Here is a 144,179-nt window from a genome sequence, read left to right on the forward strand (position 1 = left end):
TTGTTTCGCGCGGTTAGTACCCCGCGCTACAAACCCGGAGACCCGAGTTCGATTCCCGTTCACGGCCAACACCACTGGCTCTTATCTGAACCGGTCCTGAGCCTCCCGCAGTTCGACTCAGCCTCAAATGAGTACCTGGTGCGGTGTGTAAACTTCGCCACTGGGGAGACAAAGGCGGCCGGGCATGGTGTTGGCCACCCACCTCCGTGAACTTGGCTGGATCTCCCCAAGGTTTACTCAACCTAAAATAAGAAAAAAATCTATCTGCTATGTTGCACTTCATACTATCAGCACACAGGAGAGATAACGGACACAAACGCGGTCAGACATAATCCTGGCCACCCCATCCCATGATCTTCAAGAGCCGCGGCAGCCCTAATAGACACTCACGAACGACGCTGGCACAAATGGTTTACGCTGGGAAGAATGAGAATAGATGTTGGCCTTTTGTGTTTGTGTGTTTTTTTTATATTTCTGTGTTGTTGTCTGGGCTACTTTGCTCCTTAAGAACACTGGGGGGCGAGATGAGTGGAAGGGAAGGGAGGGCGGCAGCGCACGTGGGGTAAGAAAATCGAGAACACGTGTGTGCGCGCCGCGTTCCACATTTACTGGAACCCGTGCAGAAATGACACGGGGGGGGGTTAACGCCGGGGCTTGGCCGTTTCCACGACGACCCGGAGGGGAGATGGAGCCAGGGTGAAGGGGGTGGCAGAACGACGGATCGTGGAATGCCACGTGCAAGGAAAGGAGACGGTAAAGGATAGGCCTACGGAAACGATGGGAGTGCCACCGCAAAGACGTTTTTGGTTTTGTTCCGTTTGCAAGCTCGGTTGTTATTGTTTAAATATATCAGAGATCTACGGAAAAAAGGTGCCGATGGTTGTTTAGTGTGGAACTAGCACCCGTGTCTACCAGAGAAGGTCACCGCCCTTAAAGAAAAAAAATATCCGGGAGTTCACCAGCATTGGTTCAAGCAGAGCCTGACTGCTGATGAGGAAACCGTTTGTTGGAAGCCGCACCAAGAGTTTGTGCTTTTGTTGATGCAACGCAGCTGAAAATTTCACACCGAGAAGGTCCTGTGTGGCCGATTCAATGTGTAAAAAAAATATATACTTTCATTTTTTTTACGTTGAGGGATATATGTAAGAGGCGCGTTATCTGCTTATGTTCTGCACAACGACACCCATTGATGGCCATTGTTACGTCGTGTATTCATTTAGTGCAGTCCCTTTGGTTGTTTTGCTACTGACGCACTGTAGCAAAAAAAATGTCAAAGCAAGGGGGTGGGTCGAGGCGATCGTGGCTTATGAATCTTGCAGGCACTGAGTGTTTTTCTAGCGGGGATCAGGGGTTGAGGAAGGTTAACTGTGAGCATCGTGCGGAGAAACGTTGAGCAGACGGCGTGGCCAATCTGAACGCTGTCTGTTCAGTGTCAGTGCCCTCGCATAATATCCGTTATGAAGAGAAAATGTAGGATCATGCATGCGGCTTTGAACAAATATATGTGTCAGGGAGCTTCAAAATATTTGGGAGTAAAATGCTAAAAGGATGAAATTAGGCCTACAAGCGACTGAAATGTTCAACGAATGCATCGCAAACTATGTTAAAGAGTTAATTCTCTCAGAAGAGTTTCACTTACTGAGTTTATTTAAAGAAAAGTTGGTTTGAAAATACTGTAGATGGGACCGATACCATTGCATACAATCCTCTTTAAAAAAAAAAAATCCCATTTCTGAACAATTTTGCACTTCATGCGGCCTTTATATTTCGTCATATTAATGCTTTTTATTCAATCTAGTTTAAGTTGAGGTACGATACATTTGATAGATGCCATCCAGTTAATTATGATCAGGACGCTACAGCACAGCACCGTAAAAAAAAAACATTAATCACGGCTCCAGTTGTGGATGCTGGAAAGAAACTTTTTTTGTTTTGGAAACTGGTACGTCACGCAACTTACGCGATTCGCGCGTGTTATTTATCGTACTTTGTCATGGAAAGCAAAAAAAAATCGCTTCGTCTCCAAAACACTTTCTCGGGGAGGGCTGTGTTTCGAGACGTTTGGCCAATTTCTCTTTGAGCATTCTCTTCACGTGGGAGGAAATCAAGAGTTGTGTTGAGAAAAATACGTTGCGTGGAATGAGCGTTCGCCTCATCACGCTGTGCACAGAAGAGGCCGGGAAAACGGCTTGCTGGACTGCCGGGCCAGGTGTTCTCACACAGAGCTCCATCCCCCGCACCATCCGCCAACTCAGCCACAACGTGGCTGCATTACGGGAGTGTACCACCACGTCCGACATGAAACAGATGAGCAGGTTTCATTAAGGTGATTTCTCCAAAATCCTCCGCAGTCTTGATTGCATCACCAGACCTCCAATTTACTCAACCCCTCGATGTATTTGGTGTTGATGTACAAACGAGACGTTGCACTCCCCTTCGTGTTCAACACTTCTCCAAATGTAAAGGACGGTTCGCGGAGAGCGGTGGTGCAGTGGTTAGTGCCCCGCATTAACCACTGCCAAGCCAGTGATAATAAAAATAAAAGTTTAATTCCCGGTCACACTTGACGCCAGTGGCAAGTGATATCTGAACTGGACCTGGGCCACCCACCTTCTCCTAACAATACTGGCCAACATGGTGAAATACGGCCAAACAAATCCCCATGAGCAATACAGGATGGGGTGGTCGGGGGAAGGGCGGGGCTTCATCCAGCAGTGGATTGACAAAGGCCTGAAAATTACCAATGTGAAATAAAAATTGGAAATACCTGGCATTGCATGAGTAGGATGCCCATCAGGATAAAATGATGTTACACGGGACATCTATTGAGGTATTAGAGATCACGACACGTTTCCTTTCCAAAACGCACACTCTCCCACGTTGGTGCCATTTTCGCGACACATTAAAGCAGTTAACGTTACAGCGTTTAAAAGATGTATAATTTTAACAGTTGACTTAGTGAAACCCTACGCCACTAAGTATATCTGTCTGTTATTGTAGAGAAGCTAATGCTTGAATGAATAAATGTTTACACATGTGCATATACATTACATTCATGAAGAGGCTGGGCTGCTCAGTGCATATTAATGACTTTGGCTGTGTGCCCCAAGCTTGGCACGATGACTGTGGGTAGATATATAACAGGTTGACCACCCACTTAGCTAAGTAACAATTTATTTGTTTTAAAGGATTTTTCACTCCATTGGCAAAATAATATGTTGTTCGATGATACAGCAATAATTGAGGTTAACATTTATTGGGTTATTAATTTAGCCAAACGGATACAATTGGCTATTGGGTGGCTTAGACAATTGAAATGATCCTCCAAGCGATCGTATGAGCACAAACGGATGGTACTTGGTGTGTGTGCTGGATACTGAGCCAGTTTGTACACGTTCGTGAGTATCATTCATTTTATCAGGCCATTAAATAAACCCATAGAGATATATGAAACGTTGCCTCTTTGGCAAGAGCGACCAGGACTTTTATTTCGTTACGTGTACTTCACAACGCGACATTTGTATGCTTTGTGTATAATGCAGCTTTGCATAGAACTAGGACCCATATCGGCCTGAGAGGGTCCTTGCCTATAAACATCTGGCAGCTCACAGCATGGAATGAAGGCAGCCTGACTCTCCTGATGAGACTCAACATTTTGAAACCTGTCCAGGTTGCTTGTGTTGAACCAATGCTGTTGAAATTATGCATTCCAGAAGGCTGTGTGGCGAATGGGATGTGTACAACAAATACCTTAATGTTTTATGTCGAGTGAGAGATGTTGGAAGGAGGCATATTGTCTGCTTATTTTCTGGGTTCAATGGCTCACTTCGCAAAAGGGTTTGTCAGAATTTAGCTGATGTCACGAGCCAATACTCTGAACGCGTGTTTTTAAATGTGGGGGATAACACCGAAAGACCCGGGAAAAATAATCTACGCGACCACGGGGAGAATACGCAAACTCCAAATATGCAGGCTTCAGGGTCGGGATCGAACACACGACCTCGTGCAAGCCAGGAGAAGGAGTTAACATCTCGCCACCGCAGCAACTCTGCAGTACAACAGGCCCTGCATCACTGCCATCACACAGATCTCTCTTGAAAAGTGAATGGCAAAGTCCAATAGGCGCTCAGCTGATATGAATTTAGCTGCTGCAACCCGGTTTAATTTTTAAACAAGATAATTCCCGGCTAAACAGCTTAGAACCTGTGGTGTGAATTCGACATTCCTACGTCATGAGTCAGCTTCTCTTAGAGAAACCACTACACGCCTCCCACTGTTTAATAACACTTCAAATATTACTACATGTTCTGCACAGTTTAATCCGAGTCACATACCATCTCCATGAAGCAGAGGAGGAAGGCTAACCTCAAGAAACATACCTTGATTTTCATGAGCGTGAAGAGTGTGTGTTTTTTTTTAAGGAACATTCATTTAAAAAGAGAAGGAGAAAGCGACAGACGCCTTAGCACAGCACAGATGAGCCACAGACGTTCAAAAGCACTGGTGTGTACTGAACCCGAGCGGAGCATTCTCTGCAGAGCCACTTGTTAGAATACTACAAAACAGTAGTTACTAAAGCAGGCAGTGCTTAATATATTATAAATTATTTTGGCACGCCACGTTCTTATCGACTTATATTGTCTTCACGATACTTATTTAGCCTCATATGATTATAGGAATTATGGGTCAGCTATCATTTGATAATTATGGAAAGGCATACAATATACTCAAGTTGTAGTGCCTTACACCAATAATCCTTACTCCAAGCCAACTTTGTAGCATTCTGGAAAATATTGAACGAGATAAATGTATCCCTAGATACATGATCTACACATCATGTATCTAGGGATACACTCATCGATGCCTTTGCCCTTGTGACTGTGGCTTTGTATTCTGTGCGTGCATGGCTTGGCAGGTCATCAGGGTCACTGTCACACACTGTGGTACAAATCTGATAAACGTCTCTCCATAGCAGCATGTGCGACTGCATTATGGAGTTCACATATGCATGTTCAAGAGCAATTGGCCAAGTGCCAATCCTTCAAAGTGTCCCATAGTTTATTTCTTCGAGACGTAGGCTGTGATGTACCTAAGCTGGACTCAAAGAAAATTGGGTTATGATAATGGGCCCCGATATGAACTCTGACCTGATTATCTTGACTGTGACCCAAAGCCCATTTTAATTCGTGCTATCATCGCGGAACTTTAATCACCAGACCGGCAGTGTGGGGATAATGACAATATCTGCATAAACCCAGGACATTCTCTTTTTTAAGCGAGGAATTTCAACATCAATTTCGGCAGCAGGGCTCAGCGAGCAGTGAGCGAAGCAGGCCATGCCGATTTGGCGAAATGGGAGACCCCCCGCCCTCAGCCTTATAAGAGGAGCATTTCAGAGGAGCTGTGAACTCCACATGGATTCACACGGCTGCCACTGAAGGGAAGCAAACGGGGGTGGGTGGTGGTGGGGGGGGAAAGTTGGATATTGTTTTTTGGAGAGAACTCGCACTGAGGAGCTTATTTGATTAATTGTCGGGGGCTAAGCAGCTTATGGGCACGGCTCTTTTGCTCAGAAATAATCCACTCCCTTCCTGCTTTGTGCACCCGTTTGTATGACAAGACCCTCTCTGATCCAGAACGAGCACTCCGCATTGTCCCCGTGTGCCTTGCTGGAGGTAGAGGGACGGGAGGCTTTCCATTGGGTGAGAGGAGGGCAAGTTAAAGGGCTTTATTATCCCTGCTAATCAAACATGCCTGTGTCCCAACCTCTATAACCCGCATGGCTGTGCCCTCCCAAGTACTTGGTAAATAAACTGAGGCACAAAAGCAATTGCGTTTTCAAATACTGGCTCACGAAAAAAGTCACGTGCAGGAGGGTTGCTTGTGTGACGGCAAGGCGACCTGCAGTTGTCTGGCAAGAAGGAGTTTTAGGCATCACAAGGGGAGTGTTCAGATGCAGGGAGGAGTCAAACTGTATTGATTGTATGTGTATATTTACAATAATGGTAATTATCCAAGTGCAACCATCTCATCCCGATTACACTGTGTCTTCCGTTATATTACATGCATCTCTCTGTTCTTTTAGAAGAGTAAACTTACATATTGATCAATCGTGCTGTTGATATAGAGGTAAATAGTCACAAAACCACATCACTGTCCCATTCCTTTAACAAAACAAGCTGGGATTCTAAACTAAACCAGGCTCTTTATTTGTTTTACCATGCAAGGCTCACTGAAATGGACCAAACTGCATGAACATAAATCACAACAAAAGAAACCAAGTACATGGTACTAAACTAAAACTAAACTAAAATGTAATGTTACCAGGTGATAACTCAATGAAGTGGCTTATCACATCAAAATGTATAGCAGCCAAATACTCTGAACGCATGTTTCTAAATGTGAAGGGGAAAACCAGAGGACCTGGAGAAAAATCCACGCGACCACAGGAAGAACATACAAACTCCAAATAAACAAACATCAGGGTCGGGATTGAACCCACGACCTCCTGTATACTAGGCGAGGTAGTTAAGATCTCATCACTTCTCTCTGACTTTGGCTGAGTAAAATAAATGAAAGGTTCACTGTCAAATAAACCATACATGCTCTGTTTGCCCCAAATAAATTCCAAAACCGAATTTCAACAGTACTTTAAAGAAAAAAAGATGCAATTTTTTTTTTTTACAAAGAGGTTCTGTTAACTGCGTTTCATTGCTTCGGAAGATGATCAACTTTCGGCACCAATTTGGCCATCCTGGCAAAAACCGCACGCGTGCTCGGCTTACGCTCCGAACGCGACAATCGGACATCATCACTCCTGGAGGAGTGATGCCCGAGTCCAGAACTTCGCACAAGATCCCGTCCCAGCAGCGGCACGCCGACTCCACACATGCCTCTCTGCCTCAACAGCCGCATCAAAGCCAGGTTCGGTTCTTTGGCGATATTGGGCCAAACGTAACGTGGCTTTGCCGTCTAAATCCCGCGATCAGGCCCCCTCGGTGAGAGCCGAGCGCATGCCAAGAAACGTTTTCTTTACTCCGCCCCCGCCCTCCCCCCGTCGACCATTCTCTGCCGCACAGCCGGCTTCGAGACGCAATCCCATTTTGCGAATCTTTCCCGATCGCTGCACATTTTAATTGGGGAGATTTTTGCAGCCCAGCCGAGGCATCCAACCAGTCACATGCGGTTGCTAAGCCGAGCCTGTGGCAAAGGGCTTGAAGCCAAGTTTTTTACACACATAGAGAATATTTTCTGCCCCCCCCCTCCTTTGTTTTCATCCACGACATTTGAGGGGGGCAGTGGAATTGGCAGGCAGAGTGTGTGTCGACTGGGAATGCAAGTTTACCCCAAGGCAAAGATAGTGAGGTGTATCTATAAGTATTAATGCTACTAGATGGGCACTGCTCATAACAACACACGTAGCTGTGTAGTGAAGTTATAAGCGTACTCACCATTGAGTTAGTCTGCATAGATATCAGTTTGATTTTTGTAACTACAAACTGTCGGGAATATTAAATGCAAGGATAACCGTGCAAATGCGGAGGTGGATTTAACGGGGTTCTCAGAAATTTACTTTGCCCATCATCTCTCTCGGGCGAATCACTCTTTGAGAAGTCAACAAAAGTAAAACAAAAAAATTCCAAAGAGATCGCTGCTTGAATAAGCATAGAGCTGCGCTCACCCCCTGTATACAGATCTGTGAAAGGATGAACATTCCACATTGATATGACAGGGGCAGGTCTGGCCATAGGGCAGTCACTGTTATTTACCACAATGTGGTACCCATTTCATTATTCCATGATAAATTAAGGGCCGTGCCTACCCTCAACAGCAATAAAAAATCAACAGCGGTCACAACTAGTGATAAACTGCCCCCTGTAATGGGAATGTGGAATTTTCATCATTGGCACAGGGCCACCGACAAACTGTCACTCATTGCTCATTTGGGCATGAGGTGCAGATTATTTATTATTATTATTATTATTTGTTATCTTGTGACATTGACGTGGGTGTGTGCGCATGTGTGCATAGGGCGATGGCACAGTGGTTAGCATGCTGTGCTACGAACCCGACGACCCGAGTTCGATTCCTGTTCACGGCCAACATCGGTGAGGTATATCTGGAACGGTCCTGGGCCTCCCCTAGATCTACTCAGCCTCAAATTAGTGCCTGGTGCAATATGTACACATCGCCACTTGGGAGACAAAGGCGGCCGTGCGTGGTGCTGCCCACCCACCCCCTCGTGTGCCGTGGCGGCCTTCATAGGTGCTCGCCAACAGCACTTGCTCAAAAGGCCTGTGAAGGCTATACTGGGGATCTTTGTCTTTGTGCACGCAGGCAATCTAGGCGACATCTGATCCTCATGGCGCTACCCCGGGATTCCAAATAATCCAAACTGGCCGAGGCAATTAAATATTTTATTTCTGGCACAATATTTTTTTTCCAGGGGTGTTACTTCACTCCGCGACTGCGGTACCAATCGATCCGAAATCAGTGCCACTACGTGATGTCGAAACGCCAAACATCTAAAAATTCAACTTTGAATAGTGCATCGTGTACAGCTCGTCGAGATGAAGTCGATTTGCCGCATCGCCGACCATCAAGAGACTCAAAATGACTGCATCACGGACATTATGCGAGAGCCGGGGTACTATGGTACTTACGGATACCCCGGGGAGTACCGCCATAAGGTTCATATCCACACGCTCACGTGTCTCGGGGCGGGTGGCTCGCACGTCTGCGTGCGTGCGTGCGTGCGCGCGACCTGGCTACGCGCTATCAATCAGCGCGCCGATGCTGCACGGGGATTGAATTCAGCAGAATGGCTCTTCTTTTCCCATGACCGCTCGGCCACCCGTCGTTGCCGCCTCTGGCAAGGCGGCCCACTGGGTGCCGGTCACACAGAGACAGCCGGACCTGCGCCGCACGTCGAGCGCACCGTCATGTCGAGCGCTGAAGGGATATTGGTGGAGAAATATCGACGCTGTTGCCTGCGAATGTTGTGGCTTGGCTCTCCAACACGCCGGCGTGCTGTACTAGTGACGAGTTGGCCACGTTCTGTTTACGTGACAAATCTTACTAATGGGCTGCGTCGGGTGGTGGCGGGTTTAACGAGACAGTTATATATGTACACGATCTAACCCAAGACACCTGTATTATTGATGATATTGGTCGCGAAAGCCAACGTGTTGCCTGCTCTGCTAGGCACCTTTACCTTTCGAACAATGAACGGTAAAGGTGTGGTCCTGCAATTGCGTGGTCACTGCTGGTGGAAAGGCCTCCCACCAGAGCGACCCTCTAGATGGTATTTGGTCTACTCTTCTAGGTTTACAAAGAGGTTGGTATCGCCACACTTTACCCTACCTACAGGGGGACCCGCCAATCGACGAACTGCGGTGCACCGGTATGTAAGAGTCACGTGGGGACAACCTTGGAGCGATGCAATGGTCACGTAAGGACACCTTTGGTGAAATAAAAGACAGCCTGCTAACGGGTGGTCACGGGAAAGCATGGGATTGGCCGAGGACTTAGCAGAGGGATTTGGGCGCGAAACAGACAGAAGGAAGAGGGGAGAGTTGGTGGCAGAAGAAGAGACCAAGGGACATGATTGGCGGACAGGAGGAGAGGGAGGAGATTCGAGGATCGTCCTGGAAGGTTTCAGAAGGGGTGAGGAGGAGAGGGTTAGATAATGGGGGTGTGATGAATGCTCGGGGATTTTTGGGGCAGGGAAACTGGAGAGCAACCTTCCACGAGGGAGTTGGAACAACACAGTTCCCTCACCAACGACGACTCGTTGGTAAGGGAACTGTGTGAAGTGTGGACTTTCACATTTACAACAGCTGGGTGAACAGAGGCAGAGAGATGGGGGATGGGGGATTTGAGAAACTTGCCTCATTGTTTCAAATGCCACCACTGCGTCGGAAGATGGATTCGAATCAGCGATTCTGGATTGCCCGGTGTGCTAACCATTCCACCACCGTGGTATCTCGGCAGCTAAAACAGACGTGCCGAATTACGACGAGGTGAGATTTGACCCTTAAACTCAGCGTCACTGCATCTGACCGCTTGTGAAGTGGTTAGAACAATCATTTCTAGAAATCACCATCAAGCCGGGTGGCGCTGTGGCATGCACCCTTGACTCGTGACTAAGAAGTTTGTGAGCTAAAAATCCCATCGTAACGCTAGTTGATTAAGATGGGTACCATTTTATTGGACGTCATAACAGTGATCAACGCTGCAGATAAACTGGTCCCTTTACACCGCTGGCTCAGGGCTATTAATGAAGATGAGCAGCAATGAATACTGGGACTCACGGACACTTTGACTTTTTTTTCATCTTGCCATAAATATCTTTGACGGAGTTATATATGTATGTCAGCACGTTCCTGCTTGTGATGTTTGAGCAAAATAGTGTTTTGTATGTATGCATGTGATAGGATACCAGTGCTCATAGATAACCCAGGAATACACTTATGGCTGACACACCAATATCCATGCACACAAATGTCCAACTTTCTGTACTGTCTTCTTGGCAGGCCACCTCACAGGCCTGCAGGTGGGTATCAGACACGCGTAATGATCTCATTGTGATCCACCAACCCCCTCCCACCGTGAATGGCGCTGGAACAAAGCCATCTGCCACCACTTTATGGTTTCGCTCACAAATCTCCGCAGTCCACAAGCTGTCTAAGTCAAGCAGTAAGAGTGTGTGAAGACTGCGGACGCGAGCCATTTAATCTGGCCGATGCCGAGCAACACAATGGAGTGTGGAACGACGAGAAAGGGGCGAATATGTTTCGTGAATTAGTGCACAGACTAAAAACGCTCAAGTGCTTAAAGTTAAACCCGGCGGAGAGAGAGAGAACAAGCTCCGAGGTGTAAGTGCCTCTTGCTTAAGCAAATTAGGGTTACATTGTTGACTGCTGAAAGTGTAACTAGCCACCCTCGTTCTCTGGAATTAGGAGTTGAAAAAAGGGGATAAGCGCACGGATTCGGCTGAAGATTGTGGCAGAAAAGGCAGTAAGGCGACTAGGATTATCTTGTAACCCTATCTGTAAACAGAGACAGTCATGGGCTTCCTGAATTAAACGGCAGAGGGACTTGTTCCTCTGTGATGCTGGGCTGCCTTTTGCCGTGAAAATCTTCAATGGAACACGACTTAGCAGCCTGCGATGCCTTCGGCTGTGGCGATATGTGGGCTCGACACACACACACAAACACACACGTGCGTGCTCACTCACTAGAAATGTTTCAGAAATTGTGTCGAATAAGATTTAGACAGAGACATAAACGTGAGTGATGGTTGTTGTTGAGTGTACGCGAATCCATTATAGAATACGAACACGCAACTATAATTATATTACTATGAGTAAACAGTTAAAAACAAACACTTCTAAATCTTTATTTGAATTTTGATTTAAAGCTTCGAGTCTAGTGTATACAGGGCCAGAGGAAGATTCTGTAGGCCCCTGGGCTACAGGTATTGTGAGGCCCCCAGTAATATTTTCAAAGGGAAAACAAAGTTAAAGAAAAATAAAATTGTATTTTTACAAGGCTAACAACAAATAAAATTTCAGCATTCACAAATGAAATAACTTTTCACTTAATCTCTGGAGGCCCTGCATCTGGCAGAGGCCCCTGAGCCGCAGCCCCTAAAGCCCCATGCCCTAATCCCGCCCTGAGTGTATGGCAATATGTTCACGAGCTAAATGCCAATGTCGAGGTCTGCCAGCCAGAAGAAGGCTTCAGGAGAGAGTTTGTGTACTTTTGCTATTCCTCCTCCGTCGAGGGAGCACAGAATAGTGGTTGACTTACTATGTGGCCAAAAGTTTGGGTTACATGACCACAGTCGCAAGCCTGTGGCTTATCTTTCATTTTCCATTCATGGAGGATATGTGCGCATTGGCCTGTTGATGCTCTGATGTGGTTGATGGTTCTTCTGTTTGTACATTTTGCTCAAATTATTATGGGCATAATGAAACAAAATATGTAAAAATGCTTCTAACATATAATATGTATGCAATGTGTAAAAAGAGATGTTAATATGGTCGAATTTTGTGTGCGTAATTTTCTTAAATATTTGGGGAATTATATGTCTATTACATGCGTTGCTAATACATGTTATTGTTTAATGTTCACATTTTGCACTTTTAAGATGTGTAAAAAGAAAAGTACTGTTTATTACAATATTAATATGTGATGTTTATCAAATAGTAACTCACATATTTTGTGTAAATATGCTTTCACCTAAAATGAACCAAAAATGTGTTATTTTATTCCTAATCTGGCTGAAAAAAATGTATATTTTTGCATTCACTTACAACAGACTATGCTTAAAACAATATATATTTTTTTAAATATGGAATATTTTCAATCATGTATTTTCACCAACAATAGCATGGACATCTGCCATTTTTGGCAAAGAAAATATCACATTGCTTAATAAAATGCACATGAAAGAACCACCACAATATTAATCGCATTTTTTATGTTTTAACAATTTTTATGAGAAAAAATACAAACCCATGTGGTTTTGGGCCACAGACATTGCACTTAATTTAGATTAAAATGAAATATAATGAAGGTAACGGAGCCAAACGTCAAAAATATTAATGGTTTTGAATAATTGTCGCGGCCAATCTGTGGGGTCGAAAATGAAAAACCACAACGCACAATACTTTCGTCCAAATTTGGACCAAAATAAAAATTCGAAATAAATGTTCGCGTTTGTGTCCACTCATTCATGTTCAGGCATTACATTTATTAAGATAAATAATGAGCGTAAAACTAATCATCTGCTGAATGCTGCAGGGTTCATCCACTTCCTATCAGATTCAGGAGCATTCGTCTCCTTTACAAATGGAGAAGGGGTTTGGTTTTTTTTTTGTCTTTAAAGGAAGCCATTCCAGCTGAACGTATCTCCTCTGGCTCTCGTGGGCTGTATTAGCGAAGCAGCTGTGTGCTCTCGTCAGTGCATCTCGCTCTCGGGAGATGGCCGCAGAGCTGTGACTAATCCTGCACAAAGGGCCTTCGCCCTGCCAATGGCTTAGGAGCCCCAAATGGCTGAGAAATGAGTAAGTTAGAAAGGAAACAGACTGGGAGAGAGTGGCCCAAAAGGAGGTGCAGGGTGGGGTGCACCGGGGCTAGCCTTTCACATCCTGCAGGCACTTGCAAATTCATTCATTCTTTCAATAATTCATGAATATATCTGTACGTTCTTCCATCTCATCAATGCCAAACATCCGTCGAGGCACACATCCATCACACACGTGCACACCGGGGTGTGAATTATTACTGCACTGCGCGTAAGTCCATCCTGACCACTACCGCGGTCCACTTTGCCGCCGCGTTATTTTCCCACCGAAGCCGAAACTAAGATCGTCCCTTTATTACGCTGTGATTTCACCGTTCTGTCTCTGCTTTTTGTCATTTCCTCCACATTATTCTCTCTCTCTCTCTTGACTGCCAGTGAGCACAATAGAGGGCTCACACGTCAGAGGGACTGCAAGAATTTGAAATGATAGCAGCAAAATAAAAAAAAAAACACTTCAAGTATTACGCAATATTTTACTTAAAATCTGCGTCGTGTAGGCTGGAGTACATACATGAATGGCCGTTGGAGCTTCACAAAATTATCAAAAAACCATGATAAACTATTCATGTAAAAAAAAAACAATCCATGTCATGGTAGAACCGCAGTAGGGGTGACTAAAAAGGCTCGAGAAAATAACAAAGATGGTTTGGGAGATTGGATACCCATATTCTTTTGTTCTTTCGGTAAAGTCACGCAGATAGAAAAAAACTAAATTAAAACATTTAATAACAACCAACAAAAATGTTTAATTTTTTTGGTATTTTATTATTTTCTATCGTCGTGACTTTACCGAAAGAACCAAGGAATAGGAATTCCTGCAGTCACGAAAGATTTAAATCAAGATTTAGATACCCATAGACTCACACAGAGACCCATAGACTCACACAGAGACCTATAGACTCACACAGCGACCCATAGACTCGCACAGAGACCCACAGACTCACATAGAGACCCACAGACTCACACAGAGACCCACAGACTCACACAGAGACTCATAGACTCACGCAGAGACCCATAGACTCACACAGCGACCCATAGACTCGCACGGAGACTCATAGACTCACACAGCGACCCATAGACTCACACAGAGACCCATAGACTCACACAGAGCCTCAGGCTAACACAGAGACTCATAGACTCACACAGCGACCCATAGACTCACACGGAGACTCATAGACTCACACAGCGACCCATAGACTCACACGGAGACTCAGGCCAACACAGAGACCCATAGACTCACACAGCGACCCATAGACTCACACAGAGACCCACAGACTCGCACAGAGACCCACAGACTCGCACAGAGACCCATAGACTTACACAGAGACCCATAGACTCACACAGAGACCCATAGACTCACACAGCGACCCATAGACTCACACAGAGACCCATAGACTCACACAGAGACCCATAGACTCACACAACGACCCATAGACTCACACAGAGACCCATAGACTCACACAGAGACCAATAGACTCACACAGAGACCCATAGACTCGCACAGAGACCCATAGACTCACACAGCGACCCATAGACTCACACAGCGACCCATAGACTCACACAGCGACCCATAGACTAACATAGAGACCCATAGACTCACACAGAAACCCATAGACTCACACAGAGACCCATAGACTCACATAGAGACCCATAGACTCACACAGAGACCCATAGACTCAGAGACCCATAGAGACACACAGAGACCCATAGACTCACACAGCGACCTATAGACTCAGAGACCCATAGACTCACACAGAGACCCATAGACTCAGAGACCCATAGACTCACACAGAGACCCATTGACTCACACAACGACCCATAGACTCACATAGAGACCCATAGACTCAGAGACCCATAGACTCACACAGCCACCCATAGACTCACACAGAGACCCATAGACTCACACAGCCACCCATAGACTCACACAGAGACCCATAGACTCACACAGCGACCCATAGACTCACACAACAACCCATAGACTCACATAGAGAGCCATAGACTCAGAGACCCATAGACTCACACAGCGACCCATAGACTCACACAGAGACCCATAGACTCACACAGAGACCCATAGACTCAGAGACCCATAGACTCACACAGCGACCCATAGACTCACACAGCGACCCATAGACTCACACAGCAACCCATAGACTCACACAGAGACCCATAGACTCAGAGACCCATAGATTCAGAGACCCAAAGACTCACACAGCGACCCATAGGCTCAAACAGAGACCCATAGACTCACACAGCGACCCATAGACTCACACAACAACCCATAGACTCGCACGGAGACCCATACACTCACACCGGGAGCAATCGACTCACACAGGAACCAACGCACTCACACAGAGGCGCGTGGATTAGGAGGGCCATGGAGATGCTACCGGTGCTGAGCAGAAGCCACAGACGACGACTGAGAAGGGGGGGAATGGGAGGAGATACGAAGGTAGATGTGAGTAGCGAAGAGGCACGGAATAGAAGCTCACGGAGAGAAAGAAGATCCAAGCAGCTCACCCCATGCACTAATGGAACTTTGGACTTAGAAAAAAACATGATAGGACATAAATAAAATATAATGTGTTCTTCTGCGGTACTTCATAAACCTATAGCGTATAAGGATTGCAATTTTAGGGTGGATTATCACATTATTCAGAAACAATGATCAATGTACTTGCTCGACACTTTTAAGCAATGTATACATCTTTATAACCATTTGAGAGCACACTGAGAAGAAACGTCTCTACTATTCATTGTACACGAAGATATGGATCACAAGAGCAAAGAGTACATTTGACTCATTTCAGCTGAACATTTGACCTGAGCGATCAGCACACAAAGGCTTGTATTGGTAAATTATTAAAGCGCCTTCATATCGCTTGCAAGCAACAAGGCTTTGATTTGCACGTACATTGAGGTAACGTATCGGTATATCTACGTAATGTGGAAAATGCAGTTCTAAAAGCGTTAAGCAAAAAAAAAAAGATAAATCAAGCAAGTGTGCTCTGTTGCTAATTTTGGCCGGTGGTCCAGGGCAAATTGTGGAAATTCCACATTATTATGGTGGGAGCCAGTCTCTTCAGATGAAAGAGAAACTTTTGAAATTGACCAAAAGTAACACTCACAAATTTAAACAAACATACTTGATATAAAAAAAAAAAATACCTAAGCTTTGTTTCTCATGAATTTAATTATCATCGCTATAAGCCGTGTTCGATCCACTGCTAGATGAACAAATATTCCGTAATCCACATGCACTAGTTTCATCGCTCCATCTCCTCGGTGGACGTAATTCCCAGACGCATTCCATTTTTCATTCGAACAAAAGCGTTCATTAACACAAAATACAATTGATATTTTTACAAACGATTGCAACATAGCAAATCTGCCTTCCATTCGCGATACAGAATTACAAACGTGTACCAGTACGCCAACACGGCGATAGAAAAAGGTACCAGACACCATCACATTGGGTGAACGAATGAATGAGTGAAGGGGGGGGGGGGGGGTGTAATAATAATCAAGTCGAGAGGCGAGAAAAAAAAAGACACGCCGATGGTTTTACCCAGAGAGCAATGGGGAGAAGCTGGAGCCTCATTGTCTCCGGCTCCTGCCGTTTGCCACAAAGGCATGTGCCTGAGGCTGTCAGTAGCAGGGCCGCAGAGAGAGACTTAGAACTGACAGACAAACCAGCACGATTTGGGCAGCAGCCCTCTGGGGCAGCTTAGGTTTTGTTTAGGTTTTCATATCTTGCTTTGGGGACCCCCCCGCCCCCTAACCCCTTTTCCTCCGAGATGTAAACAAAGGAGCCACTGTTTTTTTTTTTATTTTTGCGGGGGTGATGCCTCCGTCCATCGTTGCAGCGGACTCGTATTCGCTTTTGCAAGCGCAGCTGACCGAGCCAAGTGCAATGAGCGAGGATTTCTGAGGCTGAAAATGGGATCGTGGGAATTCGATGGAATGTGGGAAGTGGGAATTGCTTGGTTGCCATGCTACGTGGTCCCTTCCCTACAAACGTTCTAAATGGAGCCCCCTCGGCAGCACTTCTCTGGAGCTGTTTGCCTCCCGGCGCCGCGTTTGCCACGTTCACTAAACCGAGTTGCCGAGACGCGTCCGCAGTTCTGTTTACACGGCAGCGGGCAGCGCCCACCATCGTCGGCGCACATAATCTGAAACGTCGCTCTAATTGTCGGTCTATCATTGGTTACATCAGGGTCATCATAACTCTCATCGTCACGAGTGTTTCGATTTCACCCGGAGGCACGATGGCTCGCATGCACAGCGCACGCGCGAGATTTTGCGAGGTTAAAACTCATCCTGGTGGTCGCCTACGCCTATCAAACCCACTAGATTTGATCAAACAAGCAACGCTTTACACAGACGTTAAACAATGGTTGTATTATGAACTCACTCACCCCTGCCATAGGAATGTTGAAATGTCTCTACCGGCTCAGGGCTGTGAACAGGGAATGAGCTCCGCCCTGTGTCGTTTTAAGAGGGGGGGGCTATTATTTTAAAATGTCTTTCACTCATCAACTCCAAATATATATCTATCTATTTGCATGTTTATTGCTTCGATTTTCGTTACTTTTGCAACCGGTTGGATAAAACACATGTTAAAATCTGCTCCTTTTTAAGAAACAAATTTGAAGCCATTGACAAAAAACTATTGTTGTTTTATGCAGTTAACTCGTGACCTAATAATAATGATAATAGGGTTTTCCCCCTTTTTTCTGGCAACAAAACTGAAACCTTTTTACAAGGATTCATGTCTGCATTAACCACAATACCTGCAGTCAAAATGCAAACAAAAAACATACTTTGATAATATATGCATTGTCCTTGAAACTGATTGGTCCACACCAAGGGACGGCTTTCTTTTGAGCCTCGACCCAATTGGTGCTCGACCAGATGACGCCAACAGGCCTTTTGGCGTCACCTTTTGGCGTGGGCTACACCCATCTCAAACCTTTATAACACCCTGCCTCAGTAGCTCTCTCGCTATTTTTTCACCTGATGACAATTGCTTGTGTTGCGATCGAGACGTCGTAATATTTTTATAAATCATTTTTTCTATCTACGTGGCTTCATTGAAAGACCCAAAGAATATCCATCACAAAATCACAATTTAACAACACACAAAAGTGTACTCACAAACAGCAGGAAGGCACGACTCCCATCATGCCTTGCGTGAATGTTATGCGACCACCACATTGCAGAGTCTTGTTTAAGCCACCAGATCAGAACATGCAAAGTGGTGGTGACATGACGTGCATGCAGGCCATGATGGGAGTCGTGCCTTTCTCTTGTTTGTGAGCAGCAGCAGCAGCACACCTTGGCAAGTTGTTGTTTGTATTTGTCTCCAGCCTGAGTACATGCTGCTGCTATGATGGGGTTTCATCGTCATTACAGAAATAAAGTTTGATTTTAAGGACATTCACAGCCTCACACATAGCGCCGTCTGGATGTTAACCTTTCTATTTAACCTTTGGCCAAGAAACGCACTGTTGCAGGTGTCCAGCAGCATCTTTTTACGGCATACCAAGCCACAGCTCTGAGCCTCTTTAAAATGCCAAGATTTCGCATGAGACGATCTCCATGTATTCTCTCCCACCCGCCACTTCATTCCTGGCCGAGGGCTTGCAATGATTTTAGCCGCCTGGTCTCATAGTCTAAGCCGATGTCTAGCACATTCAAATCTCAGTGCAAGAGCTCAAGGTGGTTTCATAATGGAAACTGGATTGTGTCTTACTGCTTGTTCCATTAAATGAGGCGGAGGTGGAGAAAAAAAGCTAATCCCAATGAACTCTATAGAAAATGAACCCATATTGTGTGATGGTGGATACGAATTAAAAATGTAAACCATTTTAAATTGGTATACGTGAGATATGCGTATTTTGTCATTACGTACAATACATGCATTTATTTAATAATCAACAACCATGATCATTCCACTGCTGGATAAAAGCCCTCCCCATGTTGACATTATCCCTACCGGTCTTGCAATGTTGTCATGTATCAGAATAATTTTTCTCCTTTTCCCGACTTCTGTGTTTTGAGCAAAATCCACTCGATTACTGCCCGCATGCATCCTTACCCCTGCAGTTCGCGAATAGACAACGCGTACTTCCCACCCATTATCTTTCTGGCTCTCTCTCGATTAACCTTTCGCCACGATGGCGAGATGTCAACTACCTCGCCTGGTATGGGGGTTCGATCCCGAAACCTGACGCCAGTATATTTGGAGTTTGCGTGTTCTCTGTGGATTTTTCTCCAATTTCTCCAGTTTTTTTCCCTCCGCATTTAGAAGCGTGCGTTTATAGCAATTGGCTGATAAAAATTTGCACGTGAAAAGCCACTTCATTGGGCTATCATTTGTGAACAGGTCGCTTCTGAAAACGAGCTATATAGCTCAGTGGGTCTTACCTGGTAAATTAAATATTGGTTATAGTGAATAGTGGCATCGTCTTGCTCACATGCATGAGATTATCTGATCCATCCCTGCTCAGAGTGGATATCCTCTTGGGCACATTCCCACTCTCAAGCTGGCATTCCATCACGAGCCACGACCAGCGGCCACCATCCCTTCTAAGCGACGTGTCCTGCCACCAAATCCCACTTTACATTTCCTTACAGTCAACGTGATGCCTTTATGTAGTATATGTTTTTTTTTCAATTGGCCCACGTCGTGTTCCTCTTTCTGTCTCTCAGTGTCATGCCAAGCATGCTTCTTTGTGTGCTTTTCCCATGTTTTTTTGTTGCATGTATTTACCTATAATACAGCTGTGGATGACTATTCACACACACACACAAACTTGCATTTCACATCATAATTTACGATTTGCATTGGAGGGGGTGGGGGGGTATGAACAACTTATTTTATTAGCACAATTAAAGGGAGGCAATAGCTTACAACAACAAACAGAATAGCCTATCAAATGGACAATTACCCCGGCACAATCCGGCGAGTGCAAAGATCAAGGGCGAGACTTTCGCCGTTAACTTCGACTTTGGCTGGAGGATGAGGGAGGGAGGGAGGGAGGCGGCGGTGGTGGTACGGGTGGGGTGTGCTGGGGGCGACACTCGAGGAAACGAGAAACTCTGCGGCTCACGCAACAGGCACGACGAGGTGACGACGACGATGCCAGAACAGAGGCACCGCGGGCAGGTCACCCTCAGGCGCGCAGCCTCATAGCAGTGAGCGGCACTCGTCTCGTCCCACCCTCCCCAGCACGGCCATTCACCATTGTGATGCTAATCGGAAGCCTTTTTCTTACTCCTCTTCCCCACTTCAGTGTTTTGAGCGAAATCCACTCTATTACTGCCCGCAGGCATCCTTACCCCGCGGTTCGCTAAATAGACAATGCGTATTTCCCACCCATTCCACCCCCACCCCCCCTCTCTGGCTCTCTCTCTCTCTCTGGCTCTCTCTCTCTGGCTCTCTCTCTCTCTGGCTCTCTCTCTGGCTCTCTCTTTTTTTACGATCAGAAGAAACAAGAAGATGCTCGGTGTAGTCGGCACTTTGCTCCGTTCATCATTTCGTTTTTTTAATGCTTTGCTTTATGTAACCCCCCCCCCCCCCCCTTTTAAATGAAAGACCCAAAATATATATTTTTCCCTTCCCTCTCTCTACCCCCTCTCCGCCCCCCCCCTCTCTCTGCCCCCTCTCTTCCTACTCCATTTGGCTCTCTCTCGCTCTCTCTTTTTTCTTTATAACTACGACAAGTGCTGCATCTGCACGCAGTCCTTCCCACAGTCAAACGGCCTCCGACGGGTAGCTTAGATCTGCATGCAGAGCTCTCCGTCATCTGCCACCGAGCACACGGCCTCCTCCAGCACCCACTGCTCCTTGAAGGCCGGCACGGCGTGGGTCAGCCGCGCACGGCGGAACTCCAGCCCACACTCCCTGGCTCCGACCAGAGCGCGGAAGATGCCCAGGCTGCTGGCCGGACGTTGCCCCTCCAGGGCCACCTTCCTCGCCCTGTATATGCTGGCTCTCTCTCTCTCTGGCTCTCTCTGGCTCTCTCTCTCTCTGGCTCTCTCTCTGTCTCTCTCTGGCTCTCTTTCTCTCTCTGGCTCTCTCTCTCTCTGGCTCTCTCTCTGTCTCTCTCTCTCTGGCTCTCTATCTCTCTCTGGCTCTCTCTCTCTGGCTCTCTCTCTGTCTCTCTCTCTCTCTCTGGCTCTCTATCTCTCTCTGGCTCTCTCTCTCTCTGGCTCTCTCTCTCTCTCTCTGGCTCTCTCTCGAGACGACCACTCGAGCTTCACCCCCTTCCCTCGCTCCCCCACCCCCCCCAACGAAAAAAACAATCCACCTCCCCCACATCATCCTATCCAACACCACCACCCCCACCGCTCATCCCACAGGTCTCCGTGGAAAGGGAGCTTTTGGGGTAAATGTGCTGTTGGGTTTTGGAGTGGCGGGGAGAGGGGAGGCATCTGCTTCCATTGTTTGCGCTTCCCCTGCTCGGTCAAACGGAAAAGCCTGAAATCAAAGCACTCCGCGAATGATTCACTCTTTGATGAACTCTCAACAGGACATGAATTAGAATGGACAGAACCACGTCGCGAGCACAAAAGGTGGGGGTGGTGGATGGGTGGGTGGTGTTTGGGGGGGGGTTATGAAAGTTCCCCTTTGTTTACGTGAACCTTATAGATTATTCAAAAGCATCACTGTAAACGCGCGCGCGCGCGCGCGGTGTGTAACGCGCGGCGCGCGTGCGCGATCCGGAGCCGATGGCGAAGAGAAAAGTGGAACGGAGCGTACGCGCCCGGGGGCAGTTTGCTGGCCCACGTTTGAATTATTCAGGGCCACTTTACATTATAAATTACACACAGAGACAAAAGATTCCTTACCCCCCCCCCCGTGTAGCCTTGTAACAGACTGTTGGGGGCAAGCGCTGTTAGCGAGTAGCACCTACGAAGGCCGGCACGGCGCACGAGGAGGTTTGGGTGGCCAGCACCCACGCCTGGCCGCCTTTGTCTCCCCCATCGGTGATTATTTTTACACACCGCACCAGGCACTCGTTTGAAGCTGAGTCGATCTAGGTGAGGCCCGCGACCGGTTTAGATAACCTTCACTGGTGTTAGCCGTGAACGGGAATTGAACTCGGGTCTCCACGACAAATCACGCACGCGCACACAGACACACACGCGCTCTGTGACAGGTAATAGGTGCAGCCGAGCTGCCAAGGGCATGCTCATGCTACTGTTGAGTATTTGGCCTACTCTTCCACGATAGCCAGACGTGTTGTGAAGAGATGGGAGAACCCGCGCGCGGCTTTGCAAGGACTGCTTCGTGGCTCGTATTCACATTGCATTGCGGGTTCGAGAAATATTTCACCGAATTGAAAAAAAAAATTCTGTTTTGGTTTGCCGGCCCCTGTGCTAGGTGGGCAGATACGCCACGTATCGCACAATGGCAGCATCCCTTAAGTATATATTTAAAACATTCACTCATTTTGTATAAAGTGTTGCTCGATGTTTTTTACGTAACGTTTCTCAGTATACTGGACTGCTAAAGAATTGGCAACACTCGGCAATGAGGCTCTTGACGATAACTGAAGGAAAAATAAGAATCCACCAGCTTGAAACTTTTGATTAATTTGCCACAGGTAGGTCGATTTTAAGAGAGGTAAAAAAGTCACATCGGGCCAGATTCAAACTTTGATGAACTGGCCAGAGCACATGGTCCTGGCGAACTCTCACTTTTATTTTTTTAAATGTAGAGAGCAAGTCTTCTCCAATAAATAGTATGCAAAGGAATATTCGCCAACACGTTAATCAGGCCCATGCCGCTTACGGATTAAAACAAGAAAGCTACTTGCGACGGCTTGGAAGAGTTTCTCCCTCTACTCTTCGGCACTTTGACACGTTGCTTTAATTTGTTTTTTTGGTGGAGCCTTTGGGATTTACACTTTTAGCTAAATAAACCTAAACATGGTTTGGTGTGACATTGGCAACTTGCAATGACCTCGAGTTTTGTCGATACACTGGCTGTAGAGGTATTTATTTTCGAAAATAAATATTACAGTGAAACCTTGGATTGCGAGCATAATTCGTTCCGGAAACGTGCTCGTAATCCAAAGCACTCGTATATCAAAGCGAATTTCCCCATAAGAAATAATGGAAATTCAGATGATTCGTTCCACAACACAAAAATACTGTTTTCATATCACATGATTAATACAATATACCTTTTTATATTTATTAATTTAAATTTAATATAAAGTAATCAAATGTATTAATTATATTTAATCGTGGCTGGTGTGAGGGAGACGAGAGAGAGGAGAGGAGGAGGGTTATTGTGTAGGACGACTTTCACTTGCAGTAAAGTTACTAAAGAACAGTCACTACACTTGGACACAAAATAAAAACATGCTTTACGCACACACACGTGGTCACAACACTATACTGTAGTAAACAGTATACACGTGGTCACAACACTATAGTACTGTAGTAAACAGTATACACGTGATCACAACACTATAGTACTATAGTAAACAGTATACACATGGTCACAACACTATAGTACTGTAGTAAACAGTATACACGTGGTCACAACACTATAGTACTATAGTAAACAGTATACACGTGGTCACAACACTATAGTACTGTAGTAAACAGTATACACGTGGTCACAACACTATAGTACTGTAGTTAACAGTATACACGTGGTCACAACACTATAGTACTGTAGTAAACAGTATACACGTGGTCACAACACTATAGTGCTGTAGTAAACAGTACACACGTGGTCACAACACTATAGTACTATAGTAAACAGTATACACGTGGTCACAACACTATAGTACTGTAGTAAACAGTATACACGTGGTCACAACACTATAGTACTATAGTAAACAGTATACACGTGGTCACAACACTATAGTACTATAGTAAACAGTATACACGTGGTCACAACACTATAGTACTGTAGTAAACAGTATACACGTGGTAACAACAATATAGTACTGTAGTAAACAGTATACACGTTGTCACAACACTATAGTACTGTAGTAAACAGTATACATGTGGTAACAACACTATAGTACTGTAGTAAACAGTATACACGTGGTCACAACACTATAGTACTGTAGTAAACAGTATACACGTGGTCACAACACTATAGTACTGTAGTTAACAGTATACACGTGGTCACAACACTATAGTACTATAGTAAACAGTATACACGTGGTCACAACACTATAGTACTATAGTAAACAGTATACACGTGGTCACAACACTATAGTACTATAGTAAACAGTATACACGTGGTCACAACACTAGTACTATAGTAAACAGTATACACGTGGTAACAACACTATAGTACTATAGTAAACAGTATACACGTGGTCACAACACTATAGTACTGTAGTAAACAGTATACACGTGGTCACAACACTATAGTACTGCAGTAAACAGTATACACGTGGTCACAACACTATAGTACTGTAGTTAACAGTATACACGTGGTCACAACACTATAGTACTGTAGTAAACAGTATACACGTGGTCACAACACTATAGTACTGTAGTAAACAGTATACACGTGGTCACAACACTATAGTACTATAGTAAACAGTGGTCACAACACTATAGTACTATAGTAAACAGTATACGCTCGCACGGATGTTGACTATACGAGCGAGGCACGCCGACTGAGACCGAGCATGGGAGATGATTACCCACAATCCCGCAGCGAGAGAGAGAGAAGAGCCATTGGCTCAGTTGTGATCACGTGACGCTCGGCAGACAAAGAGATTACCCACAATCCCGCAGAGAGAGAAAGAGAAGAACCATTGGCGCAGTTGTGATCACGTGACGCTCGGCAGACAAAGCGTATACTGCACACGTGCTACTCGTATTGCAAGACATCGCTCGTTTATCAATGTATTATTTATTTTAAATTGTTGCTCGTCTTGCAAAACACTCGCAGACCAAGTTCTCGCAAGGTTTCACTGTATTGTCTTCCTGCCTGTCTCGCAACCACTTGGTGGCGTTATCACGAGCGAGAATCCCTCTTGCTGGAGCTTAAAATATAAACGTTTAACATCATTAGACCTCCTTTGCCAGTATCAAAATGTAATAATATGGTTTTTCCCCTTTTTTCTGGCAACAAAACTGAAACCTTTTTTTACGAGGATTCATGTCTGCATTAACCACAATACCTGCAGTCAAAATGCAAACAAAAAACATACTCATATATGAATTACTGCAGTCACGAAAGCTTTAAATAAAAAAATAAAAAACTATGATAATATATGCATTGTCCTTGAAACTGATTGGTCCACGCCAAGGGACGGCTTTCTTATAGGCATTCAAAAGAAAGCCGTCCCTTGGTGTGGACCAATCAGTTTAAAAGGACAATGCCACATATATTATCATAGTATGTTTTTTGTTTGCATTTTGACTGCAGGTATTGTGGTTAATGCAGACATGAATCCTTGTAAAAAAAGGTTTTGTTGCCAGAAAAAAGGGGAAAAACCCTATTAATACATTTTGGTACTAGCAAAGGAGGTCTAATGATGTAGATGCTCACCCCGAGCCCTCATTACTTTGATAGTGCATTGTCTTTGAGCTGTACGCCTTTTGGCGTCATCTGGTCGAGCAACAATTGGGTCGAGGCTCAAAAGAAAGCCGTCCCTTGGTGTGGACCAATCAGTTTCAAGGACAATGCATATATTATCATAGTATTTTTTGGTTTGCATTTTGACTGCAGGTATTGTGGTTAATGCAGACATGAATCCTCGTAAAAAGGTTTCAGTTTTGTTGCCAGAAAAAAGGGGGAAACCCCTATTATTATAAACGTTTTAATTGCGATTTTGTTAAAACGACACGCGCCAGAGATTGCATTTTCACGTCATACCGAGAGGCCAGGAGTCTCTGTTGAGGATAGCCGCATAATTGTAATGTGTGGACGAAGAAGATTTGTAATACAGAGACATATGTTCTCCGCATACGCATCTTAATCTTGATTTGAAGCTTTCGTGACTGCAGGAATCCATACTCTTTGGTTCTTTCGGTAAAGTCACGTAGGTAGAAAAATAAAACAATATATCACGTCGTTTCGATCGCAACACAAGCGGTCGTCCTCAGACTGCTTGCGTTGCGATCGAAACGTCGCGATAGATTATTTTTTGTTTTATTTTATTTTTCTACCTATGTGACTTTACCGAAAGAACAAAAAGGGTGTACACATCTTAATCCAACAATATACCTTACAGGGTGTCCTAAAAGCCAGGACACAGGCCCGCAATTGATTTTACACTGGCATTAAAACGTGCGATTGTTTAGTCTTCAAATGAGCATTTATATATTACAGTATGAACATTTATTTTTCTTCTGCTGGCCACCTCTAATCCGTCATTTACAAAACACGACCAAGAACCCAGAAGGGATTGAGACAAAACAGAATTGATTAATGTTTAATAGATTAGACCTGCAATCTGAAAGGAAGTCCTAAAGTCATGAATAATATATATATTATTTGTGCACGCATTAATGTTAATGGTAGTCAGTTGGAATATTTGTTCAAATAAATTAAACAACCCTGTGTGGTTTGTTAAAATACGTAGAATAACCCTGTTCTGACTTTTGGGCCACCCTGTATATCTCCCTGCAGAATAATAATAAAAAAGTCGCGCGTGAGTTTTGCGGAATTCTACAAAATCAGCTACCCAACACGATCGGGATGCGATCAAATTTGTGTTAACTCTTAATTACTGCCGCATCAACAATAATTCACAAAGTAAAAACTAAACATTGAATGATCCGTCAGCAGAGCAACACACACGCAAACGTGAACTCCTTTCAAGTAATCATCATTTTCAGCCACGGCCAATCCATTGCTGGATGACAACCTGCCCCAAAAACCTTTCCAAACACACATGAGCCTACCTTTGGAAGTAAACCACTTATAAATGCCAACATATGCTTCATAGAATAAAACTTTTATTTTTGTTACTTTTTTTTACATTTGAACTCCCGGTCACATTTCAAATCCCAAGTTTAACTTTACAAAACAATGTTGGGGTTTCCTTTGTTTCTCAAACAGTTCACTTTACCAAAGCTTATGTAAACCTTAAAAACACACACATTTATAGCACGTAACATTACTCAACATTAATGTTTTTTTTAACAATGATCTCAATTATGATACACTTTAGTTGCTTAATTTAAGTCCGTCCTGCAAGACAGGAAAATAAAAAAATATATAAAACATACAAAACATAACCTTTATATATTAAAAAAACACATGCCCACTCTGCCTACCGCCGCTTTGGCCATACATGGCTCATTTAAACGAGGGTTGTGTTAGCAAGTATGTACAACAAGAAGCCACTAAAACAAAAACGAGTTTGTTATTTTAGCTACTAAATCGAGAAATGTTCTTCATTTTACTAGTTTTTAAGGCTCTGGATATCAAATACACGTGAGTGTCATGCATTCTTGCTGTTATACGTCAATAGCCTCGGTAAATATCGCTGTCAGGCTTAGCTAGGTGTCAAAGTTAATGTTTTGTATAAATTGCGGCGACGTCATCTCTGAAACGGTGGCAGTTAAGAACCCGATCATGATTATCACCTTCTAGAACAATATTGTTGCACAAGGTGGAAAGTAATGATCACAGTTTGGAGTGAACAAGGCAATTGTACAACGACAACTCATTTTTGCATTTTGTTAAAGAAGAATGTGTTTCATTTGTTTTAAAACATGAAAACACAAGCTTACGTTATTTTGGCCAAAGCTGTAACAATAAGCAATGTTCTAAGGTATGGACAAAAACAATCTTATTTTAGTATATTTGAACTTGCAAATTTTTTGCATACCCCCCCCCCCCCCAACAGTTAAAATAAATTAAAATGAAACAAAAGCAATTCGTGCCAGCAACGTGTCATTATTTTGCATTGCTAACACAACATTAGGAGCACTTCTATGCGTTACGTAAGGCAGCACTGCGGTTAATTATCTTACGACGCCCAACACAATGCTTTTACACTGATTTTAAGGCCATTGTTTAAAGTAACTCATCTTTATTTCCCCCCCACCCCAAAAAAAAAGACTTATCAACCGACCATCGTAGAATAGCGCATCTGTTTCACGCGTCTCGGCAGAAAATGTGCAAGCACTGAACAGCGTGTTAAAAGAAGAACTTGAGAATTAATGAAAATTGCAGTGAGGATGAACACTTGCGGAAGAATACATTTCGATTTGAAGCTTTCGTGACTGCAAGGATTCATCTTCTTTGGTTCTTTCGGTAAAGTCACCACGTAGAATGAGAATAAAATAATAAAATACAGTTCTTGTACCTTTCACCTGAAGACGGCCGCTTGCGTTGTGGCCGAAGCGTCGTGAGAATTTTATCGTGTTATTTTATTATTTTATTCTCATTCTACGTGACTTTACCGAAAGAACCAAAGGAGAAGAATACATTGTCTCCGTATCAGAATAGCGAACTAAAACGAAAACACAAGAAAAAGCTTACAAGTGCTACTACAGAGAACAATTTTTTTTTAGTTTAAATGATTAAAAAATATATAACTGCATGCAGCTGGCATTAACGCAAATCAAAGCTTTGGCTGGGGTAAAACAGCAGAGAATCAATGGCGAATGTGTGTTTTTTTTTTGCCCGAGGTGCATAACTACGCCTTTACATCATTGTCTCGGCAGTGAGCAGACTCAATAACAGTTGTCAAGCGGCGTTCATCCGTGAGGGTTATACACGCACAGGGTTGTCACAACACAGGAGTATCACACTACACCACGATAACTAGAGCAAATGACAATATTGTAGCTATTCTAATGTGCCTTGATATTGCAGTTTCAAACAGTAGTGCCAATGGGAAATTCCTAAAGTGTATATACTGTATTTGTATCAGCAAACTCAGTGATTTTTGTTGTACATGCGCGCGCGCACACACACACAGACCACACTCTGAGAAAACGCTTAAATATAACGGTTTAAATTGGTTGCTGATGTGATTTAAATAATTGGCCTAATTAATTTTTTTTTAAATGGCACACGTTAACATGTTGATGTGAAAATAACAGAGAAATGGACTATACGTAAATTATGCGAGTGCACGTGTGTGTGTGTGTGTTTTGTCTGGCAACTAAAAATACAGTCAGTTCGTCACAGTGGCAAGTGCAGTTTGTGATTCTGCCAGGCACCCAAGTCTGTTGACGCCGCACCGCCTCTGTCCGTCTGTCTTTTGACCTCCTGGCAGTGAGACTTCAGCACCCACGTGGCCTCACGTGCACCTGGCCTGGCACGAACGCCACAGTGTAGTCTGGCTGTTGTTGTTGTTGTTGCACGTGCATTTGGGTCTGTGCGTGGTTTTTTTTTTGTTATCGGGTCTGAAAGGATTCTCCAACATCACGATTTGAGGAATCGTCAGGATTCTGAAGGTTGAGTGAAATTATTTTTGCGCGTGAAAAAAGATATACTGCGGTGGAAGGCAGCATCTCCAGTGGTCACATGAACTAATCACACACACAGCATACGCAAATAGATGTTAATAATTTATTACACGCGATGCCATGCATGTGTCGTGAAGAGGGAATCGACGCACTGTCCATAGCCTCGTGTTTAAATATATATCTGCTGAATGTGTGCGTGTGTGAAGAACAACGCTTTCTGGAGAACATTTTGAAAGGAACATGGTTCCACCACTGCGAACATTTACGCGATATGGATAATTTAAAACCATTAAAACAATGACTTGCACGATGACAATTTGTATAACTTGACATGACCAAAAAAATCACCATGAGAGCTTTACCCATTTCAACGAACATTGCTTTTTTTGTGAACTCATATTGTTACGATGCAGCAGAATGGAAGACGTAACTCCTGTCGACATATTAAACAGCTACACAATAGCAACACTGTACTAGTAATGGGATTTCAACCGAACCTCGTCATCAAGTAGTCAGGTTCAGTTTTCACCAGAAGCCCACATTTCAGGATTTCGAGTTAACAAGTTCTCCATTGCCACAGCCAAGGATTAGTAGTGTCCGACAAGTGATTAATTTCACACCAATTATAGCTCCACGGCTACACAACTGCACATCTGTTGAAATGAGAGTTGGGGCAACGCTCATTTACATTGGCCACAAGCAGACAGTGGTGGAAAATCGACCAGACCGTTCCTCTGTTTCATAAGAGGGAGACCGCAGAAGGCCAAGAACCGAATGCGTTTTGTTTTTTTGAGTATCCACAATGCAATGCGCACAAACTGATGCCTATACACTTCCCCATCCTCTCGTGCTTGTGTTGAACATTGCCCACTGCAGGGCACAGCGCACGCGCTGTGCGTTCATCAACATTGTGTTGAATACTATGAACCTGTTTGTCTGGAAGGCACATCCTTAAAATGTAGAATTACCTTGTTTACATTTTTACCAGGCTAGGTTGCAACTCAAACACACACGTGCGTGTGCACAAAGGCAAGGATCCCCCATATAGCCTTAACAGACTGTTGGGGCAAGTGCTGTTAGCGAGCACCTATGAAGGCCAGAACGGCACACGAGGGGGTGGGTGGCCAGCACCACGTCCAGCCGCCTTTGTCTCCCTAGTGGAAATGTTATTACGCACCGCACCAGGTACTGATTTGAGTTTGAGTCGACCTAGGGGAGGCCCAGGACCGGTTCAGATAATCGACACTGATGTTGGCCGTGAGCAGGAATCGAACTCGGGTCGCCGGGTTCGTAGCGCAGTGCGCTAACCGCGACACTACCGCTGTCTGTCTTTGCGTGTGCAGACACACACGCAAACACAGCGGCATCCCTTGGTGAGGCTCTGCTGAAAAGCTCCTCCTCATCGTCCGGCAATTGTAGAGTTAAAAGGATACTGGGCAGCTGCGTAACATTCCTTTAGGGACATTTCCATTGAGGAATGTTATACAACCGGGCATTGCCATTTTAAAGTGAAATTCTCCTTTAGTTCACACCGATTGACATTACAAAGTAAGAAAAACGATACCGTTCGTGATATATTTTGCAAGTGAGCACAGACACCCGACCTATTCTTTTGGGCCGGCGGTCAGGCACGCAGACAGAAGAAGGCAGCGCTAATCTACAACACCTCCACCGGAACACGGATAGACACTTCCCATCCTTTGGTTTATTGCATGAAACGTCTGAAGTGAAACCTTCCCTTACTTTGCACGGATGTGCGTGAGAAATAAACGGTGCCTATTCGCTCAGGTTGTATCATGCAGCTGTCCCCCCTTTGTCGTTGACAATTTCCCACTTGGCTTGGACGCGGAGGAGAGAGAGAGAGAAAGACGCGATTTGAGATACGGTATTCCCTCGCTGTTCGCGAGGGATACATTTCGGAGATGCTCGTGAACAGAGCATTTTGTGGAGAGTGATGTCGGCCTACGAATATCGTAGGCACAACGTCTGTCTGCAGATGCTTCTAAAGCTTCGAGAAGTTCTCTCTCATCACTTTCTTTCTCTCTCTCTCGATGCAGTCGTGAAGAGTTCCAGATGCGATTCGCGGACAGCCAAAATTGCGGATAGCAAATTCGTGAATAACGAGAGATTACTGCACAATGAAATAACTGCACTGGGCTACGCTACGGCTTCCTGCCGCTGTAGGTTGTAATACAGGTTACGTATAGGCATACGGCAAGTATAGCCAGTGTACACACAGTACATTGGTAAACAGTTTTTAAAACTAGATTTATACACGTGAACATCTTAGAGGATTCCGTTATAGTTACAGAACACTCGCAAGTGCTGAAATACCACTGTACATTTATACACAGAGTTATAATAAACACAGCAACAATAATAATACATTCCCGTATTTATAGCCGTATATGCACGTATTGGTACCTAACCCCATAGATATACAAAAAAATATAGGACACTGGCAGTGTTAGTGTTGACGTCTAGTAACAATTCACCTATTCAACACAATGTACAAGTTTACATGCTTATGTTCATTTAATGACGGAGAGGGGGAGGAAGAACGGCACACATTAATCTGTGCAATACATTTCAATTTAAGGCCACTTTGACATAAATTAAACATTTGACTCCAACTACATTCAAACACGACCAGTTGCATAAACTATAAAAAAATAAATATGCTTGCTTTTATTTTTCATTATTTTACACTGCATAAACTTTGTCCGCCACCTCCCGTACTTTCCCTCCAAGCAGTTTGCCTCCGCTCCACGAAACGCGTTCACCGCAAGTCACGACACTTTCAGCAACTGCATTTCCAGGTAGAGTCCATTGCTCCCCGCAGCGGGGGGTGTGTGTTTGCAACCCCCGTTCTGCATTTTGGTTCTGTCCATTTGATAGTCCATTGCTGACGGTCGGATGTAGTCCGAGACTGGCCGCACCCTCACGTGCCTAACGCCACCCTGTTCTGTGGAAGAAACAGAGATACGGATCGCGTAAGTAAATGATTGTGAAACGGTGCTCTACGTGCTATTCTCAAGCATGTGCGTCACTCAGAGGTGGTATGTTCTTGAACCCCTTTCCCGTTCCGAGACGTCTGCAATTTTGCAGGGTGGTGGGTTCCCGTTCGCCGCTGAATCAAGGAACGCGCAAGCGGTTCGAGTTCGTTTTACTAAGAGAGGCATAGCGCCGTTGTCTTTTTTTAAAGAAATTGTACTCACCGCAGAGAAGTGTAGCGACACGACCGCACTCTATAATAGCTGACGCCAAACTGTGCCACATGTATGTATGTATGTTAAACTCCTTTCGCACCGTACGTATCCAAACCGTGCTAATCGGAGGTGTGGAAGCCTCGCTATGTCTTCCGACCTGAAGACGTACCAATAAAGTTATTTATTTTAGTTGTTCCCATTCCGTTCCGATGACGTACAGGTACGTCAGTGGTGATTTTCGGAACGGTACGTCATCGGAATGGGAAAGGGTTAAGGCCGGGAGGGCATACAGAGAGGTAGGGTGTGGCCAGTAACATGGCTGGCCGCCTTGGTTTCCTTGGTACTGATGTAAAAAAAACTGCACCAGGCACTCACTTAAGGCCAAGTCAACATTAGGAAGGCACAGGACCAGTTCCGAACATCACCACTGATGTTCGCCGTGGCCACGAATTGAACTTGGGCCGGCGCGTTGGTAGCGTGGCGGTCGCCACATTGACCCACTACGCTCCGGCTCCTCACCCCGCAATACACGCACACACTTACACGCAAACACAATTATTCCCCACATGACCTTAACAGACTCCTGGGGCAAGTGACACGAGCGAGCACCTAAATGGAGGCCGGCACGTCTGAACGATTGGGGTGCCGATTATCCGATTCGCGATTGGTCCGGATAATCACTGCCGACATTAGCCGTGGCCGGGAATCGAACTGGAGGCCGCCGTGGCTCCGGGCCCCCGCACGCTCACCGGCAGCGTTCTCCGCGCCTCTCTTGCAGCGGGCGCCCGGTACCAGGGCGCCGCCGTTCGCGAGCAGCGCGCCCGGACACCGCCGCTGTGCCGCCACCGCCGGCTGCTCCCCATCGCTCTCGCTGGTGGTGTCGACCTCCGACCTGTCGGCGGAGCCCGGCTCTCCGGCGGCCGGAGGCAGCGCAGGCGGAGGAGGCGAGGGGTCGCCGCCGCTGCCGGCCACGTTACCGCAGCCGCTGCCGTCGGTGCCGGCGTCTCCCCCGCCGCGGTCTCGCTCGTCGTCGAAGCCACCGCTGCGGGGCGAAGTGTCGCTCACGTGCGGCTCGTGGGGGGTCGGAGACGAGCGGCCAGGCTTGGGGGAGCACCTGCACGTGCGCCAGCGACGAGGGCAGCGATAACAGCGATCAATGCCGCGAAGGTGCCATGTGACGAATAATATCAGCAAGGGCAGTAACCACGTGTGTATGTGGTGTGGCAGCCACGCGATGCGTTGAATCTCCTCTCCATGTACGAATGTGGGATATTCAGCACTGGCTTCGGACCACCATATGGGTGCTCCCATTCCTATACCACTTGTGTGTGTGTGTGTGTGCTCGCAAACAGCACTTGCCCCAAGAGTCTGTTCAGGCTACACGGGGGATCTTTGTCTTTGTTTTATATGTAAGTAGAGTTACAGCAGAGCACTAGACATACAAATGGAAGTTCTAATTCTAATTATTTGGTCAAATAAAATCCATCATCGCAATTCTTTGGGGGCTCATAAAATGCATACCACTTTGCAGGGAGATGAAATTTGGGATCTGTATTAAACACAAATAAAATCATCGTGAAGCAGTGGGATTTTGAACCGTGGCATTGTGCAAGTTTGACATCAGCTCAGTGGCCACGATGGTAATAGGTGGCCAACAAAGCTAACTTGGCTTCACGCATGGCTCGTTGCAACCTTGCCGAGGAAACGGGGGCTGCGAATGAAACCCCAGAAGCTGCTTGAACTTTAAATTTGAAATGGAACAACAACACTGAGGGAGGAGGCACTTGATGCAGCACTCCCAACAAGGCTCAGCGGCTAATAACACGGCCATTATACGGTAATTGTCACGCAACATTCCAGCAATAAGGCTAGACTACAAGTAGCCAATTATTGAGCAATGCCTTACAAGTGCGCTCAATCTGGCTGCACAATTACCTAGTACTGTAATTGTACATTGCATTATACTCGTGTCTGGATAAATAGCAGGTGATTACACGCGATTAACTCTTACGCTTACCAAATTGTTACCGGAATGCAAGTGATTCGCATTGCAAAAAAACACTCCCTCCCAGGTATTTATTTTTAACTGCTTCTCTCAATTTCACTTGCGAGGGTTTCGCTTGCAAACATTTACAGACTTGGCCACAGTACTGCAATGCTGACACGGAAATGATCGACGAGTTTTGGTTGTTTGTGTTTTGATTCATTGTGTTTTGATTGTTTGCGTTTCTGGGAAGGTGCAATACTTTGAAGGGTGCATCTGTAGAGCATGGGGAAAAGCAACTCCGAGTTTCACCGATGGAACCCTCGGTAACAATCCCGACCCTTAAGGAACTGCCGTGCTGAAGGCGAACGCGGCATTCACGTTATCTGAGAGTGAAAAGACCTTGAGCCAACATGCGACACTCCCCAAATTAGCGGCCAAAAAAAGAAAGTTATTATCGTCAACATGAGCCATCGTCAAAACCACCGCTGGACAAACGCCTCCGCACGTCGCCGCCCCCTTTCACCATCCTGCGTTGTGGCAATCCCACCTAGCCCCTGGTTTCATCACTCCATTTACAAGCAAGCCGAAAATGCATCGTGTGCCTTGCTCGTAGCTATGAGTACGTGCAATGTCCGGGAGCACGCACGCACGCACGCACCTGTTGTTGTTGCTGCAGTTCCGGCAGTCGTTGCACTCGGCAGACTCTGTCTGTGGCACCGCGTGGTACAAGCCTCTCCCCTGCAAAGGTCCAATGACAAAATAATTGAATTTACTCAAATCGCAGGGGATCACGCGGCGAGTCTAAGTGAAACGTGCAAGGCAGGAGGAAATGGAGCAGCCCCGCAAATTCTTGGCTCGCACAACTACCGTCGTCGGGAGGGACTCTAGCGAAGGAAGCTCTAGAGAGCCCCTTCTGGACGGTAGGCATGTGGCCTACTCTTCCACGCTGAACATATGTCTCGGAAGAGGTGGCGAGCACCCATTACTTTACCCCAGCACACGCGACCTGCCGGTCGACTTTGGTGAACCCATTTATACTGCTCGGCGGAGAGAGGCGGGGGGGGGGAGGAATTCATATCAACTGCCGTGCTGGGAGATTTATTTGAACTGGCGACCTAGGGGTCGCCAAGTCCGGTCGCGCCAACCGTTGCAACAACGGCAGCTTGACAATAAGAGATGCATTGCGCAATTGCCATACACTGAGTATGTCATGAGTACGAGCATCTGCATCCTCTGTCAAGAGAAATTGTGTCAAACTTCTCAAGGTGTGACTCTCCTGATTAAATTACGTTATGAATAATAATAAAACCATAGTCTTCTCTGTCTTCTGAATGTATACATATCTGGGTGGTGTGGGTCAACTAATCCTTCCAATATCGATTAAATGAGGGAACAGCTGTTGGTCCTATGGAGAGGTTGTCTTCACAGTGAGAGTGTGGAGTCTGTATCGTTCGGTGCCACCAACGGAGACTCGAACGAGATAGCTCCAACAATCTAAACTCGATTTGGTTTCCGAACAAAATGCTGCTGCAGTGAACACCATTTCCGAAACAAGTAAAAATGCGCTCAACATCGGGACGCGCTTTAATCAAGGCGACATCCGATTGAAATAGGCTACCCGGCACGCAATGACGCTACTCTCCGTTGACCCGACATCACCGGCGGTTAAGCGGGGCTGGCACCCAAAGCCACTCACGTTGAGCGCGTGGTGGCCACGCTGCTGGTACTCCAGTCCCAGGCAGCCAACGCAGCCCATGTGGTGTCCTGTGGAGGGCGGCCCGACGGCACCGCCGCCGCCGCCGCCGCCACCGCCGGCGCCCTCCCACAACCCGGCCACCGCACCGTTGCCACAGCAACAAGAGGACGCGACTGCAGCCGCCGCCGCCGCCGCCGCCGCCGCGGCCGCCCCGGGTCCCGGGCCGCTTGCCCCGCGCTGACCGCTGGCGTCCGACCGCTCGTCGGGAGGCCCCACGGACGGCGGGGACGGGGAGCCGCCGTTCATCATGGCCGGCCCGACGATGCCTCCGTTGACGAGGCCGGTGCCGGGCAGGGAGACGGAGGTGTAGTCCAGGCTCGGGTAGAGATATTCGGCCTTGCAGTTGGGCAGCACGGGGCCTGCGTTGGGCAGCAGCGACGCGAGCGCGGGGAAAGGGACAAAATACCGACAGACGTGCTCGGGTGAGCTTGGTATTCACGGGATGATCTCTCTTAAAACATTGGGCCCCAACGTACTGTTTGTTTAAATGAGCCACACCTTGCCGATAACACTCGGTGAAAATCACAACCGTTCAAAGGCGTCCCCCTTGGTTAAGACAAATGCGATTGTTTGGAGTGCCCACAATCTGGCTATCACATATACATAGACACGTACAGTCAAGAGACTCGCAAAGCATTGCATTTCCCCCCCCCCCACCCCACCCCCCAAACGCTAGGCACCTTATTCAACCTCGTACCCTTTCCACTTTATCACCATTAAACACTCAGAAGTGCCCAACACGAACCAGAGCCGGAGCCAGACATCGAGGTGGCACGCCCTACCAAACACACGAGGCACCGGCTGCCACTGTGCTTCCTTTCGTTGCCAGCAATTTGGCCAAAACATTCAGGCGGCGGCTGCCCCTACCCTCGACACGGCACCAACACAAAAGCGTTTATCGTGGATTCGTGCCGTGCTATGCTTAAAACCTTCGTGACTGCAGGAATTCATATTCTTTGGTTCTTTCGGTAAAGTCACGAAGACAGAAAGATTAGAATAAAAAGTACATTTTGATTTTAATGAAAATTTATTTTTATTTTTCTATCTACGTGACGTTACCGAAACAACCAGAGAGTATCCTCCTGCGACTAATTTTACTTCACCAGGTAAGGCCCACGGAGCCATGTGGCTCTTTTTCAGAAGCGACCTGGCCACACATGATAGCTCAAAACGAAGTGCCTCGTCATCATCACCACCACGTGGACACGCACAGCAGCAGCCAATTACTCTCCCAACGTCCCGGCGCCGACTTTCACCAAAATGAACTCCGAGCGCGTCGTCACCTGGCGAGCCGTAGCCGCGGCAGTGTTGGCGCGCACGCCACACCCACAGCCCGACGAAGAGGATCACGACGAGCAGCAGCAGGCCGAGGCCCATGCCGAGCAGCAGGTAGAGGAGGTCGCGACTGGGGGCCGCGTGCGGCGACATGCTCTCGCCGTCCACGGCCGGGGGTGGCGCCGGCCGGTCGGCGCCGTCGCGGCCGGTGGGGTCGCTGAAGTCGAGGAGGCTGCCAGCAGCTGCACGTTGGGGGGGGGGGGGGGGGCGAGGTTAAGATCGGGGTCAAGCTCGAGATCGGGGTCAAGAGGGTTATTGCGGACGACGCCGTCATGCCGGTGTCCCAAATCTGAATGCGTAACGGGCCGCTGGTGCCATCGAAACTCGTGGTGCCCGGCGATTTGATTTCGAGGCCGTTGTCAGCGCAAGATACGTTACAACGGACGCCCCACTCGCGCTCGCCCACCTCTCGTCTCGCAGATCATGACGTTGCTGAACTCGCTCTCTCCCGCCGTGCTGAACCACTGGATCTTGATGTCGTACGACGTCTCGGGCTGAAGTCCGCTCAGCACGTGCCAGTCTCTGCTCCCTGGGGTGAAACGGCGAACGGCAGCTGTTACGGCCGGGCCGCATCGTGGATTAATTCGACCAACGCGTGACCGCGCGATTCATGCGGCACGCCACGTGTTTATCGCTGCAGGATGCAATCAGCTACGGTGTGACATATCTTCATGCTCCTGTAACGTGATTGTGCTATGAACATCTCGATGGCGAGATGTTAGCTACCTCGCCTGGTATAGAGGAGGTCGTGGGTTCGATCCCGACCCTGACGCCTACATATTTGGAATTTGCATGTTCTCCCCATGGTTGCGTGGATCGTTCTCCGGGTCCTCGGGTTTTTCCCCTCGACATTTAGAAACATGTATTTAGAGTATTTGGCTGCCATAAATGTCCACGTGAGAAGCCACTTCGTTGAGCCATCATTTGTGGCCAAGTTCCTTCTCAAAAAGAGCTATGTAGCTCAATGGGCCTTACCTGCTAAAATTAAAAGTTTAGTTTAGTCTTAGTTTCTTCCCCTGGAATGAAAGTTACAGGGAACTTGTTCTCTTTAACAGTGATTTGTGTTCGTGCAGTATTCTCTGTGTCTCCTGTAGACGTGTTTTGTTTGCTCTGATTTTCATGTGCTTCTTTGCTGTACTTTATATTGCAAATGAGTCTATGCTTGGTCTCTTGAGCTCTAACCTGGTTAAACAAATGAATCTGAATTCTAGTGCAAGCTAGACAAAGGCAAAAAGACAGATTCCCCGTATAGCCTTAACAGACTGTAGGGGCAAGTGCTGGTAGCGAGCACCTACGAAGGACGTAACGGTACACGAGGGGGTGGGTGGCCAGCACCACGCCCGACAGCCTTTTTCTCCCGAGTGGCGATGTTTACACACCGCACCAGGTACTAATTTGAGGCCGAGTCAACCTAGGGGAGGCCCAGGACCGGTTCAGATAATCGTCACTGGTGTTGGCCGTGAGCGGAGATTACCGGGTTCATCGCGCAGCGCGCTAACCGCTACACCACCGCTCCCCACAGTGCAAGCTAGGACAGCATACACACACACACAGAAATCTGAAAGACATTACATTCAGTTCTCAAATCACTGTGGTAAATACCCACAATGCACACGTCACACAACTCAGACCGTTATACTAACGCACGTGCTCTCTTCACACTTAATTAAAGTGCGATGCTTTCTGTAAATTATGAGAAAACCCATGCCAACAAAATGGGACGGCCACATTTCGCATTCGAGTTGGCGATCTAAACAACGATACGGCCCCACCACGTTAAGCTCTCTTGAGCTGGCAGCCTCGACAAGGCTGACAGCACCGTCCGTGTAACGCGGTGGTCACATCACACGCGTACAAGGCAAGACGGGGAAGCCGCACCTTCTGACTGCTTACGAGCGCGGCGCGAATTTGTGCGCCGTTTTCAAACTGTGAATTTGCGTCGGACGTGAGGCCACGGAACCGAGGAAGGCTGCGCGTCTGCGGCTGGAACGGTGCTCACCTGCGCGCAACTTGCACAGCGCGAGTGCCGCTCGCACGTCACATCCCTCGAACTCTAAACATCCCCCAGAGCCCTAAGCCGATGCGACGGCGGTGGCTCGTGCCGGGTGCCGCCGAGGCGCTCACCGTGCAGGATCTCCTTGTGGTAGTCCTCGTCGTTGTCGCTGTCGGTGGGGCGGTAGTAGACGGTCACCTTCTGCACGGGCTGCGCCGGAGCTGCGGCCGACGCAAACTGCGTACGACGAGCACGCGGGGTGGGGGCGGGCGGTGGGGGGGGGGGTCACGACCATCAGCGTGATCATCCTCCTCGTCGTCCGCGGCGGCGGCGGCATCGTGACCATCGTCGTCATCACCGTCGCCATAATCGCCACCATCACTACCACATTGACAATCGTCCTTGCAGCACTCTCATCATCACGAATCGCACCTCCGGTTATCACGGTTGGCTACGTACGGTGCGAAAGAAGTTCAACATACGTACACACACACGCACACAACATTCTACTTGAGAAATATTGCTCCGTCTCCCGGCACGGCAGTTAGAACAAATCGAGCAAGTTTCTTAAAATCCCCCCTAACCTGCTTCTGTCCTCCCAGCAGTTTAAACCATATCCAGTCGTGGGGTAAAGTGTGTGTACTCCAACACTCTTCCAGGTCATCTGGTCGGCGTGAAAGAGCAGACCAAATACAGCGGAAGCGAGAGCAAGTGACTGCGGGGCCGCACCTTTAACTTTACTCCACCCTGCTCAAATGAGCATGGGGGATTTCTGGTGAACCAGCACATATTGGTGGGATTTACACATTCCTATGGTGGGTGCCAGTCATTGCACACGACAACTAGCATCATTTCACCGTCTTTCCCAGACAGGGATGTGAACCTGCCGCAAACCACTTACGCGAGACGGTTGTTGCGGCTACGTGCTACCGCACTCTCGGGCATCATCGTTATCATCATCGTCGATCGATCGTTAATAAAATAAGTAATATTTAAAAAAAAACTTTTTTAAAAACACGCTTTAATGAAATGTACCGTACTAGTAATGGCAGAACTCCACTACTCCAGGAAGTGGCCCCGAAGCTTGTCATAACGTAAGGGACCGTGGTGATTAACAGCCAACGTCAGTTGAGCGTGGACAATTAGACCCAAGCCGAAACATAACAAACAGAAAATAAATGTAAAAAATATATAATTATTTTTTTAAAATTATATAATATAGTATTGTCATCAGTATGACATAAGTATACCGAGTTTGCAGTCGATACCTCATTGGGAAGTGGGTAAAAATAGAGTTGCAAGATTTGAGGATACAACAGACAGTGAGTTAATAAAAAGCGTGTAAAAATTGCAACGTACGGTCCAGGTGATGCGAATGGCCGTGTCGCTCACGGCCTCCGTGGCGGAGATGTGGGGGGCGGCGAGCATTCGCTGGGAGGCGGCCCCCCCCCCGGGGGAGCCCGAGAGGTAGAACGGCGTGGAGGGGACGCTCCAGGGGCTCTCGCCGTGCGCGTTTAGCGCCGCCACGCGGAAGCGGTACGCCCAGCCTGGGAGCGTCAAGAAAGCGCGCACGGATCGACGACGGTCAGAAGCTGCGCGATGATTCATGTCGAGGTTTTTTTTTGTTTTGCTCGTTGTCTATAGGAGGTAAAGTGGGATAAAACATTTTTTTGCAAAGATTGCGGACCCTGAAATGTGCCAAATCACGCCAAAGCTGGCGGAAGGGCCTTCGTCGGAGCGAACTACAACGGAGAGTATTTGGGGCCTACTCCGCCACGTCGACAAGACTCGTGTTGAAAGAAGATGGGTGTAAGCCACACTACCCCTGCTACACGCGACTCGCCCATCGACTGACTGTGGTGTAGCCATTTGTACTGCGGGGTGGGCAGAGGTGAGGGTGGGGGGCATTAAGAAATGTGAGTATGAACCGGTCACCTCTGGATTGCAGGCCCAGTGTGCCAACCATTACAACGTGGCAGCGCCATCATCCCCACATGCATGACTAGCTCGTACACAATCAACTGTCTGACAATTGGTGGCAGATCAGGATGGAAGGATGGTGAGAGGAGGTGGGGGATGGAGGCAATCGCCACCCCCTTGAGAGCCAAACAATTGATATTTTATCAATATTCATAAGTCATCCTTGCAATGGCTTTTGGATAGTCATTGAACAAGGACAGTCACCACATCGTGCGCTTTTAGGTGCACTTCTGCGGCCATCTGGAACGCTCTTCATTCCGATATCAGGAAGCCACTGGAGCTATGCACTTCTAAATCTAGATTGAAAACGAATGCCGTCTTTTCCCCCGCACCTCCGATGAGCACGGTTGTCTGCACACGGTGCGAAAGTGGCTCAACATGAACACATACAACATTGGGATAAAATACATACATTCATGTTTTAACATAGCAGCGCCCACCGCGCCCCACGCTCCGCGTCCGATGACGACGGTCGACGGCCTTACCGGCGGCGAGGCCGTCGATCTGCACGGCGAGTTTGGCGGGCGGGATGCCGGACGCGGCCTCCTTCCACTCGCCGGCGCCGCGGCCCACTCGCCGGCACTCGACGCGGAACGCGCTGACGGGGGAGCCGCCGGTGCCGCGCGGCATCCACGACACGAAGACCGCGCCGCTGGCACCGGAGCGCACGCTCACCGCCCACGGGGCCTCGGGGACTGCGGGGGACAGGGGGGAGGATGAGGAGGATGAGGAGTAGGAGGATGAGGAGTAGGAGGATGAGGAGTAGGAGGATGAGGAGTAGGAGGATGAGGAGTAGGAGGATGAGGATTAGGAGGATGAGGAGTAGGAGGATGAGGATTAGGAGGATGAGGAGTAGGAGGATGAGGAGTAGGAGGATGAGAAGTAGGAGGATGAGGAGTAGGAGGATGAGGATCAAGAGGTTGAGGAAGATGAGGATGATGATGAAAATGAGAAGCAGAGGGATGAGGATGAGCAGGAGAGTGAAGATGTTGATGATTAAGCGGAGGAATGTATGAGGGGCAGTAGATGGAGGAAGGAGATGGGCAGACAGGGAAGAATACGAAGTGGAAGAGTTGGAGTAGGAAAATCAAGAAATGGAAGAGATAGCGTCACGAGTAAAAGTGGAGCAGAGGAGAGGAGGACAAGGAGAAAGAGTACTTTGGTTGTTTTCAAGCAATGCTCTAACGTAGATAAGCAATCACTGCTCGTGTTTTCTCTGTCTGGCCCGTTTAAAGCTGTGACACGGATCTCAGATTTTTTGCGGGGCTCAGAGGAGGCTGCGGGGGTGGGGAGGGCGGACTCGTGAAGCCCCGCGTAGCGAGCGAGCGGCGGGCCCACGGAACAGCTGCTTGCTTTGTTTTCCATGCGAAACGAATGCAATAAACCAGCGGAGACTCCCACTAACCCTCACCTACTCCCTTCACCCGAGTTCCCTTTAACGATCAACTCCGTAAATGACAATGAAAACGCCAGTTGAAGTGCATTAAAGAGGCTCGGCATTTTGCGAGTGAGAAAAGTTTTCGTTTTTTTTAGATTTTAGCAAAAAAGAAAAATCTCGCGGCTATGAAGCAACGCTCGTGAAGCCAGCCGCATTCCCTCCACCGCTCGGGCGTTGATTGCCATTGATTTGAAGCAAGCTGCAGTCAACTACTCGGCATCGATTTAGCTCAAGGCAGGTTTGGGGCGTGCCGCGGGTCGTCCACGCTGGCACGCATCCCGCGGAGAGGGCTCGCACGTGGAAGCGAGGCCTCAGCCTTCCCGTGTCCTTGGTCGCTGTGAGCAGGGGCTTAAGCGAGACTCAGGATACAGCTGCATGTTGTTTGTCAAATGGATATGGTTGCTGGATTAATGCCTCTCTCTCGTACATACACACTGCCACCGCCTGCCCGCCCCACCCCCCCCCCATGTCTGCTTTTGCACAACGTTGTTCGGTATGGCTACTCGAGCCAAATCCATTGATCCCTCTGGAGTGGATATAAACTGTGTACCATCGTGTGGCCAAGTCAACACTGAGAGCGACTTCCGGAGAGAGGCTGCGTCACGCAGCACCAATGTGGAATTTCTGCGACCGTTTGGGGGCCTCAAACAGTGGCGAGCACCGCGACATGTCAGTACGCGCAATGGGACAAAGATTTCAAGTTAAAATATATCATGTGTCAGAAAGTCACTGGATTTTCATTGTGTGTGAGAAACAAACATATCACTGTTACGTTCGAATAAAGCTTAGTCAGTCATTTAGCAGTTTTACAGCAGCCGCTGCTGGTTTTGTGTTCTGTAATTACCGTGTTCTTTCGTAGCAGATTGATTAAAACTGTCTGTACATGGATAATTTTCCTTTTGTCTTCTTTTGAAGGAGGACATTGTTTTTTACGTGGAAGGATGTATACATTTTTACCAATCCTATCACCTTTTCCCAATAACTTTGGCCCTCATGAACAGCACTTATTCAGTAACAATTCAACCAGAAACCCAGAGGCTGAAAACAAATCAAAACAGCGATTCTCAACCAGTATCTCAATGGCGGCCCACGTCAGACCAGCGATCCCAACCCAGCTCCAGCCTCCAAATCACAACCGAGCTTACTCAGGGCCACAACAGAGCGAGATCGCACGTCCACGCCTCTGGTCGACGTAGTGTTTAACGTTTATATTTTGGTCCCTTTTGCTCCAACATGGCACTGGCTTTCCCCGGGCACTTTCAACATTTCCCCCCGCGCGGTGCACACGCCGCAACCTGAGTTCCCCACGGTGAAAGCGCGGCGGCTTGAGAAGCGACGACCTGAAAAAGGTGAGTAGATGGCCCGTGTGTGTAGAGATTACTTTGTTTGGAAGATTTTGTTACGTGCATTGCCCCCCCCCTCCCCCCCACCAACGTTTTGTTTTTCCCTTTAATTTTGTTCTTCGTCCCTCGCCTTAACTTCCCCATATAAAAAGCGACACGTTCCCGCTCACAGTCCCTACATGAGTGGGGCAGTGAGCCCAATCTTCTCCCCTTTCCCAGTGCCCAGGAGCACCGAGTTGGGACTCTGGAATTCCTGTAACCCCCGCCACCCGCACCCCCTCCCTCATTACGCTTCGTGCCTATTACCGGGCTCTTGTCAAATAAAAAAAATGTGAGTGGAAAACGAGATGCGCTTCTTTGACACGAGCATGACAAGCGAGGGCGTAGGCCGAGGGGGGAGGGGGGTGGGGGAGCGAGTGCCGCGGCGTGCGTACCGGTGTGCACGTCCGGCTCCGCAGGGCTGTAGTTGAGACTGTAGCTGTTGACGCCACTGTCGTCGTTCGAAGGGCGGCGCCACGGATTCACGGGACGCAGGCCGCTGCCGGGCTTGCGGGAGCTGTTGTTCTTCTCTGCAAGGTGTGATGTTGCGGTGATGGTGGGTGGTGGGTGGGTGGGGGGGGGAGAAGGACAACGGCACAAATCAGCGATCGGGGCGAGACAAATCCGATTTTGAGCGACTCGGCACACGCCCAGAAGTGACTGCGGACCGGCAACGCCGGCTAAGTCTTGCCTGCCCGCGTGGTACGGGGCCCCGCCCCGGCCGCACCGGTGCTCCGGTGCCGGCTGAATACCTTTGGCGGTGCGGAAGGTGAGCATGGCCGGCTGCCCATTGCCGGCGCGACTCCGGGCGACCATCTCGAGCTCGTAGAGGCTGTCGGCCTCGAGCTCGGTGAGCGATAGGGAGCGCTGGTCGGCCGGTACGCGCATGCTCTGCCACACCACAGGATCCTCCACCGTCACCTGCGGGGGGAGGCGGCAGACATGGCAAGGTCAAAATGTGGCAAACATCAAAAGGCTCCTCCTGGTCACGGTTAGACTTGGAACTTTGTGTGATGACAAAGTAAGTACCGCTTTGTGTGAAAAGTTGAGAGTGATTGCCTGCTGGCGAAACTTGCTCCCACTTCCAAATGTGGTATTATTTTCTTTATCCATGATAGCCTCAGAAAGCATTCAGCCTGGTTTTTTTTTCAGAGGATCCTGTTTTGGGTTGTTTGCCCAACTAACACCATCATCCCTTGGGGATGATCCCCTTGGGGATCAATTTTTGTGGGAAGACCAGTTGCCCTTTGGAGAGACTGGTTCCACCATCACAAAATGTGGAATTCCTACCACCGGCTCAGGGCTGCCAGTGGGGATAAGCACTGACCAACTCTCGTTTGAACAGTGAGACACTTTAACTTACCCTGGATAATGACTGGATAAACAACCATGAAAATAATAACAACAACAATACATTTACTCACTTCTTTCCCCTGTTTTTCAAAGCAAAGTTGAGGGTGCAAATTCAGCAGGTCTGTGTATGGGAGACCAGATTTGTGTAAATTTTATTGACACCGGACACAAGTCTGGGGTGGGTTTGTGTCACTCTCTGGAGAATACGGCAACCGCTTGCAATTGCGCGACAGGACCGCACCTTGCGGTACTTGACGAGGTAGGCCATGATGGGGGCTCCTCCATCTCTGCCGGGCCTCCACCTCAGCTCGTACGAATCCGGGCTGGAGCTGCGGGGCGCGCTAAGCATTATGGGAGCCTCGGGAGGGAGGAGGGCCGAGTTGGTCGCCACGGCAGCAGCGGCGGCGGGGGCGGGCACAGCGACGGTGGTCGGCACCCCGCTGGACCCGGGCGTTCCCGACGGCGGCTCCTCCTCCACCTCCGCCGGCTCGTCTTGCAGGGGGAGCTCCGGGAGGCGCTCCGTCGCCGTCTCCTCGGCCGCCTCCTCCTCCTCCTCCTCCTTGGGCTGCGCGTGCTCAGCGCCGCCGCCTCTCTCTGCGGCAGGAGGAGGGCGGCACCGCGAGACGTTGAGCCTCTCTGGGACGTGAGACTGGTGGCTTTTGCTTTTAAAAAGAATTAATATATGTACCTGCTAGCAGCGCAACAAATACAAGAAGGCAGAGTACTGAAAGACCGCCATAAGACAAAACAAAAATAAAGTATTTTTTATTCTACCAGGAAAGGCCCACTGAGCTATATAGTTATTTTTCAGAAGCGACCTGTCCACAAATCATAGCTCAACGAATTGCCTTATCTCGTACAAATGTATAGCAGCAGCCAAATACTCTTGACGCACGTCTTTAAATTTGGAGGGAAACACATGAGGACCTGGAGAAAAATCCACGCGACCACAGGGAGAGAGACATGCAAACAGCAAATATACAGGCGTCAAGGTGGTGATTGAATCCACGACCTCCTGTATACCAGGCGAGGTAGTTAACATATCACCACCGTGGCACCCATTTTCGCCACCATTTGAGACGTTTAAAATAAATAAATAAATAGAGGATTTAAGAAAGCAGATAAATGTGAGAAAGGTAAGACAGAGGGAAGAATAGGAAGCAGAGATTGACTCCAATTTACTTTTATTGAAGAGTATTAACACACAATGCACCACTGGGTGGGTAACCAGTCTGGCAGGTGTTGTTCACGAGTTGAGAGGTTAAACCCTGCTGGGAGATTCAACCACATAGATCACAATCGCAGTGCATTGTTGCGGGAACTCGGTAGTGGTTATTCTGGAGATTTAAAAAGTAACACAATTTATGGCAATGAAACACATCCTGACATGCGTTTGTCCTCAGAAGTGATTAATTAATTAGCGATAACAACGTCGCTTTCTGAGAAGACCACGATGATGTCAGGCACAACCGCGTCACGGCGAGGCGCCCGCGCGCGTGACATGTGACCTTCTCCAATCCGCGGTGGGCTTTTTTTATTGCCAAACTTTGGCCGACCCTTTATAAACACAAATTACAGGGCAGGTTCCCCAACAGAAACACAACCTTATACCGAAACTTAAGTGCTGCTCGACAAGGGGGGGCACGGACGGTGCCGCGCGACGCAGCGCCGGAGATCTCACCAACGAGCCGGAGCCTCGTGCCTCCGCGCTGCACCCTCTGCTCCTGCGTCACGGGGTTGTACGCAGCGCAGCGGTACACGCCGACGTCCTCGCGGGACACGTTCCAAATGCGCAGCGTTCCGGACGGCAGCAGCTCCACGCGCCCTGCGCCGTTGCCAGGAGTGGGTTGTTAGCGTCGCACCATCGCGACGCCTTTGCCGACAACGCGCGCGTGCTGCACAGGCGACCGATAATGTCCGTGCGGTGCGAATGGCACGTCCAACAGAGAGCTCAGGTCACGAGTCGCTCGAGCGTCGTTTCGCTTTATGAAGTCAAACTTTTCGTGTAGCGCAACGACGCCGTCTAGGCGAGGGGGGCGACTCCCCGTACTCGTCACGTGTCTTCATTCTCTCACGCTCGCACACACGTGACTTCGGCACCGCGAGAACAGCGCGGGGGGAGGGGGGGGGGGACACAAAAAAATAGGCACGGGCGAACGCGGCGGCGAGCGAGCGAGCGAGCGAGCGAGCGAGCGAGCGAGGCGGAGCGCCATACCCGCGGCGGTGCCCAGCCACTTCTGCTTGAACTTGTATCGCGCTTGCGCCGGCGGTCGGCTCTCCGGGAGGGAGCAGTGCACCTGCGCCGATTCTCCGAGCGCCACCTCGAGCACGCGGCGAGCGTACCAGCGGAACTCGCCCAGGCCTGGACGACACCGCAGCGCCGTCAGACACCGCCGCCGACGCAGGCGCTTCATTTCCGCTACGCCACTGGCGAATGTCACTGTGTCCGATGTTTTTTTAGTCTGAACTACAATAAAGGATACATTGCACATTCCGATTGCAGGGGCCCAATGCATTCATGGGACGCCTACTCTTGGCTGTCCATAAAGTAGTCCTCGTTTTGTGCACCGTGGAGGAACGATGATAGATCGATAAGTCAACAGGTGAGTAAAAAATGTGCTTGCACCGCTCTAATTACAGCGCAAGCCAACCCAGCCATGCTTCCTCCATCAATACACCCTCATCACCCAGCTGTTCATAACCTCATGTACCTCCGCTGCAAAATCTCCTTCAACCGACTGGACTGCTCATCAATCTCTCCGCACGGTATCTGGCCACGCTATTGAAACTAAACTATGAATTACTTTTATTTTTCAGAAACCACCTGGCCACAAATAATAGCTCGAAAAAGCGGCTCATCATTTAAACGCACGATTTTAAATGTGGAGGAAAAAACTGTGGGCGGGGGGGCCCGGAGAAAAAAATCCACGTGACCACCGAGAGAGCGCAAACTCCGAAAAATAGACGTCACGTGGCCGAGGAAGTTAACGTCTCTCGCCAGCGCGGGACCCCGCCACGTGCCGCTTGCCGCGTGCCCTACAACCGCAAAGCTGCTGCGTTTGTCTGCACTCACGGGCGAGCGTGACGTTGGCGGGCGCGCTGGTCACCGAGCCGTTGCCGGCCGTCGCCACGCAGCGGTACGCTCCCTCGTGCTCCGGCCGGAGCGCCGCGATGAGCAGCTCGCTCCCCGCGAGCAGCACGCCCCCGTGGCGGGCCGCGTTCTCCCAGGCGCCGACCCCGCCGCGACCGCGGTACTGCCAGTCGAGGGCAGCGCCTTGAGGGTCCGTCGTGCAACCGAGCCTCACCTCCCCTCCCGGCCGCTGCGTCACGGATTCCGGCTCGGATGTCAGCCGGAGGGAAGGCTCTGTTGTGGCACATGTGCACAGGCACACGCACACGCGCACAAAACATACTCTGCTTGTATAACGCGGGCAGAGATCTCGCACCCCCCGGCCCCTCCGACGGCCTACATGGGGCAGCAGGCTCAGATAATGGACTCGTATGAGTACCATGCACTCACTTCGGGGAGGGATACAACGTTTCTCACCTAGGTGTACATGAAGGCATTTATATACTTACTGACGGAAACTGGACGCATTGTACGCCGTGTTTCACAGGGCCCCTCCCACTGAATAGAAACCGCTGGGGAAGCGCCAATTGTCGAGATGCGTTAAGGGTTAAAGCGTTCACGAATCAATCAAGGGCGGCTGGCGGGCCCAGTAAAACCGTGTGCCGTTTTTTTTCATAGACCCGGGCAGCATTAACAGCTCGACTTGCAAGCTGCGGGTGATGTTCGACGCGACGTCCCAACGCACTCTCCGGCAGATTTGCACACGGGAGCGACACAGAGAGAGAGAGACACAGAGAGAGAGAGAGTGCGACACAGAGAGAGAGAGAGAGTGCGACACGAGCCAGGCCAGAGGAGAGATTCCTCCGCTTTGGGAGAATCGGCACCGTCAGGACATTGCTTCACGATCATCGCATTTCCACGGCAAGGTCACGTTGTTTTTATTTTCATATGAATGCCAAATCGTTCGCTTGTTCGCAGCGCGTAAAATAAAGGCCAAGAGTGTGGAAAAATTAGCAGTCAGCAGAGCCGATAAACTTTTATTTGCAGCTGAGCGAGACTTGCTGTGACCCCAACAGCTTTTATTAGCATCCTCTTTGTAAAGGGGGACTCGGAATGCAGATCATTTATCACGGCGGCCAAGGGGCGGGGATGGAGGTGGGGGGGCCTGTGGGGGGGGGGACAGGGGGGTAAAGAGGTGGGGGGGGGGCTGTTTCCCCTGCCCACGGCCTCCACGCATTGGCAAGTGTCAAACCCTGACCCCCCTCTTATCCAATGATAAACTCCCGCAGTTCATACAATAAAGCTTTGTCAAACACGCTGACTGACACAGTGACAATAACACAACGGGGCTACGATCACGCAGGGCGGCCACAATGCGTGGCGGAGCCGTGCCCCTCCGCCCGCCCGCCCCCCCCCGTGAATGGGAGCCGATGGCGACGGCCGCTCTTGGACCGGCATTGCGACGACGAAGCGAAGCGCCCGCAGGGAGTTTTGCGTAGCGAGCGGCCATCGGCGCCACTCGACAGACTCGCGAGATGTCGACTACCTCGTCCGGTATGCAGGGGGTCGTGGGTTCGATCCCGACCAACACCTGCTGCTGTATATTTGGAGTTTGCGTGTCTCCCTCTCTCTCTCTCTCCGTGGTCGCGGGGATTTTTCTCCGGGTCCTCGCGGTATTTCCCTCCGCATTTCGAATGAACGTGCGTTTTGAGTATTTCGCCGCTATAAATGTGCACGTGACAAGACAATTCGTCGTGCGATCATTACACGTCGCCATGTCGCTTCTGAAAAAGAGCTATCTAGCTCAGCCAGCTTTAAATGGTAGAATAAAAATAGTTTCGTCCCAAACACACGTCCCAGACACACATCCCAGACACACGTCCCAAACACACGTCCCAAACACACGTCCCAGACACACGTCCCAGACACACGTCCTAGACACACGTCCCAAACACACGTCCTAGACACACGTCCCAAACACACGTCCCAAACACATGTCCCAGACACACGTCCCAAACACACGTCCCAAACACACGTCCCAAACACACGTCCCAGACACACGTCCCAAACACACGTCCTAAACACACGTCCTAGACACACGTCCCAGACACATGTCCCAAACACACGTCCCAGACACACGTCCTAGACACACGTCCTAGACACACGTCCCAAACACACGTCCCTAACACACGTCCCAAACACACGTCCTAGACACACGTCCCAGACACACGTCCCAGACACACGTCCCAAACACACGTCCTAGACACACGTCCCAAACACACGTCCCAAACACACGTCCGGCCCAGGTGCCGCTTCGGCTCGAGCACTCAATAATGCACAGCAGCCTGGTAGGTGATGAGTTCTCATGCAGCTTGGGGCCTCGTCGCAGCCCATCATTTTCACCAGGGCCAATAAAAAAGAGCACAACTTTGTGAGAAATCCACGGTGGTAGTGTGCTCATCGCCATAGGAATTGGTATTTCCATTGCTGGGTAAGAGCTCGGAGGGAGACACCAACATTTTGTGCGTGTTCCCAAATGACACGCGCGTAAAGTAAAGCAGTTATTTTATAGGTCAAACAAATCCCACCGCTGCATTAAATGTCGGCCAAAAATCTTCACTCAGCGTCAGCCAGAGAGTTAGCAACACGGCAATGACGACAACAACAACAACAACAAAAACACGCGGACAAGTTGAAAAGATGGAGAGAAATCCGGTCAGCATCCGTACTTTCCTTTAAAAAAAAGTAACAACAACAGTCAACGAAACTACCGACCATTTCCAACGAAAAATATTGTTCTGTTTTCACACAGCGGTGAGCAGAAGTGCTGCCCAAGCGGCTTGCGAAAGCTGCTGCCAGCCAACACCGGAGCGAGCCACCCCCTCTCCCCCCCCCCCATTTTCAGCCGCGTCTGTTGGGGAAAGCTAATTACAGATAATTGCTGGAATCGATCAGCAGCACCGGGGAAGGTGGGAGAGAGCCACTGAATGGGGCTTTTGAGCTCCGTCTCGCTCCACACACAGGCTCATTGTGAGCGCGGAAGCTTGGGTGGGTGTGGGGGGGGGGAGGGGGGGCAGCACCCACCTCCCTGTCCAGCCCAGAAGCAAACCCCAGCTCGGCCCTCACTCCTGCTTCAACTACCTCAACCGCGCGAAGATGCCACATAGGGAGAGCGACCTGCGAGCGGCGGCCGAGTTGAGCGGAAAGGTCCGCCAAGCCGCGGGGAAATGTGCGCGCGTGCGGTTCCATCGATTTTAATTGTTCGTTTCAGTGTCAGTGCCAAAACACCACCGCTGGTGGCTTCCAAAATTATCATTCAGCCGAAGCGACACAAGTCAAGGCAAGGCAACTCCCTGACCCAAACAAATATTGCCTCCTCACCGTATTTGTCTCTCCACGTAAAAAAAAAAAAGTGTTTTTTTTTTCACACAACCCGTCGCTACACAGTCTTGCTGGGCGTGCATCTTTCCAGCAGCATTGATTCAAGCACTTGCAAAATCTCGACCAGTTTCAACATTCAGCGAGTCTCCGGCAGAGTGAGGCTTGCTTGAATCAATGCTGGTGAAGGGCCAGATCAAGAGATTGCGGGACGATGTTCCCCTCTGTTGGTGGCTCTGAGCTATTAGTATAAATTCCACATTCCTACGGCGTGGGATATCCCTTTAATGACAGCAGATAACAGGTGACATCTAGTTTTGCGGATTTTTTTTTTTACCTTGTTCATTTAAGATAACATTCAACATCAATGTTTAAGCCTCGTAACATTGGAAGAGTATTCACTCATCAAATGTAATTGCAAATACCATGACTGAACGTCTTTCTTACGCAAAACTTCAGTTGCATGGAATACGAACGTATACGTGTATATACACAGTACTGAAAAACACCTACACACACAATGCGCATGTACATAGACTGATGTTCCATTGTATTTAACGCGCAGACTTATTTGCTGACATTGCACTCATGAGATCCGATCCACAATCGTCAATTACGAATCATTCCAGTTTATTTTCACCATATACGCTCTTGAGGGAAAGCAGTGTTGAATGATCCACTGCTGAGGATGTGCCAACACACACGGGGCTGTGGCGAGGAGCGGCACAAGACGCCAAGCTAACCCGAGCATCCCAGGAGACAATGTTTTACTCGCTGCACCGGCTACCGATTCTAGGCAAATTAAGCCTCAGGCCTGGTACAATTCGGGAACTTGACGCTTCGATCGTCAACCTTTGCCCCCTACAAATCACGCTGCGAAGAGCACGGGGGCACCCACGTGTAAACATCATGCAGGAAAAAGTTTGCAGCACAGTGCACCATAAATATAAAAATGCACGCTTCATTGTGCCCTGTGTGCGCACAGATATAAAAACTCACCCGCTGTTTGAACATCATCCAGCACCCCCTAATTGCTAATTCCACCGCGATTCCACCAAGATAAGTCACTGAACAGCTGCTGTTGTGTGCGCGCGGGCGGGCGGGCAGGCAGGCGGGCGGATGGATGTGTGGGGGAGCACGGCATCGGTGCAAAGTGAGTTGGCTGAATTCTAAAGGAGTGTTTTTTTTTTAAAGCAAAGGAGACGTCCGCGTCTCGACTTGTGACGTTACGATCGGACCCAAACGTGCGAAGAAATAACAAAAGCAGAGCAACTACTCAAACTCCACGAAAAAAATGCTGTAGTTTTAAGATTCGCGGAGACGCCAAGAAGTTAATTAATATATCTATGAATATCTTTTAAACAAGATATATATGTGGATTGATAACAAAAAAGAGAGAACGGCTCGGTGGCTCAGCGGTAGATCGAGCAGCTTGCAATTGGAAGGTTGCGAGTTCAAATCCTGGTTTTGGGGTTGACATAGTCCATCACTCCTCCGGGTAGATAAAACGAGAACTATTTTGTGGGGATGCTGACAGTGGTTATACTTTGGCGGCCCCCGCCGCCATAGGAATCAAAAGTTTCCACCACCGGCTCAGGAAAATAGCAGTTGAGCGCTCTCTTTTTTTAATATATAAAAAAGTTCACTTTGGCATGTGCTGTACGAGCTCTCAGGGGACCCACAGTTGCTGCCGCCGGGTGTAGCGATGTCACTACCTGTGGCGCGTGCGATGCAGAGAGTGGCAGCAGCCAGAAGGCACGGCACGATGACACGGCAGGCCATGGGGACCCGGGGCTCATGCGCGGCACGCGGCCACTCAGGGTTCCGGGGGCATAGATCTGCACAGACAACAAGAACGACCACGACAATGTCACAACAGTCAGCATCACAACCATCAGCGTCAGCATGTGGCGCGCCAGCCACCGCAACCATCACGGCGTACACACGCAGACGCCAACAAGAAGCTTATCGATGGGCACTGGCGGGCACAAGCAATAAAACAGTGACATGTTGGGCAAAAGCGGAGTATCAGTTCGTGAGGAATAAATGCAACCTTTTTTTAAATTATAAATCGATCGTTTTATTGACGGCGAATTGTTAAAGGGGAGGGTGTGTTGGGGGTTGAATGAATTAATAACTTATTTACGCAGGAAGGCCACGTGGAGTCCAAAAACAACTTTTCAAGAGGGTCCCCTGCATCGGGATGTTTGGCCAACACCGATGCCATTAGCATGGTTGGTTACGTACGGTGCGAAAGAAGTTCAACATGCATACAACTGCACGTTTCCAGCTATGGGAGGAAACCCAGGCGAAACACAGAAAAAGGTGGCCCGTGTCAGGAATTCGAACCCAGGGCCCTTCTTGCTGTGCTGCGAGACGCAACTGTTACCACTGCGCCACCCTGAAATCGTCACACCTCGTGGCACACCCACACCCTATGCTGAACGCATTAACGGCGACGAGATACCCCCCCCCCCCTCCAACCTTTAGTGACACGCTCGGCAGCAGCAGCTGTCCAATCGACATTAGTCACCGCGGACCGATGACGTCAATTACGAGTGCAACTGTGGCAATGAAATTCCAGCACCATCGGTCTTCATCACCCCCCCCCCCCCCCCCCCGTTTTCAGAACAGAGCAGAAACTGGCGGTCGTGTCCGCTCCTTGTTTCAACTCGCACCGCTCTACACAAATTCTTGCGCGTGTATAAAAACACACACACACACATTGGCTCAATCGGCGAGATGTATTGACTTCGCCTATTTGCAGCCTTTAAGAGTACGCCGTTTGTTGCTGGCCACTTCGTGCCTATGGGTCTGTGAGCAGCTAACTGCGATTGACCAAAACAAAACACCCGAACCCTCCCTCCCTCCTCTGTGTGCGCGAGAGAGCGATTACCAACCTGGCCGCACCATGATGCGCCTGGCTTTACAGCCACCCCATGCGCGGGAGCGTATGGGCTGGGTGGTTGGCGTGAGAGACGCGGAACCCGCGCGCGTGCGGAGTGAGTAGCGCGTGCGGAGTGAGTAGCGCGTGCGGAGTGAGTAGCGCGTGCGGAGTGAGTAGCGCGTGCGGAGTGAGTAGCGCGTGCGGAGTGAGTAGCGCGTGCGGAGTGAGTAGCGCGTGCGGAGTGAGTAGCGCGTGCGGAGTGAGTAGCGCGTGCGGAGTGAGTAGCGCGTGCGGAGTGAGTAGCGCGTGCGGAGTGAGTAGCGCGTGCGGAGTGAGTAGCGCGTGCGGAGTGAGTAGCGCGTGCGGAGTGAGTAGCGCGTGCGGAGTGAGTAGCGCGTGCGGAGTGAGTAGCGCGTGCAGAGTGAGTAGCGCGCAACGCTTCGCGCGCGCACGGGGCAGCCTTCAGCGCGGCACGGGTTGTCGGGAGCGCAGTGGGACGCGGTTAATCTTCAAACCGGTACACAAAGTCTGCTTCGAGTCGAGAGGCAGAGCCAAGAACGCAGCGATCGGAATGACGACAATGTTGGCGTGAAACTCCCTTGTGGGAATTGCCGTAAGAATTAGGAACAGCACGAGCATTAAGACTTACGCCAATATTTCTTGTTTGCTTTACTAACGCGTATCATCTGTACATTGTTAATCCAGGTGAGAACCAACTGACGTAATTATTCCCCTTCAAGAAACGTGTGAAACCAAACAAGCAATCGTTACGTAACGCGAGACCGGCTCGCACGTTTTTTCCACGGTCTATTCGAATCCGATTTAAGAATGAAATTTTACGCAAGGCCTCAATCGGGTCTCAAGACTGTTCGATCTATTCCTCGCTGAATATTTCGTCTGCAAGATGAATCTGGACAACCCTGATTAAAAAAAAAGTGGATAACACGAAGCAAATGAGTGCACGCCATAGATGCTATTTGTAGAGATTGGGGATTTTGGATGATGATACTGATATATGATAGTCATTAAAACTATAAATAAACACCCGTGGCCTTGGGCAGGTCAATTCACTGGAATGTAGGATTTTCAAGAATAATAAAGGAGTTACAGCTAAGGAATGGAATGCATCCAAGAGGATGTCCAACGATGAGATGGGGCGACAAAACCAGTTTGTGTGCATGTGCGAGGTGGACTATTACATCAGAGGGTCATGAGAGTTGGCGGTGGCCTAAGAAGGCCTTCATCCAGCAGGAGGTTGAGCATGGCTGACCATGATGATGATACACAAGTCTACCCTCGTGATTGCAATTAAGATGGTTCACTTCCGTGGAGCAGCGCGGCAATGCATCAATTTAATGGTGAAGCTGCAGTGATATTCAGCTGTGGCAATCGGGGTGTAGACTCCGAGCGGGCTAACACAGTGTTATGTTAGGTTCACTGGCCACTAGCAATATCCCAGCCAACTTTGAGAGAAAAAACAAAGTAGCAAATTACTAAAATAAAATCAATCTAAACAAAATGACTCCTGCATGTGTTTTCCACCCACGCATTAAAGGTGCAATAAACGATGTTGACATATGCATTTGTAAACATTACAAAGGTCGAAATGTCTTTATAAATCGTATCAACAATATCGCAACCTTTAATCAACAACATTGCCTTTTGCGCGGGGGTGTTTATGTTTAACCAGCTTGCATGTGTTCGGAGGACATAAACGTCTGGGTCTCAACAAGGGCACTGTGTTTTCTTCTAGCTTTGTCTGGTTACAAGATGCCACTGTACCGTCACTTTAAATGCCACCTTCTTGCAAGGCACGAACCTGCGCACGTATAATAGTGCTTCCACACGCCTGCACACAAACGCACATGCTTGTGTGTTCGAACACACACCCACAGCAGGCATTAACAAGGAGAGAGATCCCGTGTCTCGCACAATCGGCTTCAGGGGCAAAGTTTGTGAGTGCCTGTTACGGTGAGCATGGTACAACACTGATATGGATATGGGAGATGACTATGAACACCTGACCCACCGTTGACTTCCCAGCCCCGAGGTGCACGCAGCACCACACAAAGCCACACAACGTAGATGCAGATGCCAATTTTACCACGGACCTATCTATATCCTTGCGAACCAGCTGGGTAACTGATTAAACGGGATTTTCCGTGTAACGAGTAACAATTGAATCGAGTTGGAACCCAGATGGCAGAAATCGTGGCTCATTTCACCCTCCAGTATACTACCGCTTCCCATACGATTTAGGCACACGTACAAGTGCACATACTCTTTGGTTCTTTCGGTAAAGTCACGCAGGTATAGGCGACTTTACCGAAAGAACCAAAGAGTATGGATTCCTGCAGTCACGAAAGCTTCAAATCAAGATTCAAGTGCACATACTTTACACACAAACTAAATCAAACACGCACACACAATTGCAAAGACCTGTTAATAGCCTTATCAGGCTGTTCGGGAAAATGCCATTAGTGAGCACCTACGATGGGGTGGGCATCATCACGCCTGACCGCCTTTGTCTCTCCAGCATAGATGTTTACACAACGCACCAGGTTCGCATTCACGGCTCATTCATCCTAGGGGACACCCAGGGCCGGTACAGTTATCCATCACCGATTGCTCACCGTGAGCCCTGATCGAATTCATGAGTGCAGCGCGCTAACCTCTACTCCACCGCTCCCCACACACACAAAATACAAAGATCCCCCATATAGCCTTACCAGACTGTAGGGGGAAGTGCTATTACCGAGCACCTATGAAGGCTGGAACGGTACACGAGGGAGTGGGTGGCCAGCACCGCACCAGGTACTCATTTGAGGCCGAGTCGACCTAGGAGAGGCCCAGGGCCGGTTCAGATAATCGTCACCGGTGTTGACCACGAGCGGGAATCGAACCCGGGTCGCCGAGTTCATAGCGCAGCGCGCTAACCGCTACACCACCTACCACTCCCTGCCGACCCACACACACTCAAACACACACACACACTTAGTTACGTACGTGTGCATAAACACACACACGCGCGCGCGGACGCACGTGGGTATCCCCACTGACCTGCAGCGAACGCCGTTTGCTGAAGCACTTCCCGGCCAGCCACGCACGGACGCGGGGCTTCCCCTCTGGGGCCCGGCGCACACAAAACAAGCGGCAGCCCGCCAGCCCATCCGTCCGTCCGTCCGCTCGCCGCACGCGCGGCGCCGCCATCCAGAGCTCACGAGCGGTAGCCGTGACACCGACGCGGGGCTCTAAGTCAGCCCCCGTTTCTCTCGGCACGGAAAAGCAAATTCCGGTGGAGCGGTAACGCTGCGAGGGCACAAACTTGACGAGCCGAAAGCCCTCAGTCGAAAAGTCCACGACAAACGCACGGCTAAGGCGGTGGGGGTCCCCGCGTGTCCAGCACATCGACACCCGGCCATCGCTCGTCCCCTCGGTGGCGACACTTGCAGGCTGACACATCCCACAGCAGGAATACACTCGCTTTATGCTGGGCCCACCTAGTGGAAGCCCAGGACGGGGCTGGATAACGGTTGGCACCGGTGTTGTGTGTGACCAGGGATGTAACATAGATCGCTAGGTTAAAGCGCAACCACTAAACGGTCAAGTTTGTGTTTAGACATACAGACGCAGCAGCAGCAGCCACTTTAATCGTTGTACAATTCTACAACAGCCCTTCAGCAAATACACTCAACACACAATTTATAACACGAACCACTTCAAATGGCTCTAATCACACCGAAAACAAACAGAGGGCGAAGTGAGGATAAGCATTCTTATCGCCCATTAGTAGCTTACAGCCCTTTACCACAGCCGGGGAATGGTGCTCCTGTGTGCTCAGCAGTAATGCTGCTCGTCACAGAGGCATCGCTAACCCTCACCGTAAAGCAATGGCGCTAATCTTCTTATGCTGAAGCTATTTCACGCCGTACGTAGCCAACCCTGCTAATCGAAGGATGCGGGGGAAGGGACATCAAACTAATTCCACCAATGCAACAGCACTGGTGGAATTGCATTCGCCCAACTGACCGTATTCGGCAATGGCAATCTATATAGACACAAGTTCTCCCTGTATAGCGACGTGAATCGCTGGGGCAAGAGGCGTTGGTAAAGCAACTTTGATTTTGTTACTACCCGGGCCAGAGAGGGTGTGGGGTGGTGTGGCCAGCAGTACACGAAGCTGCCTTTGTCTTACCGCGCTGCCAGTTAAGATTAGTTCTCTGGAGATGACATGATGATGATGAGTAGACCGAATGGCACAACGTGGAAGAGTAGATCTTCTTATCTCGTACGGCTGCTGATGTAAATTGCAGGTCAACAACTACAATTTCACATTCTTTGGGTCTTTCGGTAAAGTCACGTAGATAGGTTAAAAACGTTTTACAAAAAAAACTACCATGTTTCGATCGCAACACAAGCGGTGTTTGTGTTGCGATTTGTAATTTTGTTTTAACCTATCTACGCGACTTCACCGAAAGCGCCAAAGAATATGAATTCCTGCAGTCACGAACGATTTAAGTCGAGATACAATTTCCCATTCAGGTGGGCAAGCCAGATCACCGCTTCAGGAGTGGTGCATCGCCGTGATGCGTCCTTCGTATTTGTCGCCGGGCATTGCGTCGTTGACCACAGTCGCACACTGGAGCGTTCTTACTTTTCCATTCGCGCATCAGAAGAGAAGATTACGAAACACGCGATAGCGGGGCTTGAGCTCGCTTGAGCCGTAGGCTCTTCTGCCAGCAGTGGTGTTAGTGGAGCAATTGCAGGGCTGTACCCAAGAGCCTAGGCCAAATTCAAACACCAATTTCCACCGGTGAAGTGAGAATCTACAGCGCTGAAAGAAAAGCCCCCCCCCCGCCCCAGACAACATTGGTCATGAGGTTGTTTGGCCATACTTCACACCGTGTGGGTTCATGAAACGGGAGGCCAGGGACGAGTCAGAGATCACTACCGATGTTAGCCGTGGCTAGGAATTGTAAGCCAGGTTACCAAGTACATATTGCAGTAGTAACCACTGTGCCACCACTCGGCTCTGGTGTTATGTTAAAGTCCTACCTTTCAAGACTCCAATGTACCTATTATGACAGTGCATTGGTGTTAAGGTATAATAAAAAAAGTGTGCCACTGTCTTATACAAATCTGCCATTCATCGAAACTCCCTTGAAACACAACACTCCAATTACTGGCATTCGACTGTGTTACGTACCATGTGTTATGTAACACAGCCCGCCAGTAACACGTAATCGTGGCTTTGTATCTAAGCAGTGCTTCCTGGAAGGTTGTTTTTTAAATAATTCAATAATTGCACTCTTAAGGGTGCAGCCTGGCCAACCCGTGTAAGTTTAATACCAATATTAACAAAGCCTATAAAACAGGCAGTTTTCCCCGTTGTTGAGTCACAGGATAATGCGTGTGACATTTTAGGCAGATGTTTTCCGGAGCAAAACAAGCAAATATGATTTTTGTTGAAATGATTGTTTGCTGATAGATCACCAATTCAGCCGATGTTACATCAAGAACACGCGTCGTGTTGCTCAAACGAACACCGGAAACAACACTTGTCTCTCACATGACAGGGACCGGTCTTTGCCATATCACAGCCACCGATGACTTTGTGTAAAGTGGGCACCACTGTGCAATATAAGCCAAGTTCCGTCGGAACCGCAGCCCGAGCACATACAGGAACACCGATTTCCTGACCCACACGCTAGTCCCAACCTAATATGAACCAAGAGCAACACCACAAACCCTTCCCAATGGGTAATTAATCGATGCCCACTTGAATGAACTTGCCTCGGCGACAACCCTGTGAAAGTGAGATCAACGATGTATCGCTGACCCGCATCATTTGCTCCCAACGGCGGGCAAGGCAGAGCCATGCGGGCAGTTCTCAGGGGGCACGAGAGGCCTCTTCTCGCACGACGTGACCCGTGCAGCGCCCCCCCCCCCTCACCCCCCGGCAGCCATAGGTGAGGGCCCTCGCCTCTCGCCGGTGCACCCATGCGGCGCCCTCTCCCTCCCTCGCCTCCCAACCTCAGCAGCGCCCCCTCTCCCTCCTCCCACTCGGCACCACCGCGGCGGAGGCGGCGTGTCACCCGGCCTCATTCCAGCGGCCCAGGTCGGTGATCCCAGATGAGACACATGCTCTGCATTCCGGCCGTCATGACCAAACCCCCGACCCCCCTCTCCCCGGCCTGGCCTGCCGTCCCCTTCCCCCACTACCCCCCCAGGACCAACCCCCTCGTGCTCAGCACCCATAGCCACAAATGAGCCACGGTACCTCGCTGGTACAGGAGCATCAACCATCACGTGAACTCCGGGTCATGCTCGCAAGCGGCGGCTTTTAGCTAAGCATCGAACAAAGACGGTCACCGTATCACGCGCTTTTAGATGTGCCGTCTGGAATGCTCTCCTTTCTGATATTAGGAAGCCATTGGAGCTGTGCACTTTTAAATCTAGATTGAAGATTCGTTTCTTTAGAGCTGCTTTTTGTGTTTAGTTTGTTATCCTTCCCCCACACCTCCGATTAGCACGGTTGGGCTACGTACGGTGCGAGAGAAGTTCAACATGCATACATACCTACATGGTTAACAGATTGTTCTCACAGTCAATTCATTCACAGCACTCTCATCGCACTGTGTGTCGACACGGGGAGGAGAATCTTTTCAGCGTCAAACCGTGTACAGCCCAAAAATCACCCCTGAGTTTCGTAAAACAGAGCTCATTAGGTAAACCGTGCATAGCAGAGACGCGCGTTCGATAACACCACGTTGGGCAAGGTTTTCCTGTACATTACACATTAAAAAAATTCGTTTACGTGTTACTAAATGCCACTCGTGTTCAACATACACATATACATGCACCCCTTCCCCCTCTGAAACTGCCAGGGCTCGGAGCCATCGGTGCACGTCGAGTCGATCTTCTGCACACGTCCGTGTGCTCCGAGCCCCCCCCCCCTAAATCCCAGCGCGGCACCTCTTGACACACCTCTCCAATAAGCCCGTGCGATTAAGAGGCTTCGATGTGCTACACACAACAGGACAAAGTATTCTCACTTTTTGGAGCAGCTATGCTGCCGGCGGCGGGGGGGGGGGTTGGGATGGCGGGGACTTGTAGCAAGTGTCTGTCGAGGATGCGTCTACCGTGGGCTACTGCGGCCGACCGAGCGTGCAAATCACAACGCAACCCGACGGTTGCGAGTTGAAGCCCCGGTCAAAGGGTTGATGCAGCCTCTCGCAATGATAGAATCAGTATTTGAACATCTTAACACCTCCTGTTTCATTGCCAGAAAGGGTAAACCCGATTCTTAGTTTTCATACTTTGATATTGGCACAAAAGGTCTCATGATAAAATCATTACCGCTCCGAGAGGGATTCGTTGCATTTCAATGCCTCTTGGGCATGAGAATTTGGGATTTCCACCACTTGCTCAGGGTGGCCAATATAAATGAGCAGCACCCCATACTCCATGATACCTGCAGCAACCAAACGTGGGTTTTACAGGATTCATCTACATACGTTAGGATTTCAACAGGAACACTAAAAAGTTGTGACTAACAACACGTGTATGGTACATTTCAATATACAGTAATACTGGAAGAAGCTACACTAACGATTATAGAAATAACGTGGAATTTTGTTACATTTTCTGGCATAACTGACTCTACTGTAATAAGTATATGAGAACAGATATAAACATAACACAATTACATTTTCCGATTCACTCACATGTAAACACTGTTAGTGAATCACAATGGTCTCTTTCACACTTTGTTAGATATCACTTGAATAAAATGTTAAAGTACCTGTGATCGCAAGATGACTCAAATTAAGAAAAAAATGTATAAAGTACTGTGATTGATCACTACTGTACAACCCCTATTTACATTACATACAGGAATCCTCTTATCTGTAACCACATTGCCCACAACGCATATTATCCATGGGACCAAAATAGTCCATGGAAGATCATTTAATCCGTCACCCCATTCTGTTATCCGTGATTATGTCCCCTTTTTTTCCGCGTCGTACATTCAAAAAATCTGATCGCCATCATCCGCAAATGTTCACGGATAAATAGAGTTCATCAGGAAATTCATCCTATAATCTGAGCTTTTCCAGAACTTTTGGTTGCGTGCAGGTGGAATAATTTCTCCCAAAAAAACCGACGCATAATAGTTTCCGCTAAATTTGTTTCCATATTGGCACGGACGACAGATGTTCTCTTGCATGTGCATGCGAGTGTGCGTGTAACAAAATATGGACTTACCAACTCGCCCATACCATGTAATGCCGGTAATATGAACGCTAAATTCGTAATCTCATAATGCTACACAGATCTAATTCCTTAACATTCCCAGATATGACGAAACAATATTAACTGGAAATAAACCTAACACAAATACTGTACCTGCCAAGTTTAATTTCTGAGAATGCTTTAAAGGGACGAGTGCATTACCAAAAGGCTCAAGTTTGTTCTGGCTCTCACAGTGCTGTTGCAATCCAACAGGAGCAGTCTCTGAAGACGTCTGTGCACAGCAGTCGTCCTACTGTTTACGCGGAGCTAACCACAAGTCAAATTCAAGTACCTTTGCTCTGACAATGCATCCCATTATAGAAACGCACAGCAACACCGCGGCTGTCTCCGCTTGCGCAAACGTTTTTTTTTGCTCGGGCTAATGTCAAAGGGGTTAACCCCCAATAATTTTTATCTCATCCGTATAAATTAAAGGAACGTGAATAATTTAAATCGCAGGAGCATACAAGCCGTGATAGTTCATTGTTGTTCCCAGCAATTGGCGCAGCATACATCTCCATGAGCAAGCCAGAGCTTCTGGTAGCCCTCCCAGATGACTCTGGCAGGGACCAGTCGTTCCAATAAAACAATCACCGTTTGGCCTTCGACAGAGTAGTACTCATTTTAATATCCCCGGAAGAATGACTAACCCAGTACACTCCCCAATCAGAGTAACTCCACAACGTTACACCCCTGAACCGATGCAGTACCAGGTGCTCTCTTCCAACAAGGCAATGCATCATTCATAATAAAATTGGCAAATCGCTCGAACAAACTGCTACATTCATAAGCACGCCACTGCCTGAACAGCTGCCTATTACTATGTACATACATTTCCTTTGAGGGAAGTGTGTTTGTAGAATGCGTTGAGTCTTTGCAGAGTATTAAGAGAGGCGATAGAAGGTGCTATCACCAACTCGTGTTGATGGCTCACGGTTTCAGCAGTGTTCACTGTGAACAAATTCACATATTCACATGTTTCTCAAAGACAACAATTCCCCGCAGAGCGTTAACAGACTGTTGGGGCGAGTGCCATCAGCGAGCACCTATGAAGCGCCCGCATGGTGCACAAGAGGGGTGGGTGGCCAGCACTACACCCGACCGTTTTTGTCTCCCCCAGTGGCGATGTTTACACACCGTGCACCAGGCACTCATTTAAGGCTGAGTCGACCTAGGGGAGGCCCAGGACCGATTCAGATAATCGTCACTGGTGTTCGCCGTGAGCGGGAATTGAACTCGGCTCGCCAGGTTCGTATCACCACGCCACCGCTCCCCGAAAATTCAGCAAGCAAATTCAACACACACACACACAATTAATTTCTGGTCTCCCTTGAGCCCTACATTGTCTATTTTTACACTGCGAGTAGCGCTCCCGCTCGCTCGCCCGCCCCTCTCCTTCGCGCGGAACAGCGCTCTCAACACAACATGTGCGCTGAATAAACTCGCATTTAATTTATTGGCGTGGGGCTGGTGTGGTCCGTGCGGCATTCACCGGCCCTCAGGCGAGCCCTGAACCATTCTCAATGCTGGAGCTGGCATTTGAGGAGGGGGGGGGGGGTAGGGGAGAGGCGCTCGCATACGAACCGAGACAGCAAACAGGTGCTGCTGCTGCTGGACCGCCTCTCACTGACCGTGCTGCTTGCAGCCCGGCATGTTGCTGCAGCATTGAATCCGCTGCCGAACATTAGGAAACACGCTGGGCTGTGCCGTTTTTGCATCTGGAGGCGTGTGGCTACGCTGTCATTTTTTTTTTTTACACAATTGCCAACGATAGGCCCGAAACGTCAAACGGTCAGCAACAAACGGCACCATCAGAACTGTAATATTTTAGATAAGAGTTCACGCGTTTCTCAAACTGCTCAGGAGCTTCGGGAAACAGACGAGATGAGGGATTATTTAAAGCAAATATAATTTTCTAACTTCTAGTTTAAAATATGTTCAGAGTCCATCTGCCTATCGACTTTCCAGACGAACATGATCGAGCAGCATTCACTTGAGCAAGCACACCTCTGGAGTGGTTTCGACATTTTGGGAATCATCAGCAGTCATGGTTGTAAACAAATGCTGCTGGATTATTGGACGTTATTGGCAATAGTACTCCATAAAAAGGATGGGGGCTCCATGCAACCCAAAAAGCAATCCCATACACAAACTTATTTTGCATTGCAATGGAAAATAAAAGGTAAGAGTTCGTTTTTTTCAGATTAAACTATAAATTAAACTATTTTTTTTATTTTACCAGGTAAAACCCATTGATCAGAAGCGACCTGGCCACAAATGATAGTTCAACGGAAGTGACATTTCGAGCAGCCAAATACTCAAAACGCATGTTGATTTTAAATGTGGAGGGAAAAACTGGAGGACCCGGAGAAAAATCCACGCGACCACAGAGTCAGAGAGAGACATTCCAACTCGGGATCGAACACACGGCCTCCTGTATACAAGGCGAGGTAGTTAACATCTCGCCACCGTGGAGGGATTTGCTCAACTCCAGTCCTCGTGGCTCTCAACACCCCATCTTTTCACGTTCACCAAGCGTCAATATTCAAATACAAATCAGGCCATTCCATGCCCCACGCGCCCAATGATTGTCAACAAGCCTCGCGTAGAGAGCGACGGTTCAAATAAAGATTGAGGTGTCGTGCATGCACGCGGCCATCAGGCCTGTGAAGGGTATACTTGAACACAGAAGAATTGTGAATGTGAAGAGGCATTGTAAGGGCAAAAGTTTGGGAAACTCTGACCAAAGAAACTATCAATGGCAGCGAGAACACAGGAACATCTTCTATCACTCTTATTTGTTACATTCTAAAACTGTGTTTTTCTGTTAAAAGTGGATTCGGAATTCATTCATCTGTCCTTGGTACAATTTTTTTCCCCGTCAGAAAGCCATGTCTTTGTAAACCAAGCCGTACGTGCATTATCATTGCATGCCTGTTATCATTGGGTCAAATTCCTCGCATTCGTGAACGCACAATGATATTTTGGTGATTGCATGAATTACTCGCGATCGAATTTATGGGCAACTCCCCGCTGTGTTGGAATCCCGCTGAGGTCATGTGTTACACATTTCACCGCATACTCTCCACAGCTGCGCCACAAGCGAAACACACTTCCGGGCGCAAGACGCAGCAAACTCATGCGTGGATTAATGTTACCGGGGGCCTTTTTTTTTTCGCCACGCGTAATCGCTGCACAGATGGGTCATCTGACTCTCGCGCAACACAATGGGCTGGCGGGCGCTCGCGCGGGCCGAAGGAACATCAACACCGCGTCCTTGAGCCGTGTGCGAGAGCACGCACGGCACGGCCAAATTAGCGGCGGCGGGACGCACGTGGCACCTGCAGCTACTTCCGGACGCTCGCACGCTCGCACGGCGCTAATTTACGCTCGCGTCGAAAGATTCCGCGTGTACCGGGCCGGCAAACGCAGAGACAGACGCACGGCCGCTCGACCCGGCGCGGCAGAGGCGACGTGGTGAATCGCGCCAAGACATGCGTTCGTTCCTGGGCTCCGAGATGATGCTGCATGGGGGTAGTACGGCAAGTAGGTTATTGACAACGTTGTTGTCGACACGGATCTTTTTTTTTGGTCTGGATACTCTGCATGCAGCCACGCACGTGATAGCACTGGCAAGCGCTGTCTCCCTCATAGTAACTGCAAAGATCGCCATCCGTCTACTCCTACAAGTCCACTGCGCTGGGCCCTCCTCCGCCCACCGCCCCCCCCCCCAAAGTAAAAAAAAACTCCTCGACCAAGTTGCCTGTGAGTAACAATTAGGGCAGAGATGACGAAACGGTGACGAGAGAACGGGGTCACGAGATGATTTAGAGGAAGCGCCACCCCTCTGCCGGTGCACGCACAGCTGCACTTGCAAAAGCGTTCGCACGCGCGAGCGAGCGAGCGCGCGAGCGAGGGGGCATTGTGGCGTCACGTCAATCCCATCAGCGCGGGGTCACAACCCCGTGAGCCCGGTGCGAGAACGTACCGCCAGGCACACGTGCAAGTGGGGCCCCGTCACGCGGTGTTTGTAAAGTGTGCACACTCGCGCTGATTCCTCTCCAAACAAACTATGCCGCTCGTTCTCAACCGCTGTGTTACACACTGTGCTCCCAAGTTTACTCTGCACGAAGTGTGTGTTTTTTTTTAAATAGACATAAAGCGCGCGAGCGAGCTTCTGTCGGAAGCTCAGAGCTAGTGCCGCGAATTCCACATCCATGTGACAGTAACCGGTCTCTTGCAATGGATTTCCACTGTAGACTGCTCTGAAAGTGATAATGATTAGATGCTGGTAGCTCCACTGAGATGATCGGCTTCAAGTTGACCACCCAAAGGGAATTGAACTTGCACAAAATTACAAAAAAAAGTTTAACTATAGCACCACACCGCCGTGGGCAATATGTAATTATTTGTTGAACAAGAAAGGCTTGGGTATTTGTTTTTCTTTTTACAAAGTCTTGTTAGAGTCCTCATTAAGTTTGTGTTTTCACGAGTGCAAAAATAAATGTGCCCAGAGAATAAACCATACACGAGTGGATAACACTCAAACATCCACCCTGGATAGGCCAGAAAACTACTGTCTGGACTGTAGTAAACTTAGATTATGGATGGACTTTACTAACCCATTGGTCACCCTGTAATCCTGCAGCAGGTGTCTCTGACACACTGCGATCCACCAACCCCACCTCAAAAGTCTTGGATCCCAGGTACGTATCACCGTGAATGACAACGCATTATTTAATGTTATATCTCTATCACTTTTACAACCTATTCAGTTCAGTTGCTCACATCCTATCCCATCCAGCTGTTTCATGCTCTTATTTTTAACGTACCCAACTGCCCAATAAACAGCATTATGCAATACTCTACATGGATACTTGAAGAGCTGTTGGAGAGCCTGTAACATGCACCATGTGCAGAAACATAAAAACCACAAGCAAAACTTTGAGCAATGATCATGTTCAGGAAGAGGGGAACTTTTTTATACTGTATATATATCACACCTACCTGTATGTACGACTGTAACACTTTCTGGATGGGGTGATCTACAAATGAACCCCAGTAACCTTGCTGATCTCGTCAAGCCCCATCAACCATCACGCAAACTTCGGTCACCCTCGCAGCGGCGCTTTTCAGATAACCATCAAACAAAGACGGCCTCACCGCATCGCGCGCTTTCAGATGCGCTTCTGCGGCCGTCTGGAACGCTCCTCCTTCCGATATTAGGAAGCCACTGGAGCTGTGTACTTTTAAATAATCTAGATTGAAAGCTAATTTCTTTAGAATTGCTTTTTACGTTTAGTTAGTTGCCCTTCCCCCGCACGTCCTATTAGCACGGTTGGCTACGTACGGTGTGAAAGAAGTTCAACACACACACACATATACATACCAAACAGTGGCACGGTGGTTGCCACAGTGCGATACGGAGCTGGCATCCCGAGATAGATTCCCAGCCGCGGCTAAAATAATCAGTGATATCTGAACCAGTCCTTGAACTCACCCCTAGTTTCAGCAACCCAAACTTGACCAAACATGGTCAAGTATGGTTAAACCACCTACAACCATCAGTGTGGGTGGGGAGGGAATTCGTCCCAGCAAAGGAATGACAAAGGGCTGTAAATTATTTTATAACGTACTGTATTGTGCTTACTGTGCAATGTGCTGTGCGATGTTGTGGCAGGTCTGTGTTGAATTATATCGAGTCAAAGCCCCAACATATCTCCCGGTTCATGTGAACAATGGCGTGGCACTCATCTCTAATGGCAGCCCCTGAGCCAGCGATGGAAATTCCACATTTCAATGCCAGGTGCCATCCTCTTCGCAGGACAATCACTGTTGACTCCCCACGGTAGTGGTGGCACACCAACCACGCAGTGCCACGTGGCAATGATGTTGAATAAAGTGGCCGTTTATGTAACATCGATGCCTGTTGATGTTGAGCTAACTGGAGTTCTATCTCAATTTTCCCTTCATATTTACCGAGGCTTTATAAAGCAACAACTGTACATATAAATGTACAAACATAACAATGAGTCACTGATATCTTGTACTTAGACTATATGGGCCAGGTGGGTCAGCGGTAGAGCAAGCGGCTCGCAATCGGAAGGTTGTGAGTTTAAGGTTGGGTCGTGGTTGACTGAGCCCATCATCCCTCTGGGGTTGATAAAAAAAGATAAGTACCACTTTGTGGGGATGTTAACAGTGGTTTTCTTATGGAGAGACTCGACCTCCACCCCCCTGCCATAGCAATGAGGAATTTCCACCACTGGCTCTGAGCACCAATGCCTCAATCAATGCTCCTTTGAGTAGCAGCAGCAGGGGATGGCTTTGAGAGTGCTACTCACCCCAAATACCGCATGTATGGTGACATTCAACTTGCATCATAATATTTCCTCATCGAGTCCTTTGACACGAAAGGATATGAATAGTATAGGTTTGATTCGCGAATGAGAGGAAACCTTAGTATCCGGAGAAAGCACACGCACACACAAGAGGGTAGCATTTAAAACATCTTTCGTATAACAATTTTGAATGATTAACACTGTGCATGCTACAAGATGACGTTCCCCCGTGTAGCCTTAATGGACTTTTGGGGCAAGTGTTGTTAGTGAGCACTTTTGAAGGCTGGCACGGCACACAACAGGGTGGTTGGCCAGCACCATACCCGGCCGCCTTTGTCTCCCACGTGGTGATGTTTACACACTGCACCGGGTGCTCATTTTTGAAGCCGAGTCGACCTAGGGGAGGCCCAGGACCAAGGCCAGATAATTGTCACTGATGTAGGTAGTGGTGAGTGGGAATCGAACTCGGCTCGCCAGGTTCATAGCGCAGCACGCCAACCACTGCGCCACGGGCATGATACACACACAGTCTCTAATAGAGTCCCAAGCAATGGATTGTTGGTGCATTTTTTTTTCAGCGCGCAAGGGGCTAATGGACTGTTAACGTGATCTTAATCCATCAGCCGATAACCCAGCCCACCACGCCCTTATCTAAACATAGGCAGGCGCCAAGAGCCACACAGCTCCCTTGAAAGGAAGGCACACACCCAGGATCAATGTGTTATCACACTCCTAATGCAATTGGCCTATGCTGGGTGCACAGTTAGACACATTATACTCCACAACGCATTAGTGCCATTAGAAGTGGGCTAATATAACAATGTGTATATATATACACAAAAGTCACTCGTATTTTTTTGTAATGCATTATTGTTTTCTTATGTTTTATTTTGTGTTTGATTTAATTATTTTCATTGTTGTTGTTCCCAAATGAGTAATGTAAGGCAAATCAATTTCTGTGTTGGGTTTTGTAATATAGTGTACAGTAAAATGCGTTTGGAATTTTATATGAAGAGATGTATCAAATATCACAACAAAGCTAACAAAAAGCTAACAACAAAAGCCAACCGTGAAAAAAAAACCCTTTGGAGAGTATTAGTTATCTTGCCAAAGCAGAAAACGTGCATAAACCATGTGCTTATGAGGATGATTTTACAAACAAGCTCGCATTGTCTGGTTTCGTTCATAATTAACTGGTCTTACACTTCCAAGGACTGCCTTGGTTCATTTCAAGGTCTGCTCGCCACAGCTGTGGGCTTACGACCACAATTACTGAAGGTCGTGTTGATGATTTTTTGCTCTGTAGCTGCTAACAATGAACGAGTCCATTAATCATCACAGCAAATGTTAACGTCCACCCCTCCCGATACCCATCTTGATTGAATGCGCCACTTTGAACCCAAAAGTGCCCAAGCGCTTCCGAAAGATTAGGATTGAGCTTCGGAGCGTCTTTGGCGACGTACTGTAATGCTTTAGGCTCGGGTTGGTGGACCAAAAAGAGATGATCGTGTTGTCTGAAACCCCGAGACTCGGGGAAACGAGCTGCCTGAAAGAGGCAGTACAGCAAAGAGGCTGGTCGTCGAATCATTTGGAATTTTCGTTTTATTTCATCCCCTGCTATATGTGGGGGGGATGCTCTAAATCTGTATTCATTCGGGAGGAATCCGATGAGCTATGAAGCTCTTTTTCACAGATGTCTAGTAAGGGCGGGTCGGAAGTTTACAACACAAAACCGCAGACTGTCTTCCTCCAGTGTAAATCAAATGCATGGGACAATCATATGCCTGGCACTGCGCTCCTGATAATGAGACTTTGGAATCACTGATGCTTTCCCAGTTGAAGCTATATTAGTACTACTGCATTCGAATAACATGTATCACACTGTGTAAAAACACTTTTCAATGACCTCTTAAATCAGTTCATAGTTTCTAAATGTCTCTAACTGATACTGGCAACGGTGTATCATTCATAACATTGTCTAACCTGTATTTCTCCTCTACAACTTCATTGAAATGCTTCGCTTTTTTTTCAACAATGAGGAATGCAAACAAATCAACTGCATATAAACATGAGATACTAAAACAACAGACCCATTAAAAGACCTGTGTCTACAAAAATAACCAAATCCCATGTGAACATAAAACAAGCACGCATTTCGATCAGCCACAATGCTTATAAAATGTTTCCTAAAACGCTGACTTCGGACAAACAATCCTGTTTCTGACGGAACAAGAGCATGTTTTTTTTTTGTTCTTCCCACGGATGAACGCACTTAAAATTCTTTGTTCACAACTTCAAATCTTCTGACATCCAGCGGCACATTCTAGTCGGTCGACAGATCAGATGCAGGTCACTTTTAAACTGCCTCTGCGTGCCCTCTCGCACGCCGTGTGAATTTCACCTCTACGCTTCTTCCTTCACATTGCTGAACCACGAAATTCACGCAAGCGCGCTCGCTCGCTCCAAAAAAACTTTAATCGCACACACAGTGGATCGTTTTTTTGCTATGAAAACCGCAAATCTGGCTTTGAACATTGTCCAAGTGACAGCAACATTAATAACGCTCTCTCTTCTGAGCTTCTGGTAGCTCGCTGGAGGTTCAGGGGGTCGAAGGTCGGATGGAAGAGGTCAGGGCAAATCCCAGCCCAATGTGTTTGCGATTAGAGAACGGCTGGAGTCTGTAGCATGACTGCATTTTTTTGCCCTCCCCCCGCCACTCCACCAAAGTTTTTCATCTCATAGTGATAGTTCCCAAACTCTGGCCACACTTTAATACGGCCGAATGATACTTTTTTTTTTTACAAAAAAATGTCAAGACTAAAAATACAAGCCAACGTCCGTGGTTGACGTGAACTGGCACCTATGTTGGCGAGCTTGCCCCGTCCCTTTTGAAATCGGATCCCGTACTTAGCGCGAGAGCCAAAACACGGCTTTTATTTGTACATTTTACTGGACGAAAAGTGATACCGAGAGCGTTTCAAAAACAGTCGTGTACGCTCTTTTATCGTGCAAGCGTAAGGGCTCACTTGTAGCGAGTTGCGGGAATTTTTTGTTTTTAAACGCCGCCTGCGTGTCTGCTCACAAGCACCCTTACAGGATCTCACTCGAATGCCCATTGTGCTCATTCACCTTTGAGCACCGATCGTTTATTGAAGCTGAGACTATAATTATGTGTGTGTGCGCTTACATAAATACGAACGTGTATGACATTTACATTTTCCCAATACGCAAAGGATATTTCATACATTTTCTATACATTAGCGTTGATACAATGCAACATTCACCGCACTTTGCGCGCGATTTGTAAGGTTTGTAAGCGTTCAATGCCAACATGACATTGTGTTGCTCAGTCATTTGTCAATCCACTGTTGGATGAAGCCCTCCCCACACCGTTTCTGTTGTGTGGGCTGTTTGGTTATACTTCACCACGTTACAAGCTGTGCCAATTGCATGCGGACAACACGCATGGCGCACGGCAGCGCAGACGCACGAAAGGCACGGTAAAACTTCAAATGAAATCAGGATCTTTCCGTGCAGCTATTTGCCTTTGATGTTTCACCGTATCTCGAACCTGCTAAGCTATGCACGGCTGCAACATCTTTTCGCATTGCCACACATCAAGTGGAGAGCGAGAGGGCGTGGGGGTGATTTTAAAATGTGTTTAATCCTTCATGTCCCCCTCCCAACTTGTGGTCCCCACCTGGGTGGAGCAGTGAGCCCAGTTGTCCACCCTCCACTGGGCCCTGGTCACGTCCAACTCGAGACTGCTGTTCGCGGATTTTCTGCTCCCCCACCACCGCCCCCCCCCCCTCTTCTCTTCGTTTGGCTTCTTTGTGTCGGGCTCGTGTTGAGTTGGAACAAAAATAATTTCGAAAAATGTTTCTTTTTTTTTTTTTAAAAACACGGCGGTGGTGAGCGGGTACGCCGCGGCTCGTGACAGCTCCGCGCTCCACACACATCGATGGTTCCCGCACCGTGGCCCAAAGCGGTGGCAAATCTCTGCCACGCCGTCGCGTGCAACGGGGGGAGAGCCCCGTTTGAGTTCGGGCCCACGGAGTCCCAAGCGACCGGGCGCCCCCGAGGCACCGGCAGAGCACGACCGGGGAGCGCTGCGCTGGCGCAGAGTGGGATGCGTCAGGCAGGGCGTGTGCACGCACGACACACGAGGCGATCGACTGCGCACAGCATTCCACCGAACTTTTGTATTCAATTATGTTTTTTTGAGAAATTGCTAATTGTTAATATGCGCAAATGTGTGCGGCTGTTTGTGGTCTCGTTTTTCCGGTTGCCTCAAAAAAACGGGGCATGCTTTTTCTAAATTACGCTAATAGGCACGCATTGTTTTTTTCCTGTTCGAGGTAGGAGGTTTGTAGTAATGAGTGGAGTTTAAAGCCTGCTGTTAACGAGCAACGAGGCCACAGAGGTCTACAAGACGACTCTTTGAATAACAGCTCTTAAAAGGTGACTAATGCAACGACTAATGAATCGCCGCTACTTTATTTTGGCAAGCTCGCAAAAAAAGCGGCAACAATGCTACCATATCTTGTCTGCTCTGATGAAAGACTGGCCTCTGCCATAGGAATGTGGAAATTTCACTGACACAGGGCCACCAACAAAGGTGAGCACTGTTACATGCTTATTTGAGAAGGGAGACTCTTAAATTGCACAGAAAGGCATTAACAACAACAGTATAATCTTAGCTCTTTCGGTAAAGTCACGTTGAAGGGAAACAATAAAATAACAAAATATATATAATATATAAATATATAAATATATATAAACAATAAAATAACAAAATATTTATTTTGTTATTTTAAATAACAAAATATATATTGTTATTTTATTGTTTCCCTTCAACGTGACTTTACTGAAAGAGCTAAGAATATGAATTACTGTAGTCACGAAAACTTTAAATCAAAAACAACAACAGTAGTCGTACCACCTTCAAAATCAAACTTGAAAGTTGAGTTTTCAAATGATTATTTTTTTAGTTTACGATACACTTTGCCGAAGGTTGTGCCTGCCTCTCATGGTGGTTTCACCCATTTGGCCCATGTGCTCGAAAACAAAGAGGCGAAGAAAGTGACCATAGGCTGGTCTGGAACGTTTTTTCTGTCCCTGATGAAAATTGCACCTGTCGATACTGAATCAATTTACACGCTCCGTCCTCCACGACGTGCGTGGCAGATTTATGTCTTTCAGAGGGGAAAGTAAAACTGAAATAACTCACGCAGGAGACCGACGCGGCTCTCCCCTTTTTGTGAGGTCAACTTGAGACACTGAGACTAGTGATACCGCTGTGAAAGGCCCTATTCACACCATGCGATATGAGCCGGATGCAATCGGCCCAAACTAAATGCTCATAACTGGTGTTTGTACAAACGACTTCAGTCTCGGTAACACCAAAAGCTACGAAAGCTGAACGAAGGCCGTCAAGGTCTCATGTTGTCGACTGAACGCTGCCACGGGGAAATCATAACGTCGACTCAACATTCGTCCATCAATATTGACGGGCGAATGTTGTGCACTCAATCTACTGCATTGTGACTTGCAGATGGCAGTGAGGCGGTGGCTGCCGAGCTGTCAGCTCTTTCCAGTCAACGTATCGTACAACATCATGCAAAACAAGAAGTGCCTGAAGAATTGCTTTGTGGTCATCTTGTCTTAAGTCATTATAAATGAATTGAGAAAATGTGACCAACCCCGAGGCAGCAGTGACAAGATCAATGCAATGCAGTTCTTTAGGAACTGGTGGTTTTGCATAATGCATAAGGCCGAGAGCTATTTGTACATCCACAGCACATTTTTTTTGATCATTGTAGAAACATCTTGTATCCGACTTGCACTAATTTGTTCTGTTGTGATAGATTTTACCATAATTTACAGATACAAATTTCCTTGACGTCAATTGTTTTTGTGCTTTTTGCGCATTCTGAGTGAAGTTTAACAAAACACGTGGTCTGCACTTTGTAACTTTCAAGATTTTTTCCTTAGTTCGGGCCCAATTTCTTGTTCGTAAAATACTTGTTTTGGTAAAAAAAAGAAGAAGATATATACACGAGATGAAAACAGGAAATGCCTTTTAAATCAGGAGATGGCTTAAAACTATTTCATGGCCAGTAACAAGCATTCAATAAATATGGTTCTGGCATGTTCATTGCCATAAAATTATTTGTTTGTTTGCTTTGAATCACGCGGGGATTTGTTTCACCCAATGAAGCTGATATTTAACATCTTGCATTTCTTCTTGCTTTCCTCCATTAGGAGCGTTGTAACATGGAATAAATTGACGGTAAAAAAAATTACCTGCTGGAAATACCTTGCTTTCTCAGCGGAGGCTTTAGCAAATTACAGTAGAGCAAAAAAAAGTCAAACTTGAGTCACTTTGACAAATCAACTTGAATGGTCTGGCCAGAACCTTTTCACAGGCTCCCATGCTTGCAACGCTCACAGGCGCTTAGCTGAAACGAGCATTGAGTTGAGGACATTCCCATTGGTGGTCCTGAACCAGTGGTGGAAATTGCACATTCCTGTGGTAGGGATCGAGACTACCCATATTTCAACCACTCTTCTGGGGCAGAGGGTGTAGAGGGAGATTGAGGTAAAACTATTCAACTGTTTATTTTATTTTAGTAAATAAAGCCCACTCAGCTAAAAAGCACTTTTTCATAAGCGACCTGGCTACCACAAACGAAAGGTCAACTTAGCGGCTTATCGTGTGGAAATGTAAAGTAGCCAGATACTCTGGAAGTGTGATGTTGATTAAAAATGTGGAGGGGAAAACCGGAGGACTCGGATAAAAATCCACGCGACCAATCGGAGAACATGCAAACTCCAGATATACAGCAGGCGTCAGGGTCGGGATGGAACCCATGACCTCCTGTATAGCCAGGCGAGGTAGTTAACATCTCGCCACCACAGAAGTATGTAGTGACATGAGACATGAGGGCGGCGGATGTGACGAGAGAAGAGACACAGAAGAGGAGTTAATAGAAAAAGAGAATTTGAGTGACTGTCCCCTTGCGAATAAATGGGATGTTTTTGGCTTAGAAGAACGAGAAGATGAATTTAGTTAATCAGTGAGCGTTTAAAAAGAAAACAACTGCTTTGAACGGATAAGTTAAATGCACGTTGCAACATTAGAATTAACCTGCCTGGCAAGATTGCAGTCCCACCTGCATTGAAACTTAAGCTGTTTACACACTGATGTCACGAATGCATTTCAGACTGGAATTTGTTGGGGGAGAAAGAGAAAAACACATCTTGTGTAGGAGTTTAGTTTAAAGAAGGAAAATAAAACGCCTTTTAGAACTTACTTTAAAGCGTACATTGCAAATGTTTAAATTGATCAGTTCAATCTGGTATGTGCTGACCCTTGTCAGTATTCAGTGTCCCCAATGAGGCGAGTTCAAATGTTATGCCACGCCGATATTCCCTACGAAGCTATTACTTTCACCTACTCTCAAACACTGCAGAAGATACCTTCCCATACACTTTGATGTCGTCTCCAGCCATCAATCACTACTTCCCTATTTTCTTCTCAGTAGAATCACTGGCCAACATGTCTCCCAGACAGTACTGTACCGATGCCTGTACGCCAAACTTCTTTCGCACAATACGTACCCAATCGTGATAATCGTAGGTACGGGGAAGAACTAAATTCGTTGTGGCGATGTTGGGGGGGGGGGGGAACTAACGGCAGATCATATTTCTTTGGTTCTTTCGGTAAAGCCACGTCGATCAAAAATAAAATTAAAATAAAAACAACCCACAACGTTTCGATCACAACACAAGCGGTCTTCATCAGGCGCTTGTGTTGTGATCGAAACGTCGTGGGTTTTTTGCTTTTCTTTTAAATTTTATTTTAATTTCATTTTTACATTCTATCTACGTGACTTTACCGAAAGAACCAAAGATTATGAATTCCTGCAGTCACGAAAGTTTCAAGTCAAAATTGAATGGGAGATCCTAATATTTGTATTCACAGGTGGTGGGATTTACTTCCGTTAACCTGCACGGTTATCCACAGGCAAATGCAAATAATGCAATAAATTTGCCGCCACTTCTGGGTCACTCGTCTGAGACAATAAGATGAAGTTAGCACTTCTGCTGGGTGACTGCTTCCCGGTCACGCCTAAATCCCACGGAATATTGCGGGTAACAGGAAGGATCCATCCGCAGACAATGGAACTTCACCCAATGGGAGATAATAGGGATACCAGATATTAGGGCGTTGGATAAAGAGGAATTTCACTGTGCGTACATCTCACGGGAGTGTTTGGTAGCGACAGCGGCGATAAAAAAAAATACGGCGCTCTCACCCTTCGCTACATACGTAGCCTCTTTAAAAAGTGTTTAGGCCGTTAATGCTTATTTATTTATTTGCACGGTCTATTTCGCTTGGTTACCACATGTGGTTTGTTATAATAGGACGGTGTTTTTGCCAGCGAAACACATGTGGCGTATTACAGTGCAACGCAGGCTGTCCGCAGCCTGTGGCGGAGAGAGAATCCTGGGCAACGTGCGTCCACCTCCATTGCCGTTTGGCCCCCTTTGCCAGCAAAAACCTCGCATTCCATGGGGCAGTGCAGATAACGCACACGCAAGGCACGTGGCACCAGCATGAAAATAAACACGTTACTTAAGGAACGCTGTTGTGAATTTATAATTGCGAACACGCATTTTGAGCAGAGCACGTATGCGGACGTACTCATGTAGAACTTCTTTCGCACCGTGCTTAGCCAACCACGCTAATCGGAGGTGCCTCAAGTTTCCGTGAAAAGCTAAACCGCGTACGCGCATCCATGAACGCAATACACGTTCACACACCAAGGCAAAGGTGTACGTACACAATCTAGCCTGACAGGCTAGCGGGGTCAGTGCTCTGAGCGAGCACCCATTAAGGTCAAGCAAAGCACACAAGGGGCTAGCGTGGTCAGCGTGAGGCCTGGCCACTTTTCTCATCCCAGTGCTAATGTTGACCACGCCACACCAGACATTAGTTGAGGGGGTTGAGTCTACCGCTGTAACCTGTGCCCAAACGTGACTTGTTCCTCTGGCCTTGATCTTCAGTTTGGAGCACGCTGTGATGTGTTATTGGTCCAGCTCGATGTCACTCGCTCTCGAGGCCACAGCATTGACGGACATAAGAATACGTCATAACGACACAGTACAGGAATCCAGCCCAAGTTGTGGCACAGTGCATCAACTAACTGTGCCGCCATTGGCCCACAACACAAACACAACCATATACAGTGAGTGTTCGAGATACATGCATGCCAGTTTAAGTCGACTTACAGACGAATGAGCAATACAATGCAACAAACACCCCCGTTAACAGGAACCCTACTCACACAAAGCACGTTGGGCTGCATAATTTTAAAACCGTCTTTAATGTGATCAGATAACAAGAGGGCCTTCATCACTCACAGCCTGCTACTGATGGAAATGAATACCCGTGTGGGTCCACACATGTGCCTGTGTTGGGGACACACAACTCACAACACATTCAAAAACAAGCGGGCCGCTGTTGCGCTCGTCAGACGAGGCGGGCCCCCGATGCAATATGGCGCCAAGTGCAGAAGGGAAATTTGGAAATGTGCATAGCCTCTTCGTAGCCAGGGAGACTCCTGAGCACAGAAACCTGACCTCTTAGGCAGCCAAACCCAGGAGACAAAGGGAGCCCAGCTACATCCTTCCTACTCCATAACCTGCCCTCCCCTCTCGAACACAGTGCCCCCCTCTCCATCCCTTCCCGACTAGGCCAGAACAGCCCTCAGGGCCAGCCGTGTCCACTCTTGAGATCGTGTGAAAAGGGAGCGAGCCAGATGCAGGACGTAATAACAACGCGCGCACACTCGCGCGTAGATAGTCGCTCACGTACGTCCACGCACGAGCACGTGTACACACACGAAAAGACAAAGATCAGCCGTGTAGCCTTAACAGACTGTTGGGGCAAGTGCTGTTAGCGAGCACCTATAAAGGCCGGAACGGTACACGAGGGGGTGGGTGGCCAGCACCACGCGCGGCCGCCTTTGTCTCCCCAATGGCGATGTTTACTACACACCACACCAGGTACTCATTTGAGGCTGAGTCGACCTCAGGGAGGCCCAGGACCGGTTAAGATAATCGTCACCGGTGTTGGCCATGAGCAGGAGTAGAACTCGGGACGCCGGGTTTGTAGTGCAGCGCGCAAACCACTGCACTACACACGCACACAAACCTGCACGTAAGAAACGTGTTAACAGACACTCACGCCCGCACACACAAGCGCATGTATAAAAAAGCGAACAAACAAGTGTGCGCACACACACACACACACAGATGCCCGGCAACCCCTTTGGGGAAAATGATAACAAAGAAATAGTGCGGAGCGGTCGCCGCACGTGCAGCTCTATTGATATAATGCGGACGTTTTAATGCTGCAACATCTGTCAATGACGAGGCCCCCGTGAAAGGGGGCAAATGGTTCAACGTCACTGCTCGTAGAAGTGCCTCTGCTCTAGAGCTCCTTCTGGAGGGTAAATTTGGCCTACTCTTCCAGCCTGGCCAGAAGTCTAGGAAGAGGTGAGAGAGTAACCCCCCTCCCCCCGCACTTTGCCCTAGCACACGCAACATGTCGAATTACTAAACTGTGGTGCACCCATTTGTAATGCTGGCCTGGGCAGAGGTGGGGTGGATTCAGGAAACTTGCACCGTTTATTCGACTGCCGCGGCGGGAGATGGAACCGGCGAACCTCTGCATCGCAACTCCGGTCCTCTAAACCATCTCGCCGCAGCAGCATCCCTTCCTGACGTGCGGTGGGATATAATAATAATAATTATTATTATTATTTTTGTTAAGTCATGAGGACGCCTCCCAATGTCCAAATCGTGCGGCCGCCAGCGAGAGCCCGACGCCCTCGTCTCTGTTCATTGCGAGGCGACGCGGACGATCCCGGAGAGCTGCGTGCACACTTCCCTCCTCGGTTTCCTGCGATCGCTTGCCAGGAAAATAATGGGGGGGGGGGGGGGGGTAACGTTTTACCCCGCATTTTCCCTAAAAGCCAGACATCCTGTGTTGCTTAAAAGATCTTGCGCTCGTACGTACCCAGCGCGGACGCGCTCCACCCGATCAATCATGGCCCCCTGCGTTCCGCAGGCTCGCCGGGAGAGAGAGAGAGTCTGGGGGACCCAGCAATGAGCCTCGCGGTACTTACTCAGGAAGAGAGCACGCGCGCACACGCGCGCCAACTCAAACTGTGGTGGCGGGGGGAAAAAAAAGGGTCAATTTATTTTGGGTTTTCCGCAGTGATGTGTTAGTAGCAGCCGTGGGGCCATTTGGTACGGTGCCTGATATGCCATCGTGCAGGATGGATTGCATTAACCTGCTAACATTTTGCTAAGCCGTCTCTGTAGACGAGCCCAAGCGAAATTTTCTCCGGCGCAAACGCTGCCAATATCATCTCCAACACTCAAATGTTTCAAACACCAGTTGTTAACGGAAGGTTCGTGGAATTTCATGGGAATATCTCCAGGGTATGTGCAGATGCATTGGACTCTTTTCAATAATCATACACACACACATGCTACAAGCATTGTACATGGTGCAGTTGTTCAAGTGATAACGCAACACTAGTGTTTGTACAAGACTTATAAGAGAAATCTGTTTTATTCAAGTACTGGAATAGCACAGCATATGAATTCTACATAGTGGTGATAAAATTGACGCACTGCCTGAATTAAAGTGCAGTACAGGGGATCTCCCCTTTTCCACACTGATGTGTGGGAGGAACTTCACAGATCATATTATCCAAAGGTTGCTTGCCTTATTTACTCCACATATCTGTGAAAAATGTGCCAGTAAAAAGGAACCATTCAAACACTGTGGAAAGATGCGGATAATGGGATAAATGCTTACTCAACTCATCTTGTCCAGGAAGAATATACAACATATTGCAGTGATGTATAATCATGTCACAGCAATGCTACTGACTACTATACTTTAAGGGTGCCATTCCCACCCTAAAAGGCACTCACACACACATACACCACACATACAGATCATTCAGACACTTCCCAAGAATTGCGTGATTGTGTGAAGCAGAAGGCAGGCATTCGAGTGGATCCCTATCTTTTGAAGTGAATGAGCGTGAATCCTGATCCAGAGAGGCAGCCTATTGCCTTCCTGGAGAGACTACCATAGGTGGCACCAATGGAGGGTGAAGTGGGGATTGCAGAAGGGTGGAGAGCCACTCGACTTTAATCAGCTCTTGGCAGCATCACACAAGCCAGAGGATGTTTGAAAAGGGACGCGGCGTTACCATGGGCACGCTACGCCCCAGGCCTCTCCCCTCCTCCTCCGCACCCCAACCCCAGGGCCAACGCCTGGCGGTCTCATCCCAACATGCATCGCAGAAACTGCGGGGCTTGGTTCGCGATGCGCTCTACGCTTTGCGATGCACTCTGCGATTTGCGATGCGCAAGTGCGGTTCGCGATGCGCTTTACGGTTCGCGTTGTGTGTCCTGCGGTTCGCGATGCGCCCTATTGTTCACTATGCTCTACTGATTGCTCAGCGTTTCCACAATCGCATTCTGGGCTTCACCGTAGTGGATTAAATAAGATGAGGTCATGGGACCGCGAGGATCAGCAGACTTCGCCCCGAGCATCAAGCAGGGTGGCACAATGTGGTGACAGAGACAAGGGTCGAATGGAATGGCACAGTCAGCACCAAGGGTGCCGGCCTCTGTCTCACGGTTGAGCTGACAGGTGGCACTGCAAACACTTTTGTTGAAACTATCACTGCCGCCTCGTCGCTTAGAATATCCAACGTAGGTTTCTGAGCTTGGTAAATAGCACTTGTTATCATTGCAAACGAGCCTATAATTCACCACTGTCTTGAGGCTGCAACAAAAGTGCTCAGTTGTAATAATGAATATTTGGAATGGGAGAGGTCATCAGAACAATGTTTTACATTCCATGGCTTAACGGTGGCACTGTGGTTAGAACACTCAACTCACTATTGGGCAGTTGCAAGTTCAAATCCTGGTTAAAGCTGAACATTACGCATCTTCCCTCAGAGGTTGATTTAAAAAAAATGAGTGCCGAGTTGTACAACTTTAAGTGTTACATAACAGCATAGTGACCTTTACACTATTCCATGTACCGTACGTACTATAACGCTACGGTGATTATTAGTCCCTGAAAAGTAATATTATGAAATGCAATATGTTTGCAGAATACCGACTATAAATATGGTGCTCAAAACGAGACCTTACATCATTTGCCAGAGGCTTACTGATGCCATCTGATTTCTATAATTGACTTCTAGTCTTCCAGCGAGCTAATATTGACTCAACTAAAGGATTAGGACACTTACTGGACACCATCCAATTCTCAATACCCTTGAAGCTTTACTGTATGCTTTTCTGGCAGGCAAGCCTATACTTGTGAGACCCGTGAGCTCTTTAAAGCAAATCACCACCAAATACACTTAACGAGCTGCGATACAAAGATTTGGAGACAAGCAATATGCCGCAATGCATCAGCTGGAGGAAGTGTTCGCTTGGACAGGAGTGGATGCAACTCACCGCGGGTGGGTGAAAGATACGATGGTAGTTCACCCGTGGGAAGCGATTTGCTGCTTGTGCAAGCATTTTTTATGTGGAATTCCTTGAAGGAGAAGACAAAAAATCACGCCACATCCGGCCAGCAATACTGCAACGGGATTGGTGGAGCGCACAAAGATGGAGGTGTAATGTGTGCGAGTCAGCCACCTGCATGAAAACGAGGTGCATGTAGCAAGCAGTGGAGCAAGTGGCTTCCATAACTACGTGTACGGAGTTTATAGGTTAGATATCCTTGCAGGTGTGTGAGTTTTCGCCGGTAATTTAAAACGGCTATTTGTCAAACATCCCAAGCAGGGCTCTCCTTGACATTTAATTCAACTTACATTGACAATATTCGGAAGGTAAAAAGAAAAGTTGTCCATGCTCAAATCAGTATATATATTTCACAAACCTGGACCAGTGGTGAAAATTATCACATTCTGGTGGTGGGGACTAAGTTATCCATAGGGCAACCACTGCTTACTCTCCAGCAAGGTGGTACTTATTTTAATTGAACCACCAGGAAAGGCTGATAGGCTGAAATGACCATCCACCAGTTTTTGAATTCATCACGATATATCTGTGTGTTGCGTACCTGACCGAGGAATGGTGTAGGGGAAATAAACGTGCTGTCAACTTTCCAGCAATAAGCTCCTCTCCCCAAAGACCAAAGCCTACCTCCCTCCTCTCCCACCGTTTACCCCTTGGCACTCTCGCATTCATAATCTCTGGACACGCCACTGCATGATAAAAGTGGCTCGGTGCTTAATTAAATTGTTTCCATGTTAGTTTCTCGAACGAAAACGGGCCAAGCACAAACATGCGCACACACACACACAGACACAAAGCTCAGTGCACGAAGTCAAACTTTTTAACCTCTTCATACGCGAACTATTTAATGGAAAGAAAGAATCCCCAGCGCAAATATGGCATGTGCTTTTGGCAAGAATATAGGCAAAACCATTAGACTTGGTGCCACTTATGAGAAGTGTTTATGTGCAGAGGAATTCGCAGGAAGCTTGAAATACACGGGATTCCACAATTTTATCTGCAAGATTCGCTTCGGGTCAATAGCCTAGCGGAAAATGCGACATACTTTCGGTTATCAAATATAAGATCGCTTAATTTGCTTGGTAAACTTGACGGCAATGCTTCTGCTGCGAGTGGCTATGAAAATAATTAGTTCTCGATTCTAAGTTACTGCGCCACTCGGAGTTAACTTAGGCAATTGGTCAAGGATTTTCTTGGAGCCCGATGGCTCTTTTTTTTGTACTGGACCTCACATTCTTTTCAACAAATAACAACTCTGCTACAATTGGTCCGTGAGCCGCAGGCCGTTATAAGGACTCGTAAATTTACATCTAGATTTTGCTCTACAAGATAAGCTTGTTTGTGATTTTTTTTGTTCCCATAGATTTTATATTAACACTCCCCCCCCCCCACCATAAAATGTTAATGGTGAAGGAAATAGAATACAGAAAATAAAAAATAATGAGTGATGTGACTCACGTGTTGCATCGCTTCCGTTTTAACAGCGGGACCCATATCACGGACCCTATAGCGGGACCCATATCACGGACCCTATAGCGGGACCCATATCACGGACCCTATAGCGGGACCCATATCACGGACCCTATAGCGGGACCCATATCACGGACCCTATAGTGGGACCCATATCACGAACCCTATAGCGGGACCCTTATCACAGGCCCAATTATCCTCGGGGTTATCTGTAAAGTGATTCAAATTGTTCCCGAACAAAAAAAAATCGAGGTAAATAGGAGGCGTGGATAAGAGGAGTTCCGTGTCGTGCTATATTATTTACGTTTTCGATTTCAGATTGAGAGGTTTATTATTGCTAAATATGATACATTTTGAAATACTCCAAATATAAAGTATATATTTGATGCTAAGGATAACTATTTATCCTTTGGTCAATTGAATGCTAGGTGAAAGCATATACACACCGTGTCGGTTATTGTGGCTTGGCTGACCATACTTCACCATACTGGTCAATGGGGGTTTGCGAATGGGAAGTAACACAGTAACGATCGTGTGATCAAATTTCTGACTGACATGAAGCATGTAAAGAGGCGAAAGAATGACCCATTCATGTAAAATTGCAATTAAACAAATGTGAGACAAAAACCATGAATTTAAAGTTCATCCTCATCACCTATCAAACTGTCCTAGAGGATAAGAATACCTGACCTGGTGGGACTAGTTCACACATTCAACTCACGAAAAATCCATCACCTCTTTAGGGTAAATCAATTAAGTACTACTTCATGGGGAGTTAAAAGCGAGTGGCTACCTTATAAAGAGAATGGCACTCACTACAGGAATGTGGAATTTCCATTGAGCACAGGAACACTTTAACATGTAGTCTAGCTATAGTACAAAACAGGGTGTTAAAGCGGATACTGTGGCTATTGCTACGGCTGGCTTTGGCGGTGTATAAACAGCTACCAGCAGAGAGCTGATTTTTATCTGGATCTACAGAGGGTGCTCTCTGGTTCATCGGATGGGGCCCTTTGAAAGGGCATTGGAAAAGATCCCAGCAGCGCCTTGCCCCGTAGCTGAACCCAGCTGAGTATTACGTCCAGAGCTGCTATAACTGGAAGTTATAAGCCTGTAGTGACGGCACATTGATATGTAGTCACGTGCATTATTAAATCAATGTTAGGACCAAACTCTGCAACTGTAATAAAACATTACATTAAATAATCATTGAGCAGACAATATATCGATATATGTGACAATAGCTCATTGTGCACTGTTGCAGAGCATTGTGGGTAATAAGTGTATATTGGTCTGGAAAGTTCACAGGCACAGAGATGACAAAATATTAAATTTGTATGTGGAGAGGTGAACAGAGCTCTGTTTAATTTGTTCGCGTAAGGGTTAACTTTGATTTTTTTTTATATTGAGGGCGAATTTTAGTCTCAAGTTAAGTTGTCTTCTGTCTCAACGTCCGTAACGCAGTCATGTTCGGTGGCACCTGAGCACACATTGGAAATTCCACATTTCCACGCACAGTACTAGTCTATCCACAGGAGCATTGTTGCGACTTCCGACAAAGTTCCATTGCAGACACGATGATGGGCTGTGTCAACCTTCGACAAGGATTTGAACTCACGCCCTTCAAACTCAGAGTTGAGTACGGTGCTCGGGAGGGGGGTCACCTGGCCAGATCATTTGAGTGGCGGCGAAATCCTTTTCCGAAATGAGCGACAGACCCAAACAAAAATTAATTAACTCGGAAAAGAGCAGACGTATAAATCAAAACGGTGGGTTTTTTTTCCCCACACTAACTTTTGTTTTGCTTGGTTTTTATCATTAAGCTGCTTTACCCCACACCCACCACACCTCCCGAAGCACCCGCTCAAGAAATTCCATTTCGATGATGAATCAATTCTCCCATCCATTATTGTCTGTGGAAACAAAACTCTGGCATTCGTCCAAGGAATACTACATTTACAACAACTTTAACTGGACCTTTCTTTACTTGTAAAACATTTCTAAAATAATTCAGTTTTTTTAAAATAACAACAACTTAAAAAAAAGTAGAGAGGGAGGAAAAAAAACTGTCCCATAAAACATACAGGTGAACCAGGATACGTAAACTTTCTGGACCAAAAGAAGTAATGTTTAACGTTGTTTAACAAAATACACGGACGACTGTGTATAACCAACACTGAACTGAACTCTATTCCGTGATGGGCAGCGGTGCACGAGCACAAATAACAATGCAACTCAACTGCATGTGTCAACAATACAGTTGCCTTAAAGGAAAAGTAAATAAAGTAGGTGACGTTTCAAGCAATAGAACATAAATTGAGGGACCAGATGAAATAGAGTGGATAACAAGGGTCGCAAACTGCACTTTACTCGATATGACCTGGTGATAATAATATTATAAACATGTTTCCAGAGGGAACAGTTTAAAATAGGCATAGGAATACTGTAATTAACTATTAGTCGATGAACAGTTGCCTATTCAGTGTGGTGTGTGCCGATGCACATCAGCAGATATCTTGATGGATGTGACAAGATACACATTTCAACACTCGGTGTGCAAAAATAAACGAAACGCGGCCATGCACAACGTGTGTTTGTGGCATTGTAGTCCACTGTAACGCAACACGACATGTGATTAGGGCCTATGTGCGAGGGGGTGCTTGTTATATTAGTATATTAGTATATTTAAATTTTTATTTAAAGCTTTCGTGACTGCAGGGATTCATATTCTTGGTTCTTTCTTCTACGTGACTTTACCGAAAGAACCAAGAATATTATAATTTCAATTGTTGATCTTCCCATTTCGGCAATCACCTTCAGAGGAATAATCAAAGATGGTAGCTTTCTTGAGCATAATATGCAATCTACTGCGTGACAGTCTGAATTGGCTTCGTTCACGATATCTTGCCATTATTTCCAGCAGCCACCTCACTGTGTCGAGGAAGATGTTGTTGTCTTTAAGCTGAGCCGCTTTGTGCACCTCCGATTAGCACGGTTTGCTATGTACGGTGCGAAAGAAGTTCAACATACATACATTCAGCCAATAGACTGACGGACTTAAATATACATTTTTATTTGTAGTATATGCGGAGACCCAAATTGAAGGTCTGGTTCTATTTTTGTTTACAAAGTTGTGCAGCTGCCTTTAATTTAAGTGCAAAAAGTTTGCAGATGTGATGGGCCACTTGTTTGATATTGCTCACACAATTAACGAGCAGGAGCCGGGGTCTCAAACGGGTGAGACTGGAACTCAAAACGGTGCATTTGGTTCTGGTTTTGCCTATTGCATGTGCACGTGTGTGTGTGTGTACGTGTACGTCTGGAAACACGCCTGATGATGCCGGTTGTAAATCACCAGCAAAACCTCGCACTCAACTCTCTAAATGGTGTGGTTTTGCTCTGCAACTAATTGGCACGTTCTGTTCACGTAACAAACCTTGCTGATTGGCTGTGACGGGTGGAGGTGTGTACGACGCATTGACGCGACCTAACGCAGAAAAACGTTATCATGAATGCATGCATGCATGTGTGCACAATGCACGCGTGCAGGCAATCTATAAACAGACACACAGACACGGAGCTCGTTACTAATCTAAGATAAGCCAAGAACGCAAAGCCACAGGGTTCAGTGCCGCAGGTGGAGAACAATGATTCCATCCACAAACCAGACACCGACGCCACGCTCGCTGCAGGAAAGAAAATATGGGGGCACGTTTTTGAACGAGATGGAATGAAATTCCATGGAATTGTGACAGAGACCATTTTTCTCCTTGGTGCATGCCGTCTTTCCACAGGCCATGTTAAGATTACGTATGGTTTACCGTACCGAGGCTGCTATGCCGTGGCCCTGGATAGAGTTGAAATTTATTGTTTACACAACTTTGTGATTGCTCTGCGAGTTAGGCTTAGCATTGTGGCTACGGCTAAGAATAGCATTTGAGTTAGACAGAAGACAAAAATTGGGATTATAGCTCAGGTTATGGATAGGGTTTAACTGAGGGTTATTCTAGGACTCGAGGTTAGAACTACCCTATGGACACGATATGCGGCTTGGGCTACGGTTTTAGCTGGGGCTAGATGTAGCCAAGTGAAACGTGACAACAGGTATAGGGGGCACGCTTTGCCACTTCAAATTCGTGCTCACAAATTCCCCAGTGTGCCTTATTTTCATTTTCCCTCGTGTTCATTGGTGTTATACACAAAAAAATACGTACTTTCGCTTTTAATGCTTTATCGCAATACTGTATCTGATGGTTCTGGGTCAGTGGTCGGTGTATTTTTTTGTTTTTCACAGCTCTGTGGCAAGCATTAAAGTCAAACTATTTTTACTTACAATTTTTTTTTACCAAGTAAGGCCCACCGAGCTATATAGCTACTTTCAGAAGCGACATGACCACAAATAATAGCGTAAAGAAGTTGCTTATCACGTGGAGAATTACAGCAGCTAAATACTGTTTCTAAATGTGGAGGGAAGAAACGGAGGACTCGGAGAAAAATCGACGAGACCACAAGGAGAATATGCAAACTCCAAATATACAGGCATTGTCAGGGTCGGGATCGAACCCATGGGCCCTTGTATACCAGGCGAGATGGTTAACATCTTACCATCTTGCTCAACTCCAGTCCTCGTGGCTCTCAACACTCCACCTTTTCACGTTCACCAAGCTTCAATATTCAAATAAAAATCAGGCCATTCCATGCCCCACGCGCTCAATGATTGTCAACAAGCCTCGCGTAGAGAGCGACGGTTCAAATAAAGATCGAGGTGTCGTGCATGCATGCGGCCATCCGGCCTGGGAGGGGTGTAAACACCTACATGATACTTGAACACAGAAGACTTGTGAATGTGAAGAAGCATTGTGAGGACAGCAGTTTGGGAAACCATTACCAAAAAAACTAATAGTGGCAGTGAGAACACAGGCCCATCATCTTCCATCGTCTCTCCTCTGTAAACATTCTATAACCGTTTTCTTTGCCTGTTAAAAGTGGTTCAGAATTCACGAATCTGTCCTTGGTACCAATTTCCCCCCCCCCCCCCCACCCCGTCAAAAAAGCGCCACGTCTTTGTAAAACCGAGCCATACGTGGCGAGATGTTCACAGAGGGCCAGCCTCCGCTCTTCAACACGAGCATGGCCGGCAGCGTGCCGCCGCTCAACGGTCCGCGTCGCAGCGCCACTCCGGCCGCCGCATGCTCGCATGCCAGCGCGGTGCAGGCGAGGGTAGGGTTTCACGCTCGGTGCTGGCACCTGCACGCGTTAACGCTCGGGTGCAAGTATACTCAGGCGCGGTTGCGAACATGCACGCGGCTCTCACGGTAATAATAATAATCGCTTGCATTTACCCAGCATAAGCCGCACAGCGTTCGAAGACTCTTTTTTTTTTAGGAGGGTCTTGCATTGGGATATTTGGCCAATGCCAATAACATGGTACGACTTTAACTACGGGTGGAAACTGGAAATCCAGGAAGATACTCATGCAGAACGGGGCGAAAAGGTAGAAACTCCGCACAAGGAAGGCATCCGAGTCGCAAATCGAACCCAGGTTCTTCTCGCTGTGAAGTGCAAGCTTAACCACTGCACGCCACCTTGCCGCCAAATAGAATAGGGTGCCGCAGGGAACGGCGCTCAGGCCTTGGCTGCTCACACGAGTTGGTGGGTCACTTGGGCGCGGCGCATGTGTGGTAGCAGCGTGTGCGAATGTTTTTGGTCTGTGCCAGCAGACCGGCTGGCTGACAATATCACTGCCAATGCGTATTTTTTGTTTTATTTCAGTGTAACACGTAGTCTTTCGCGACCAACATTATTTATAAATGTGTTTTGTTTGGTGTTAGATTGCGTAAATATAAATGTGTTGTTAACCCACCATAGCAAATTAGTAAGGTTTGTGGCGTAAACAAAACGTATCCATTAGTTACTACTTCAGCACACCGGTGTTGAAGAGTAAAGCCACAACATTTTTATTTGAGTACGATGTTTTGCTGGTGATTACAATCAGCTTCATTGGGCAATTTTCACAATTCAATTCTGACAAATCGCCCAATTAAACTTGTTCTTCATTTCAGTAAATAAATTATTCTTGAAACAAATTCAGGCCATCTGTCCAGTTGCATCTCAGTGGGTTGCCTTTGGATATTTTTAAAACTCAGTTCACTGCAAATGGAATTAAAGAATAAACACACTTGACCATTTGAAACTTAATATGTTCGAAAATGATCTCTCATCATCGTTGGTTGTAAAGTTACACGTTATACTACTGTAATGTGAACCGACCTGCGTAGTATGGATGGTGTGTGAAACCATCAGTAAGGCATGGGCACTGCATATTACACGTGGATATATCAGCTGGTAAAGCCAACATGGCACACTAGGAAACGGTGTAGCCAGTACTATTCCCGACCAACCTATCTTTTCTCGGTGCTGTTATTTGATCACGGAAAACCAGTTATGGGACTCCTTTTAAACGGAGTCAACCTGCAGTGCCAGGAAGGGGCTGGCCATGTGCAGATACCAATGGCCACAAACGCTTCGGGCAGTGCTTCTCAACCTATTTACTATGGCGCACCCTCCCCCCACCCACCCAATTAAGACTAGTGGTCCTTGGGCACCCCTTTCGTCGAGCCACAAAAAAACAACGTAGAGATGACATGTCGACACCTCTAGTCAACGTGGTGTCAGTCAGGCGTTGGTTTCATGTTGTGTATCAGTCTGTTTGACGTTCAACGCTGCGTATTCGCGTGTTTTGTTGCCGCAATGTGGCGCTGATGTTCCCTACGCACACTCAAAATGTATCCTGCACGGTCTCCATGCCACAGCCTGGGATCCGCCGACCTAGGTGGTAATGCGATGCACTAACCTCTTTGCCCTCACTCCCCATATACTGTGTACAGTACCTAACACACAAAGAGATGCACACACGTGTTTTTTTTAATGAATGGAATGAGAAATACAAAACCTACTCCCACTTGGGCAAAAATTATTCAAGGTGATTTTTTTTCCGTCCTCCTTTTCACCAGTACAACTGCAGGATATTAGCGCCTTGGTGGGCTACCACCAACCTGAACCAAACTCCCGTCAAGCCACGCTGCCCAAACATTCACATGCACAGTCGAAACCCACCCCCCCCCCCCCTTGCGAGTCCCCTAGCCCACCCTCACAAAGCCGCCAATGCTACCCCACAAACCCTCATACACCCCAGGTAGCGCATATTAGAGGCCGGACAAGCGTGGAGAGAAAAATGCCACGCAGGTCAAGAGTCACAGCTGGAACCGGTAAAGTTTGTCCAACACTTGTTCAAGGCTGTTTGAACTTAAAAAAAAGTAACCATAGGACTGAAAAAAAAAATTAACGCGCGCACACAAACGTCTTTCTATGAGTTCCCCGTCACAATCTAAGGTGAATCTACTGTAAAGTTGTCGCAAGCCAGTGGCCCATAGCCTGAACATCGAGCGCTTTTTTTTTCACGACGAAAAATAAATTCCTTCGCCTTTTCGACGGGGGTAATCATGAGCTACTTTCCGCCACAGGAAACGCAGCGTCGACGGGAGACCGAGAGACCGTTCAAATGTTGAAAACGCTCCCTTGGAGAACTTTTTTGTTATTCCCCCCCAAGCTTGATTTTTGTGCCGCCAATTTTTTTTTGCTTCCACCGGTCCACAATTTTTTGACTCCCTGCTGCAAAATTTTTATAGGCTGTAAAAACTACAATCCTAGAAAGTATCTCGGACCATTGCTAAGAGCATACGCTTAGGGATGAAAACATTAAGCGGAGGAAAAATATTGCACGAGTAAATGTTACCGTTGGGAGGAATTAACATCTCTGGCACCTCTAACTGCACAGCGGATGAAGCTGTTCCTGAAATTGAGAAATAAAATACTTCCTTAGAAATGTGTTGTTTGATTGGCTTGCAATTGTGATTGGTATAACACAAGTTTCTATTGGCATTCCATTCACCTGTAACAATACAACTGCTTATTAAAACAAGGACATGTTTTTTTTATTTCTTTTAAAGTAAGAAGGCCAGTATTAAATATTTGCCAAGGTTATTCATTGAACTGAACACGAATTATTTAAGTTAGTCAAGATTATTTACGTTTTTAAAAGGCGAGAATGATGGTACATACTTGCAGTCAAGCGATTGGGAAGTACAGTCAGTCTGTGGTTCACAAATATCGGGTGCTCATATGATTACTTGCGGCAACATGAAAGTTAAGTTATTGTAAATTTAAGTACATTGCTTACTTGTCATTAAATTAACTACTGCAGTATGTTTCCCTTATTTAGCAATACCTAAAGATAGGGCTCAGCATATTTATAATTATTTTAACTTACCTTGGCACAGTCTGTCGCTGAGGCCTAACATTTATAAACACAGGTATACTGCATGAGTGACTTACGACGAACAGCTATTTACAAAGCGTACAGGAGCGGCGGCGTCTTTTGAGCAAGGCAGGCCCTTTAAAGCAAATCCACGAACAGTTTGTGTGGTGTCATTTTGGGACGGGTTGACAGGTACGCTGTGATCCTCTCCAAACTTGAAGGCGTTCTGGAAGGATATTTCTTCCCCGCTTTGCAAGGACTGCTATTGCAGACACTTCTACAGTTGCTAAAAATCAATTAGAGCATATTTTACTCTAAATTAAACCTAGAGAAGTGACTTAACACTCCGATAATAGTAACCAATGTCACGTAGCAAAAAAATAACATTGCTTAGCATCTTAAAATAAAGTCATTGTAATTATTACACGCCACAACAACAACAAAAAAGCTTTACTGCCCTCACAAGCAGCTGACATTATAAATGCAGCTGCAGCTACCTCATTTAACCAATGACCAAATATATCCTAGAAACAGTTCCATGTTTTAAATAGCAGGCCTCATTACTGATGAAGGAGATATTCTGTATTCAACCAAAGGCTAATGGATAACATTCAGTACCATGAGCACACCAATGACCTAAGCATTAAGAGCCTGGAACACCATGTGCTATAAAGGAGCCCATTAAATTCCTTATAAGCGAAGGCTGCAGGCATTAGTATAATGTAGGCGCCCTCCCAGCCTCGTCTTAACGATAGTGATCGCAGCACCCATTAGAGTTCAGAAAGGCATCACGGCGCACGATCATTGGCCACCGCATGCGATGTCTGGAGAGTGCAGGCTGGTATGAGAGCGAGCGGCCGAGCGATGCATCATGCAAGGGTGACGCACTGTGGTCGAGCAACATGCTCGGGGAAGGCCACTCGTGTATGGCCGCAGTTATCGAGAAGATCGTCCATCAAGCACACGGTTCGGAGTTAAAATCTCCGCTTGGAATTCGGCTCGGCCTCTCATCAGCTCCAGGGTGAATCAAATGTTCGCCAATTTGTGGGAAGTCAACAGTGCTCCTAACTATAGAGAAACTGACTGGTCCCGCCATGAGACGATGCAATTTCCACCACTGGCTCACAGCCACCATCAGCAGGGCTTAATTCCTCGTTCGTAATTTTTCCAGAACGCTTATAGCCTTGGCTTAGAGGCGCTATTGCTGGGAGTTAAATATATTCATATCCATAATAGTGCTATGTCATTGTACCCTATATTTATATGATCCTATGCAAAGGTGTATAGGAATATAGGGTACAAAGAGGACAAAGCGGAGAAATAAGGATGTGGCATGCCAACAAATTTACCAAAAAAAGTATTCTTGACTCTACCAGCTGAAACTAAGTACTGAATAGATCTGTAACCAAGGGAACTCATTTAATAATGAGTCAGCCTAGAGGAGGCACCGAGACAGGTTCCGGTGACATTTTCAGCTGATGTGCATGGCCAAGAATCTAACCCAGATTCTGAGGATTGTAGTGCATTGCAATAGCCATGGCATCACCGACTCCCCACACTATACGCACACACACATGAGCAGCATATTAAAAGCATATGCGGTGGAGGAAAAAATACGTATCGCAAATGAAGCGCATTCATCACAGGTTTCAAAGGCTAACTCTATGTTTGGTACTTTTAATAAATTACCCAACGTAGAGTGCACAAGGTAATCCACATTAATAATTAATACGTAATGTACGAACCTTGACCTCGCAACGGGCTGCATCATCTATCAGATTTTAGGCTCACATATCAAACAAGAGAGAATGCCTAAACATGGTAAAACATTTGCTGAACGCAAAAGTGCAATGTGTGCCTACTCTCCCATAGAGGCTGCCGTAAAACGGTCAGCTAGGTGGCACTTTGTAAGCGCCCCTCAACTCACAATTGTAAAGTCCCAGTCAGGAGTTTGACTCAACCCGTCACGTATTTCAGGGCCAATTAAACGAGTGGCTCCTCATGGAGAGGCAACAAGCTATGTTCAAAAGGAAAGACTGACCCCGTCATGGGAACGTGGAGTTTCCGCATTGGCTCCCCGCCGAATGTCAGACGAATTCCACCACCGTTGCTTGTCGGACACTCCTCGGACACTACTCGTGGTGGAGTGAAGCATTTCCTCTTCTGGGATATAAAACAACAAGTGCCATTGCTCGCCTAAACGAGAAGGCAGAAAGCTTATTGTTTTGATGTCGCTTTTCCCTCTCCAAGGACTTCCCCTTTGAAGAGAACAAAGATAGTGCATAAACTTCCGTTATGTGCTTTCTAAAGTAGGTCCACGACAGTGCATTAAATCGCCATCGACAGAAGAAAAAGCGTACACAGCCTTGAAATGCCCGCTGTCTAACCCGTCCGGAATTTACGCTTACCCTGACGCAAACTGTCTTTGAACAGGTCTCATGAGGCAGGGAGCTTAACAGGGTTAATCTGCATATAGGTGAAAGAAAGGCTCGTCAACTTTAATACCCGTCAAATTGTTTGTAACGCGTTGAGCGAATGTGCACGATGCTCCAACTATAGACGGTTCGTAACTTACAGAAATTCGCGTTAACATTTGTCTATAACGGCGTGGGCACAATGCAAGGATTGATGCCCGTTCAAAATTGTGCATTATTTTAAGTGATATAGAAATATACGGTGGAAATCGTGGCCGATTTAAGTGACGCGAAACTACATGTGGTGGATGTACGGCGATTAAAGGTTTGCAAGATATGTGCAAAAGCCATGCAGTTGTATTCCCTACTGGCAAATGTGCCACACAGCAGATGATGTCACCGGTTTCATGTCAGCGGCAGTTTATTAATCAGCAACTTTACGCACAGATGAAGCACAATTGCCAATGCAAACATGAATGCTCATTCGCGTTTTTAGGGAAGACCTAAGGTGACTAAAAGTCGAAATAAATTTCGACACATTTATTTAGCGTGTATCGTATACGGCTTGATACAGGCTCCAGTGAAAATTGTTGTAATGGCGTGTAATACATTAATTGACGATGATGTGTGTGTTTTTCTTAAGCAATTTAACTGTCCATTCATTAAGGAGAAGAAGTACAGAAGAGAGCAATGCCAGACACTGCGGGGTAAAACAAAAAGCAAGGTTACAGATTCGGCAATGCACGCATTGAATTTACAGCGGATATCAAGGTGCGATAAATCTGTACACCGATGGCAAAACGCATTTCACACTCTAGCACAGTATCATAAGCATAAGGCTGTGTTCTACACAAAGTAAATAGCGACTTGTGTATGCAGTAAATGCACATTTGAGCTGGGTTATCGTTTGTATTGTACACATTGTTTATACTCTGCTATCAACGCCTTGCCGGGTGGAGCGGTGGCACAGTGGTTAGCACACTGCTTGTGAAGTGCAAACCCAGTCGGAGGTGAGCGAGTTTCTCGGCAACCACCCCGCATTGACGGGCGTGGTGAAGTATGGTCAAACAACCCCCACTGCCAGAAACGGCATATGGAGGGCCTTCATCCAGCAGTGGATTGACAATGGAAAGTGAATTACATTATTATGAAGGTCTTATTTCTTTCATACATCTCACAATGCCTTTACTTTAAAGTTGGTTTACGAAGTCACTTATGTCGTTTAGCTACCATTGTATTTATCTATGGCTATACGCAATATCTGTTTGTAAATACTGTAGTCAATAAAAACTGCACAGCATATGCAGAGCATCCCACGTCTCTATCGCAGGAGACCGTGTCAGTGGCTCTTCGCCATCAGCCATGGCCAATCCACTGCTGGACGGACACCTCCACCAGGCCTCCAAACACCGCCCGCTCTCACTATCCCCGCGATGTATTAACCCGTCGTAGGCACAAAGAGCTGATTCCACCGCTACCATCTCCTCGGTGGAAATCATGTCGGACGCGTTCCAATTCCCTGGCTTCACACTCCGTTATTACTCTTGACCATCGGACTAAAGTTATATTACCCAAAGCACCGTTCTCTTTCCGCGCCTTTGCAATGTACATTTGAATGTTTCATCCCCCCCCTCCTGCTCTGCTTTGCAAAGTGCGCTCTAATTCATCTGCTCTAAATTATCATTCCTTTGATTCACGTGAAAATGCTGCCAAACACGTATTGCATCGCGAGCAATTACCAGTGCTGCTGGTAATCTCTGTGGCAGACTGCAAGCGCTGGCAATGCATGAGTCTCGCAAAAACAAAAAAAACACACGCCGGGTGTTCTAACAGTTGCTTTGCATTATAACCATCGGCTCGGGGCACTTTTATCCTATTATAGTTCAGCGTAAAGATGCAGCCCTGCAACTGCTTGCTCACGCCATTGCTTGCAGATGGGTCTCCAACTTGAGAAGATATCCGACCAACTCTTCCCACGCTAGCCACAAATGCCAGTACGGTGCTTTTTCTGGAATATTTTGCAGTTTTTTTTCCTGGATTTTCTGCTTGCACAGTCACATAGTCACTTGAAGATGTTTTTCTTGTTCGTGTTTTTGTTCTTTGTTTGTTGCGGTTGCACCCGATTCAAGAGCCCAATGGCTCACAGGGCAATACCAAATAAATGAAATGAATGAAAACTGAAGAAAAAAACTGATATCCTTCTTTAAGGGCTCAAAGTGACATTGCAAACTATGTGAAATACTACTTTAAAGGCTATTTATGCAACCGACCACAGGCGTTTTGTAAGAGATGTGAGTACCCACACTTTACCCCCACCACACGCAGCCTAAACGTGGTTGCATCCATTTATTCCGCATGCCGGGGTTGTATAGAGGCCCCAGGATCTAAGAAACGTGGCCAACATTGCAAGTGCCGTACCGGGAAATCGAATCGAACAGAACCGACGACCTGTGGATTGCAGGTTCGGTGTTCTAACCCATGTGGAACAACCATGGCAGAATCATCCCTCCTCTTAAGCGAATGTACACTACTAGCCAATGCTGCTCCTGCCACTTTCCAATGTAATAATATTCCGGCTTGTCTGGCAAACGTTTCGTCGACTCAGGCATCATCTCGCACACGTTCTAGGCAAGCGGCGTGTGTGTGTGTGTGTGTTTAGGCTCGCGTAAATATTCTTTCCGTGGACTACCACTGGAAACGCACCCTTGGGTTCCCTGCCGAGCAGCGCATTAAATAAAGTCCAAATAAACACAATGAGCGTTATAAATAAACACTACCCCACCGCTCCACTCTCGCTCGCCTCCTCGAGAGTGCGAAGCGCGCGCGCGCGGCCCCTTTAAGAGCCGCGCGCGCGCATCGCACAGACGTCGTGACAATGGGGGTGCAAGTGGCATTGTGCACACAAAAGACAAAGGTCCACCGTGTAGCCTGCGCACACTTTGTTTTTTTTTTTTGGGGGGGGGGGAGGTGCAAGTGCTGTCAAGTGAGGCACCACCGCGAAGGGCCCAAATAGCGAACATCGATGGGGTTGGTGTGGCCAGCGCGCAAAGCCGGCCACCTTTGTCTTTCCCGGCGAGGGAGTTTTTACACATCGTGCTAGGCGCTAGTTTACGGCTGAGTCGACCTAGGGGGAGACCCAGAACCGGCACCGATTCAGACGGGTCACCCACTGGCGCAAGAGCCGTGGCCGGGAGTGTAACTCGGGTGAGGCCGCAAGCCGCGCTAATCACTGCGCCACCGCTCCCCACACAACATTTGTACACACACAACTAAAAAACAACAACACCGGACGTCTAATGGAGTTAAGTTAAATTATTTTGATACAAAGTTAGCTTTGGAAACAAACAAACAAACGCGCTCTTTGACTAGTATCGGCCAATTCCGCATACTTACGTAGCTTATCTGTGTTCCGATGTTTAGCAGATAAACATATTTACGTAATTCACGCGGCAAAGTATTAAAGGTGCTCTCTTTTTTTCCCTTTAGCAAATGCTCTGGTCAGTAGTTGGGAACGCGCTGCTGTTTAAAATCTCATTCGCAGTGAGCACTGCGTTTATAGGCATGCACTGCTTACGTGTGCGATGGCTATTGCACTGTGGAGTGTAACAAACAAAAAAGTCCACTTTACAAAAATAATAATAATGAAGATGATGACGAAGGCTCAACAACATCAACACCAAACACAATTAGCATAAAGCAAGCGAAATGGGGAAGCACGCGTGTGCAAAGAAGTCCCCAAGTATGACACCAAATACTAACATATTCTTGGGTCTTTCAGTAAAAGCCAGAAAAAAATAACAACAACAAAAATAACAACAACAACAACAAAACTACGACGTTTCGATCGCAACACAAGCGGTCGTCTTCAGGATAAGCACCCCAAAGAATATGAATTCCTGATGGTCACGAAAAATATGAATTCCTGATGGTCACCAAAATAACAGTCGCCAATAACGCAGCGCGGCGGCCAGCGATGGCAATGGCCAGCGATGGCAATGCCAGCGATACGAACACTTGCGACGCGAAATTTCGCAGATAAAAAGAGCCCCCAGCGAGCGAGTGAGTGGTGGCGTGTCGCCAGTTAAACATCCAAATTGCGCACAAGGCGACCAACTCGCGTTCCAAGTCAACAGATTGTGTGCATCGCGCCTAGAGAGCACACGTCAACGAGCCAGCCGTGGAAATTCCACATTCCGGTGGCGGGACTGGGAACCATGCGAGTCCCCCTCGATAAGAACGACCACTGTTTAGGAAACCGTCCGACAAAGCTGCATCGTACACACGCACGCGTCAATGCAGCTCGACCGGCTACGATGCAGCAACAACAATGACCACGAACCGCACGGTACCCAAGCGAGCGAGCAGCAGCTGAGCCTGCATGGACGAGAGTTGGGGATGCTGGTGAGCAACTCTCACGGTGCTCGCTCCAGAGTTGCTCAATTCACCTTTGCGCGGAGCAGGCTCCACGTGCGTCTGCGTGAGACTCCATTCCTCCTCCTCCTCCACCCGCTCCTTGCCCGGCACAGCCGAGCCGTTTCCCTCTCCCCTCCCCTTCTCTTCTGCCTCTCTCCCCGTCTCTCTCTCTGTTGTGTCTGTCGTCCACCCCCAACTCTCGTCTGAACCGTCTTGCCCTTGCTGCCGTCTTCGACAGCTGCCTGTGTCCTCCGTCCGCCTTCGGCAAGAACGTCCGGCGAGACGACTCCGCGTGTAAACACACAACACACACGCTCGCAACGCGCGGCGCGCCGCTCCACTGTGGCTCTGCAGTTGTTTCTTTTCTATAGTCAGTCCGGCCAACCCCTGATCCTTTCGCCCTCCCTCCCCTCCCCTCCCTCTGTTCTCCCACCCTCTTCCTTCCTCCCGCTCGCCCGCCCGCCCCCCTTCCTGCCTGACTGCCCTCCGTGTGCCTCGCTCTCGCTCTCTGTCTTCTCGTTTCTTACAGCACACAGCCGGCGAGCGTCACAACAGCAAAGCCACTGCAGCAGCAGCGGCGGCGGCAGCGGCAGGCCTCGACACCAACAGCGGCAACAGCAAAAGCCGGAGCTGTTCACGCTCGAGTGAGCGAATGATGTGACTCATGTGAGGGCTTCCCTGAGATCGTGCCATTGGCCCGAATGCGAAATGTAGGGGTGCCTCTGCGTTGTGGGTGTGTGTGTGAGTGCGAATGCGCTTTCGTCCCATGCCCCATACGCAGTATAACGCAACACGTACAATTTGAATCTTCACTTAAAGCTTTCGTGACTGCAGGAATTCATATTCTTTGGGTCTTTCGGTAAAGTCACGTGAGATAACAAAAAAAACTACGATGTTTCTGTCACAACACAAGCGGTCGTTGTTAGGAGGAAAGAGATCGAAACATTGTAGTTTTTTTTGTTATTTTCTTTGAACCTATCTACGTGACTTTACCGAAAGACCCAAAGAATACGTACAACTTGGGTGCATATACGGCGTTGTATGCACGTGTGTATACTGCCTACAAACCTATCTCAAAACTATATTGTTTTGGGAAGTGCCACACACGTGTGTGTGTTTTATTAATCTGTTTACATTTTTTGCATAATATTTTATGAATGCTGCCATTTAGAAATATGGCTTCTCGTATAAACTTCATGTTTAGTGGTGGATACACTATACAGTACATACAACATCGCATACTCGTACATGACGGTATACAAAGCTGAGATTAGTTTTCCTTGTATTGTGTTTTGGATAATCTGCGCCCCGTCAAGGGAATATGGAATGTTAACCAATACTTCAGGATTTCCCAAATGCACATTCGATCGGAGATACACCTTGGTTTAACCATTGAATAGCTAATTCCGTATGTTAAATACATTAGTTGATTTCTGCTTGTGGTTGGCACATCGATGTTAACTCTCATGCACTGCTGTAATATAGTTTCCCTATGGAAAGATCAGCCCGTGCCATAGGAATATGTAGCTCCCATCCCTGGCAAAGACAACAGAGATAATGAACCACAATATGCAGGTTGGAACTGGGACATTAGTTTACGTTGCCGTCTGTGTAAAGCGATGGATATGTATAAATATGTTAATTGCAGATCATACAAGTATTGTATGCATGCAGGGAAATGTGTATACAGCTTATATTTTCCCAATATGTATCTTCCTTGTGGCCCTGAGTGAGTGGTGGAAATTCCACAGTTCTTTGGTGGGGGACCAGTTTATTCAGAGGATTGGCCAGTGAGTTTTTGTGTTGTTCCTGGCATAAAGTTTCAAATTGTACGAACTGTATCTCATTATTATGCCATATACCAAAGCACTCTACGAGGATGCGAAAATGCAGTCAACGTGAATCCACTGAATGCCATTTATGAACACATCCTCTCTATGGCACGGTATCCGCATGCACTGCGATCAAACATTACACGTACAAATAAATGTCAAGTTAAACACACAAACGCTCGGCCCAAATAAAGATCTGATACCAAACACTGCCAAGTCAAACATGACACAATTGCACATTGTACTGCATATGAACACCCCCATAGTCACTGCGTATATAAAAAAAACAAATCTTGTGGCGTCAGCGAATGCACCCCCCTACTCGAAGCCGTTGAGTGGTGGCGTCCTGGCAGCTATGCGGAGTGGGTCATCCCGCTGTGACTCCTTTCATTTCTCTCTTGACAGGGAGCAGCGAGTGCCCTAATGGCTCTTGACAACGGCGGCGCTAAGACTCTCTACCAGCGGAGCTGCGGCGACTAATGAACAGTAGACTGTGCAGAGTGGGGTCGCCAAAATAAACCAGTGTCCCCTTGCCCCTCGGGATCAAACACGGAGCGGACTGAGCACACAGCTTGCAAAAGAATATTCACGTGGCAACATTTTCCACACCAGCCCCCCCCGCCCCCCCCCCCAGCGCCTCTCCCCGCCGCCTCCCTGGATGCTCATCACAGCAGCAGCACTTTCTGTGTCTGTTGCTGGGTTTCCGATTAGCTTTTCTCTCTCTCTCTCTTTTGGCTGGTATATGCAATGTCCATTCAGGACAAAACTGTTTGAGAAGCAATGTTTGGTAACTGTGAAAAGTGTGACGGTGAAGACAAACTACTGCTCGTGGAAAAGACCTCCGCTAGAGGGGGGTGAAGGGAGCCCCTATCGAATGAATGGCTGCTCTCTGAGACGTTGGCTCTGTTGTGGGCGCATTGCAAATGTTACTTGTACGTGTTACAACATTTTTGTTTGGCAAAAGCACAGCCCTGAAATTATTTGCTCACACCACTGCTGGCAGAACTGTCTCCATGAGAAGGCAGTTCTGAAGCCCCCCTCTGGAGGACATTTCACCGACTCCGTCCACCCTGGCAAGATATTTTGGAAGTGGTGTGGAGTGCCCACACTTTACCCCACTACACTCGACCTGACGATCGACTGTCTGTGGTGCGCAAATATATACATAGTTATCTGGCTGGGTGGAAATTCGAATGAGGTTTGATACAAATGTACAATTAAATTAACAAACAGAACATGTCATGTTGAAAACATATCTAACTTGTCATGTGTCATTAAGACCAGGACATATATTGGAGTTTTATGTCCTTAAAAAAAACGTTTATTTCGGATGCAATGAATAATTAAACAATAGTTTGTGTTGACTTCCCCACAGAGTGCTACATATTTTATTGGCCAGAGAGGGATAATGGATTGAGTCTTCCCCCTAACCTGGAATTGGAATTCTCGCAAAGTTCTGATTGTGAGCCGTTCACTCGGGCTATATGTATATAGCCACCTGGCCAAATCCATTACTTTTAAACATTAAATGTGTTTGATTTCAATGCAGAATCAATGTTAAGTTTCACCTTTCCAACTCGCAAGAGCCTTTACCCATGACACAAGCATTTGAGGTAAAATGCAGAGTACATGTGTTTTAGATTTTTGGAATGTAATATCAAACTCAAATGTATTTTCAGGTCTGATTATATCCTAATGTTGATAATCCTATTACAGAATGCAATGATATGAGACCACAAAGTAGCTTTTAAGGGTTATTCCCAGAAAGTACGTAATTATGTAATGTGCCGCAGTAGTGCCATATTGTTGTGCATGTGTGTGGTTTGCAATGTCTGCAAGCTACAGTATGTGGTTTTATGTGTGTTTTATTTGTATGTGTCCGTATGTATGTATGTTGCAGGCCTGCATGTTGTGTGTGTGTGTGTTAGGTGTGCAGATGATCGTGTTTGTCTAGAATGTGTACACGTTTTTAATCTGAAAATCACCAAGCGGCCAGCAACAAACATCACTATTTAAATAGCAATAGGCACGCGTTGATGCGTTACCTCCAATGAGCCAGGTTATAAAAACAAAAGTAATAGACGACTTGGTGGAAGGGACGATTATTTTATTTTTCTGGAGTCCACGAACGATGTTCGGTCGCCGCGTTGATGGTGTCCGTCGTGATTTCTCACTTTAACAACAGAGTGGGCCGCTTGAAGGCTTCTCGACGGGTGAAGGGATGTACAATAAGCGTGGGAGAGCAGGAGGCCTGCAGAGAGTGTGGATGAGACTAAACGGTGAATCTGAGAGGCCTCACCGTGTTGTGTGAATAGTTTGTGTGCGAGTTACCTCCGCGTGTAGCGACGGGTGGGGGTGTTTGTGATGCTTACCGCTAATAACTGTGATTTGTGTGTTTTATCTCGTGTGAACGTACTGTGTGTGTTGTTGTGTGCGCATCCGCGGCTGTATTTGTTGTGCACGCGGCGTTGTTTTAATCGTTTGTCATGGGGAAGTAATGAATGCATTTGTTGCACGTTGCAATAACACACACAGCCTCCACAGCGCTGTTTATTTGGAATAAGGTAATAATTAAACCTTAGTTTCGAAGGAAAGTTAATGTGTTGATGTATCCATGTTCACAAGTTTATACTCGTCATATACAACTACTTGACATTTTAAATAAATGTTATTGAATAGTTGGTTATTCAGTATTTATATTTAAAGTTATGAGACCATCAGTGTAACTGTTATAAGAATAATTATTGTTAAAATGGCTTTCATCAGAAGCCTGCGTAAATCATAATCTTTTTTTATAAGACAATCATTATACAGAGCCATTTAGTGACACTTCAAATAATAATTGTGAATTAGTTACTCAAGAAAGCCAACACAGATCATAGACTCTTTTTCAACATTGTTCTGTATCGGGATGTGTGTGACCAACGCCAATGGCATTGCATGTTTTTAGCTAAGGAAACCCCGGAGGTAACCCATGCACAACACGCAGAGGACACACAAGGGCTCGCACAGAGAGGCTCAACCGAGTTGGGAGTCGAACCCAGGACCTTCGTGCTGTAAGGCACACATGTCACCACCGTGGACGGAGTAACGCAATCCGCGACACAACAGTCCCAGCGTGAGCTTTGATTATTTATCTGACACTTCCCTCGAACAGCTGCTTAATGATGATGCTCGCCACACGCACATGGGGAACACATGAGAGAAATGCACACACAAGTAAACACGTTGCAATGAGGTCCCAAGTGAGGGTCATTAACGTTGTGTCTGGATATAGCATCAATTGTTGCCTTCGTCAGAAGATATCTTGATGGCTTGATGGGTATTATGCTATGAGGTTGCAGAGTTAAGATATTTCTATTTGACATAGAGTACTCACTTAATATACATATTATTTTTTTATAGTCATGTTTAACTTAGACTGTATTAAAGTGTATCTCACCATTAAGTATTTTCCTGTTACATGTTACAGAATGATTGTTTTTTTATTTCTATTTTCCGCACCGAGCACATTTCTGTACTTTTGCATTACAAACGATGTCCTTTGATTAATTATCACTACGTAACACAATTTTTGTTCCTGGGTACTGTGTTATTTTTTTATTGCTTCTGCCTAAAAAGTATAGAAAATGGCTATTTTTCCCCACAAACTTTGCTTTTGTGACCAGAACTATGTGAACGAAAGACACAAATTCAAACGTTTTCTCATTGAAAATAGGTAAATTTCCAAATATCACTGTCCAGGTCACAAAAGCAAAGTTTGTGGGGAATAATAAAATTTTTTTGTACTTTTGAGGTACAAGCAATTAGGAAATAACACTTACTACCCAGGGACATTTTTTTTTGTTACACAGTGATTCAGGAAAGCCTTGCCGAGTCGAAAGACTTACTCAGCTGGGTCCTCCATTAGGATGTTTGGCCAGTTCCTCGAATGAGTATTTGACTTTTCATTAAAAAAGCAGAGTACCCAGAGAAAGCCAAGACATGCGAGGGGATCACACTCAAAACATGTACATATATTAATTAAATCCATCTGTTATACTGCCATCTCCTGGTCACCTCGCAGCCTAGCAGGTGGAACGTTTCGTACGTTGGTGCTGGAATAGCGATCACAATATCACCCCGATGTACGTCCGTCCCCCACCACCATTACGCCGTTTCGCAAAAAATACGTCGTCGCTTTATTAAAACCGCTCCTACCCGACTTGCGTTGCCTCAACCCCCCACACTCACGTCGCCAGCAGCATCGCCCCGTCTCTTCTCCGTTATCCGTCGCCTCTCGGCCTTCGTCCCCATAGTATATTGAATATCAGCGTCAAGGGCTGTGTTGGCAGCACTAATGTGATCAAGAGTCAAATTGTCGCACGGCACCGCAAACAAGCATCGGACTTCTGCTCATCTCTCAACAACATTGAACACATCAATAACACGGCCCTAACAGGAAACACATAATAGGTGACGTTTCGGACAATGGCTCTTTTTCATGGATCTTATGTGCTATGAATTCCGAACATTTGCCAAAATCGTATCTATGTTTTTTTTTAAATAAATATATATTCTCCTTTTTAGGGCAGTGTTATTTGTGCTCCATGCACCAAATGCCAACACAGTATCACGAACGAAAAATCTCTGATGGTGACCATAAGTAAGTTGAAATTCCATTTGTTCCTACGGCGACAGTCTAACGGAGGAGTAACAGAAAGTCTTATTTATAGAAAAAAAGATGCTGATCACTAAAACTCTGTTTCCACTTCCAATGCTATGGCCATGAATTTTTACGAGCATTCTTGTAAATCAGGCCAGAATGATTGCGCTGCACAGAGATTTATGGCCAAATATTTCCCTGAGTTCCAACGCGATCTGTTTAGCTGTGGAAGACTTGCGCTTGCCATGTGATTTACTTTAGAACGCGGCAATTTTCATAGATCTAGGACGGCTGATTACGTTGCATGGAGATTACTGCCCAAATATTTGAATATGTTCCAGCTTGCGCTATTTAGGGCAAAAGACAGTGATGTGAGTTTTGCTAATGCATATTGGGAAATTGCTTCCTGGCCCTCTCATTATATTGGGTGGTGGGCAGCCTGGGCTCCAGGCCATTCCCTTAATCCTAGTGAGCCTAAACAGAGGTGCATTCTTTCATGCGTTCTCTACACCCATCCCTTCCATCGCAACAACAACAAAAAAGGTCACCCAAAGCCTTAAGGCTCCATCCACCCAGACACCAACCAAAAATATTGTCTGCATCTTCTTTTATGTTTTCACTCTATTTTTGGTGAGGGTGTCTGAGCCAAAGTGTTCGTCTTAAACCATGTGATTTAATGTCGTTTTATTTACAGCATCTTCATTTCAGAATCTTTCCCCGCACCTCCGATAAGCACGGTTTGGCTATGCACGGTGCGAAACTGGTTCAACCTACGTACACCTGCGGAAATGGATTTGTGTTCAACTTCAACGGCAGTGTTGAAGATCATCCTGTACAATAATTTTTCGTCGATTGTCACTTGCCTGAAATGTTTCTTTATTATGCATCATAACGAAGGCAGTGTTATGTTAATGACGAGTTTCGAAGAGTGTATTCATCCAAATGGTCTATGCCTGCACCACACAAGTAAGTGTATGCAGGCTGTATTAATGCTCTTGATAGCTGTTTGAGCTGACGTACGCATATATTTTTTTGTAATTTATTAGACTGCTCTGTGGCAATGCTATAACAATAACATTCTTTATACTGTTTTCTTTGCAAGTGCTGCCCCATGCATTCATTCGCCCCCTTCCCTCCCTCAAGCACTCGACCGCCTTATGCCTCGCATTTCAGAATGTCCCCTACAGACAAACAGAAAAGAGCCACACAGCTGGAAGCTTGGATGGAGCCAAAGGCCTTTCTCTATGCGTCTTTCCGTATCTGTGCTTCTGTCCATCTCACTGCCCTGCCAGTGTGACCATAGGCACACGCACGCACCCGCACACACACACACCAATGCACCACGCATGTACTCACACACAGACACGCAAACACACACATGCACTCTCACACACACACACAAAGACAACAACAACCGCCATTCGCCACTAAGTGGCGGTGACGTCACCACGACGCTTGTGCCAGGTCATGTGCACCTTGAGGCCACGTGAAGTGTCGAACGCCCGCTGGCAGGAGGTCACGGGGCAGACCCAAGTGCCATGGGTCGACTGACTAAGATGACTGAGATGACTGGGTGATGCACCACCTGTGCTCCCTACTGTGCCACACAAAGACACTCACACAAACACACACAAGTGCAAACACACACACACCCACCTAAGGGCATTTAAACCCATTTACCAAAGGAAGTCGAGGAAGGTATTTGACTAACCTTATTAGAGGGTGAAACGGCTCACGTGATACGACTGAGCTATCAACACCCAAGAATCAGATTAGTAATTATTTAGTGATGTCATTATTTGTGTGTTTGCTAATTCGGTTATTTCCACAATGTAATATGCTGTGTACACTGTGCGACGATGCATATCATATTCAATGTTTGTAGACGACACATTTTCCATTTAGCATTCACCATCAAGCTAACTTTTAAAAAAAATATTTTCACTACAGAAAGTCAGTGCTACCAAGTGAACATAGAACAGTCCCGAAAGCTTTATGTTCAAGATTGAACATAGAACATTTATAAATTGTGATTTCGTGGGCAATAAGGACAACTATACACGAAACACAGATATAAACCCAACAGTAATGACTGTTATTATTTCAACTGTTATGAGCCATTGTTAATTAGATGTATTTATCGAAGGGAACTCCAGTATAGATGTGGACTCCTACAGCAAAAAAACATATAACAAAAAGGCATTCGCGTTTTTAAAAAGGTAATTAGTATTTAGAATCTTAATAAAACATATATCAAGCAAGTTTAAAAAAGACATTTAGATTAAAAGAGATAGCTTTTGCAAACAAAACGAGTGTCGCTTTAATGAACTCGTGTTTGTTTAGGCTGTCTGAATTTGTGTGAGCAATCACTTTTGCAAAACAAAGCAAATATTGACAGTGGCCTCGTTAAGAACCAGGATGACTGTCGTGATGTGGGAGGACAATGCAATTGGATCGTTAACCTTAGAAGAGTAAAACTGAGTTAACAACTTCAAAGATTACAACATCCCATTTTCACCCCTTTTGCCGCACAATATGAAATCAATCAGCGGTTTAGCATTTCTTCTTCACAAACCGCTTTGCTTTGAATCATCGCCGCCTAGTAAGTCCATAACGTGCACTCACTAATGACAAATGACTCATTAAACCGCAAGGTGACTAACAGCAGTGAGCAATTTGTGACGGCATTTCAATGAGAAAATTAGATTAACTCACAATGCTGGCTTTTAAATCCAAAACTCTCTTTCACGCGTAAGCTCTCTCCCATCAAGTCTCCCATTCCCATGCCTTCTCGCCTCGCTAAAACTCCCCTCCCCCAACTCCCAAAGTGTCTCCCTGTCCTCCCACACTGCCCCTTTAATTGGTCAGGAATCCAGGCAAAAACCAACATTGTTTTTTTTCCCCTTTGTTGTTTCAAACCGTGGCCGCTTCCCCCACCCCACCACTGCTTCGAGACGCTGGTGCAGAGCCAACGGAAAAGACACCGCAGAAGCCCAATAAACCACCCTCGCGCACTGCATTAAACAAACACGCTTAAACAAGCTATTTACTTTACGCAAAGCCAATGTCCAAATAGAAAAATATACACAGCCAGCACGCTTGGGAATAGGGGCCAGAATTTTTTTTTGTAAGTGCCGCGACGTTATGACCGTCATAACGTCGAAAATGAGAAAGGTCTCCCCCTTCCGTCGTGTGTTTTTGTTACACGTGCCCCTTTGCTTGTGAGTATTCTTGAAGTTTTAAGTTAGACACTCTGGACACTAAGACTTGCATTCAGCGATTGTGAATCATATAGATATAACTTATAGAAGAAGCTCAACACCATCATAGCTGACAATAAAAAAGTGCGTCTAGTTGTAATAAGAAACTATAAAAAGCTATTTAAATAAAGTACATAACGGAGTTATTTGTTTGTTTTAATAAAATAAAGTATTACTGTATTATTGTTATTTTTTGCATATGTAAATACCGAAACAATATCGGAAACATGCAATTGTTGCTTTTATAGTTCTCACTTTGAATCAAATACACTGCTCCTTCAGAACATGAGCCAAGGAACGAAGCGCGTCTGGGAGCTCATCCAGAGGGGAGATGGAGCAACGAATTCAGTTCGGATGCTGTGTGAATGATTGCATCGCAGGATCGTGAGCGGTGGCGACAGTTTGTGGAGGCGTTCATCCAGCAGTGGATTAACCATGGCTGATTATGACGACGACGATTAGAATGCAACACATTTGATGTACTCATGAATGAGACTGAGAAAAATAAGCTCCAATTCAACCGAAATGTATTAACACAAATGTAAGACCGCTGCACAAATGCCACACACACACACACCTCACCGGTATAGACTGTACATTCAAGTGTTTAGAAAGTGGGCTTTTTTTGTGGCCCTTGAATGTAGCTACTGATATAAAGTGTGTGGGTCAGTGTTTGTTAATGAAAGCAGCACGGGTCAAATACACTGAAAGAGCCCCCTCTAGGCTGAGCGATGGGTAAGTCCCAACAGTGGCGCACGCATTGGAGAGAGAGAGAGGGGTGGGTGGGACTCACGCACCCTCTCACACCGATTGCCTGCGTGCCAGTCCATTCATTCATTCCCCGAGGTGGCGGCGCTTGTGAGTGACGGTCAATCCGACGCGTTCATTAATGATATCCATGCGTGCGAAGTCTATGGTCTTTAAAAAAAAAAAACAACCCCATCTTCCGTTCCTTTTAAACGAGAAAAGTAAAATGTAAAGCTACTAGGTGGGCAATGTTGGACGAACAACTAATCGAGAAGACTTCTATCACCACTTAAAGTCATTGTAACAGACCTATAACGGAGGCATTTACAACTGGAACATGTTTTAATGAAAATGGCCTATTGTTAAGAGATGCCATTGTCACTTCCCGAAAATATGACCCTGTTATATGTAACCGATTATGCTTATGTGCGTTGTGTGATGGGGCAGCACTCATAGGGGAGATGATACGTCAACTCGGTCGTGCTCGTGGTTATGTACACGACCGATTATTATACGTGCGTTGTGAAGTCAGAGCCCTTGACGCAGGCGAGCGGAGTTTGCACCCCGTGTCCACGGTGCAAATGAGAAATCAAGCACGACAGTTCGCGTGGTTGATTTCTCTGATATCTCTAGAGCTCGCTGTGCCTTCCCATGCCTCACTCGCACAAGACAGCACCTACATGTGTCAGTGTTAATCCATATATTAACCCTGAAACTCACTTATATTTACCAAATTAAGTATGTGTATTGTACTTCTGCCAGATCTCCCTCAACAAAGTGGTTGGATATTTGAATTGGTTCTCACCCAGTTATTTAGAAGGGCATTGCATTTCAATATCAGTAGAATATTTTATTTTATGTACAGACTCGTCAATGTTATTGCTTCATTCATATCTATTGTATGTTTCAAAGTGAATACAGGATTACATATTCGGCCATAATCAATGTCAAGTGTCTGGATTGCATCAGATGCTAGTTAATATTTTGTAGCTGATGTATACATTCCTGAGTGTGGGCATATGTATTATTTAAGGAATTTACATTGCAAACCCTAAGAATGATTCGTCCATGCTGAACATATGGCAGTGCGAGTCGCCAGTACGACACCTGACTGCCATCAGTTCAGCACACAACCAGGTTTAGTCAACTTTTCGCAATGTCTACATGGTGCTGTGTAAACTTTTGTCAACCCTGGATGAAATTAATGGGACGCCTACCCCTTTCCAGCACGTCATCCCTTCAGAGTTTATGAATTGCATTTTCTGAGGAGTAAAAAGTTCATATTTTGTGCATAGACTGTCACCACCAACAGAGATGTCACGACTTGTTTGAGAATGGAGACACTTCGCCAGGTTTGATTTTACAACTACAGAAGCTTACGTTTGTTGTCTATTCAACTTCCTTTGACAGGTTACATGTTATATATTAGGCGAGTGAACAATAATGCACAAATGTGTCTGACATATGAAACACCCGAACAAGAATAAGTCCGCAAATTTTGCTTTAACGCAATATTTTGTTGATATATATTGTATGAAAATACCTTACACGACATTCTATTAATCATCCTTTAAAAGATTACCACCTACCCATTTACCAAATATGTGTTGTCACGAAGGTATATATGTATACATACAGTATATTGAACTATTGTAACACACAAAAGTTATGGAAATTACACTAAATGTTTTCGCATGACCAGAATACACGATGCACACAATTAGTTCGAGATTGGAAACTAACTTCTTTAGAAAGTATTTTATGTTATGTTTGTTGTCCTTAACTACACCTCCGATTAGCAGGGTTGGCTAAGCACGCTGCGAAATAAGTTCAAATACATACATGACGCATATTGTGAATGCCTCATGCCAGAACAGTTTTCATGATTAAAAAATGTCAAGATCTGTCAAATTAAACGACATTGAAGCAAAATGTGTGTACTTTATACCGACTCAATAGTGCACTTATTTTTTAAAAAAGTATAAAAATACTACAAGCAGTTTAGTTTAAGTAACGAGACTTATAAAGTGATTTTCAGATGCTATGCTTGAGGCAAGTTGTGTACTTATGTTTTTGAGAAAATATGAACTGAATCACATGTATCAAGATCCAAGCGAATGCTTGGGGTTTTTGTTTTAATGGAATCACTTTCACCAACCCCTCTTGGTCATTTTAACATTAATGTTGTTTCATTTTACATATATATTAAAATATACTATTTACATCATTTTTTTGTAATACAATGCTGTCAAGTAATACAAGCATTATTTATTTAGTCATAATGGCAAAAAGAGTTTTGTATTTGTATATTATTATTATTATAAATAACAAATAATGGTGAGCATAACAGTTTTGTGTTAATTCAGGAAAAAATGTATGCATAGCATACTATTACACAAACATAATTTTTTGCTATAATTTAGAACTTTAATCTGAATACATTTTCAAATTTAAAGGGGTATTTAAATTTATGTAAAACTTTTTAATGCCAAAATATTAATAATATAAGTACATGTATTTAAGCAGTTTACTTTATATGTGTGTGATACATACATTTTTTTTTAAAAGGAAGACATTCACTGCTATACATAATTAATAACTGGCATCTTGTAAATGACAACCTTCATAAAGAAAATGAATTATGCAGCACAGTCAAAAGAAAATGCGTTGATTTTTTTTTTACCAGGTAAGGCCACACTGAGCTATATAGCTCTGCTTCAGAAGCGACCTGGTCATCAACGATAGCTCAACGAAGTGGCTTATCACGTGGACATTTATAGCAGCCAATTCATCTAAATGCATGTATCTAAATGTGGGTGGAAAAACCGGACGACCCGGAGAAAAAAACACACGCGACCATGGGGAGACCATACAGACCTCATAATGTACATGCGTCAGGGTCGGGATCGAACACACGATCTCCTGTATACCAGGCAAGGTAGTTAACATCTCGCCGAATAACTTGAAATAACTGTGCTTACTTGAGCATGTTATTCTTTTTACCAGAGAAGTACAATTGTTAAATTATTCGTTAAAATGCTTCACGGAATATGTTCCTGAACAAATACCGAATTTTACGAGTTTGCCTGGACAAATCTTTAATTAAAATTATTTTGAGAAACCCTTGAAAGTACACATTATCATCGAAACGACTGGTTTACTGTAGACGGCTTTGCGCGAATAAAAAAAAAATCAACAGCAGATTGTTAAATATGCTAAAGTTGGACTGAAAACCTTCAAGCGTGCACATGCGCGCGCGCGCGCGCGCGCGTGTGTGTGTGTATATATACGTGCCGGGCACGCGGCTTAAAGCTGTGATCGTCGACGGAGCTGTCTTACCAGTTTGATCCGAAAAGGTTCTCGAGTCACACCTGCATGCGCGCCAAGCGTGGTGGCAGTCCGCCTGTCTCACTGCGTCTCGGCGAGACACAGCGGCCCCGTGCGGAAGCGCATCGGGCCTTTGAGACGGAGCGACGCGCGACACCTGGCGTGGAGCTCTGCGGACCGGCCGTGGCGCATTGCTTCTCTCCGAGAGTGCGGTGCCGATTTTTTTTGACGTCCCCCCCTCCTTGCGGCATGGAACTGCCCCTTCCACTCCCAGCCCGTCCGCCCCCTTGTAAGAACGGGGGGGGGGGGGGTGGTGGTGAAGAAACCCCCCCCCCCCCCACACACAACCCACCCCTATCCCCCCCCCCCACTCCTGCGCTGTCTGTGACCAATCAACTCTCCGTGGAATTCAAGCATCACAGGCACACTAAACACATCTCTCTGACCCTGTCGCCCTCCTACCCCGGCAGAGGCTGCTCTCCACACCCACTGCCCCCCCCCCCCCCCCCGAGTGAATCTCCACGGCCTGGAGGTAAGAGAGAGGTGGACTTGCCGGGGAGGAGGAAGCCAGTCCCACCAAAGTATCGTTACACGCACGTATATACAGGGGATTCAGCAAAACACAAACAACATATTACGGTGCGAGGTTTGTTTTGTTCGTCACAGAAGACGCAACCCAATCGAAATGAGGCCGGCGTGTCCTGTGCTGTCTGACGCACGTTCAAAACGTTGTTAGTGATAATAGAAAAAAAACTGTACACATTGATGATGATCATCATCATCATACTCTTTGGTTCTAAAAAAAGAGTATGGATCCTTGCAGTCACGAAAGCTTCAAATCTAGAATTGATCATCATCAGCAGCCATGGTCATCCACTGCTGGTTGAAGGCTTCCTGAAGCCACTGTCGCCTCTCACGATCCTGCGATGTAATAAATAAAACCAAGCCACCTGCACATTTCTCCATCTTGCCGATGGACGTCTTCTCAGATGGCATTCCATTCCGTGATGATGAGATGCAAAAAAACTAAATTGATTAACACAATGAGAGCGACCTTCAGGCACGCTGTAATGACATCACTGCAGTTGAACTCTTGTAATGTTTAGAATGACATCATTGCTGTGATGTCATTGTGATATATTTTCTCATTACCAGAGCGGAATGTTCATATCAGACAGCCTGGGACACATCGTCGGTGCGCTATCAGCAAGATAAAAGCTATTAGTTTTGGAGGTCATGTATTGCTTTAATATCACAATTATTAGTTAATTATATGTACACACAGGCACAATTGATGTAGTCTTGCAAACAGATTTACTCACAAACTGTTGTCGTAATAAAAAAAAGAAACAAAATGGAGATAACGATTGCTCAACACTCGTTTATACAGGGTGATAATTTTGCTTGCATTTTTTCAACAATAACTCTATACATTGGTCAATAATGTGCACCTCCGATTAGTACGGTTGGCTAAGTTCGGTGCGAAAGAAGTTCAACACACATACAAAATATAATAAGTAATATTAGGTGCAATGGCCCTTCTTTATCGGCAAAAAAAATCAATGAAGAAGGGCCATTACCCTCAATGTGAACGATTACATACATGTTTATCTTAAGGCAGTGTTATTGACAAATGTGTTGATTCGGTTTTTTTTTGTATAATGATACCAGTCGATTTATCACCATTTTAAAACGAGCGCTGGGCAATGCTGCACTTTATTACGTAGCAACCTCCAGACAGTGAGGCTGGCGATCCGTGTTTCCACAGCAGAACTGTGGTCATCTTTCCATGAACGACAGTTCCTGTATCGGCTCCAGAGGAATGATGGACTGAGTCAGCCCCTGACTGTCATTATAACTCACAAACTTAGAGTCAGATGCTCTGCCACAGTCACACTTTATTCCACTACGCTATTGCTCACCTGAATAAAGGCACTTGAACGTTTTAGTTTTTTCTCTACATATTTATCGGTTTAGTAAAATATAATAAAAAAAAAATTCAGCCATTTGTCAATCCATTTGCTCGATTGAGGTCGCCCCATGCCGTATTTGTCATGGGAGATGGTTGACCATACTTCACCATTCTGGTCTGTGCGGCTTCATTAAGTGGAGAGAGCCCAAGACTATTTTATACATTTTGCTCGCCACTGACGTTAGCCATGGCTGGGAATTTAACTCAGGTGGCCAGGTGGAGAGCGAGGCGCGCTAACCACGGCACGATCACTCCATAAACAGTACATCGATGATGTGAGATTAAGCAGATTTTACCGTTTTGGTTAATCACGTATTTACGACGGCACATTGACACTCCGCAAGGCATGTTGACGTGCGGTTATTAATTCACTCCAGGTGTGCTCAAAATGAATTTAACATCGACGGAACTGCGACTGACGGAGAGGAACTCATGGCGATAAGGCGGATTAAAGTAAGGCACAATGCACATGCTATCTCTAAATCAGCCGCTGACATACAGCATCTTGCACTGAGCCCGACTGTCTCCTCGTAATGGCCGGGTGTGCTTCTGTCCTGTCACTCAGAGCGGCCGTTATCTGCGGCAAGGGGCCACAGAAGCAGCGCACTGACCCTATGGGTTCCAACGTCGCGCTTTGAAGCTCTTTTATGATGCTGATGATGATGATGATTACGATCCAGGCAGGTGGCACTGTGGTCAATTGCAAGACTCGCAAGCACAAGATTGGGAGTTCAAGACCCCGGCATATTGGTTGACTTGCTGCATCAGAATCTATTTTTTCATTGTTTTTAGACCATGGTTAATCCACTGCTGGATGAAGGCCTCCCCAATCTGCCGTCTCTTCTCATGATCGTGCTCACCACCCCGGTGCTCCTTCACAATCCCAACCGGCTGGACATGGAGGTGGAACCAGAGTAGCTGGGGACTGGCAGCCGTGCCAGTTTTGGTGGGTGGGGTGGGGGGGGGGGTGACCATACTTCACCACGCTCGCATGTGCCGGCTGGTGATAAGAACACATTTTGTCTCACTGACCACCTGGCTGATATGGGTGCTCCTACTCAGCAGAGCTACTGAGGTCTACAATCAACTCAAGTCTCTTTGCCACAGCAAGGCAGTGCACTGTTGAAGAAGCATCAGCATCATCATTCCTCCAGACTTTTCTCACGTGAGATGATCCCCTGCCAGGAGAATGTGAACTATCTACTAATGGCTGAGGGCCATGCTTATTTCAACCGGAGACATTTTAACGTGACTGTGACTTTTAAAACGTGGTCAATGCATTCCAAATATTTCCACAGTTTTGGAAATAATGTTGAAATCTTGTTAAAATGACAATCTCAGTTTTATGAGCAATAAAAAGTGCTCAATACAAATCTGACAACCGACTACCACCATAAAGTATGATAGTTTGTGACTATGGTGGGACTAAGCTGTACTGTATAATCTACACCTCATCGGTAATATACCATTTTCTGACATGTACAGTATGTATCTTGAATTTCTTTAGCACCAATGTAAGAAACTGTGCATTTTGAAACGACTCTCTACTGTGCCATGCCCAGTTAACATTCAAGGTCTGCCGTTGAAATGTTCCTCCTCCTGTTGTTAGACTATGCCACCTTTGCCCATACAACAAAGGCAAAACACACATAAGTAAATACAGCTAATGACTCATTTCTATTACAGTTAACAAATACATACATTGATGGGGCTAAGGATCGCTTGCGACATAGCCAAGGACGAATTATAATTGACATAAAATAATCGTGCATTCGATTTTATCGAGGGAAGCTTAGGGAAGCTTCAAAGATCCATTTATTGCACTTTGTAGTCATAGTGATGAGTGAGCTTTAATGTGAATACTTTTAGACTCTGAAATTAGCAATGTGAATGTTCTCCTAAACAACTAACCAACCATGCGGTCTGTAGTTCATCCAGCGCAATAGAAAAAAAACAAAGGCCCCGGGATTGTAAGTAGAGAAGCGGATATGGATTTATTTTTTTCCGTGTAGGATTATGGACATTTAATTAATTTCACAAATTGCTAAATAGAGTTTTGGAACCCATTGGGGGAAAGGGATAGAAATTGTTAGAAGTTAACGTCAGAATGTACCTTTCATGAATCTGACAGCCAACTTCCTACAAATTACCTTCGTGTTTTCACGTTTGGACTTTCGTTGTTTCGGTTAAAAAAATAAAAAATCTATATATAACACCGACCGTTCCCAATAAACACGAGGCACACGTGACCTTAATATGTTGGGATGCACTATTTTGAGCAAGGTTATAATTAGTATTACTCAAAGCAAGTATTTAGCTACATTGAACATTAAATATAAAGGTAAAGGTGCTGCCCTCGTATTTCTTCATCATTCTGCTGCTGGGAATTTTTTTTATCCACGAGAGGGCGTTCAAGAGGGCCCCTCGAGAGGGTATTTTGGTCTACCCTTCCACACTGGCAAGACAAATTGAAAGAGGTGAATGTGACCATACTTTACCCACCACACGTGACCTCTTGATTGTTTAACTCAGCTGTACCCGTTTATCCTGCTGGGTGGACTAAGGCAGGGTTATTTCCAACAACAACAACACAAACTCACCCATTTTCATACTACGTTTTCCAGAAAAGTGTATTCATCTGAGGACAGGATGATGGCCAATTGTCAGTCGTAAACAAACAACAACGGAGTGGCAGCCAAGCCATGGCAAATACAGCCGAGGAGACCGAGCAATAGAATCAGTTCACGTGCAGGCGCTGGGTGTAATTATTACATCGCGGGATTGTGAGAGGCGCCTGCGGCTTGGGAACACACTTCCATCCAGCAGCGGATTGAGCGTGGCTGATGACGATGATGACTCATGGCCACCAAAGGAGATGGGGCCGGGGGGGGGGGTGGAAGAGATAATGACTTTCGACTTGACATGCGCACAACACGGAGAGCGCAAAGCGACACGCTGATAAGAAAACAAAGCGCGGCTCTGTGCACACGACGCTACTGCCACTTCCACGCACCAGCAGGGCGGGTGTTTGAGCATTTCAGCGCGGGCTTCCCAGTGGCAAAGGAATGCATCCCCTGCCAGTAAGTCCTCCAGCATATTGCATCTGATGGATGTAATTATTTCCAGAGGTGGTGCAGCAGCACGTCTGAACGTGGTGGCTCAAACGCCCCAACTCTGGCATTCTCATAAGGTCTGAATTCCAAGGGTCTTAAGTGTCCCAGTGCATGAAATTGTTTACAGACCAACAGGATACTAAACAAGGGAGTGCAGGCACTCGCTTGGGTAGGGTGGGTGAGTGCGCGTGTGAGTGAGAGTCAGTGGGATTGTGTAAAACCCCAACGGCAGCATTCGCCACTCTGCGTATACCCAACCAACAGGATCAGCGGCAGAAGTAGATATAGATTTGGGCACTTGTTCTATTGAGTAAGAGAGTGCCTTTTGCTTTATATTGCGCGAGCTCAATGTCAATGGGTTCACTTTACTGTCTGTTTCATCTTCGATGTCGTTTATTAGTCTATAGAGCTGCCTGTTCTCAGAATGATCAACGATTTTGTATACTCAGGAGAACAATAATATATTCGCTTCCAAATACATTTCCCCTTGGAAATGATAAAGTATGATATACAGTATATTTTAAATGCGTAAATATATTTAACGGCAAAACAATAAACACATACACTTCATTTAAGCAATACATGTGCATACATCTTTTTAAGCAAATGCATATTTTTCTACAAGTGGATATGTGTACATGGAAATACATATTTAGTATGTATTATCCACGCATATGTTTATTTTCAAATCTATTCAATATTGGGATGAAGGTATTCATAATCTGCACATAATTTCTGACGAATGACCGCCATCAACAGATTATACATGTGACTCACAAAGTTGTATATATATTTTAGCATTTATTCATAATATATGTAAATAAAAAATAAGTATCAAAACAGCTTAAGAGTTCGCAATAAATATGCGCCGTTACAAACGCACCGACTTCGTAAAGGTCGTGGCTCATATTGTGCCGACAACCCCTTGAGATGAATGAGTCAAGTTGACATTACATCGGAGACGATAATTAACAATTAAGTCACCCATTATTGTTTGCTGCAGAGTAATCAAATTGATATGGATGGGTAAGTGTAACTTGTTTTCACGTGTTTTTTTTTTAAATAGTTTGTTGTTTACCTCTGCGGACTATAAAAAAAGAACCGAACATGTAATAAATGGAAATGTCGCAGCATTGTTGTCAAAATGTTAACTCCCTCGCCTGGTATGTAGGAGGTCGTGGGTTTGATGCCCACCCTGACGCCTGCATATTTGAAGTATGCATGTTCTCCATGTGGTCGCTTGGATTTTTCTCCGGGTTCTCCGGGTTTTCCCTCCACATACAGAAATATGAGTTTCGAGTGGTTAGCTGCTGTACATTTCCACGTGATGAGCCACTCCGTTGAGCTATCATTTGTGGCCAAGTCGCTTCTGAAAAAGAGCTATATAACTCAGTGGGTTTTACCTGGTAAAAAAAAGAAAAAAAGTTAAATAGTTGAAAACTGTCAGGGTAGAAATGCCATGTCCCAGGACAGGGCCAGCCTCTTCCTAAGCACAAGCCACGGGTGACCTCCAACAAAGGGGTATTCATTATATCAGTCCCCCAGGAACAATTGGGCCGAGTGCATTTCCAATCAGGATTTGAACTCGCAACCTAAACTAGCGGGGCTTAACTGACAGATTCGGTTACATGTCGACATTACATTCTGTAAATCCAAGCTTTAATGTACGCTAATAAAAACGGTAAAGGTGCAGCCCTGCCAGTGCTTTCTTAGACCACTGTTGGTGGACGAAGTTCTACTAAAGGGAGCTCTGTAGAGCTGCTCTGGAGAGCATTTTGACCTCCTCATTCATGCTAGCCAAGACATCTTGGAAGAGGTGGGAGTAGCCACACTTTAGCCCATCACATGCGATCTGCCACTCGACTGTGGTGCTTCCATTCGTACTGTTGCGGTCGAACCCGTGACCTCTGGATTGCAAGTTCAACTTGGTAAGCCAGGACTTCCCACAATTATTGTCCAATGTGACCCCATATTAAGACGATAACATTTCTACGAGCCCCGAAAATACGACCAGAATAAAAAAAAACATGTCCCTGAAGTAAGAGTATTGCACAACAACAGCTATGAAAAATAAACTGAGATTAAGTCACGATGAAATAATGATTTGACGTACTCACCAGGTTCGAGTGAGACACATGGGCTTAAAGCGTGAGACGCAGCTTCTTAAAATCATGCGGTGTGGTTAATATTGCACTGTCGACCTCAGCCGTGACATCCACGGTCGACCTGTACTTAGACTCGATGCAAAATGTGCGCCGATTTCGGCTTCACACAAGTGTGCAGCACGTACTTGCAAAGGGCACCATCAGTTTCAAGGCACGCGTTGATATTTTAGACGCAATTCTGGAAGGAGAGCTCAGGAATGTGTTTCCGTGCTCAAGCCGATCACGTGACATTCGATTGATCTGATCGATTTCGGCCGCGGGCAGATCCATTGTTTGAGGATGTCGGAGATGCCACTCTTTCTATGCATTTAAATTCGTGAGCATGAGATTAGGGGGGGGGGGAGGGGGTTATTGTGTTCATGGCCAACCCATCCTCGGATGAGATGACACCATTTTGGGTCGCGACCCAAACTTTCGGTACCGCGATGTTATTCATTCCGCCATGGCAGCTATATTCTGGAGTGCTGAATCATAAGCTTGCAGAACATAACAGCCATTTTCTCATAATATAACAATTTGCTATATTTTTCATCACAATTTGAAAGGTAAAAAAAAATTGTGAACGTATTGCTTTAGGCTTGGTATAATAGCATATAATTGCTAAAAGCAAAAAAAAGTGTTTTTTAATTAAATCACGCTTGCTTATAATAGCACATACGCCTTCCCTGTCAGGTATTTGTTTTGTTGTTGTAATTTACATGCCAAAACCAATATCATCACTTGGCAGAAATCACAGTAATTTTTCCCGAGCTAAGCTCGAAGCGTGAAAAAAAAAACCCGGTTTTTTTCGCATCTTGTGCGTCTAATTGCATGCCTTGTCTCATTTAGCCAGACGCCACAAAACATGCCCTGTCCTCATTGGCACGTCCCCCCCCCCGTCCCTTCTCTTAAAATTAAATGTGATATGTGAGTGCCAAGACACATTACTTAAATGCCACGTGATTCAGCACAAATCTTATTTTTTTAAGGCAAACAGCAATTTTGTGCACACACTGACCAAAAACTAATGACAAGCTTAAACTACGAGGAAGGTTTCACTGAATTCCCTGTGCAGAATTGTTTCTGTAAACATCACTGCGCCAAATTAACCAACAGTTCGACCAATATGTGTGTGCGTGGAGTTAAAGTCAAGATGACATGTCTTCCTGCACGAAACATCAATGCGGCAGTACGCATGTCCATTGGTGGTCCCGACCCAGTGGTGGAAATTTCATGATCCTATGGTGGGGGGGGGTGGGGGCAGTGTGTCCACATGGCAACTACTGTAAACATATGTACTGTGATTTAATACTGCATACTATTCACAAACCATTAGCAATGCACAGCTGAATGAAGGCGTTGCCACACGTTTTGTTAATGGGCGTTGTTATTACCGTGCTTCACCACTTTCTCTGGCACGCATCGTGACGGTCCACTGCAACATTTCGTGCCATGTCTGCTCCAGTCCTCGCCGAGCTGCACTGACTTCCGGTCGCCGAACGAACGCGTTGTGAGGTCGCACTCATTACGCACAAAGTGCTTGCCACGAATGAACCACAATACCTCGCCGATCTCGTTAAGGAGCGTGGATCATCACGCAAACTCCTGGTCATCCTCGAAGCGGCTTTTGCCTAGCCATCACACAAAGACGGTTATTGCATCGCGCGCTTTCAGATGCGCTTCTGCAAGCCGTCTGGAATGCTCTTCCTTCCTATATTAGGAAGCCACCGGAGCTGTGCGCTTTTAAATGTAGATTGAAAGCTCACTTCTTTGCAACTGCTTTTTTGTGCTTAGTTTGTTTTCCTTCCCCTGCACCTCCGATTAGCACAGTCGGCTGCGAAAGAAGTTCAACACACATACGCACGTACAACATACATGCCGGTCAGTGAAGGTTGGTGAAGGTAGGATCCTAGGACCAGTTGAGATGTCACTCGCTGCTGATGTTAGCCGTGAGTGGGAATTCAACCGTGGCTGGGAATTCAACCACTGCACCGCTACACCCCGACACGTTTACTGCACCACTACTCTTTCCCGTGAGTTTGACACTACATACATCGAAATTTTATTCTACCACAATGCAATAGACTTCCCACTTAACAAAGTTTTACACTCACACACAACTGGCCAGGTGGGTCGGCAGTCGAGGGAGTGACTCATATTAGGAAGATTGCAAGTTTTAATCATGGTTGAGGGTTGATTCAGCCCAGAAGGCTTCTAAGGTCACGGTGGCACTACCTCGCCAGGTATACAGAAGGTCGAAGGTTCGATCCCGAACTTTATGCCTGTATATTTGGAGTTTGCATGGTCTCCCTGTGAACCTTTCACCAGGTCCTCCGATTTTTCCCTCCACATTTAGAAACATGCATTGAAAGGATTTGGCTGCTGTAAATCTCCACGTGATAAGCCACTTCGTTGAGCCATGATTTGTGGCAATGTTGCTTCTGAAAAGAGCTATTATAGTTCAGTGGGCCTTACCTGGTAAAATAAAAATAAAATGTTTAGTTTAAAGATGAGTGCATTTTGAAGGAAAGTCAACAGTTATTGTCCAATTGAAGGACTCACCCCTGTCATAGCAATGTGGAATACTCATAACTGCTCCAGGGCTATATATTCTTGGTTCTTTCGGTAAAGTCACGTTGAAGGGAAACAATTAAATAATAATATATAAAACAATAAAATGCTCACGACGTTTCGACTGTAACGCAAACAGTCATCATCAGGTGTGAAAACCCAACGTCAAGAAACATTTGAAAAAAGTGGCGGTTTGTATTTATGTATTTATTTTGAATCACTGCAGTCACGAAAGCTTTAAATCAAAATTTGCTCCAGGGCTGTAAACAACAGGAGATCAGCACCGCTCAATGCTCATTTGAACAAAAACAATATTTGTTTCCCCTTGTTTTCGGACTCATGCAGGTGGTACGTGCAGTATCCTTTCTCAGCGGTGGATGGGGGTAGGCTGGCATGGGGGGCAGCGGCTTGGTGTTGCCGTGCGTAGAAGTGCGCCGTCGTTTAGCGGAGAAAGAAAAACATGATTCTTAGTGGGCCTTCCTGTGGGATAGTGGCACAGTCCCTTTTGTGTTTAAAAGAAGCCGATTTTAGCCGGAGCACAACGGCGTCCTTTCTTGAGGCCAAAAAAATATATATTGAGAACACGCTGATCTCGGTAAGAACCAAGTCTCCCCGTTTTTGTTTTTTTGTTTTTTAAACTGTAACAAGGTCCAGCCACAGTGTGTTAACTTGTCGTGGCCCCATGCTGACGAGCCTTAATGAGGCTTTAAAAAAAATGGTATGGTGATTTTCCAGTGTGTGTTCTCTGGAGTGGCAGTGGTGGTGGTGGGGGAACTTTGATTAAGTTGAGTTGCAGAGGTTGTAAATGATTGTTTATGGCCCTCTGTGGCTCGTGATTCCATCTGACATATTGCACTGCATCATTATTGCACGCAGATAGTCATCTACGTGATAGTCTCGAAGGCAATACGGCTGGGTGGGCACTTTAGTCAGTGTGCAATTCACAATTGTAGTCTTGCCAGTTCAAATCCTGGTCAGTCGTCAGACTCAGCCCGTAGTCATCTTAAAAGACGGGGACACTACCGCATTATTTTAGAATTTCTACCGCCAGCTCGTGGTGTACAATAGAGGTTGGCGTTGATCAACTCTCGATAAGAGAGCAACACATCGAGTCTCAAAGGGGATGCTTTGACACTCATTGTACGGCTTTTGTGACAGATGTATGTAAGCCACGTAAAATATACATTCTGTTTGTGTGCACTTGGTGACAAATAAAAACTGAACGCGTTCAACAAAACCTCAACACATTCTCTTTGCCATGAGGAAGGGTCACCCTCTGAAACGTCACCTTTTATATATTTTATTTATTTTAGAGCCGCGTTATTGACGAATGCTTCTTCGATTTTTTTGTTTGCTGACATTATAGAACGTGTATGGTATTTTTTTCAGTTATTTGGAAGGACGGATGTTTAGTTTGACGTAATGCTGCGATGTCACACGTCTCAAAATAAGTCATATTGAAAAAAAACTTTTTTTAAAACACGCTTTAATGAAATGTACCGTATTAGTAATGGAAGAACTCCACGACTCCAGGAAGTGGCTCCGAAGCTTGCCACAACGTAAGGGGCCGTGGTGATTGACAGCCAACGTCAGTTGAGCGTGGACAATTAGACCCAAGCCGAAACATAACATAAAAAATAATGTTTAAAGATGTTTTTCATTTTTAATGATAGAATGCAGTATTGTCATCAGTATGACATAAGTATACCAAGTTTGCAGTCGATACCACATTGGGAAGTGGGTAAAAATAGAGTTGCAAGATTTGAGGATACAACACCAGTTAATAAAAAGTGTGTAATAATAATAATAATAAAAATCAAGAGCGCCAATGTCTCCCTGTATATCGAGAGGGCCATGCGACAGTGGATGAAAGTCTCCTATGGCCACAAAAAAACAATCATAGTGCCTTCCCCCCCAAGCGGTACTCATTTTCTCATGCACATTTATTATTATTATTAGATTACGTACGTTTATCTCCTTGGTATGGCAGTTTAAACATTTGACTTATGTCTCTTAAATACCCTCGCCTCTGTACACCCGGCCAATATAAACGCACACACCGCAGTGTATATGGTGGGGTAAAATGTGCTTACTCCCCCCTCTTCCATGATATCTGAACAGCGTGGAAGAGTAGGTCAGGATGCCTTATAAAGGGATTGCCAATAGCTACCTCTAGTGGAGACCCTTCCACAAGCAGTGATGCAGGCAATTGCAGGACTGCACCTTTGCCTTTTGAAAAAAAAATCGCTTGATATAAATGTGAATATGTACGTGTTTGAATGGGATCGCTTCTAAAAATAAACAATTAAAGCAGCTTTCGTTGCGGGAGAAGAAAAACGGGTCATCTTCAAAAAGACTATTGGTTATGTGCCTACAAGTTTGAGTGCTTACCCTGGTTACTTAGCAATATTTTGAAGGTAACAATAAGGAGGACTTCACCAGCCCGCACTAACCAGTAAGGCCAAACATCCCTCATGGCTGGCACAGCGTGGGAAGACCTTAATCCAGCGGCGGACTGACAAACGTTTAATGTTATTTATGTATTTTTATGAAGCGTTCGTAAATGAGGTGCCCAAAAAATACTGAACACGCTACACTCGTGTGCTGGGATGCTACGTTGTGAGCAGATGCGTCTTAAGTCCCATCCCTTCCTCCTGTTTTGTATCACCTGTTGAAAAAGATGCCGATTCATCAGCTGGTCTCTCTCCGTGATAAAAAAGGCAACGATGAAAAACAGAATGGAACAACGTGCGCACGTTTCAAAGTAAACGGGTTTAGACACTTGCCAAATGAGCAACAGATGTAAAACGCTTTCAAAAACAAAGAAAATAAAAGATGATGAATAAGCAATAGAGGGACATAAATGTGATCCACGTGCTTGGGAATGGATGAATCTTTGGCCTATGCTTGAGTTGCCAGAAAGGTAAAATAAAAAGAGGAACACGATTTATTTGGCACTGGGATGTCATGAGCCTTTCCATAAGTATTACTTCAGTGGGCAGCATGACACGGAATCAATGAAAACGACGACACTTTTATAGGAATGATACTCGTATTACCACCTTGACCCATCGGTTTCTGTTAAAAATAAATGGCATATTGTTTCCCAGCCCAAACAAGGTCATAACTCTTCTTGAAAACCCTGAAAAGGTTGAGGAAACTGCACATTCTCATTGTGCGGGAGAGTCTAGCTATATGACAACTGTTAGTTTTTCATAAATTTGTACTTTTTTTATCAGCCCCGGATAGATGAAGAGCAGGATTGACACCCAAACGGGATTGAGATCAATACTTCCCTAATTGTGAGTAGTTCACTTTTAAACGCGTGTGAAGAGCCGTAGTTATTTCTCAAAGTATGAAATCCGTCATATCCTTCTCTTACTCTGAAAATGTTGCAATGTCTGATATGTACGATTGTTCTTTTTTCACAACGACGTCCATACGGCGTCTCTGCTCGTTGTATAATTCTATCTCCATCATGCATCAACGTTCCATCTTGATCTCTTGACGCTCCTATTCGTGATTTACTTATGATTAACTTTAGTTCTGCTGCTCCTATTGTTTATTACGAATTCATCGTTTGTGTTGTGTTCTCCAATTTCTAGTTTACAATCCTTTCCTTACGGTTTCACAATATTCCGTGTTTTCTATCAATATTTTGTTCGGCATTTTTATCATTGATTATATCTCTCCAGGTCCATCACGCTTTGTGGTTGCACTGCCGGATGAAGGCCTCCCCATCCTGTGTTCGTCGTGAAAGTTGGTTGGTATGGATTGGTGAAGATTGTGTGCCCAGGACCGGTTCAGATGCCACTTACGTTAGCCGTGGTTATGAATCAAACTCAGGTTGCCGGATTCCAAGCCCAGTGCACTGACCGCTGTACCCCCACAACCTCCCATCTGTGCAGATAGTCCGTAATACATCGCTCTCGTGATCACATATGGTTCTATTCTTAGCTCTTTCGGTAAAGTCACGTTGAAGGGAAACAAAAAAATAATAAAATATATATAAAACAATAAAAAATTCTCACGACGTTTCGACCATAACACAAACGGTGATGACACAAACGATGATGACCGTTTGTTTTATGGTCGTAACGTCGTGAGGATTTTTATTTTTATATATATTTTATTATTTTATTGTTTCCCTTCAACGTGACTTTACCGAAAGAGCTAAGAATATGAATTACTGCAGTCACGAAAGCTTTAAATCAAAATTTACACATGATTCTCTTTGTACCTGGTCTTATTTCTGCCAATTGCATAGCCCCACGTTTAAAATGAGCATTACCTATTTGATTATCACCATTCTCCACAATGACTCTTAATTCCTACGTTGTGTTATGTCGGGTATTACACAGTTTCGCGTGGAACGAGGATTCGTTTCTTAGAGACAGGGTCCTTGCCTACAACTATCTAGATGTTCACCAGCATTTGTTCAAGCAAGACTGACCCTGCTAATGAGACATTGAATGTCAAGACTGGTCGAGAGTTTGCTCGCATTGAATCAATGCCACTTACAATGTGCACTTCGAAAACACTGCGCGGCCTTAAAGCGTGCTCTCCTAGTCTCAGATGGAGACGTAAACATAAGGGGCATATTTATTGTGTTCAGTTTGATGTTGTTGGTTGATTATCGTCTCAGTGTTCAGATATGTCTAATGACTTTCTGAATCGACTAATGCCATCTGCCAGCATAGCTCAACCTTCAATATTATACTCATGATGCCGACCTGCTTAAGCTTTTTTTAATGTCAGAATCAGAATATGTATTTATACTGGATGTATCTGATGAGCGGTAATGCCCTTATTCACAGACGTACAGTTGGGTCAGAACATTACGACAACAATGCAATTCAAACACACTCTGGAAGTGCACAGTATTGGAGAATTCATATTGATAATAGAATTGTGCTGAGTACTGAAAAATGCTCACCTTTGCCATTAACAATGCCTTCTAACATACACCATGAAGAGAATACGTTAATGTAGAAGGAAATGGCCCAACTGCTAACAAATGAAAGAGTTATACTAATTTTTTTCTGTCCATGAAAGACCTTGAATACAGTGTACAGCAGGTTGCAGGTCAAGGTTCTAACGTTCATTTTCAAATGAAGCGCACCTCTGGCTATGAATGCGCCTAGGTCAACTCAGCCATGAATGAGCACGTGGCAATGTTAACGGCGCTGGGAAATAATAACGACCGGATTAATTGCGTGGCACCTCAGAGGTGGCTCACTCCACCTTTCTTCAAAGTAATTCAAAATAAATAAATACATTTTGATACCCCGCTGCAAATTAAATTATGTGCAGGTATGAACACACACACGAACCTTCGACTGCAGGACGGAAATAAGCGTTGTTATTTTTGATATATGCTTCTGTGTTGTGGGACCCGCTATACACACTTTATTTTAAGTGGTTTATTGCGGCTCATACATCATTCAGTGACCTTCTGACCAGCCCAAATGCCATTACAACCCTATTATAAATCACGTCTCTGCTCAACATTAGTGTCCGTTTAGTGCTATTGAAACCAATGGCATTATAACACTATAACAGTGGTAATGGATGAACTCATTAAACCAAGTTAAACCTCTACAATATTCTCAGAAATGTTGTGGCCTACGCCTAAATGGAAGTTGTTTCGCTAATTTGTTGCGTGCGTTTCAGGGAGTCATTAAAATCTAATAAAACGACCTGCCCGTTTTATTTTCCCTTTGCCCCAAGGTAATGTTTTGGGTGCACACATGGAGATGCAATGCATTGTGGGATTTCTGGATTGATGGGGTCAGAGGTTATATTGAGTGTGCCAGTGGCGGTACTACCAAGGCACCTAAGTGTACTCAAGGAACTCGGCTATGGTACGCAATTCATCCACTTACCCAACGGGTATCCGCGGGTACTGACCGGCCCCTTACCTTACGTCACAACTCCAATTATCCGCAAAATTATTTTTCCGTTTGGAATTGAGTGAAACATCGCTTTAATTACCTGCAAATATACCAGGTTTTTCCCCCACAAATAATTTGAGTAAATATATGAATTAGCCCAAAACTTAGCACGGTTGACTATGTACGGTATGGAAGAAGTTCAAAATACATATACATCGACACAGATAATATGATCTGCGATTATGATCCACTTTATCAGAACAGATGAGTTCTGTAACAAAAAAATTCTAGTCGGCAATGTATGAAAAACATGGATATCTGCTTTGATTGACAATCACGGTCAGTGACGGCGCTTGAATCATCAGCTGTGCACGGCTTCCCTTCGCAGACGAGCGAGGAGGCATCGTCCTGCTCTCCGCCGCAGACACGACTCGCGTTTTGGGTCTTGTGAGTCCCGCTCGAGGTGGCCCCACCCGCTGAGGTTTGCTTTACAAGCGAGTAATCAAGCCCTGCCCGCACACATACATATATATACACATGCGTACATGTGTTTGCTATATGTGTCTCGGTTACCTCGCCTGGTATACAGGACGCCTGTGTAGTTGGAGTTTGCATGTTTTCCCCGTGGTCGCGTGGATTATTTTCGCCGGATCCTCCGGTTGTTCCCTCCACATTTAGAATCAACATGCGTTTAGAGCATTTGGCTGCTATAAATTTCCACGTGATAAGCCAATTCGTTGAGCGATCATCTGTTTCCATATGGCTTCTGACAAAGAGCTATATTATAGCTCAATGGGCCTTACCTAGTAAAATACATTTTTTAAAAATATAATTTAGTTTGGTGGTATCCTTGACATCCTTGCAAACGATATGATCCAACTCAAGAAATCTTCCAGCTGAAATATTTTGGTATAAAAACGTATATGTAGATCTACGTTAATACATACTGCATATGATGCACACCGCTAAATGAGATACTCACAAACATCTCGCTTAACACTGCAGGGACGAGAGTGACTGAAGCATAGATAAAAACAAAAGAACACAACAACACCCCTTGTGAATAGGCTTGGTTCTTATTTCCCACTGAATGAAGTGGGACGCATGCCTTCCTGCCCTCCGCCAAATTATAGTGATTGGCCTGGATGGACATTCAAAACAAACGGCCCTTCACGAGCGCTACGGCACACACGTGCAACACCTGCGATTGCGATCAGCCCCTCATTTATGCCTTTGCTCAACACGCATTCACTCCGCTGTGCGCAGCTCCCCAACTCAAATGGCTTAATCGCCGCCCTGCCATTCAGTGTCCACCTGCACGAGCGCGTCCTCGGCAGGGATTAGGTGTGCGTGCCCGCAAAGTGCGTGTTGACCCCCTACGCGTTAACCAGAGCTAATCCGTAGTTTTGCCAACACTAACTTAAGTTTATTTAAGAAAGAATATCTATCTATACATATCCTGTGGCAGAAACACTGTTTTGCGTTGCTTTGGATGTTTTGTGTATATTCCTAATATTTTAATATCATTCAACTTTTCAAATTCGTTTTACAATCCAACGCCCGTGTTTGTATCACCGATTCCCTCGTGAATGGTGAATGAATCATATTTGGGCCATATGTAGGTTACCGATCAGCACAGTTGGCTCCGTATGGTGCGAAAGAAGTTCAACATGCGTACATTCAAAATCTAGATGAATATGAATATTTATCAGCAATTGCTTTCGTTGTTGTCATCGTGTAACTTCCCACTGCTTGGCAAAGGCCTCCCCCATTTTTAATCCATTCCTTTTGTAGCGTCGCTTCTTTTTAGCCATACTTCACCAAGCCGGCCAGTGTGGGTTGAAAGGAACAGGTTATTGTTTTTCGCCACTCGCCGAGATCCAGAGGTCACCGTGGCGAAAGGCGTCGATGCCACCGCATCCGAATCGCCAACGCCATCCGCTCTCTGCCAGGTCCCGCAGCTGCTGCACAGAGGAGACACTCGACCGCCAAGATCCGCCCTGACAGTATTCTACAGTGGTCTCGGGATCTTCGCCTCGGTCGCCAGACTCGTGGGGACCATTCCAATGTGTGGACGTCTTTGAAAAAGAGATTCATATTGGATTTCTCCAGGATAAACAAAGATTCTCATTCTGCGTTTCTCGGTAACCGGCCCCTATAGCGGGCTGGTAAAGGGCGCCTCGTCCCGTTTCGCTACTCAGGTCCACCAGGCACTCGGACATCCGTGCCACAGCAAGAGGCAGTGCTCCGTTGAAGGAAAAAAAGACCATCCCCCGTTAGCCATGCAAATAAGCGATGAAGCCATTTCAGAAAAAAAACATCCCCCAGTTGTGAACACAGGGCTCTCTAATGCGCCCAATTATATATTTATTTGTTCATGTTTTGTTCTTGGTCACAAGGGTTAAACAAACAGCAAAACAAGCCAACAGGGTGTGTGGCAAAGCGGGTTTGTGTGTGTGTGTGTGTGCTTTGTTTGTGTGTGTCTCGCACTAAAGTGCCATCTGCCCCGGCGCGTCCTTAGCGTGGAGCCAGCCGTCTGCGTGGCACCGTCTGTCTCAAGTGAGCCGCTGCCGAGGGACGCGCCAAGGGCTCGCTCGGTGAGCCAGGCCACGGGGGAGCCAGGCCACGGGGGGAGCCAGGCCACGGGGGAGCCAGGCCACGGGGGAGCCAGGCCACGGGGGAGCCAGGCCACGGGGGAGCCAGGCCACGGGGGAGCCAGGCCACGGGGGAGCCAGGCCACGGGGTTGAGCCAGGCCACGGGGGAGCCAGGCCACGGGGGGAGCCAGGCCACGGGGGGAGCCAGGCCACGGGGGGAGCCAGGCCACGGGGGGAGCCAGGCCACGGGGGAGCCAGGCCACGGGGGAGCCAGGCCACGGACTGCCACGTTCGACGCTTGCCCGACCGCGGCTCCTGCTCTTGGCAAAAAAAAAAAAAAACGCCAAATCCCGCGCGAGCATCTGCCGCGTTCCGAGGTGCGAAGTGAAAGGGAAATGATGAATGAGTCAAAGGGCTACTGTCAAGAAGCAAGTTTGACGTTTGTGCGTCATAAGTGGAGCGGCGCCGTATTTGGTGTCTCGCGCCACTGCTGTCGGAAGGACCTTCACGAGAGGGAGCTCCGAAGAGCTCTAAAGAGTTCCCTCTCGTGGGCATTTGGTCTACTCTTCCAAAGCTGGCCCAGTGTCTTGGTCGAGGTGGGAGTACCCACACTTTACCCCACCACCACATGCGACCCGCTTCTAAGACTTACCAGCCGCGATGCACTCATTTATACTGCTGTGTGGACAGAGCTGGCGTGGGCCGAGGCAGGGCAGGGAGAGATTTATGACAACTTTTGTCCATTGTTTCAAGTTGCGCACAGAGAGATCATCCAATGTGCTCACCATTGCACCCACAGCGGCATCCTCTGTTTGTATATGTACTTTGTATATGCGCTGTTAAGGTATTCACACATAGGTGCGTAGCGCACCTGTGATTAGGACGCTTAGCACGGTTAACTAATCATATCGTATCATAAACGGTGCAAAAGAGGTTTAACATACGTACAAAGGTACACATATGAATAAGATATCTCCACTCGTTGATATACCATCGGAGCCAGTAGCATTGGCGAACCGCCTATATTAAGGGAAGCATTAAGACCCAGTTAACTCCGGAGGCAAATGCCAACCACTCGTAGATTTTGTACAAAACATAAAGTACCCCCCCCCCCCAATTTAGCCTTACATGCTGTAGGGATTATTGTCTTTGTTGAGTGTGCAACAAAGGCAAGCACACGGACACACGCGCGCATCACGCTGCGTAGCTCTACCCGATCCGCCCATTGTTTACGTGAACTCCGCGCCACCAAATTGCACGCTTTGCGGATGCCGGTTCGAGCACGTCTCGTTGTTTACCCTTTCACCCCGTAGTTTTTCCCAGGCATCGCTTGCAAAAGAGAGACCATCTGCCTGGCGCGAGCTGTCACCTGATAAGAAATTAAGGGTTTACCTTTCATATAATTGCATGTGCACGGTTAACCGGTGGCGGAGACAACTTACAGTCTTTGTGGTTCACCACATTCGCCAGCGCGCGCTGTCCAAGCACGGTGATGGATGGTTCGGCAATCCCCCACGATTGGCGTGGGGTGGGGAGGCCTTCAACCAGCAGTGGAATGACCATGGTTGATGATGAAACCAATATGACGCATATGCAGCTGACACGAATGAAAGGATATCTGGCTAGGTCGTGCCGTACCCTTGCCGTTAATTCTCAAATCATATCACACGTTTTAAAATCACATTTGAGATTCCACCGAGGCCAATCATCCATTCAGAGTTGCTGCAATGGGTATCGCTTTGTAGAAAGCAAACAGTGGTTGTCTTATGGAGAGACTTTTGTCTCCTGAATCGGAATGTGGAATGCGTACCATTGACACAAGTGGAGGTAAGGACCACCTCTTGTTGTTGTGTTCAGTTTGTTGTGCCTCCACCACACCTCCAATAAGCACCGTTGGCTATGTACGGTGCTACAGAAGATACCCATTGCTCAATTGGTCAGGGAAATATTAATTTGTATTATTAATAACAGATCGATAATATGCAGTGTTCATGTCCTAAACCACTGCAATATTGTTTACGATTGAATGATTGATAGTTTAAATGAATGAAACGAGCATACAAATAATCCACGCGCTTCCGTAAAGGCAAGTACATCGACATTAAATTTCAATGAAGCAACTACGAAAAATGTCTTTCGTGATTGATGCCGGTGATCAAACATGATGGATGACTTTGTCTCGTCTTAAAAAAACAGTCCCACGACAACACAATAACCTCACTCCTCACTACTGTGGCATTTGCAAACGAGTGATATTACCTGACATGGGAAACACAAAGAACCCCATTAAAATGATGGTTTTGAAGGTATGCGTGTTGGACGGCGCCTTAGATCACCTCAGGCGCGTAAAAAAAAAGTGAATATGAACATGTTCAAGAATGCCAAGGCCAGATAGCTGTTGGCGTGTCCAAATGATGATTAATGCACGGAACTGCGTTTTGAAAAGGGTAGGTAGAAACGATGACTTCACAGGTGCTCTTCCCTCTAAAATTGGAGACCTTAATAATGAATGGCGAGTCGGGTGAGACGTTAGTGAGAGCAATTTGTTTCGGATTTTTAAGAGGTCATGTGCTACCCAGATGTGCATGCTAAATGGAAACGATGAGAAGATAGAGATTGATGGTAGAGTTTCATTGCGCATGTGTTTCTAAAGGTATGGCTTAATGGTAACATGTCGTTGATTGTATGTAAGCTCAATGCAGACATGTTACTTTGTAGCAAAATCACAAGAGGACGACGGAAAGTATTTGAATGTTGGACACATCTTATAGAATTCTAAAAAAAACCGCACACACTTTGTTTTCTGTATTTTAAATGAAGACCAGTGTATTCCTGTTCAAACAAGTGTTGAGTTTTGCCCCTTTCCATTCGTGGTCTGAGGTAGCGTTGGAAATTCCACGTTATGATGACAGCATCCGGTGCATTTGTGGCATGACCATTCCCGACTACCCACGAAGTGGCACTCATTTTATTAAACCCAACGAGCGTAGAGATTGATGGAAAATAAACAGAAATGTAATATTCTGAAGACGATTGCTTGTGTTGCGATCGAAAAGTTGTGATCTATTATTTCTATTTACGTGACTTGACCGAAAGACCCAAAGAGCATGAATCCCTGCAGTCACGAAAGCTTTAAATACATATTTAAATGTCATATTGCGAAACCGTTCACGCAAAGGCATTCGCAACATCGTTCTGTGACGCAAATACGGGACATTGTTAGGTGAGAAATTTTTTTCTGGGGGGGGGGGGATGGTGGTGGGGAAATGAGTCGGTGCATTGTTGTTTAAGCGTGACAGCGGTAGCCCGAAGCGTGGAGAATTCCACATACATCTGCTGTTCTGACAGCGTGCCCTTTGAACTGTGAACCGTTGGCCTGGCCTGTGGCACACACAGAGAGGGTCACTGGAATGGGCAAGTGGGCGTGGCTGGAGGCCTTGGGGGGGGGGGTGGGTGGGGGGGGCATCACCTGTGCGAGCAGGGGGTGAGCGGATTTGGCGAGCGCGCCAGTCCCTGCCTGGGCGCTCCTCCCCCGAGGGCGAACGCGCAGGTGCGACTGATTAAAACCTTGAAAGGGAGCAAAACCCTACCACCACCCCCACCTTTGCGCTCACGAGCGAGCGGGCAACGACTCTCCTCCCATCGCGGTTGGCAGGTAATTATTGAGAAGCCGTTTCCTTGGCGTTTCAAAAATAAAAAAAAGTGCGGCTCGCTGCCAAGGGGCCGTTCAACTCAGATCGCCTGTGCAACGGCCATGGTCCGAACGCCACCGGTTGTGTCGCTCGTCACGACATCAGGCACGCAAACAGGTGCTGACATGTAAATGCGCTGGTAAAGGCATCAGTGGTGATTCTGTTTTAACAGGCTCACTCAGTTGGGGCCGGTTTTACAAGCGCCTTTTGTCGTCTCAATAAATCAAGCATTCGTTTTTTTTTGTAATGTGCATCTGTATTCACGTCACATTGTCAATGTGTATTTACATTCGGCCAAGGGATAGTTTTGAGACTAAAATTACCATTGTACTGCCTCATTTGCAGCCAGTAATTTTGTGATGAGATTTATCATTCTCTGCATGGAGCCTTGCAAGTTACTTGAAGCTAAGTAACTTGAAGTTAAGCATCTTATTGTGAATTCCTGCAGTCACGAAAGCTTTAAGTCAAGGTTTAAGTACTGTATTTTCATTAAAAAAAAACATTTAATTTCTATAATTTGGAGAAGAAAGCACCACTTTCTTAAATATTTCCCTTTCTTGTCATAAAAAAAGATAAAAATGTTCTCTCGAAATTTCTCAACGCACTGCCCGGAGACATCTTCAGGAATTGGAAAAATAACTTTCCCCATCGCGGTCGAACGCGAAGCTAGAATGTTCTGATTACACTGATTATTTACATGGCATCAGCCCGAAACATACAGCACCTCCATGTCCCATTTAAGAGTCACAAACATAATCAGACATGTTCTATCCACTGGTCAATGATTTTCCTCCCTATTATACCACCATCCCACACGGTGCTACGATACAACAATATATGCAACCATACTTATCGACCCATATATTGTGGGAGCAGCGATAAACCCTTAACGTAAGCGGATTCATTGGATGCAGAGCTCATTGCAAAGAATTCAACAAAAATAAAATAACAATCACATATGTCAAGAAACGAACCTTTCCGACAGTAAGCAAGGTTAATTTCCCCGAGCCAGCGAATAATCTAGTGGCTGATATTCATTAAAACATACATACTTCATTTCCTAAACAATTTGCGTAGCCGGATGCAGCGTGCATCATGCGCTTGCTCCGGCAATGCTCGCAGATTGAACCGGGGTTCACATGCGCGCTGCAAATCAAACCGGGCTGCAGCGAGCTTCAGTCTGACTCTGGACCAGGATATTAAAGCTTTAGCCCGTGACACTTGGAGTGAATTTGACGGGCTCAGACACAGGTTGAGCCATACCCCTTCCGTAAAAACATTTGGTAAATGAACCTCATGGCTGGACCCCGGGGTCCCATAAGCCCGCAGCTCTCACATAAACTGCATTGCGACGTCATTCTCTGTCCGTTGAAGGCGAACGACACGGCGATCTATTCCTCTCGACGAGCTCTACACGATGCGCTAATCAAAGTTTAAAAGTTTTGTTTCCTCTGCGCATTCGTCCTCGTTGCTGCACTTGGACGAGATGACAACAGAACGATCCTCGCCAGATGGGTCGCGGCGTTTATGTACGGTAATTGCGATTTTGACTTCCGACTGTGTTTGCGACTGCCACTACAGACTCCAAACCAGGGACGATGTAACCTCGCGCTGCACTCCAAAGTACATTTGAAGGCGGCGATTGGGTGGGTTATTGTTTGCTGTTGTAACTTGCTGACCCGCCCATACTGGACATCTGTGAAACAAAGAGCTTCATAGCTCATCGGATTCGTCCTTCCTCGATAAAGATGCTGATGCAGATTCTAAGGTGCGTGACTTCAAAGGCTTAATTCGTCCCGATAGCATCGAAAGTGTCCCATTTAAAAAAAAAAAACGTACTTTATAATATTTAAACAATGAATATTAATTCATAAAGATACTAACAACATTATCAACACATAACATTAAAAGAAGCATGATTAATCAATGCATTAATTAATCATTACTGTACCTACAGCACCCCGTGGTTAACAGGGGAATTTGGCTTAATGGAGGCCCATCGGTAAGCGATTAGTCGTTAACAGGGGTGGTCGTTAAGAGGGGTTCTACTATACACTACACTGCTATACACTACTATACACTACACTACTATATACTACACACTACTATACACTACACTATACCCTACACTACTATACACTACACACTATTATACACTACACTATACACTACTATACACTACACACTACTATATACTACACTATACACTACACTAGTATAAACTAAACACCATACACGACACTACTATACACTACACACTATTATACACTACACTTTACACTACACTACTATACACTACACACTATTATACACTACACTACTATACACGACACTATTATACAACTACACATTGGGCTCGTTTGAGTCACGTCGTTAGGCTATTAGTCGTCAACAAGGGAGGTCGTTCAGAGGGGTTCTACTCTCTAAGACGAGATAAGATCGGTCCCCCGAAGTGAAATCGGACGAGAGGGATTCCCCGCCCCCCCCCCCGTACCGAGGGAAACTTTTAATCCCAGTAAACCTTGACGTACTCGTCTCGCGACTTGGTAAGGGCGGCGAGCAAAACAAAGAAACCGCGTTAAACGAATGCCACGCTTCCTACGGCTCTCCACTGCTACTCATTAGCGTTTATCGCGCGTGATATTTTATTCTTCTTCTTCTTCCGTCAAATAAATAGCACGTGCACTTTGCCATTCCCAAGATTCATTGCGTACACACTTAGCCAACCCCTTTCCGTGGGGCTAAACAGCTGTTTCTGATAAAGCCCAGTGGCCTCGTGAGTGCGTCTTTTCATATACATATACACATGTACACAATGTATGTATCCTCACTCCCGTTCCCCTCTGTCTTCTTTCAGGGGCAGTGGAGGCAAAATGAGATATTCCCACCTCTCTGTATGTGTGTGTCAATTTACACACGTTTTATTAAGGGACATCCTGTTAAAGGCTTCACTTCTCCCGCGCTCAGATGTCGTATAATTTGTAACTTGCTTTTTGTCTTAGGCCACTATTCTCAAGAGACAAATACATACATTCCGAGTCACAACACTGGCTGCACATACTTACGTCTTTAAGTTATTATTGTTGTTATTACGCTTATTTAACCAGGAAAGTGCCACCGAGTCTCGAGCCTCTATTATTAGAGGACTCTGCCAGGTTTTGGCATATTCTATGCCAGGTTTTCGTAGTAGGGGGTTGATGCTGCTACTGCTGCTGTGTGCGATCCCAATTGAGCAATTAGCGTGTGATGTTTCAGCATTTGGGATGCTTCGCCAATAACAGTGACATTGTGCGGAGAACCCTGGGGGTGGGAGGGGGGGGATATCGACGCAATTCAGGGGGTAGAGAACATACAAACACTGTGTAAGAAGGCTGCCCGAGGAGGGAATCGAACCACGGGTCCCTCTCGCTGTGAAGCCGCAAGTGTTACCACTTCGACGTCTTGGCGTTTAAAATGTGAGAGAGCCAACATCCACTCGACTCGTGCCTCCGTCTCTCAGAGGCACCGCCAAACCCCCTTCAGTCTGCAAGCAGCAGCAGCAGCATCATCATCAAAGGCAGTGTTCGGGTCAGGGAGCACAGGCAGACACAGATGTAGCTGTGATGAAAGGGGGAACGACAATCAGGCTTTCTTGTTTGTTAACAAAGCGAGTGTCTCTCTTCTCTGTGTGTGAACGGCACAGAGAAAAGAGTGCGTCGAAGTTTAATTCGAACGTCTACGGTACGTGAAACTAGGCACCATCTTTTTTTTTTGTTTTAAATAAATCCGCGTTCAAATATATACTCCGTGTAGTTTTAATACAATTTCCCATAGTTATTAAGTTACGATTTATGTTTCGACTTAAATTGGGGCGTAAATTGATGACGATAATAATAAAAAAAACCAACCCACTCAACACACTCGTCAAAATACACGACTCTTAAACGGAAATTAGGTGACGTTTGGGGCAATAGCCCTTTTTATAGCATAGAGAACATCCCCTATTGGATCTACATATTTTTTATTTTAGGGCAGTGTTGTTTTGTGAACGTGGCTGTGCACCACTGCCAACTGCAGCAGTATCGCTTACATTTGTGCGAATTAAATATATATGCGTGCCAAAATGGCGTGGTTGTAGAACAATGTTTGGTCTTTTAACACATACACACTCAATCAAGATTATGCATTTGGGGTTAAAATGTAATTTCGATCGTAACACATTTCGTAATTTCAGTATTTCCATACCACAAGTGAGCTTATTTTTTATATTTGGACAAGGTATTGTGATGCATTCAAACTCCTCCTCCCCCCCCTGTCCCGTCCAAAAAGAAAAATGCGAAAAACAAAGATCTGAAAGGACACGGCATATGTCGGAGAGCCAGGGTAAGCATGCCTCTAACGTGAGTCAGAAGAATGTGCTGTCAAGACCCCATTATCCATGCCTGTCACCAGGTAAGGCTTCATATGTTTCAAATGAACCCCCCTTCTGGATGATAAACAAGGGCTCCCTCCGAAAGACAGATCACATGCTGCTTCAATGGGAAGGAGGGGGGGTATGTGTTTGTTATGTATTGTGTGTTTGTGTGTATTTGTAGCGGTGGTGTCGCGGTTAGTGTGCTGCGCTATGAACTCGGCGACTCGAGTTCGATGCCCAATGATGACAAACACCAGTGACGATTCTCTGAACCGGTCCTGTGCCTCCCCCCAGGTCGACCTAGCCATACATGCATACTGTATCTGGTGTGGTGTACCGTCTTATACATCGCTACTGGGGAGACGATGGCGGCTGGGCGTGGTGTTGGCCACATGACCGTATCCATGTCAACAGCACTTTCCCCAACAGTCTGTTAAAGCTAGACCGTGGGATCTTTGTCTTTTCACGTGTGTCTAGTGTGTGTGTGTGTGGATGTGTGGGAAGGTGGTTCAGTTGTTTTGCCATTGTGCTGTGACCCTGGAATGTCAGGTTCAATTCCTTGCTTTGGTGCAACGACAGTTGTGGCAAGTATCAATTCATGACTGATTTACCCAGGTAAGCCACACTGGGTCTGAAGACTCCGTTTAAGTAGGGGTCCTATATTGAGATGTTAGGCCAACACCAATTACATTATGTTTTGAGCTATCTGTATCTTAATCTTTCCGTACCTTTCTCTAGGTAGACTTAGTCTTAGTCGAGTATAGTACTTGTTGTAGAGTGCAAATGTCACAACTCTGGCGACAAATGGGCCCAGACATGTCTGATGTAGGATACATCCAGAGATGAGCAGTATCTAAAATTTATAGCATTTAAATATATAATTTATTTTCCATTTGTGATCGCCATTTGTATCTCACTGCATTGCTCCAGTTGTATATTTATTTGATGTATTTTGCCCATCTCTGGTTTAAACATCATCCCCTTTTGTGCCATGTCGCTATTGATAGGTGCTCGCCAACAGATACAAGTTGAAAAAAGCGAGGAATCATGAAAAGTTCAAACTTAATTTAATAATTTTATTGAGTAATATTTTAAAATAAATATGGTTTAATGGTGTAACTTGTTACATATATGTTTACGTTATATACCTCATCAAAGCGTCAATTATGAAAGCTAAACAAAAATGTTACTGGCATTTGGCCAAAACATTTCTAAATTACTGAAGTGGGATCTAACAGAGCAGCAACATTACCCATTCCTTGTAGGACCCTCCTGAAAAAAGTAGTGGAAACTCGAGGCTTTCCTGGATAAGAACAAATGCAATCATAAGAATAAGGTGGGAAGAGACAATTGTTAATATAACTTGAAATTGCATTACATAAATATATCCGAATATATATTTTTGATGTTGTTTGAGATATAAATATCTATTAATAAGAGCATACCCCTGCTCAAACAAGCAAAGGGGTGTTGCTGGGATCTATCTCCAGCTCTGAGACAATTCCACATTCCAATGACATGGTCAAGATATCGATAACGAAAAAGTGGTAACCAGGAAAGGGCTTAAAGGGCAGTGAGAATGTCAACTAAACTAAATTATTTTTTTATTATACCAGGTAAGGCCCACTGAGTTTTACATGTTTCTTTTCAGAAGCGACCTGGCCACACATGATAGCTCAACAAAGTGGCTTATCGTCACGTGGAAATGTATAGCGGCCAAACACTCTAAACGCGTCACGTTGATTCTAAATGTGGAGGGAAAAACCGGAGGACCCGGAGAAAAATCCACGTGACCACGGGGAGAACACGCAAAGTGCATCAGGGTCGTTGTTTAAACCCACAACCTCCTATATACCAGGCGAAGTAGTTAACATCTCACCACGGCAGCGTCCTAAATGTAAATCAGAGTACGGGGTAGAAACTGCACCTTTGTGGTTGTAACAACTCATTTGAGTAAGGACACATGCCCCTGGCATTTATGACTCGTTTATTTATTTATTTTACATTCAAACCCTTCTGAAAACCATTCTGGCGAAAGGGAAAATGCACCCCTCAACAATGCCTCATTTGTGGAGCAGCCGCAGTCCTTTTAAGAGCAAGATTAGCTACCGGGAAAACTGAAATTAACAAATAATGGCAAAAATCATGCAGACGAAAAAAAAAGCAATCACAAAGGGCTCGCGACATCTGTTTCTGGTAGCCACGTCGATTTCTGTGTCCTAGTGGCAAGGCTTAACACGCTAATTTTGTTATTGTTTCACTTTGATAAAAGCCAAATGTTAGTAAAGATCAGAGAGCATGGTGAGCGAATGCATTATTGTGCTCTCCTCTCAGAAGCTCCATTTGGATCATGAGCAGTGATAGAGAGCGGCGGTTGTGCTTTGCTTTACCCCCTAATATGGTATCGTGTGTCAACATTTTAATTCGGAAAATATGGGTCATTACAGCGTAGGCACAATAGACGTTAATAAAAAAAACAACAACAAGATTGATGATATACGATCGTCGTTGTGGTCAAAGGGCTTTGCCTCACATTTTGGAAGGTCGGGGAAGCGACTTCGCCCATCACCCCAATCAGGCAAATAAAATCAGTACTACGTTGTGGGAAATTAATCGTCTTGATATTATGGAGATAATGTGACCTGCCACAGGAATGTGGAATTCTAGCCACTGCCGTGTGGCCTAAAGCGTAACAAAGTGACACACAACGCTCTTTTGAGGAGGGAGAAGATTGAGTTGATTTCGCTTGTATACCTTGAATCACGTCAATTGGTATCCAAGGTGAGAGGATTGTGCCAAGACATAGAGCCGTGGTGATTACGAGACTTCCAGGTGCAGGTTAATGCAGCACTGGTGGGAGACAGTATAGTCAGTAGATTAAGAGAGACGCTTATCTATGTGGAGTTTGACTAGATTTCTACAAACTATTTGGTGACCCCCCCCCCCCACGTGAAAAAAATTAATAAAACTTCCAATAACAGCGCTCTCTTATAAACAAGTCCTCTGACTCCATTAGACTTTCACGATAACGTAAAGATTATACTTTTTTTTTGAACTCGTCATCAAATATTTTACATAATGACTAATTTGTAAGCTTGCATGCGTTTGTGCATGCACATGTGTGTGTGTGTGTGTTCATGGCAAATTAAAGTCTATGTTTTTTTAAGGAATATATATTCAAGCTGTAAGGAAATTTTAGTATTTTAAAACAACTAAAATCAGTACCATGTTTCTCAATTACTTTACGGTATGCAATCACGTATTTTGTCACTCTTTTAATGCGGTTTCAGTGTAGCGGTTCGAATCTTTCTAAGTGGTATTTATAATGTCTGTATACCGTATACAAAAATATTCCTTGGTTCGTGGGAGCTTGGTGGTTGAATTAGTCTCTCCTTTTCATCGTCGATAAAAAGTAGAGACTAATTGATGATACGTATGTGCTAAATGGTAGAAATGAGAAACCTTTTTTATTGATCTTTTTGGCTGGCATCTAAAATGTTCACTCTTTTATGCCCCAGTAGACACATTGGTCTGTAGTTATTCAAATAATTTTAGTTTTAATGCTTTGAATATTAATTGAACGATTAAGGCATACCTCGACGACTGAGATATTTAATTTCTCTGTGCCAACAATTAACAAAACACGTTTGCTCATGTTTACTTTGATTGTACAAACATTTCAAAGGTTTAAATTGGTTTGCGTTCAATTTGCACGCCCTTGAATTTGCTGCGCAAGTGGTCACAGCCTTCCACCAAGTTCGTTTGTTGCTCCTCTCGTCAGTTGAGACATTTAACGGAGAGCCTTTGGACCGGACATGACGCAATG

General features: G+C 46.3%; 1 protein-coding gene across 3 annotated transcripts; it reads right to left on the reverse strand.

The window, feature by feature from the left end:
* Nucleotides 1–27,021: 27,021 nt before the first annotated feature.
* LOC116948092 (brother of CDO-like) lies at nt 27,022–114,263 on the reverse strand. Of its 3 annotated transcripts, none has more exons than XM_032964427.2 (17): nt 113,992–114,263; nt 54,109–54,231; nt 49,019–49,309; nt 48,161–48,307; nt 47,627–47,770; nt 46,187–46,539; nt 45,345–45,513; nt 44,988–45,122; nt 42,258–42,467; nt 41,152–41,339; nt 39,924–40,029; nt 38,206–38,328; nt 37,748–37,981; nt 36,405–36,823; nt 35,367–35,446; nt 33,471–33,835; nt 27,022–32,477 (listed from the first exon to the last, which is right to left on the reverse strand). In XM_032964427.2, the coding sequence occupies exons 2-17, from the start codon at nt 54,173–54,175 to the stop codon at nt 32,302–32,304; spliced, it is 3,207 nt and encodes a 1,068-aa protein (XP_032820318.2). In that variant the 5' UTR covers nt 54,176–54,231; nt 113,992–114,263; the 3' UTR covers nt 27,022–32,301. The 3 variants fall into 3 exon arrangements, with proteins under 3 accessions (XP_032820318.2, XP_032820317.2, XP_075927349.1); XM_032964426.2 differs by lacking the exon at nt 113,992–114,263 and adding an exon at nt 100,201–100,611; XM_076071234.1 differs by lacking the exon at nt 113,992–114,263 and adding an exon at nt 73,617–74,624.
* Between the last annotated feature and the right edge of the window lie 29,916 nt (nt 114,264–144,179).

Source organism: Petromyzon marinus, chromosome 32 (genome assembly GCF_048934315.1).
Source record: "Petromyzon marinus isolate PM22_M1 ecotype Great Lakes invasive population chromosome 32, UKy_Petmar_22M1.pri1.0, whole genome shotgun sequence".
Classification (NCBI taxonomy): domain Eukaryota; kingdom Metazoa; phylum Chordata; class Hyperoartia; order Petromyzontiformes; family Petromyzontidae; genus Petromyzon; species Petromyzon marinus.

Bases quoted from the DNA above. Each gene is read 5' to 3' on its own strand.
- LOC116948092 (XM_076071234.1), bottom strand. From the start codon at position 73,875: ATGTGTGTGGAGCGCGGAGCTGTCACGAGCCGCGGCGTACCCGCTCAC. The intron at 49,310-54,108 runs GTAGTGACATCG...GTGCCACAACAG, and splicing joins CTGCATCGCACGCGCCACAG to AGCCTTCCCTCCGGCTGACA. The intron at 33,836-35,366 runs GTGCGTGCGTGC...GCGCACGTGCAG, and splicing joins AACTGCAGCAACAACAACAG to GTGCTCCCCCAAGCCTGGCC.